This window comes from Felis catus, chromosome F2, assembly GCF_018350175.1.
Source record: "Felis catus isolate Fca126 chromosome F2, F.catus_Fca126_mat1.0, whole genome shotgun sequence".
Lineage (NCBI taxonomy): Eukaryota > Metazoa > Chordata > Mammalia > Carnivora > Felidae > Felis > Felis catus.
Window position 1 is genome coordinate 40,833,279 of NC_058385.1, and position 144,179 is coordinate 40,977,457.

Sequence of the window (144,179 nt, forward strand, 5' to 3'; positions counted from 1 at the left end):
AGGCAAGTGATGGATATGTTTTTTGTTTACAGAGGTCTCTTGGGAGAAACAACCCTCCCCATTCTCAATCCTTGTGGTTCAGCCACACGTGACCTGGTCCTGTCCAGTTCTCCACTCCCCTGGTCACAGTCATTGTAACCCAAGCAGGAGAAATCAGAGCACCCTGGACTTTTTCTGGAACTAGTAACAAAAGAAGCACTCCTTTCTTTTTTCATTAAGATCCTTAACTGTGAAAGTTATGTAAGCCTAGAACGGTTGGTGGCTCTCTTCGCCTTTACAAGGAGTGGTGGGGGAAAGGCAATTAAGAATGATGCTAACATAGAACTGAGAAATGGAAAGAGAACCGTATAAGCCCCCAGATCTAGCCCTACAGAAACAACCTGTGTCCTAGTCTTTATAGTTATATGAGCCCATAAAAGTAAGTCTGAGTTAGTTTCTGCTGCTTTACAACTGAAAGAGACCTAATTACTACAGTCTATTGAGTAATATTTATTGATATCCATCTTAGTGCCAGGCATTGTGCTGTGCCCTATCTTGAGGAAATTTCATTCTACTTTGAGGCAAATGAAATGGAAAGTCTTCAACAGTCATGAGTCAGCTTCTAAGAGCCCACGGAATGCAGAAATATTGCTCGACTGAATTCCTGGATAGTCAGTGAATCTTGACACATCAAGGATATACTTTCCATGATGCACCCATCATATTGTTTGGTTTAACCAAAAAAGAAATACACATCAGAAGCATTACTCTTTCCAGTGCAGAGCTTCTATATCAGTGCACCATAGTGTGGTACTTTTAAGAATTCTCAGCTGAACCTGCTCCATCATCTTGAATATGAAAGTCTCCATAAATGCATGTGTATTAGCTTCCTAGGCCTGCCATACCAAATGAGCACAAGCCAGGCGACTCAAGAGAACAGAAATTTAATCTCTCACAGTTCCGAAGGCTGCAAGTCTGAAATCAAGATGTCTGCAGAGCCATGTTGCTTCTGAAGGCTCTGGAGAAGCATCCCTCCTAGCCTCTTCCTAGCTTCTGGCAGCTCCAGAATCCTTGGTGTTTCTTGGGCTGCTGATGCATCGCTCCAGTCTTTGCTCCATGGTCTTCTTTCCCCTGTGTGTGCTTCTCTGTCTTCACACGGCCTTCTTATATACATAACATCACTCGATTTAAGGCCCATCCTTGAATCAGTATAACCTCATCTTAACTAATTATATCCTCAAAGACTCTATTTCCAAAGAAAATTACATTCTGAGGTTCCAGGTGGGCATGAACTTGAAGAGGAAACTATTCAACCCAGTGTACCATCCTACAAAACCTCTCTGTGGGACCAAACTTTCAGATATAATGGCACAAGGAAAATCCCTTCTGGTGAGATTATCTCTCCACAGGTCACAGAAATTAAAGGTAAAACTTCTTTTTTTTTAATAATATATATATATATTTTTTTTTTAATGTTTATTTACTTTTTGAGGCACAGAGACAGAGCACAAGCAGGGGAGGGGCAGAGAGGGAGACACAGAAACCAAAGCAGGCTCTAGGCTCTGAGCTGTCAACACAGAGCCCGACACGGGGCTTGAACCCACGAACCCGTGAGATCATGACCTGACCTGAAGTTGGATGCTCAACCAACTGAGCCACCCAGGCACCCCGAAAGGTAAAACTTCTAATAGAAATTCTGTGCTTTTAGAGTAGACAGCTCTTACAAACTGGGCCAGCAGAACCTAAGAAGTATAAACTCCATTATACCTGCATTTATATTTAGTCAAAGTAGTTGCTGCTCAACCAACACATAGTTGTGTTTATGGACTGTGGGAAAGAAAGTATAATCCTGAGAGAGATGTTCATTCAACGTAATTACCCATTAGGGAAATACAAATTGGAACCCCAATGAGATACCTCTGTGCGCCAAACAGAACGGCTAAAACCGAAAGAATGACAACACCAAGTGCTGACAAGGATGTGGGGCAATGAGAACTCTCAGTTGTGACTGGGGAGGCGTGTAATGACACAGCTATCTTGGAAGACTCCTTAGCAGTATGCACAAAGTTAAACATGTGTTTACCCTATGACCCAGCATGTCTACCCGAGGCATATACCTCAGAGAAATGAATGTGTACATCACAAAAAGACTTCTCCAAGGCTTTTTCATAGCAGCTTTATTCATTGTGGCTAAAGTGAGAAATGACTCCCAAGTTTATCAACAGGAGATTGGTATATAAATTGTGATATATAGTGGAATGGAATATTGTATGCTAATAGGAAAAATAAAGCTAAAGACATAGAAAAATATGGATGAATCTTAAGCCATTTATATTAAATTTTTAAAAGCCAGACATAAAAGAGAATAAACATATTATATGTTTCCATTTACATGAAATTCAAGAACGGACAAAATTAACCTACAGTGATACAAAATAGAAATATTGACTGGGAGCTTACATAAAAGAACTTCTTGGCTGGGGCGCCTGGGTGGCTCAGTCGGTTAAGAGTCTGACTTCAGCTCAGGTCATGATCCCATGGTTCGTGGGTTTGAGCCCCGCATTGGGCTCTGTGCCTACAGCTCAGAGCCTGGAGCCTTCTGCAGATCCTGTGTCTCCCTTTCTTTCTGCCCCTCCCCTGCTTGTGCTCTCTCTCTCTCAAAAATAAATAAACATAAAAAAAATTTTAAAAAAAGAACTTCTTGGAGTGGTGAAAATGGTCTATATCTTAACATGGGTAATAGATATGTGAGTGTATATGCACATAAAAATTTCCATCAACCTACATACTTAGGATTTGTGTATTTTTATATATGTAAGTGATACCTCAAAAATAATAACAGTAACAGTTCCTGCTCTCTTGGAGCTTCGTGATGGGCAGGGGAGATGACCATTAACAAATTAAAGACTCAAACATGTTATTAAAATTATTATAAATGCTATATATGATTAAAAAAAGATAGAGTACTTTGAGGCAGATTAACAGAATACAATTTGGATTGGGGAATTATTTTCCGAAGAACTCCATATTCCACTATTTCTGCCTCAGATCTCTCTTGCAATCTCAGATAGTGTCAGTTATTTGCAGACATACTAGGTAGTTGTTGAAATCCAACTGATCCCTGCCTGTTTATTGGACCCTGGATCAAAACACATGATCATCATGAAGATAAAAAGCTTCTGCACAGCAAAGGAAACAATCAACAAAACTCAAAGGCAACCAACGGAATGGGAAAAGATATTTGCAAATGACATATCGGACAAAGGGCTAGTATCAAAAATCTATAAAGAGCTCACCAAACTCCACACCTGAAAAACAAATAATCCAGTGAAGAAATGGGCAGAAAACATGAATAGACACTTCTCTAAAGAAGACATCCGGATGGCCAACAGGCACATGAAAAGATGCTCAACGTCGCTCCTCATCAGGGAAATGCAAATCAAAACCACACTCAGATATCACCTCACGCCAGTCAGAGTGGCCAAAATGAACAAATCAGGAGACTATAGATGCTGGAGAGGATGTGGAGAAACAGGAACCCTCTTGCACTGTTGGTGGGAATGCAAACTGGTGCAGCTGCTCTGGAAAGCAGTGTGGAGGTTCCTCAGAAAATTACAGATAGACCTACCCTAGGACCCAGCAGTAGCACTGCTGGGAATTTACCCAAGGGATACAGGAGTACTGATGCATAGGGGCACTTGTACCCCAATGTTTATAGCAGCGCTCTCAACAATAGCCAAATTATGGAAAGAACCTAAATGTCCATCAACTGATGAATGGATAAAGAAATTGTGGTTTATATACACAATGAAATACTACATGGCAATGAGAAAGAATGAAATATGGCCCTTTGTAACAACATGGATGGAACTGGAGAGTGTTGTGCTAAGTGAAATAAGCCATACAGAGAAAGACAGATACCATATGTGTTCACTCTTATGTGGATCCTGAGAAACTTAACAGGAACCCATGGGGGAGGGGAAGGAAAAAAAAAAAAAGAGGTTAGAGTGGGAGAGAGCCAAAGCATAAGAGACTCTTAAAAACTGAGAACAAACTGAGGGCTGATGGGGGTGGGAGGGAGGGAGGGTGGGTGATGGGTATTGAGGAGGGCACCTGTTGGGATGAGCACTGGGTGTTGTATGGAAACCAATTTGACAATAAATTTCATACATTTAAAAAAAACAAAAACAAACAAACAAAAAACACATGGTCATTTTGGGGCGCCTAGGTGGCTCAGTCGGTTGAACATCCTACTTCGGCTCAGGTCATGATCTCGGGATTCGTGAGTTCCGGCCCCGCATTGGGCTCTGGGCTGACAGCTCAGAGCCTGGAGCCTATTTCAGATTCTGTCTCCCTCTCTCTCTGCCTCTCCCCCACTCACGATCTGTTTCTGTCTCTCTCAAAAATAAATAAACATTAAAAAAAAATGGTCATTTCTAACGGTGAGTCAGCATTTCATTCCAGAAAGTTTAGGAAACTTGCAAATCAGAATCTTATATCATTTGTCACTGGCACATCTCCTTTTCTGGAGCCAAGGTGAGACAAAAGGGAAAGGTCACTTGGCTGAGAGCTGCTATGTGGACCTTTGGAGAGAACTGGATGAAACCACGTGCATTATTCTCTTTCTTTTTTTTAAACATTTTTTTAATGTTTATTTATTTTTGAGACAGAGACAGAGCACGAGTGGGGGAGAGGCAGAGAGAGAGGGAGGCAGAATCTGAAACAGGCTCCAGGCTCTGAGCTGTCAGCACAGAACCCGATGCAGGGCTCGAACCCACAAACTGCGAGATCATGACCTGAGCCAAAGTCGGATGCTCAACCGACTGAGCCACCTAGGTGCCCCATGTTATTCTCTTATTAAACATGCTCATCTATCTACATTTAACAAAAGGACAGATTTTCACTGAATTATTCATGGAACAATATCTTAAGACTTAACTACTTACAAGAGGGTTTTGAGGGGATGAAGTAGTCACTGACTTACCTAATAGGCAGTTATTGATTATTAATTACATTAAATGCTTAGGTAAAGAAGTGAAAAACATTACAGAACTGATATTTAAAAAAAACAACTCCTCATAAAAAGGCATACAAAACAAGAAACTCAAATGCTAAACCTTGAGAAGGTCATATTCCTGTAAAGCATTTGGTTAAAAGAAAAGGAAACTTAAAATATTAGATAGAAAGTGCCAGCAGATGGGAGAAGGTTTGGACAACCCTGTAGGCAGGATAAATGAAGTCTGTCTAAAACAAAGGACCCAGTCCAAAAATGCTAGTCTCATTACTAATATCTGGGGTGGAAGCCATATTGAACCTCAATCAAAAGTCTATTATCCTATAACTTCAGTATCTCATAATCTCAGCTGTTCTAACGTGCCCCTCTGCCTCTTTGGATTTGGTAAATCCTGTGAATTAATCAGTTCAACACAATATATATTTAGTGTTTGCTTTAGAAATGGGTGGTGTCTTGTTTTAATTTTGTGGAATCTCTGTATATTTTTGAGCATGTTGAAAAGATTGGATAATTGGAATATACATACATATGTACGTGTGTGTGTGTGCATATGTATATATATATATATATAATTATATTTATTGGGTTAAAAATGTTCATTAGCTACATCTAAGGAGACACTCCAAAGGGAGGCTAATGAATCTGTGACAAGGACTTTCGGGGCCAAGTAAGATGAGTTCTGGGTGCTGCCTTGCCTCTAATAGACAGTTTCTTTGTTTTCCTACCCATGTGAGGGCTTGTTCTCAACACTAGAGCTAGATAAGAAAGCAGATTCTTGCCTCTATGACCAGTACTCCTGGCTAGTGTTATACAAGGTCAGAACACTGATGAGGCTGTGTATCACCTAGTCATCAACTTCAAAGGCCACAAGAGAACCTCTGGAAGCAACGGCTGGAATTTCTCTTGGTTGGTTGGCAGGTTTTACTACATTTCGAAAGGAAGCAACAAATTTCTGAACACCTCTGTCTCTGTCACCTGACACTTCTGTCCTCACTAGGATACCATCTATGTGATTAGAATGAAACGTCCAATTAACAAGGTTGGCCACGCCTCCATTTTTTTCTACGCATCACGTGTACTATTACTATAGCGTTGTCTTGGGAGTAGATACATATGGCAGAAGTAAACAACTGCACGCCAGACATCTTTCATACCTCCCTTGAGCTCACCCGCTCTCACATCTCGAGGGTGTACTTCCATTTTAGCAAACGTCCCCGCTTGCTCCATTCACCCCTGGTGTCTGGTCTGTCCTCTAATTCTTTCTTAGGATGACCAGGAGCCTCCAGCGACGTCCCTGGGTGGGCTGGGCAGAGGTCTCAGGGCCCGGCAGTCCACCCGGCAACAAAATGACCTGCATAATTCAAGGCTGTTCAAGAAAGTTTTCCTCAGGATGAACTTTGAGCTGTGTTTTGAAGGAAGGGTGAAAAAAGTGGTAGGCAAGGAGAAAGCAAAGCCAGGTGGAGGGAATAGTACAATGAAAGCAACGAGACCAGAGAAAAGAGTGAAGGAACTTTGGGGGGAGGGGAGGTAAGAGGACCCTCACCAAGGAGTTATTATGGGATGCTGTTTTCCTTTACCTCCAACTAGGAAATGTGAGGAACGTGTCTTAAGAGCAGGCATTTGAGCCAGATGGCCTTGTAAAAAATAACCCATTCTATGCTTTGGAATGTTCTAAAGTGGAAACCCATACCCAAGAATGGACTATGAGAAACAGCATTTTGCTATTTTTAGACGCAAACGCCCTCTTTCTCTGAGTAATAAGCTTAATGCTCAGACTTATGACTCAAGAACTACAGGCAAATGAAAACTATATCAGATTAATATTTTCATAATATTGTTCCTATTACAGTTTTGCTCAGGATAACTGCCAAAAAGGATGTTGTGAATCACAAGCACATGGTTTCATTTGCTGGATTTAGCAAAGAAAGAGGAGTGAAGGCCTTGGGGTTAGTGATAAAGGCTGAGAGCACGTCACCTGCTAGGCCAAGCTCTTGCAGCCATAGATCAACCTCTGAGGACTGTGCCAGGCCCTCTGCTCCCCGAACACAGCAAGCACAGCGAGAGGCCCACGGGGTTGCTTCAAGGACATGTGTGACTCATAAAGGTCCTAAGGAGAATTCTGTATGGTTATGCGTGAAGGGGTTTTGTCCCCTCTGTTTAAAAGTCCCCACAGTTCTGGGGCGCCTGGGTAGCTCAGTTGCTTGAGCATCTAACTCTTGATTTCGGCTCAGGTCATGATCTCATGGTTCGTGGCTCTGCACTGACAGCGTGTGGAGCCTGCTTGGGAGTCTCTCTCTCTCTCTCTCTCTCTCTCTCAAAATAAACAAACTTAAAGAAAAAAAGTGCCCATAGTTCTGCTTGATACCAGAAGCTGCCACGTTTTAGGAATGTCCATATGAGCACATATCTGGATCTTGAAGCAGCTAGATCCAGAATAAAGAGAGCCTGATGGCAGAGGGGAAAAAAGAGAGCAATAATACTAATGAGTACTCTTTATGAAGCACTCGCTACCTGTGATATTGTGATACAAAAGCAAATACGTATTTGGTCTTGGGTTCCTGGCACAGAGCTCTTCAAACCCGTGTAATTTGCTAAGTGATAAGTGCTATAAAGGCTGGAAGGGAATCTTTTGTTCCACACAAGCCCCTTTCAACCACATCTGAGTTTATGTTAATGAAGTGATTTTTGGAAAGCCCACAGGATGGGGGCTGGTTGCCAAGGAAACCAACCATGTGATTAGAGGGTCGGAACTTTTAGCCCCACACTACCCACACTACTTCCGCTTCCCAGGAGGGGAAAGGAGCTGGAGACAGAGTTTCATCACCAATGGCCAATGACTTCATCAATCATGCCTATGTAATGAAGCCTCTGTTAAAATCCCTAAAGCTCTGGTTTGCTGAAAATGGAGGTGCTGGGAGGGTGGTGAGCCCTGAGAGGGCATGGAACCACACTCCTTTCCCCATACCTTACCTGTGCATCTCTCCCATATGGCTGTTCCTGAGTTATATCCTTTTATAATAAGCCAATAATCTAGTAAGTAAACTGTCTTTCTGAGTTCCATGAATCACTCTAGCAACTTATCAAACCCAAGAGGGGGGTCATGAGAACCCCAGATTTATAGCCCAGAGGCACAGATTTATAGCCTAGAGGCACCTGTTCTGGTGATTGGCATTCAAAATGGGAACTGGGGACAGTCTGGGGGGGGACTGTGCCTGTGAGATCTGATACTGTCTCCAGGTAGATCGTGCCAATAGAATGAAATTGAGTTAAATTTGTAGGACACCTAGTTGGTGTCCACTAAGAATCAGAGAATTGCTTGGTATCAAGGAAAAAATCACCCCACACACTTGGAGTACAGAAGTATTCAGTGAGTAGTGAATAAAGGGAGCCAGTGTTTTCCTTTTCATTACCGTATTTCTTATAACCCTGATGGGCTGATGGAATCCTGGCAGAGGGACCACTCCACATCCATTTTCCCCTCTCTTTTATCACTGTCAGTTTTGTTTTCCCCAAGTGCAGCCTGCAGAAAACCACACGCATCCCTGCTCCAATGATGGGCCCGATCTATCTCAGGGTAAGCCTATCCCCTTCCCAGTACTTGGTTCAGGAATGGCCACTGTAGAGGCCACTTTTAGGGAACAGGCTTGAGCAATGGAAACCTGGGTAAGGGAGAAGGATCCACAGTGACTCCCTGGCTGAATACTGTCAGACCCATCGGGCAACCCACCTCAAAATACCCCTAAGCCCTAGCTGACCAATGGGCTACTTACCACCAGGCAGTTACCAAAAAAGGAAAAATTCCATATGTCCCCATACCCCCTGACCTTCCTCTTTTAAAAACAGCCCCACCCACTGCCGCATTGCACACAGTCTCTTCTTTGCTGTCCTGCCAGCCACTCCCTTGTGGTATATTCAATACCCTTCTATCGTCTTGGTTCTGCCTCAGGTGAATTCTTACGCCACTGGATTCCACAGATCATCATGTTTTGGGGCCCCCATCCAGTCAAGAAAGACACCACAGCCATGTGTACCTCTCATCTAGAAAGTGAGTTGGGAGGAGAATGCTCCTGGAGCACTTCTTAGAAAAGTTTCCTTAATATTTGATGCCTAGATCAGCTGCAAGCATATAGCTAACCGGGCAGAGCCAGCATGAGGGCGGAAGGGGCCAGGAGAGGTAAAGACTGGCTTCCTAGCTAGCACAGTTGAGCCGCTGAGTCAAAGAGCCCTGAAATCTGCATTCTTTGGGACATCCTATTATGTGAGATGATCGGTGTCCTGACTGCTTAAGCCAATGTGAGTCGTATCGTTTTGCTCCTTGCAGCCAAAACCATCCTAACTGATACACTGCTGTATTTTCCCACTTGGAAATCTTGACGCAGACAGCTAAGTAACTCACTCCAGAACTGCAGAGCAGACTTCAAAGCGAGGTCTCTCTGACTCGGATGCCAAGCTCTAATCTGCTGACTAACCTGAGAATGGGCCATTCGTGGCTGTGGAGGACAGCCACGGAAACAATGAGCCAGACGTGGGGGCTGCCATATCAGAAGGGAGCTAACGCGACTCTTCTTCAAATGTTCCTTCCCACACAGTGGGAGGGGTCCGAGGCACGGCCTCCTCATCAGTCAGAGCAGCATAACAATAACATCGTCACAGAGTTTTTCTATGTACAAGGTGCTCTTCTGATAGATGATTTTAGCTGATCTCATTCTTTTAACGATCCTGCTGAGGCATGCATCCAACTTTATAGATGAGGAAACTGAGGGTCTATAAAGTTACAGGACTTGCCCGAAGTCCCCTACCTATGTGGTCGAGCGGGGGGTTCGCTACAAAGTGAATCTGGGGTGCCTGGGTGGCTCAGTGAGTTAAGGGTCTGACTCTTCAGCTCAGCTCACGGTTCCTGGTTTTGAACCCTGTGTTGGGCTCTGCACTGACAGTGTGGAGCCTGCTTGAGATTCTCTCTCCCAGTCTCTCTGCCCCTCACCCACTCTCTCTCTCTCAAAATAAACAAATAAATAAACTTAAAAAACAAAAAACAAAGCCTTATTCTAAATCCATGCTCTTTCCACGTCACGGCGTTTGTCAACAGGACCCTTGTTCTTACAGAAGATATGCTCGAAACCCCGTACTTCAGAAAAAAATTCTTGGCAACACCTCGGGGAATGGCGGGCTGCACAGTTAAAGCGAGGACTGAGAGGTCAGTACACTCACCCTTCTAAAGTCCCCAAACACACTTCAGCCCTGGGGCCAGGGATCCTTATTGTCTAGAAACAAGGCCCTCAAGGAAGGCTGCAAACCCTCAAGCAATGAGCCTTTCAGCCAAATCTCCTGTAGGTTTGGAATTTTGCAGTGCACAATCTTTGTTGAAAAGCTCTGCTCTCCACTAATAGCCTTAGGCCATGGAAGAAGACATTCCCAGTATCTATCTGTGGTAAGTGGCAAAGGAGCCACGCTGAGGAAACCTGTGTCATAAATCAGTGGAGAAACGCAAGCTGTTTGTCTCTTGATTTTACTGGCTGAGGTTTCTCCTTGGTTGTTATACAGATGATTAGAAATTGGGTTTCCCCAGAGGCACCTGGGTGGCTCAGTCAAGCCCCTGACTTCAGCTCAGGTCACCATCTCACGGTTCGTGAGTTTGAGCCCCACGTGGTCAGCTGTGCTGACAGCTTGGAGCCTGGAGCCTGCTTCGGATTCTGTGTCTCCCTCTTTCTCTGCCTCTCCCCCTGCCTCCCCCGCGCCTCAAAAATAAACATTTTAAATAAATAAATAAAAAGTGTTTCTTCGAGCAAACACACACCTACCCAGAACTTTTCTGTTGTCTTCATTAGCAGCTGTGTGCATTGGGGGATTCTGTGTAGAGCCCCTGTCTGACATTGCCATGGGATGGCACTAACTCCATGACTAGCCTGTAGGACAAAGGTAGCAAGAGCAGATTTCATGGCGGATCTGGTTAATGAGCCGTCAACTATGCACACATATTATGCTAGCGCTTGGTGGAATCAATGTTGCCAAAGACCTGGTCATTAGTGAGTTTCCAGTCTAGTAGAGACAGCTGTTGTAGCCGAGACTTCTATTTGAAATCCAACATTCATTCTTCCCTTCTCCTAGAGAGAGAGAATTTTTAAGTGGGTGCATGATTACCGAGCCAAACACTGTACTTCTCAGCCTCCCCTGCAGCTAGGGGTGGCTCTGTAACAAAGTTCTGGTCAGTGGGATTTTAGAAATGTCCTGTGCACCTTCCCTGTTGTACCTTTAAAAAGAAGCAAAGACCTCGCCTTTTGCCCTTCTTTTCCTTCCTGCTGCTTGAAATACAGACGTGATGGCAGGAGCGGGAGGTACCATCTAGAACCATGAGGTGGAAGCCACATCGTAAGGACAGATGAGTAGCGACATAGGAGGAACTAAGGCCCTGATGATTATGGAGCTGCCATACCACCCCTGGACCATCTCCCTGAACTTTGACCCACAGAAGAAGTTAACTTTTCATTTAAATCACTACTATTTAGGTCTCTTTGTTGAAGAGGCCGACTTAATATCCCAACGAATATAGATGAACACACAAATCCCTGTAAACCAATGTCGAACAGCTCAGTAGCCCCCATCTGTGTAATGGCAGGACCCCAGCAAGATGTCCTCCATTTACTCCAGCGAGCTACCAGAAGATGCTTCACAAGTGACCTACAACCAGTTTATTAACTTGCACACTTGCTCTGTTCTTCCCTTTCTGCTCCCTGTCATCGACGTTGCCCTCAGTGTGGCGAGCCTTGTTGCCTTCACAGCCCATCACAAGGAGGCCAAGAGTACTATCTCTTCCACTTCCAAACCCTCCAGACTCCCGGGTGAAGAGAGGGCCAAAAGCTCTTTGCAAAGGCCAAAAGGGACCCCTTTACAATTCTAGTCACTCTGTGCCTCCTGGTGCATCTGGGCAGCTCTACCCGAGTCCCTCCAGATGCTTGTGTTAGTTTTGGATTCTCCCTCTTCACCAAAGGGCACACTCCATCCATAGGGCCAGCCCAGGGGAACATCCCTTCCAAACTCCTCCTTCTCTTCTTTCTGTCGCCACCAAGGCTCTTCCTCCTCCATTGCTCACCAACCAGAAGTTCACTAACATGTGCATAAAGGGAAATAGACCTCAAGATGCATTGAAGGTGTGTGTAGGGGAAACACTGACAACAGGCAGCTGAAGTTAAACCATATATGTAGCTAAAGACGTGTGTGTGTGTGTGTGTGTATGTGTGTGTGTGTGTATTGTGTGTTGATGTTGAGGATTCTGTAGCAGCAGGAGTAACCATGAAAGGCTTCACGAAAGAAGCATTATCTCCAGATCCAAGCCAGTTATATGGAGCTCAGAGAGACTTCCAGCTTCCCATCCACTCCAAATTCTTAATAGGTAGCCAGATAACAAAGTGAATAGGAAAACTGACAGACAAACTGAAGAGTCTGTTTTTCCTTAATCCAGTTGTTTTGGTTCATTTATCAAGAGTTCATAATACAAAAGTGCCTAGAAGGACCATAAAGAAAATGTCAATGAGTGAAGTGAAAACCTGGGACACAGGTGTCCCACCCAAGGTGACAGTGGATACTCAGATCCTGCTCACTGTTGCCATGTAGGAATGGGGACCCAGACCAGATTAAGTCAGACTTGCCAAAGCAAATGAGCAAGACATCCTAGTTTTTTATGTGAACTATCCCAATTCTTATTTTTTAAATACTTTTTTGGAAATATCCCATTTTTAAATGCTGATCATTAACTCAAATCTTTTTAAATCACTTCAGTGGGCCAAATTAAATTCATTTTTGGACCACATTCAGCCTGCATCCTGAATTTTGAGATCATGTTTGTATCTGTACTTAATGTGTGTTAAATACTTGCTTTGAGCAGACCATTGTATTAGCTCCAGGTGGAATGTGTATACATGTGCGTGGAGAGAGTTATAAAAACAAGGTCACTGTTCTCAAGGAATTTATAAGCTATAAGGGCAGATATGAAGATATGACATAGACACATACAATCGCAGAGAGGAGGAAGTCACATCTTATTTTGGGAAATCAGAGATAGCTGCTGGGAGGAATCACCACTTCCAGAAAGAGAAGCCAGAAGAGATGAAATTTAGGAAGGGTGAGGTGGGTCAACAACATCAAGTGCTACCCAGCGATCACAGAGGACAAAATCAGGGATGGTTATGGACGTTGACAATCAGGAGGCCATCGGCCATGGAGGAAAGGGTATTTTTAGAGGGTAATAGGACCAAGGAAGTGAAATTATAAGTGATACCACTTGTTGGAGAGACTTGACCACTGCAGGAAGGAAAGAGGAAGAGAGCTAAGGGATTAGCGAGACTGGAAGAGACAGGAAGCCAGTGAAATTGGGGAGGAGGGGACATAGGAGAGGGAGACATGGGTGATGGTGAGGCAGAGACAAAGTGTAGATTCAAGGAAGGAAGAAGGAGATGGCACCAAGGGTATAGGTAGGGGGTTAACCTCGGTGAGAGAAGGAAAGCCTCTGTAAAAGGAAGGAGTCGTCGCTCGGAAGATATCACAAATCACAACACAGTCCCCAGAAGTCCTGTTTCTGAAAAACATCAGAACAGAAATCTGTGCTGAAGAGTTGTAAAGAAGGGGGGGGGGGGGAACACTTAAAATTATTTCCATGGAAGTCCAATTAAATAATAAATCTTTTTGATTGCAGGAAACATCTTTGAGAAAATAGGAACTCAGTGACAAGTTTTAAATAGGGTTGGAGGCAACACAAGTGAAGATCCATAAAATTCAGCTTGGCTGCAGATGGAATCAAGAGCAGGGTTAGCCTAAGTGCGTCTTGGGGAATGGAAAAAATGTTCCAAGAATCCACATGAGTAGAGTGGGGTTATCTGTGGGGAAGAAAGAAAGCCAATGACTCTGCAGTTATGAAACGGAAAAACAGAAGGACTAGACCACTGGAGATTATCTTAGAAAGGAGTGGGGTCGGTGGCACAGTCGCCCCTTTTCCATTCTTAGACCTCTTCCAGCCATTGTGAGAGCTCAGCATTCGTTCCTCTCCGGAGCGTGCCTCTAGTTGTCCATCCACACTGGCTCCGTGCCTGGCTTCCGCTGGCTGCTTCTACTTGACGGCTTCCTAGAAAACCCACAACTGCCTCTCTGGCATGTCACTATCCCACTAACTTGGTTTTAATAACAAGACTCAGGGCTTTAACTTGTGCTACTTACCTCGCTCGTGGCCTCCGACAGATTTCTGTGATTGTTTCTGAGGCAATGTCATGGGCAGATGGTGACCTAGAAATAACACCTAGCATTTGTCACGGCACATACCTACTATGTGCCAAGCTGGGCCTCACAGACAACCATTATGGCGGTCCATCATGACAGTAACCCTCTATCCAATCTCTGCCCCCTTACCAGCTGTGTGACCTCAGGAAAGCCTCTTACCCTTTCTTCAGTTTCTTTATCATAAAATGCAATAATAATAATAATAAAGTCTATGTCATAGAGTTGAGAAGATTAAATGAGTTTGACACACTTAGTGTGCTTAAATAGCGTTTGGTGTGCAGTAAGCTCCCAATAAATGTTCACTGTTATTATTAAGGACGGGCCATTATCATCTTTATTTTATTTGTGAGGAAACTGAGGCAAAGCTTGTTTAACTCATTTCCCCGATGTTAACACAGCCAGCTGGTAAGAGGGGGACCTGAATGATGCCAGAGTCCTTCTTTTTATACAAGAAACCAGTTAGAATAGTGAGCTGACTCCAAGCTTTGAGAAAGAGAGCTAAGTCAGCCAGTGATTTAGGGCAGATGTCTTCTGTGTCCATCCTCAAGTCCCTAGGGCCACCACTCGTTGCTGGTAGGTGAGAGAATGGCTACAAAGTGATCTTCAGCAATAATGTCATGGTGCTTCTCGAGATAAATGGAAGAAATCTATGTCTAGTAATACATATTCCTAACATGGTAAATGATTGCAGGAATGCCCTCGGATACACATGGCTGCGGCCGGCCTCAGGTCTACACTGGCTGTTAGCCAGAAACATCAGGGTTTTTTTTTTTTTTGTCAGGTGACTCTCCCTTCAGGGTGGCTCACAAGGCGGCTTCCTCCAGAACAAGCAAATGAGAGAAAGAAAGTCAGAGGACAGCCTGAGAGAAGAGCCACAGTCTCTCTGTTACCCACTATCACAAGTGACATCCATCCCATCTGCCAGATTCCATTCACCAGGATCGTGGCACTAACTCCAGCCCACCCTCAGGGTCAGGGCACACGAGCAGGTGATGCGAGGAGTTGGGGGCAATTGTAGAGGCTGCCTACTGAATGGGTCTCGGATGCAAACTCTTAACTATTATCATCCAGATCACCACCTCGTTGTTAAACGTTCTTGACACTTACCGGTCCGGTTTCCGAGGCGCGTGACTCCATTGGACCTTATCAGCCACTCACTCCTTTTTACAATGGTCTTCTCTAATTTTTTGTCAACACCTCAGTTTGCGAGTGTTGGCCTTACCTTTATTTGGCTGTGGTTTTTCTCGTCTGCCACAGGCCCTCGTTACTCTGCCAAACTTCAAGTTTTCACCTTCTTCTCTTCATCAAGTGTCACTTTCCCCTGGATTTGTGTATCACTGAGATGAACATTTTCTGAGTAGCCACCATGTATTAGATGTCCTGACATTAACCATTCTGCTTGGCAGAATCGTTTACCGATTAAATTCCTCTGAATCAGTGACCCCGGGTGTCTAGAGTCATATTATTGGCTCTGAGGACACACATATCAGAGATTTCTTTTGCCACCACTTCTGTATTAAATCTGACGTTACCTGTATAAACAGGTGGGGTAAGAACAGACCATTCCGCTTTATTGTTTTCCATTTTGCTTTTGGAACATATGATGTAGTTTCAAAAAGTTGGTAATGTTTGTCCCGAATGTGCTCATCTGAAAATGATTTCAGTCGAGTAATTTAATGATTGGAACATTTTAGAGCTTTTTCCAGGGCACCAAAACTCTTAACTTGGTTTATGAATTCTGCAGCACTCTCTGGCTGACTGTTCCCAGCTGCTGCAGAGCCTTTACCAAGTCTGTCTGTAATTCCACAGATCTGGCCTCACAAAGGGGTTTTCATCCCTTTTGTTTTCTTAAAATGTTTTCCACTTGGTTTTTAGGAGCAGGCTCTGATCATGGTAAAATAACGGAGACAGAAATGTTCCTAGGTGGGTAGATATTACTACAAACATTACTTACTAATCATTTGGCGGAAGAACCCTTGAACCTGGGGTCTGGGAGCATCCAAAACTCTTTCCGAAGGTCCGACAGGATTCTGTTGAGCAAGAAGATTAACGGAAAGGAAGCTGCCAGGATAATGGCTGCAGTGGATGTTACCGCTACTTTCTGCCTGCTTGTTAGGAATGAAAAAATAATACAGAGGAATTTGTGGATGATGTGAATAATGCACGAATGTGAAGATGATTCTTAGCTAAATTCAAAGTGTCCTAATTCTGGGAGTAAATATCACGTCAGCCACCAAGATGACTCTTTTGGTGAGGCTCTCGTTAACAAAGCAGTCTTGGGGCGCCTGGGTGGAGCAGTCGGTTAAGCGTCCGACTTCAGCCAGGTCACGATCTCGCGGTCCGGGAGTTCGAGCCCCGCGTCGGGCTCTGGGCTGATGGCTCAGAGCCTGGAGCCTGTTTCCGATTCTGTGTCTCCCTCTCTCTCTGCCCCTCCCCCGTTCATGCTCTGTCTCTCTCTGTCCCAAAAATAAATAAATGTTGAAAAAAAAATTAAAAAAAAAAAAAAGCAGTCTTCATCACGCACTATCAGGGTGAATGCTCTCTCACCCTCAACAAATGCTTTCTTCCTGTCTTTTCTCTCCCTCACTTGGAGCATTCTCTATGCTTCTTTTGTATTCTCGACAGGATTTTATCTCAAAAGCTATGAGCCTTACTAACGTTAAGCTGTTTTAAAGAGCTGGACATATGTCAAGAAGAAAACTATTCAGGGCAGGGTTCCAGAAAATACATACCCAAATGATTTCATTCCTAGCTCAATCACATGGTGTTGTCCTTGGCTGAAATGTGGCGATTAATATTCCCTTCAAATTCTCAAACAGCTAGAAGCTTCTTAAAGGGTTGAGGTTTGTGGCAGAGAGTTTTGCTTAAATTTTTAAATTGTTCCATTATAGCAGAAAGTTATTTTTAGTTCATTCTTCTGTATTCTTTGTTCAATAATGTCTAATCTTGAGCAAGGAGAGGCTTCCCAAATTAAGTCACAGATCAGTTAAGGCTGAAGTGAGATTTCTGCTCTTTAATAGTCTTTGACAAGGAGGACAGAAATTCTGGTTTATATAGTTAACAGGCGACAACTTTGGACTCAGGTAAGCTGAGGCAACGTGCTCTGCTAAAAAGAGCAGAGGACCAAACTTCTAGAAGGTCTTGGAACTCTTCAGTTTAATTCAACATTTACCAAGAAGTTGTTTTATTGAGGATTCTTTGCTGTCAGCAGAACTACGATGATAATAAGACATGATTTCTTGCCCTAAAGGAGCTCAGAGTGTGTGCTTGATGGGGGTGGGGTCCAGGGAGGCAAACACATGAATAAATAATAAGACTTGATACTAGACAAGTAAGATAAATAAATGTCTGTTTAACATCAGGCAGAACATGTATAACATGGTAGTGAGTCTCCTTTTTTAAATTATACTTTTTATTTTTCCCTTTATTTTCACAATAATATCATAATAATTCTTATTTCTATCTTACTTTTTCTATTGTTCCTTCCAACTTCTATTAATTCTACCTAAACACTCTTTTTTCTTAAGTTTTTATTTTAATTCCAGTTATGTAACACACATATATTATGTTACTAATATATATATTAGTTTCATATGTATAGATGAATATAATACAATATATATATTCGTTTCAGGCGTACAATATAGTAACTTAACACTTCCATACATCACTCTGTGCTCATCACAAGTGCACTCCTGAACCCCGATCACCTATTTCACCCATTACCCCACCCCCCACTTCCCCTCTGGTAGCCATCAGTGTTTGTTTCTATAGTTAAGAATCTGTTTCTTGGTTTCCCTTTCTCTCTCTCTTTTTTGCCCCTTTGCTCATTTGTTTTGTTTCTTAAATTCCACAGATGAGTGAAATCATATGGTATTTTCTTTCTCAGACTGCTTTTCATTTAGCATAACACTCTCTAGATCCATCCACGTCATTGCTGGTGGCAAAATTTCATTCTTTTTTTATGCCTGAGTAATATTCAATTTTATATATGTATATCTTCTTTATCCATTCATCAGTCAGTGGACACTTGAGCTGTTTCCATAGTTTGGCTATTGTAGATAATGCTGCTATAAGCATCAGGTGGATGTACCACTTCGAATTAGTATTTTTGTATTCTTTGGGTAAATACCTAGTAGTGCAATTGCTGGATTGTAGGGTAGTTCTATTTTTAACTTCTTGAGGACTCTCCATACAGTTTTCCAGAGTGGCTGCACCAGTTTGCATTCCCACCAACAGGGCAAGAAGGTTCCCCTTTCTCTGAATTCTCACCAACACCTGTTGTTTCTTGTGTTGTTGATTTTAGCCATTCTGACAGGTGGGAGGTGGTACCTCATTGTAGTTTTGATTCACATTTCCCTGATGATCAGTGCTGTTGAGCATCTTTTCATGTGTTTGTTGACCATCTGGATGTCTTCTTTGGAAAAATGTCTATGCATGTCTTCTGCCCTTTTTTTAAATTGGATATTTGGTTTTGAGGTGTTGAGTTTTATACATTCTTTATATACTTTGGATACTAATCCTTCATCAGATATGTCATTTGCAAATGTCTTCTTCCATTCTGTAGGTTGCCTTTTAGCTTTGTTGATTGTTTTCTTCACTGTGCAGAAGCTTTTTATTTTGATGAAGTCCCAATAGTTTATTTTCACTTTTGTTTCCCTTGCCTCAGGAGACATATCTAGAAAGAAGTTGCTATGGCTGATGTCAAAGAGGTTACATACTGCCTGTGTTCTCTTCTAGGATTTGTATGGTTTCAGGGCTCACATTTAGGTCTTTACTTATTTATTTTGAAAGAGGGAGAAAGACAGAGAGAGACAGAGAGAGCACACAAGCAGGGGAGGGACAGAAGGAGAGAGAGAATCCCAAGCAGGCGTCATGCTGTCGGCACAGAGCCCCACATGGGGCTGGAACCCACAAACTGTGAGATCGTGATCTGAGCTGAAATCAAGAGTTGAACACTCAACTGACTGAGACACCCTGGTGCCCCTCACATTTAGGTCTTTAATCCATAAAAGGGCAACATGTCTTGACCTTCAAAATACATGGTATGGAAATCAATGAAATTCAAACTCTGCAAGTACATAATTCAGTGAGTGAATCAAATTATGTACTCTATTTTATCTTTGTGTGGGGGAAAAAAAACCCAACCAGGAATAGCTGACTAAAGATATTGTAATTGGTGAGACCTATCTCTACTTCTAAAATCCTCAAAGGAATTCTAAAATATGGGCATTTGAGGTCCTTTCCGGACATTGGGAGTCATTTGGTCCATGATGCATAGTAAAAATGAGGATAGCATCCATGATGGTTTTCCCCAAATTGTGCCCATTCCTAGGCTGAGAAGCCATGAGAATTCAGTCCCAATATTGTGTTCAGTCTCCCAAGGGAGCCCACAGAGCACTCCAGGGACAGAAGCCTGGGCAACTGGCCATTGGGGCCTTAGCCCATGTTCCAACAAGTAGAAGGCGAGCCCAGGGGTTAAGGAAGACTAGGATGATTCCAGATACTGAAAATGAAGGTGTGCAGCTGGACCCCAACATTACATTTATATTCATTCAACTTTGGTGCCCAGTCCACGCCTCCCTTCAGTGATCCCCTTAATGCCCAGCACAGACCTTTGCTCAGGGTAAACTTTCAGCAAATACTAGACAGCTGAAATGATTGAGAGGCTCCAGTCTTGCACCACCCCCACCCCCAGCACCCCCCTCCCCCCACCCATAATTCATTATATGACCAACTTCAGAGTCAGGACTCGGGACAGCCACTCCTCAATCCTTGTGTTTGATCACGTCCAGCCCTCATCCACACTTTTCCCAGGAAATGGGGAGCTCAGTGGATGAGAATGACTTTGGTGAGCACATCTCATCGCTGATCGGCTTTCTTTTTCTTTCAGCTTTATTGAGGTGTAATTGACAAATAAAATGGTAAGATAGTTAAAGTGTACAACGTGATGATTTGATATAAGTATGCATTATGAAGGGATTCCCCCATCAAGTTGATTAGCACATCCATCACCTCATGGATTTACCTATTTACTTATTTAGTGAGAATATTTCAGTTCTTCTCTCTTAGCAAATTTCAATTATACCATACAGCGTTATCAAACCAATTTGCTTCTCAGAGGTGGTCCAGCAGTGCAATGAAAGTCTGAGACTTGGGAGCCAGGCTTCTGGAGATTCTTACCCTGGTTCATTCTCCTCCAAGCTGTGCACTGTGGGGTAAATCAGTCCACCTCCTGAGCCTCAGATTCCTTTCCTGTAAAATGGGACTATTAAGAGTGCTTTCGCCTAGGGTTTCTGTGAGGATTAAATAGCACTGCTAGGAATTTATCCAAGGGATACAGGAGTACTGATGCATAGGGCCACTTGTACCCCAATGTTCGTAGCAGCACTCTCAACGATAGCCAAATTATGGAAAGAGCCTAAATGTCCATCAACTGATGAATGGATAAAGAAATTGTGGTTTATATACACAATGGAGTACTACGTGGCAATGAGAAAAAATGAAATATGGCCTTTTGTAGCAACGTGGATGGAACTGGAGAGTGTGATGCTAAGTGAAATAAGCCATACAGAGAAAGACAGATACCATATGGTTTCACTCTTATGTGGATCCTGAGAAACTTAACAGGAACCCATGGGGGAGGGGAAGGAAAAAAAAAAAAAGAGGTTAGAGTGGGAGAGAGCCAAAGCATAAGAGAATGTTAAAAACTGAGAACAAACTGAGGGTTGATGGGGGGTGGAAGGGAGGAGAGGGTGGGTGATGGGTATTGAGGAGGGCACCTTTTGGGATGAGCACTGGGTGTTGTATGGAAACCAATTTGTCAATAAATTTCATATATAAAAAAAATAAAAAAAATAATAAAATAAAATGTATGATGCATGAAAAGCCCTTCACACAGAGCCTGGCACATCATGAACTCTTAATCAATGATTCGCTATTGGTGTTTTATTATTAGCATTAGCATTATCAACCATGGCCCTTAAAATACCCCAAATTTCCAATTCCACCCTTCCCTTTTCTATTTGGAGAAACCCTGGGACGCAGCTGGATGCCTCTTCCCCTGTGATGGCTTCTTAGACACCGCGGGAGATGAAAAGCACTGACACACTCCTCTCTCGGCCACTGCAGTGATCTGTGTGCTCTGCTTCGGTGACATTTGATACTCACCGCGGTGCGTGGCAATGGTCTGTCTTCCCTGTGTGACTGTGGAGTCGGTGAGAACAAAGGCAGTGACTTTGTGCAATAACTGTCGAATCAAGGTTCACACTTTTTCACATTTTAACATCTCTGAACTCGAGGATGCATCTTACGAACAATGGCATGGTGCAGTCAACTGACAGTTCTCTTTTCTTTCTTAGCATCATATGAAATAATAACGTGTCTTACAACAGATGGCATCTTACCTTAGATAAATATGATAGCTCTGGGGACCGGCTTCAGAGACACTGCTGGGGTCTCCTATTTGGTACGTGACCTTGAGTGAGTTACATACTTAACCTCTCTCTACTGCGGTTTCTGATCTGTGCACTAGACATAACAATTGTATCTCCCTCAGCCAGTAGTTGTAAGGCGTCACTGACTTAATATATTGTAAGGCATTTAGGATAGTGCCCGGCACACTTCAACGTTGTAGAATTATTGGCTACTGTTCTTTGTGTTCCTGGTGGCTAGGGTGGTAACTGGCCAGACTGGGGGCTAAATAAATACATGACAAATAAGTAAAAGAGCAAAAGAACTCACTAACCTTGACAGCCATAGGAGCAGAGGCTCCGCTCTTCCTTTGAAGGCTCCTGCACCCAGCTGCTTGCTCCCACCTCCACCTCCGGGATCCCACCCCCAGTCAGCCACCCAGACAATAGGGGTTCCAAGGACAGGTGGTTTCAGTCCAATATGGGCTCCGACAGACAGACAATCTTTGCTCCGGGGCTCAACATCAACCCCACCCAGACTCTCAGAGCTGGACCACACAGAGGCCTGAGATTCTTCCTATCCATCTTCCTTCCTTCCTTCTCTTCTTCAACAGCTATCGAACTTCTATGTGGTGTGGGACCCCCCCCCCACCCCGCCTTCTCCTGTTCCTCCCCTAAATCCCTCATAGACCTTTCCTCCCCTCAGTCTCTTCCTTGTCTAATTCTACCCTGGCCTCTGCTTCTCAGAGGGCCCCTCCTGAAGGACACAGTAATGCCTACCTGGACCCAAGCAGTGCTTCTGCGTCTCCTGCCTCGTCAAGCGTAATGCTGCCAGAGGAGAAGCAGCAGAGATAAGAGGATGTGCAACAGCCCAGGAAGAGCTCAAACCCACTGAAAACCCAGTGCCATTGGGCACAACTGTGTCAGGATTTCAGCAAGCATGCACAAAGCCATATTTGCTTACTGAGGAAAACCCCTTCTCCCTTGGAGGCCCCAGAAAGGCTGTCTGAAACCCCGCTGTAAAAGGCAAAACTAAGCGGGGAACCTGAGCCACGGTCTCTCCCCTCCTGCCCTGTGGTGGACCTGGAAACCTTGAGAACATTTCCTCGGTTCTTTGTGCCCTCCGCCAACCAGACCATGCCTCACTTGGGTTGTGTCTGAGCAGAGCCGCCAGAAATTCTGTCATCGGGATCTTTTCTTGGCCAGGAGCCAAAGAAGCCCCGTTTTATACTCTGTTACCAAGAATAGATTCTGTTTCCTCCCAATCCTGTGCTTAATTCAAGAGTAGCTAAAAATGCTAGGTCAACACACATGCTATTTTTATTCCCACCTCCCATGTGCACACCCTTCTCCGCTTCGAAACGGTAGCCTTTCAAATCCTGGAGTTACACATCAGCCCAGTTGTTGCCATGGAAAAAATGAAAATGATGCTTTCTCTCAATCAGATGGGCACTTGTTTCTATGGCCTGCCCCTTCCTCACCTGGCCTTCCTGTCTCACTGCCTCTCTCAGGACAAGGACCACATGAAAAAAAGAGGCTTTGGTTTCTGTCCAGAGAAACCAATGACTACTGGAGACAACTCATAGAGGCCTCAAGATTGGCTTATGCTTTAGCCACCACCATTACCAGACCTGAATTCCAGGACAGCCCTTTACCCATTAGAAGTATCTACCATCTCAGGAGGCCTCCCTGCCGGAAAGGCCCAGATAGCTTACAAATGACTAACACATAACACGTACTCAGGAAATCATTTTGAAATGCCAAATGGATCCTCTACCATGTTAGTATGTAAAAATGGAAAACCAATAAAATGGAAGGTAACTGTTTGTATTTTAAAAAAAAATGTTCTTTGTGTTTTGCATGGTTGATAATATTTCTTTAAATAGCCAACTCTCTTTGCACCTGGGTGGCTCAGTCGGTTTAAGCATCCGACTTCGGCACAGGTCATGATCTCATGGTTTGTGAGTTCGAGCCCTGCATCGGGCTCTGTACTGATGGCTCAGAGCCTGGAGCCTGCTTTGGATTCTATATGTCCCCCTCTCTCTCTCTCTCTGCCCCTCCCCTGCCTGTGCTCTCTCTCTCTCTTACACCCTCTCTCAAAAATAAACAAAAGCATTTCATAAATAAATAAATAGCCAACTCTCCAAGCACAGACACGGGAGGGTGACTTTACACAGATGCACATTTTTAGAGTAATTTTTGAGAGACTTATCTACGGTGAAAAGCTAGGCATTGACGCTCCCTCTCCAGCTGCAAAGGCTTCTTTCTTCTCAGCTTCTAGGTTGGAGTTCATAGGCTCCCAGGCGGTGGCAAAGTGACTTGAGCCTGGACGCACCAGGCTGCTCTTAGTTGAAGGATCTCTGTGGGCCAAAGAATGGCTCTCCTGCCAGCACCCACCCCACCCCAACCCCATTTCCCTGAGCTCTGGGTCAGGGACGTGTTTGCACCTGGAAGGGGTCTGGGCAGGGCTGGTTAGGATTAAAGGTGCCCAGAAATTTGAGAGGACTGGGGAGCCAAGGTTCTGAAGAAGCATGCTGATTCAGACCCTAAAAAGGATCACATTCCACCCCACCTAGGTGCTAACTATGCCCTCCAGGGATCGTCTGGAGGAAGAGTTCTCAGTTGGGGATACACATTAGATTCATGGTGGAGAGATTTTGTTTTTAATGCTAAAGGCACAGCCCTCTGCCCAGAAATGCTAATTCATTTGGAGATGAGGCCCTGGGAATGAGTGTTTTTGAAAAACTCCCCCAGGTGATTTGAACATGCAGCCACAGAGAACCCCTGTGGTAAACAGCTGGTCACCCACCACCTGACCACACTTCTTGGGCCTCGGTCAGAACGAGACAGGCTTTTGTGAAGAGAAATTTAGGAGCAATGACAGCATGTGTGGTGTCTGGAGAACAAACATATCCATTGTATGGACATCTTCACATGTGTGTAAAATGTATATTTAAGTGTATACAATGTGTGTGATACATATGGATGCAGGCAAAACCGAAAATAGCCTTAGTCTTGAGAGAGTTTCCTCATGAGACAACTTTTAGGTTTTGAATTCTATTTTTTTTCCTGCTACTATTTTAAAACATTGATATTATGGACAAACATGGTAGGATTCCATTTATATGAGGTACAAAGAATAATCAAATTCGGAGACAGGAAGTTAGAATAGTGGTTCTCAGAGGCTTGGGGAAGGAAGGGGATGGGGAATTACCGTTTAATGGGTAGAATTTCATTTGGGAAGATGAAAGTGTTCTAGAGATGGATGTTGGTGATGGTTGCACAACCGTATGTATTCACTTAATGCAAATGAATTGTATACCTAAAAGTAGTTAAACTGGAGGTGCCTGGGTGGCTCAGTCAGTTAAATGGCTCTTGATTTTGGCTCAGGTCATGATCTCATTGTTCACGAGTTCGAGCTCTGCATTGGACTCTGTGCTGATAGCACAGGACCCTGCGTGGGATTGTCTTTCTCTCTCTCTGAAAATAAATTTTAAAAACTAGATAAACTGATTTTTTCAGTTGAGTTACAAGATGTTGTATCATTTTGGATAACTTTTAAGGTTCCAAGTTTAACAAGCTCCCATGATGCATATAGCATTGCACCGAATCTTGGAAATAAATCAGTTCCTTCTTCCCTTAGATACTTCAGAGGTAATCTCCGCTTCCTGCCTGTGGGTTCTTTAGACTAGGGTATCTCTCAATACCCAGAGATCTCCACTCTAAATGTATTGCTCCCCAGAAGTCTTTGAGACTTTCAACAGAGCTGCTCACAAAAGTTGTCACCTATTCCTCCCACCTCCACCACCGAGACCCTCATCTCACAGCTATTCATAACCATCCAGAAATTCTCAGGGGCTTTTTAATTCATAGGCCTCATGAACCACCACAGCCAGCTCTGAGGTTGTTTGAATGGAGCATCAGGGTTTGTATGTAGGGAAAGAAGGGTGGTAAAGTGGGACTTCAGATGTCTTTGAGCATAGGGTAAGTGAACACAAAGAACGAATTAGTTCCAATTTTGTCAAATGAATGGCACTTAAATGACAATAGCATAAGTGGCCAAAATGAATCAGCTGTTTCATTTGTGCATACTTCAAAAAACTATGGAGGAGCCACGATGAGCCAAGACTTGTCATAGTGGCATTGCAAGGACTCTGAGAAGTCCCCGACCAGTTGCAGAAATTAAATGGGCTCTAATTGTAGAACATGAGAAGGGCCATAAGCAAGGTTCAAATACCACTCTTTTTCTTGCAAGGGCCAGAAATACATCAAGGCTTAAGTTGAAAAGGATGTACTGGCTCACAGGATAGAAAAGTCCAAGGCAAGTTTGCTTTCAAACAAAGCTGGATGCTCGTCCTCAACATCTTTTGAATTTCTCCTCTTATCTCTTAACTCTCTATAGTCTTTGTTCAGGGACAAGCTCACTGTAGTGGTGATCAGGATGCTCTAAGCTAACTTCCTACACGATTAGCAAATTCCACTTGAAGAGAGCTATTTTCTAAGAGTGCCAACTAGAATTCTAGAAGTCTTAGTGAGATAAAGTACCTATCTCTAAAACTGGAAGGATGAGGAAACACAGGGGGTTGGCTCTACCCAAACTACATAGATGAGGTGAGGGGTGGAGGAAATGTTTCCCAGTGGAAATAGAGCTACCCTACCCAGAAGAGGGGATGGAACCTGGCCAAACAATTCTTCTCACCACACTGTGGAAGTTTAGATGAGGTAATAGGCCTGATCTCCTGGAGGAAATCAGAGAAGGCTTCTCAAAGGGACCAGTATTTAAATCGATCTTAAAGACCTTAAAAATGGGTAGGATCTGGTCATGGAAGGAAGAAAAGGTTGAAAGAAAGAGCCCACCATGGTAAACAAACAAACAAACAGAACAGCAAGAAAAGTATGAATACTAATCAGTGATTTTAGATGAGAAGATTCTGTGTGATCAGTCTATTATTAGGTGGTACAAGTTGGTCCAGAGAGAACAACACTGAATTGAGGCAGGTTAGATCCCTGAACCCAATTCAGAAAACTGCCTTGGACGGTTTTGGTCTTTCAATAATGACAATGGGATTTCTTGAAAATGAGCAGGGCAAGAAATGATGCAATTTTACGTGACCTAAATGTCACATCATAGTCACTCTTGATCAAAACACACAATATACCTATAGAAGTTGCTGAGGAAGACTATTCTTTAGGTTGGGGTATAATTTGTGAAGTAAATTTTCTTTTGGCACTCTTGGATTTTTGTTTTGCCTTCTAATGTACAGTGAGACAAGGGAGAACTTTACCCATTACAAGACTTTCAATGAGCCTCATGTAAAAAAACAGGTAAGAGTTTGAAGTACAAGATACTAAATAAGAAAGCAAAATCAGGTCTTAGGGTTTGGATATTTTCTTTTGTTTTACTTTTTTGCCCATAAAAAATATAATAGAAGTCCACAAAAAGGATTATTTAGGAAAAACAGAACTCCATGGCCTGCTTCAGCTGCCATTCTAAGAGCACCTTTTCAGAGACAAGTTCTCTTCCAAAAAATTCTTGGAAATTCTGAGAGGTTTTGTAATACTGAATGCTTTCAAGGCTCAAAGCCTGAGCAAGACAATAGCATCAGACCTAAAAATGCTTCCAAATGTCTAAGGTTCTCTTATTTAAAATTTTAAAATCCCAACTATATCTGTCTTGAACCCAATCCATGGTCCTGAAAGCAGTGAATTTTTATTTCATTGGACACTCCTCCTTACGGACCCACTCTACATGGGAGGCAGTTCTGATAAACCATAAGTAACCATGGCTCTCCAGGTGTTCCCTCAACAAATGCAAAGAACCGGCAAGTAGAGCCAAAGAGCTCAAGAAACAAAACCATAGCCAACATTTATTCTTGGTTTTTGTCACTACGTCTTTCGTGCATTCATATTTTCTTTTACCGTTAAATATACAGTAGCCAAAACTATTAATATACACATAAAGAAAACACGTGCAGCATGTAAGCATGGTAGGTAGTAAGTAAGTCTAGTCAGTGGTTGGTTTCTGCACCAAGATTGATGAAAGGGGCCTGTGTGGCTTGTGCCATTCCCAAGTGGAAGAACCTCAAACGAAGAGCACTATGAGCCACGGTGAGCCAAAGAAGGCTAACACAAGAGAGTGTCTGTTCACACCAAGGGACGGCGCTCCTATTTTATTTTTTTCCTGAGATTTCCCTTTGTCCTGGTCTCCAACAAATGTCTTAAAATTGGTACAATACCAAATGAGACATGAGGGAGGAGACATAGGATAGAAGTGGAGAAAGTATGAGTGGAATCCAGGAAGTTCTGTGGTGGAGGACTGATAAATCTCGATAAGGAGAAAGTGAACAGAAGAGTTCATCAGTCCATCTTTCCCTAAAGGGAAAAAACACATACATTTTTGGCTTTGGATAAATAGCGAAGGCTTTTGCAGAGGGGAAAGTGTCATGGGAAAATGGAAAATGTCTCTAATGTCTATAGCACATGAAATATCAAAGAGTAATAAAATATTAAAGGGCAAGAGGGTATATCTGTAAAAAATTACAGAGCACATGTTGGACAAAAAGTAAAATTATGAGATTAAATGGCTGTGTTACTGAAATAGCACTTGGTACATAAACTCAAACATTCCTGTTCAATTCAGTTTCTCAGAGGTTGGGCTTCGGATGCCTGAGCACTTTCGACAGTATCTTTGCCTTCACTCTTCTTTATTCGGATAAACACAACTGCTAAAATTATACCTAAAAGAGAAAATTCAAGGTCAAAGAGATGGAATCTTAAAATGTACTATCACATTTGTTTATGAAGTAATACCCTGGTAGGAAAAAGTGACTCATGTAACTTCATTTCTTTTTGTGGGTCAACAAAGTTTCGTTGTCCTGGTGAATAAGGGATTCTAGGCATTGGCTTTCTTGGGTTCATAAGCTTATCATTTATCTTGTTCGGTAAGTACGTATCAACTCCCAAAGCATATCTCTGCTGGTGGCTATTGCTGGGTCTTTACCAAGAAATATAGGACCTAATGTATGTGGATGACTAAGTGCACGAGCATCTGGCAGACTTCCTGAACTTTGGACGTACTCAGTGAACGTTGATTCCAGTCCTTCATCCTCTTCTCTAGAGGAAATAGTTCAGTGAGAACAACCAGAAAGCTGTTCTCTGACCTGTTCACCTACCTAAAGCTCGGGTGTGTCCACACCAGTTATCACATTTTCTTTGGTGCCTTCCTCATAGCTCCAGCTTGAGTAGACTCCCTAATCTTTTTGGTTTCTCCTATCTCTGAACACCTACAAAATTACATTGTGTGTTTTAGCAGTAAAGGTGTACTATAAACCAGAGACCAATATGGAAAAGGGGAGTTGTTTTAAGGAAATTAACCTGCAGTAAATTTATAGGAGGAATCGTGGCAGAAAAGACTGGATACTCAGAGACCCATTAAGAATATTGCACTAATTCCAGGGTATCTGGGTGGCTCACTCGGTTAAGCATCCGGTCATACTCAGGTCATGATCTTATGATTCGCGGTTTCAAGCCCTGTATCGAGCTGTCAGTGCAGAGCCTGCTTTAGATTCCCTGTACCCCTCTGTCTCTGCCCCTCCCCTGCTTTTGCTCTCTCTATCAAAAAGAAAAAAATAAACATAAAAAAAAAAGAATCTTGCACTAATTCAAACCCTACTTTGAAAAAAGTAAGGGCATGAAACTGTAAGATCCTATTACTTCTATCTCCAGATATCCCCAGACTTACCCAGTCTAACTTGTGGCAAAATTATGGCTTTACATGGTCATCTGAGAAACTGCTATTTGGTGCATAAACTCAAAAAATCCTTTCAAGATGGGAGGGAGGATAGAATAAGAAAAGGCATAGAGGTAGAAGGAAGCTTAAGTGAGTGAAAACTCAAAATTTTAGCTCAATTAGTATGAAAGGGGATGCACCAACCTGTGATCAGGGGGAAAAGATGATCCCCGTGCATATGTTAGGATGAGTAATGACTATGTCACAAAGGCCCTTCCATGTCATGATAATGAGGAATCTGGATGGAATGGTATAAGGAAATGAGGTCCCTTTTAGAGCTGCGAATCAGAGTCTAATGTGGTAGACTGGATAGCAGCAGAAAAGACCAAATGCTAAGAGAACGAGTAAGAATTCTTAGAATAATCCCAGCCTTCCTTTTCAAAGAGAAAGGATGTGAAATGGTATAAACTCCTTCAGTCAAGTGGATACGACTTGGTGAAGTATCTATTTCTACTATTCAACTTATGGTGAGGACAACAATTGAAAGAGGACCTCTTTGAGCACTGAGCGTTTCACAAAAAAAGAAGACGGCTAGAAGTGGGGACCCTGCTGTTTAGCCTGGCCAGGGCCAAAGCAGAATAAGGCCCATGATAAGCTCGACTTGTTCTGGGGTAACAAAGAATTAGTCTACCATCATGAAAATACTCAAAGGGAAGTTCTGCAACATTTTGGGTATGTAAGCGTCTCCACTGGAAGGCTAATTCTACCTGTTCCAACAACGGTAGACTGGCCTGTAAGCTCTGTGAGGGTAGGATCTGTGTATATCTTGCCCATCATCTATCCCCCACATCAAGCACCGTGCCTGCCACATAGCAGGGGCACAGCTACTGCATCTCTCTCTCCTGTATCACAAAAGCTTGGACACTAGGCACAAAACATAACAATTTATGCTTTAAAGCCTCTTGTGTGATATTTCCCAACTAACCAATGATAGGTAATGGGTGGTATTAAGGCAGCAGATCTCAACTAGGAGAGTCTGATGGTTTGCTGGTAATGCATATTCCTGGCTGTTTGTCTAGAACGGCAGTAAGCAGCCAGCAGACCAGCCCCGAAGACAGACCCTGAGGTGAAGGTTTCTAAGGCCCAGAACAGGAATCCTTGAATCTGAGAAATTATACTCACCAATAACCAAAAATGTGGTCAGGAGTATACCAACTGCCATGCCCACAGTGGGCATCCCAGCCTGGTGACCTGCTGGCTGAAAACAATGTCCGTCCACACATGTGCAGAAAGTAACTACAACGCAAAACAGTATTTGGTAAAATACATTTTCAAGCAAAAAGTTTGCAAAATCCTATATCAAAGACAGGAATTCTGTCAAACTACCCATGGTGACAGACATTATCCCAAGTTGCCTGTGGCAAAGTACCTACCTGGTAAAGAGACTACCCCTTCCAGCGGTGGCCGGCCACCATCATTGATGCGGATTGGGACACTGTAAAGTCCCTCTTCAAAGTTCGTGTGCTTGGTAGAAAGTTTGGCATGAGTTCCTGTCAGAATAGGGGGAAAAAATGAATGACATAAAAACACAACCTCATACCCATGTATCAACAGGAATAAAGCTCACCTTTGCAATATAATTCTAAGGTTGGCCAGGAAATTATTCGATATAAGTATGAGTTAAATTACCCAAAGTATCACCACTCAACATTGCCTTCCATAACGTCAAACAGGATGCCAAAGCACCCTTTAATTTCTCAATTTATGATTGCTCTGTAGAATAAATACTACTAACTATCATAGCTCTGTCGCTATGTTTTATAACATTAGACTGAATGAAACACTGAATTAGAAAAAGAAAAAATATTCGAAGACGTAACTGCTAAATGATTTTCCAAATTAGGTAAAAACTCTAAGTCCTCAGATCCAAGAAGATTAGTAAATCCCAGGAAAAAGAAAAACAAACAAAGTGACACTAAGGCACATAATTATCAAATTGCTTAAAACTAGTGAGAAAGATCATCCTGTGCGTGCGTGTGTGTGTGTGTGTGTGTGAAAAAGAAAATCTTAAAAACATCCAGAGGAAAAAGGATAAATTACATTTAAGGGAAAAAAGAAGAAACGGTGCAATCCAGGACACCGGGGGAAAAACATCCTCAAAGTACTGAGAGACAGAAGTCTCAATAAATTTAAAAGTATTTTAGCCAATTGTCCCCTGGTTGCTAAGCAATTAAGTTAGAAATCCATAATCAAAGATGTGGGAAATCCCCATATATTTGGGAACTATATAACACACTTCTAAGTAAGCCATGGGTCACAGAAGAAATCTAAAGGGAAATTAGGAAGTATTTGGAATGGAATGAAAATGGAAACACAACACGTCAAACTTTGTGGGCTACAGCTAACATGACACTAAGACATAAAATTATTGCACCAAATAGGGGCGCCTGGGTGGTGCAGTCGGTTAAGTGTCCGACTTCAGCTCAGGTCACGATCTCGCGGTCCGTGAGTTCGGCCCGTGTCAGGCTCTGGGCTGATGGCTCAGAGCCTGGAGCCTGTTTCCGATTCTGTGTCTCCCTCTCTCTCTGCCCCTCCCCTGTTCATGCTCTGTCTCTCTCTGTCTCAAAAATAAATAAAACGTTAAAAAAAAATTTTTTAAAAAAATATTGCACCAAATGCCCATAATAACAAAGAAAAACTTTCCAAATTAATTGCCTCAGCTTCCACCTTAATAAAAATAAAACAAGAAGAACAAATTTAATTCAACATAAGAAGAATAAAGGAAATAATAAAAATCTGAGCATTGAAATACAAAACAAAAATGCAGGAAAAAAATCTATGAAATCAAAAGCTGGTTCTTTGAGAATATCAGTAAAATTAATGACCTCTAGCCAGATCGATCAGGAAAAAAAAAAAGAGACAACTTTCCAATATCAGAATGAGGTGACGATATCACTGCAGAGTCTATAGATTTTAGGAGAATAATAAAACCATATGACAAATAACTTTGTGCCAATAAATTAGACAAATCAAATGAAACAGACAAATTATTTAAAAGATGCAAACTAATAAGTTCAACCAAGAAAAAATCTGTAATTTAAATAGCCCTGTATCTATTAATGAAATTGAATTTTTTAAGCTTATTTATTTTGAGGGAGAGAGAGCACGAGCAGGGAAGTGGCAGAGAGAGAGAAAGAGAGAGAGAGAATCCCAAGCAGGCTCCATGCTATCAGCTCTCAACCCAACGTGGGGCTCGATCTCAGGAACCATGAGATCATGACCTCGGCCGAAATCAAGAGTTGGTCACTTAACTGACTGAGCCACTCAGGTGCCCCAAGAAGTTGAATTTTTACTTAAAACTTTTTATAAAGACAACTCTGGGTCCAAATGGCTTCATAGTAGATTCTACCAAACATTAAGAGAGAAATAAAAAACAATTTTACACAAACTCTTCCAGATAATTGAAGAAGTAGAATATTTCATAACTCATTCGATGAAGCAGCATTATTCTGACATCAAAACCTGACAAAGACATTACAAGGAAAGAAAGATATAGACCAATATCCCTCATGAATACAGATGGAGAAATCCTTAAAATTTTTGCAAATCAAATCCAGCAATACATAAAAATGCTAATATTTCACCACCAAGTAAGCATTATACCAGGAAGAGATTGGTTTAAGATCTAGAAGTTGATTCCAAAAGTTGATTGACACAATTCACCAAATCAATAGACCAAAAAAATCAACCATACAATCATCTCAATAGATGCAAAAGAAGTACGTGAAAATTTTAGCGTCCATTCCTAGTTAAAAAAAACAAAAACAAAAAACAAAACAAAACAAAAAACCTCTGTGCAAGTTAGGAACAGAAGATAAACTCCTTGATCTGATACAAAAAAACTATAACAAACTTTATACTTGATGGTCAAAGCCTAAGTGCTTTCTCCCAAGATCAGTTTATTTCTACTCTCACTACTTTGATTCAACATTCTACTGATGGTTTTAGCCACTAATAAAAAAATAAAGAAATTAAAGTCATCTGGTTTGGAAAGGAAATTAAAATGCTATTATTTGCAGACAATATGATTGTCCATGTAGAAAATCTTTGGAGGGGCGCCTGGGTGGCTCAGTCAGTTAAGCTCAACTTCAACTCAGGTCATGATCTCATGGTTAGTGAGTTCAAGCCCCGTGTCGGGCTCTGTGCTGACAGCTCAGAGCCTGGAGCCTGCTTTGGATTCTGTGTCTGCCTGTCTCTCGGCCCCTCCCCTGCTCATGCTCTGTCTCTCTCTGTCTCTCAATAATAAATAAATGTTAAAAAAAAAAACTTAAAAAAAGACACTTACAAAATGCAAACGCAAGTCATAACCCATGAGAAAATATTTGCAAACATATATCTGACAAAGAACTGATACCTCGATTATAGAAAGAATGCTAGAAGTCAACAATAGAAGGCCAACAGCCAAATTTTTCAAATGGGCACAAAATTTGACCAGCCCCTCCACCTGTGAAGATATATGGGTGGCAAATAAACACATGAAAAGATGCTCAACACCATTAGTCTTTAGGGAAACTTACATTAAAACCATAACGAAATGCTACTGCACTCCCACTAAAATGGCTACAATTAAAAAAACCAAGCAGAGCAAGTATTGGGAGGAATGTTGAGCAACCAGAACCCTCATAGACTGCTGCCCATGTAGAACGTTACCAACTGGAAAGCAATTTGCCATTTTCTGAAAACTTTAACCATACAGCTACCATATGACCCAGCCATTCCACTTCTAGGTATTTAACCAAGAAAAATAAAAGCATATGCTCCTACAGAATTCTTGGTCACAATGCTCATAGCAGCTTTATTTGTAACAGCAAAGACTGGAAGCAAACCAAGTGACAGGCAAGAAGTGAATGGCTAACAAACTGTGAGAGCGTCTTACCATGGAATGCTACTCCATAATCGAAAGGAATGAGTATCGATACACAGAACGACATGGAGAAATTCCAGAATAAGTAAGCTAAGGCAAAAACAGCCAGCCAAAAAGAGCACATACTGTATTATTTTATTTAGATAAAATTCTTGAAAATGCAAACTAATCTATAGTGATGAAAAGCAGAGCAGCCATTCCCGGGGATGGGGGGTGGAGGACTGGCGGGGTGGGGGTGGGGTGGGAAATGAGGACTGCACCTAGAGCTAGAGCATGAAAAATCTTGGGGGGTGGTGAAAATATTCTTATCCTTATTGTGATGAGGGCTTCATGGGGTCGACATTTATCAATTTCTATAAAATTGTGCACTTTAAATATGTGCCGTTTATTGTGTGACAATTATTTTTCCATGAAGGTGTTTTTAAAAACCATTATGAAATCTGTCCCTCGGTGGCCGTTGGAAATTTTGCAAATGCTGTTCAGATTGTCCAACTGCCCCTATACACTAAGGGGGATGCTGTATGTTAATCTCTCCTCCCTCCGAAGCCCAGGGCTTTCTTCCCCCTGGAGAGCTCCCCTCTACAGGTTCTCAAAGCATGAGCTTCCTCCCTGCAGCATGGGGGAAAACTCTGTGTTGAGTGCCACCGCAAGCACACCAAGGCAAACAAAAACTAATTTTATCATCCGTCAGTGTTTTGTTCAACTCACCGTTGACTCTCGAAACTTCCCAGTCATTTCGTGAGCTTTCACTGACGAGGGAATATGAAAAGCGTGGACTCGAAAGTGACCACTGATCATCATCAGTGACCTCAAAAATGAGAGTCCCCTCTTGGTGGAGGGGATGGCACAGAAACAAGCCCGTGTACTCCTTGGCTAGCCGAGGGGGGTTGTCGTTGACATCCAAGAGGGTCAGGTGGAAACTGGCTATGGAGCTCTGGGAGGAGCCGCCTAAGGAAGTAAGGGATTGAAACATGATATCAGCTTTCTCATTTTCCTCATAACGTGACAAGATACCTTCTTTTCTTTAAAATAAATAAATAAATACACACACACACACACACACACACACACACTCTTAAAGCAGTTGGGTATGCTGAAGTAGTAGAAAGATAACAAGCTTTTAGAATCAGACCCGCTTTTGTTTTCTGGTTAAAAAGTCTTAGTGATGATAATAATAACTAAGATTTACACACTAATATTTTATACGTATTACTTCAAAACAACTCCGATGTGCATTTACTGATGACAAGACTGAGGTTCAGAGAAGTCGTGTGACTTGCTCAAGGTCACACAGCAGTAGAGAGCCTTCCATCCCAGGAAGTCTGACTCTAGAGCCCACAACCGCTCCTCAGCACTGACTCGGGCATGTTTGTGGTTTTCTACACCCCGTTTCTTCAGCTGTACAACATGTGACTTTGTGAGGATCCCATGTGTCGTGTTTGTTGAAAACAGTAAAGGGCTGCACGAATGTGATTTTCTGTGGTGTAGTGGTGAAAGATTTAGACCCTGTAGCCTTAATGGTTGGTAGCTGTGTGATGGCGGGCAAGTTACTTAACTTCTCAGTGCCTTGATCCCCTCGTCCATAAAGTATGGCCAATAATAGTACTTACCCAAAGTGTTGTATGAGGATTAAGTTGTCACACTGAGTGCTTGAAACACGGATGCCAGGGCAACATAAACACTGACTCGCCTCATTCTCCCTGACATCAATCACAGATACCATTTCCACAATTTCTGACCCCATCCCGTTTCAATTCCAGTGAACCCTGTCTTCCTGCTTTGCTTTTCAACTGTCTTCTAGGGCCCTGACCACATTTAACCAAAGGGGGGAAAGACACTGTGCTCTTGAGGTCGTTTCAGGCGTCATTTCAGAGCCAACAAGGGGTGCAGAGCATTGAATCCCGATTTTGATTTGTGAAACTTCTAAAATGTGAGAGGCCCCTAGGACACATCCAAAGTCAAGCGTTAATCCCCATGGTATGTTGTAGCGGAATGCGTGGCACAAAGGCTCAGCCAGAAACTTCCTGATTACTCGGGAGCTTTTAAATCAAGAGTTAAAGGTATACAATGTGATAATGGAATGTGCATCTGTGGGAACAAGCAAGGGAGAAAGACCGTCCCCCCCCCCGCCCCGCCCCCACTTCAGCAAGGCCCGTCTGCTTGCACACAATCGTTCCAAATTTGGCACACACTTCGGCATTTCTACCCTCATTGGCTTAATCTGACTGTGGTGCTTTTGTTTTTCTTAATCTTTTCACAGGCAGGGGCCATTTTTATGATTTCCATCCACTGGAATGTTCCCCATTCCACCTCCCAACCCTGGGCCTCACGTTTTGAGAGTTTATTTATTTATATATATTTTTTTGGTCTAAAACTGTATTTATTTAGTCCCAATTTGTTCAATTCTCATTTTCTGGTAAACCAGGCAGATATATTTACTATTTAATTAGAGGCTTCAACCAGCATAAGAACAACAGAATTTCTACTCTAAGTTAGAAAACTCCATTTAAATGCAAAGAAGCCTCATGTTTTAATCACCAGCCTTATCACTGGTAAGCACGCTCTTCCTGCGGATTTATGTTGATTTTAATTTTTTAAATTCCCTGGAACTCTACGTTCAGTCAGCGGGGATATATAGCACCACAACGGGCTCCAACGGCATGCAAAGATTCTGCGGGATGATTCAAACATCCTGGGCTCATCTGTAGACGTCTTTTCTTTCAAATGGTCACCTGATTTCATCAAAACAGAGATACCCAGGGCCAGCCAAACCTAGTGAATCAGAATCTCCAGGGGTGAACTCCTCCTACCTTATTGAACAGGCTCCCAGGTGATTCTGGCACATATCCAAGTTGACAACATGGCATAAAACACTTTCTGTCTCAGGGGTACCCGGGTGGTGCGGTCGGTTAAGCGTCCGACCCTTCCTCTCCACTCAGATCACGCTCTCACAGTTTGTGAGTTTGAGCCCCACATCGATCGGGCTCTGCACCGATGGCACTGAGCCTGCTTGGAATTCTGTCTCTCCTTCTCTCTGCCCCTCCCCTGCTTGTGCTCTCTCTCTCTTCCTCAAAATAAGTAAATAAACTTAAAAAAATTTTTTTTTTAATATTTTCTGTTTCAGAAAGGATCAGACCTGAACCACTGCAATCGCAGGCTGAAAGGGCAAGTAATGGTCTAGGTCAGCAGAGCAGTGGTTTGGCCCTGCTCTCGAGAGAAACCCACAAGCACTTTGGAGGAAGGGGAGGGAGTTCAGCGGGGACACAGACACCTGCCCAGAAGCTGTAGTCCCTCCAGGAGCAAGAGCGAGTGGCAGCAGCTCTCTTGCTGCCTAGCCAGCCTGCAGGTGCACCCCTGCCTGAAAGAGCCCAGTTCAGGGGCACCCGTGGGCCGCACCTTGCACAGAACCAGGAAGGTGTGGGCCCTTCACTCCACTTTTGCACCCTTATCAACCTTCCACTCTAAGATAGGCTGACAATTTGACCCAGTTAAGTTTCCCACCCATGCCATCTTCCCTCCCGTGTCTATTAACGTACCACCTAATAATTTGCTCCTTTTTTCTTTCTCACCTACTTCGGTCGCCATCACTTGCACCCGATACAGACTTTCAGCTTCCCTGTCCAGAGGAGCCGTGGTAAAGATCTCGCCAGTGACAGGGTCAATTTTAAGCCAGCCTCTTGTGTTGTCTCTCAGAGAATAACTTCATAGAGTAAAAAGAGCAAAAGAAAACCCACATTAGTCTGTGTGAAAATGTGAAGAGAGTCTATGGATTATTATGCCTTATCCCTTGCATATCACTTATAACATATTTAAAGGATAATTAATTAATATTATTAATGCTTTATTTGTATCTCATCTATCTTCAAAAGGAGGATGTCCTCATCCTTACGGATTTGTAGTTATACTTGTTTTATTAGAAAAGGTATAGTCACAAATTCTGGAGGAAAGAAGTTAAACTTCTCTGCAGATCAAAGGTTTCTAATGAAGACAGCCTGGAAACATCTTTAAAAAATTTTTTTAATGTTTATTTATTTTTGAGGGAGATAGAGAGACAGAGTGTGAGCGGGGGAGGGGCAGAGAGAGAGGGAGACACAGAATCCGAAGCAGGCTCCAGGCTCTGAGTTGTCAGCACAGAGCCCGAAGCGGGACTCAACCCCACAAATGGTGAGATCATGACCTGAGCCAAAGCCAGGTGCTTAACCGACCGAGCCACCCAGGTGCCCCCTGGAAACATCTTTTAAAACTGATTAGCAAACCACTCCCTCTAAGAAAACTTGAACACCCAGGGGCGGAGATGCCAGGGAATGGGTGGATACTCAGGCTGCTGGTGGCACAGTGAATTGTTCCTTCTACAAACATCTACTGAGTGCTTAGCAAACATCAGGCTGTAGAACAAGAGAGGAGATTATCAAAAAACAAACAAACCAAACAAACAAACAAAAAAAAAAAACAAAAAAAACAGGCTCTTAGGCCAATGGAGGAGACAGACACAGAAATAGATAATTCCAATAAAATGTGGTAAATACAATGAGAGGGGCCCTGTGGCACCCCAGAGAAGCCTTTCTGAAGCAGGAGATGTTAACTAAGGCAAGAAACAGGATGCTTCAAGCAGAAGCGATTGCATGAGCTAATGCAAAGAGACCAAGGAATAGGCTGGTGGTGTGAGAGGGTCAGACATCCCAGCTGTGTTGGGATAAAAACGGGAAGCAGTGGATGGATGGCAAAAGACGAAACCAGGGAAGTAGAAAGAGCCAGATAATGGGAAGCAATGGGCAGCCGTGGAATGCTGTTAAGCAGGATGGTGATCTAGTCATATTTGTGTTTTCAATGGAACTTGTTGTTAGGTGTGTGAGAGATGAATCTGAGACAAGACTAGAACCACAGGAAAACCGATTAGTGTTGCCTTTTGAGAGGCAACACAACATAGCCATAAGGATGTCCGTATCTTTAGGCCAAAGAATACCACCTCTGGAAATTTTCCCCCAAATAAAAAACAATTTAATCAAGGTTAAAAAAGAATTCTATTCATGCATATATTCAAAATATTTTATATAATAAAAAAATACTGGAAACAACCTATATGCCCAGAAGCAAGAGAATGATTAAAAAGCCAGGGTGTATTAGTTCATCAAATTAATTTTTTTTTGTAATATTAGTATGTTCTATATGCCAAGCACTGTTAGGTTGTACATACAGCTGATGTAGAAGAAATCCTATGTACTTGGGATTTCATTCTGAGTAAGATGGGAACTCTTTGGAAGGTTTTCAGTGAAGTCCTTTGAGCTGATCCACTTTTTAAAAGGACCACTGTGATTGTGGCAGGTGGACGCAGGGTGGGCTGGAGGAGTGGGCAGGGATGGACCCAGGAAAGAGAGGATGGTGGTCTGGACCATGGTGGACACGGTGAGAAGCATTTGCATTCTGGATATATTTCCAGGAAAGGATCTCTAATTTTTGCTGGTGGGTCAGATTAGGACCCAATGGGTGCTGATGGATTATAAATTTGGGGGGCCGAGAGAAAAAGAATGCACTCAGGCCAAAAACTTTGGAGCCATCCTTAATTCTAAACTGACCTATTACTAGCTTCAGAAATATTGATTATTCCTCGTTCTTGAAATGCCTTTTTTCATTTGTCTTCTTACAGGACACTCCCCTTCTCGGTCTTCTTCCTCATCTTCCTGATCTCAATTTAATAGCATGTATATCTTTTCCTTGATCCAAGAAATGTTCTTAAATGACTTTGTTTTCCCTACTTATAAACTCAAATTTTTTTTCGCTTATCTTTGACTAATAATCTTTATAGCATTCTCATGAAGAAGGCAGAAGTATTTGTTAAACAATAAATGGCCATAAATTACAAATATTTTGTGCCCCATCATAATTTGTGGCTCTGATGTATATATTAGTACCTACACTAAACCACACAGTACAGCCCCCACTCTTCTTTCTTTCTTATGTTTGCCTTTAAAAAAAAATGTTTACTTATTTTTGAGAGAGAGAAACAGAGCACAAAGCAGGGGAGGGGAAGAGACAGAAAGAGACACAGAATCCAAAGCAGGCTCCAGGCTCTGAGCTGTCAGCACAGAGCACAGTCCCGTGAGATCATGACCTGACCTGAAGTCAGACGCTTAACCAACTGAGCCATCCAGGCGCCCCTTATGTTTGTTTTTATGGAACCAGAGAAGGATGTAGAGAGTGAAATTGTAGATGGGAACTTTATTCCTTGATTGACAATCAGAAAAAGGTCTTAGAAGTGATCCCAAGTACCTAAATGACAGCTCACTGGGAGGCAAGACTCCCCTCAAATGTTTCAAGAAATTTAAGGAATTTAAGGTCATTCATAACCACATGCAATGGTTTAAGGCATGCTAAAGTATTTGTCATGCCGCAGAAGCAAAAGATTTGGGCTCAAATCCTATCTATGTGCTTGTTAACTATACAATCTTAAAGAAGTTATAAATATTGATACAGATATGGATACACACACACATATATATGTATCTTGGGCAAATTATCATTGTTCACTTCTAAGGCAAATTTGTGTAAGTCCTGTCGCACTGGAAAAAAATGACTAAGAATGGAAAGATTTACATCTTTTTTTCTAACCGCCTCAGCCTGGGCACTGACCTCTCCAGAGGTAGGCTCTGGAATGAGTCTTGTCACCCCAGAACTATTGTCCAGAGATCCAAGAAATGTAGGCACTCTGCATCCAGAAGATTCCCTTATATCAGGTGGCTGAGTCTGTCCAACTGGGCTTTTGCTTCATTCTCTCTGTCTAGAGCTTCAGTCCATTTTAGGGACTGGACTAGAACTCTCTCCCAAACCCTGGCCCCCGTGGCTGGTACAGAGACAGAGTCTGGCTTTGGGTCGCCCAACTTCTGGACCCCATCTGCTGAACTCACCATCTCTCAGCCACAACTTGCAGTTAGTGGGCTGGGATGGAAGCTGACATGCTTCCCACTTGCCTGGGCCTGGATTCTCACTGATGCCCAGAGGGTACTGATGACTGTTGGGACCAAGATTAAGTTCACCATGGACCCTAGGATAGAGCGTCAGATCACTGGCTGCTTTCTTAGAGGAGAGCCCTGGAGTCAGACCAGCTTCTCTGCCCCTCCCAGCCCTTCTTCCCCACTGGCCATGGTCACAGCACAGCTAGGCCTGCCCAGCGTTGCTCTCCTCTACCTTATGTCCAGATTTTCTGGATCCTTGGCAGTCACGTTGCCCACTTTAGTGCCTACAGCCACATCTTCCCTGATTTTTTCTTGGTATATGCGCTGGGAAAATTGAGGTGCTTCATTCACATCTGTCACAATAAGCTTGAACTTCGCAGAAGAGCTGGTGTTATAATTTACACCAGACACCAGAGGCTCAGGATTCTCCGCTTGGAACACAATGTTGTGAACGGCTACTGTTTCAAAATCAAGAGGCTGTGTAGGGGGAAAAAAAGAGGAAAAATTAATTTGGAGGACGATTAGCTCTCCTAAAAGATTCGGTCCCAAAAGTCCTTTAAAAACTTCCTTACAGAGCAGCAGTTCCCAATTTGGTGTCAGCAAAAACCTACTTCTCGGAATGATAACAGAACCATAAAAAAGACTTTGCTAAAGGACTTATCAGAGCTTTTAATACGCTATATGCATTCTGACTCTCCTAAAACAGGAAATCAATATAGCATTCCTCAAATTTATTTAACCCTGGGATACTCCATTCATTCAGCAGAAATTTATTAATTCTATCAAGAAAATTCCCAGAAGACAGTTGGGGAAAGGCTCATATTGAGATGTTCACATTGTATGGAGAATCATTTCCCAGAGACCTTGGGATCCAAACCCCAAAATAAAGGACTTAACCTCATAGAGGGTGGCAGAGGTTAGCAGAGAAAATCAAAAGATAGAGGATCCACTCTTGTTCCAGACCATGCTGGACAGAGCCAGGAATCAAGAATCAAGAAACTAATTTGAGTGTAATACGAGGAAGTACATAACAGAGCTACCCAAGACAAGGAGTTGCTTCAAAAACCAGTAAATTCCCAACTCTGGTAGCTTTCAAGAATAGGGTTAAACAAGATATAATAGGCTAGCCTAGAAACAACTTACATATCATTTAAGTAACTGGTTCTGTGTGACTTTTAAGGTCTCTCTCAAGGCACAGAGTCCATGATTCTGGGGGTGGGGGAGGAATCCTAACTTTAATGGCCTGCTGAAGAGTGATAGCCCCTAAAGTTGGGCTTCTCATCTGGGATTAAAAGGCTTCTAGGAAGCTGTGAAGCCCTAGAAACCAAAATTGAAATATTTATATTTGTGTACATGTGAATTTTTTTCCAGGGAGAGGATACAGTCACAGTCTCAGTGGCACCCAGGACCTCAAAAACGAAGGAACCAAAGCAAAGCCCAAAAGGTACATTATGGATTGTGGAAACCACACTGTTTTGTTCACTCTCCCAGGCCTGTAGGACCCAGGACCTCTGGTGAGCTGTCAGTCTTTTAACTTTGGTTTATGTCAGTTGCTCATCAGTTAAACAGAAATGGTAATATCCATTCAGGAAGAGAAAAACTCATCGCTTCTTGGCCTTTTGGCTAAGATCAAGGAAGAGAAAAACTCCTGGAGGATTTGACACACCATTGCATTAGCTTAGCCTGCCCTTCCCTAACATCTGAAAAAGTTCTCTCCCTCAGTCAGGACTTGGCTCAATGTCAATGTTGTCCTCTCCACATCAGCTTTCCCAATCCCCACCAGCTATCCCCAGATGGACGGGCTCCACATCCTCTGTAGTCTCACAGTACCTGACTCAGGAATCTCATTGTTTGGTTATCTATTTTAGATCTCTACTGAGCATAAGCTCTCTGAGAGGAGGAATTGTGTTATATTCATCTTTGTTTCTCCACTCTTCCTTGGCATGCAGTATCCATTGTGTTATCAGTCAAGAAATATAAAGATGAGAAGGACTTGGTCCTTCTTGGGCTCTTGAGAGCCCCAGTGGAAAAGAGATTCTGGGGAAAATTCCCCCTCTTCAGAAACCCCTCTCCTCCATGCACACACAAACACACACAACATCACAACACAATTTCTAGTTCAATAGAAAGGATGATAGAAAGATTGTTCATATGGAAGAGAAAGGATTATGTCTGAAGACTCAAGGTCATTTGAGATAGAAAATAAGAAGCAATTGACAGGATATAACATACAGGATATAAAATTTTGTAAGCTAGACAAGATGTAAAAGAGAGGATGTTTACAGAGATAAGCACCCCCTATCTGCAGGCCATAGCCCCATAATGATTTTTTGATCGCCTCCAAGTGATCTGATAGAGCTCCCCACCTGAGGGTGGGGTGCAAGCTAGAGCTTCTGACTCCCAGGGACCCACTCCTTATCTCAGGGGATGAAGACAGGGGCATCAAACAGAGAAATCCTGGCAGATAGAACAGCCCCAGAGCAAGCCTACAATGTGGACAAAGGATGTACTCTGTTCCTTGCTGGTCCAGCCAAGTCCAAGCTCACGCAGGCAGCTCAGCTCTCCATGTGCTCAGACAGAGGAGGGGCATCCTATCCTCTCACCAAATGGGTCCTACATGGCCTCCCTGGATTTCCCACCCCATCACTGCCGCCCCCAGAGGTGGGGGATAAAAACACGAGACACCATGTCTGCAAATGGGAAGAAGCCTGTGTTATCCCGACAGAACATGTGAGACTGAGAGTAGAAAAAGATGAGAGGGGAGACTGTGTGTCCAGCTAAAGAGCTGGAACTTTATCCTTGAGGAGCAAAGAGAAGCATTACGCACAAGACTGACGAGGTCAGATTTGTGTTTTAGGAAAATAACTGCAGAAGCAGCCATGTGAGGGTGCCCACACCCAACAGGGAGACCGGTAACGAGAGGATGTCAGTGCTCCTTAAACACTTACTGAGTGGAAGACCAAATGAGAAAGGAGCAGCCTGCTATTGATCAGCGTGCTTAACTTTCACACCAGGAAAAACACTGACCCACATCTTCCAGGGAAAAAATTAGAAATGAAAGATGCTAAATTAGCAAATGATGATCAGCAGAACTTAATCAGAGAGAGACAAGCCTTATCAAACCCTCTGTATCATCTTTCACAACACAGGGAGGTGCCTGCAAAGCCAAGTCAAGAGACCCATTGTGGCCTTTTGGGATGGTCTTGGGTCCCTCTAACGAGACATATTCATCAAATAAGCTGAAAAAACATGTTCAGGCCTCAATTCCTCTTCACACAACTACTTGAAGGGTCAAACTCGGTGATTTAGATTCAACCTGGAGGCAGAGATAAAAGTGTTGAGAGAGAGGAGTTGAGACTGGGGTTATTTCACATTTTTACCAATGACTGGTGACGAGAAAAAAGTGTGTGCATTATTTTTCCAAACGATGCTTGAGCTGGTTAAAAATAGGCCACATATTGAGAACTCAAAAAGCCCAGCCACAATAGAGAAGTGGCAAATTTGCACTGAAAAAGTTAAAGCTAGGGGCACCTGGGTGACTCAGTTGGTTAAGTGTCCCACTCTTGGTTTTGGGTCAGGTCATGACCTCATGGTTCATGAGTTCAAGCCCCGCATTGGGGCTCTGCGCTGACGGTGTGGAGCCTGCTTGGGATTCTCTCTCTCTGCCCCTCCCTCACGCTCTCTCAAAATAAATAAATAAACTTAAAAAAACAAAAAGATGACCTAAAAATTTTCAGGCTAAAACAAAACCCTGAATTTTAAAAAGGGGGTCCGGGGGAGTTATTGATGAGCTGAGCAGGACTCAAAGGAATAGACTTCCTGCTCCTGATACCCACTTGGCCCCAAGACTATCATGTTCTATCACACAATAGGCCAGCACTCTGGGTGGCAGTAAATATTGAGCAGGACAGCATTCCTAAAACTTGATTCATCCTAAGCATCACTTTGGCATGTGAAATAATAGAAAATATATATATTGTTCCCTGCCCCTGGCTCCTGACACTGAACTCCTAATAAGCCCCCTGGAATTTCCTGGGTGAGAAGTACCTTTTGTTCTAACGAAGCAATTCTTGGTGGGGTCCTGGATTGCTTCAGGATGGGGGCTGCTCACCAGAAAGAGCAAGCCATAATTAGAAGCTTAGCACTTGTGGCCCCACCCTCTAGAAAGGGGAAAGAAAGCTAGAGATTGAGTCACCGATCAGTCCTGTCTGCAGGACAAGCCTCCGTAAAAATCCCACAAGCTCACAGAGCTTCCAGGTTGGTGAACATATCCGGTGCTTTGAGAGAGTGGTGCACCCCAACACAGTGGGGACAGGAACTCCTGCACTGGGGACACTTCCAGACCTTGTCCCATGGGTCTTTTCATCTGGCTGTCCACCTATATCCTCTATCATATCCTCGATAAAATTAGTGAATGTGTTTCTCTGAGTTCTGTGAGCTGTTCTAGCAAGGGGTGGAACCTGAGAAGGGAATCATATAGCCAGTTTATAGTCAGTCTCTCTGAAGTACAGGTGACAACCTGGGGTTTGCAATTGGCTTCTGAAGTAGGGGTGGTCGTATGGAACTGAGCCCTCAACCTGTGGAGTCAGCACTATCTCCAGGTAGGTAGTGTCAGAATTTCGTTAAGTTGTAGGACTTCAGGCTGGTGTCAAAGAATTGCTTGGTGGGGAAGACTCACACATGTAGCATCCAAAGTGAAGTGAAGTGTGATATTAGTGGGAGAGTAAAGGAAAAAACTAGGAGGGTTTCTCCTCTTTGCAGGGCACTTGTTAAAATGACTGATTTCGGAACAGAAATTCCACATTAGACGTTCAATAAATATTTACTGAATGAATTAATGAATTTTTGCCCCAGATAGGAACCTCGGGATCTTGCACTGCTTACAAAGACCTGGTACATGAACCTAGCCAACATCAAGTTGCCTTTCTTCGACGAAATTACATTTGGTACTCCTCTTTACCTCCAAAAAGATAAAACCACTAAGAGTGCTCTGCTCCCTTCTGCAGAATGTAAGCTCTGTAAGAACTACTTTAATAAATAGCAAATGTTATCTTAAAAAACTAAATAAATAAAACAACTGATTTCCAGGCCTTCTGCTGGAGAGGCTGAGTCAGCAGATCCCTGGTTCGCACCACTGCACTCTTGGAGTAGGCAGGTTTGGCCCCCGCAGCAAGAGCGGAAACACATCTGCCCACGGGCAGAATCCTGGCTTCTGCCGTAGATTGAATTCATCAGAATTAAAGTAATGCCAGACATGTATTAAGTTTACTACGTGCTGGGTGCTGTACTAAGAGCTATAAATGTATTTTCTCATTTAATCCTCCAACAGCCTCAACAAGAAGGTACCTCCATTTTACCTATCTCTACAGATTAGAAAACCAAGACTGTGGGAGCTGACAGCAGTTGGTTAAAGTCACAGAGCTGGTAAGTGGCAATACCAGGCCTCAACAGAAACGTTTTGTTAGAGGAGCCAGAGGTTGGGGGTCGAGTTCCCAGCTCTGCCATCACTGGGGGACCTGAACCACATGCATGCAGTGGAGCTTAGTTCCAGTCCACTGGAGTCCGTGTGAGACATTAGCACATTTGCCATTCAGATGAACAGGTGCTGATAGAAATGCGATTAAGAACTTAGTTTTCGGATATGACACCAAAAGCACAGGCAATAAAAGCAAAAATACACCAGTGGGACTACATCAAAGTGAAAAGCTTCTGCAGAGCAGAGGAAACCAGCAACAGCATGAAAAGCCTACCTACCTACCTACAGAATAAAAGACTTTACAAACTGCATATCTGATGAGAGGTTATATGCATCATGTAAGAAGAAACTTCTGCAGTTCAACAGCAAAAAACTGAAAAAATTAAAATAATCCGATTTTGAGATGGGCAAAGGACTTAAAATAGACATTTCTCTAAAGAAGATATACAGGTAGCCAACAGGTATATTGAAAGATGGCCAGCATCGCAAATCATCAAGGAAATGCAAATCAAAACCACATCTGTTAGAATGGCCATTATAAAATTTAAGAAAAGAAAATAACAAGGGGCACCTGGGTGGCTCAGTGAGTTAAGCACCTGACTTCGGCTCAAGTCATGATCTCACGGTTTGTGAGTTCAAGCCCCGCGTCAGGCTCTGTGCTGACAGATCAGAGCCTGGAGCCTGCTTCAAATTCTGTGCCTCCCTCTCTCTGCCCCTCCCTCGCTGCACTCTGTCTCTCTGTCTCTCATAAATAGATCAAACATTTTTTAAAAACTTTAAAAAAAGAAAAGAAAGTAACGAGTGTTGGTGAGGATGTGGAGAAATTGGAACCCTCACGCACTGTTGGTGGGAATGTAAAATGGTACAACTGCTATGGAAAATAGCATGGAGTTTCCTCAAAAAATTAACACTAGAGCAGCTATATAATCCAGGAATCCACTTCTGGACATTTACCCAAAAGAACTGAAAGCAGGAAATTTGCATTCCCATGATCATGACGGCATCATTCACACTAGCTAAGGACGGGACATAACCAAAATGTGGACTGACAAGTGAATGGATAAAGAAAATGTATATACATACAATGAAAAAGTATGCAGCCTTTTAAAAAAAGAGGAAAATCCTGTCACATGCTACAGCATGGAAGAACCCTGAGAACATTAAGCTAAGGGAACTAAGCCAGTCACAGAAGGACACATACTATATGATTTCACTTAAAGGAGCTACCTGGAATAGTCAAATTTACAGAAATGGAAAGTAGAATGGTGGTTGCCAGGAGCCGGAGGGTTGGGGAAGTGGGGAGCTCCTGTTCAAGGAATGCACAGTTCCATTCATGCACGATGAAAGAGATCTAGAGATATGCTATACAACCGTGTGCATATAGGTAAGGTGCACTATAAAATTTTAAAGGATAGATTTTATGTGATGTATTTTTGACCATAATTTTTTCAACTAGTTTTTTTTTTAACTGAGTTGAATCCTCAGCAGCTTTTTTTTTTTTAAGTTTATTTATTTTTGAGACAGAGAGAGACAGAGCATGAATAGGGGAAGGGGCAGAGAGAGAGGGAGACACAGAATCGGAAGCAGGCTCCAGGCTCTGAGCCATCAGCCCAGAGCCCGACGCGGGGCTCGAACTCCCGGACCGCGAGATCGTGACCTGAGCTGAAGCCGGACGCTTAACCGACTGAGCCACCCAGGCGCCCCGTTTTTTCAACTAGTTTTAAACGTTGAAAGATGATTGACACGATGCTTCAAAAGCAATGGTACTCCCCTAGCAGCTTAACGGATATGGAATTAGAAGTCTAAGACACATACAAGTAACCACATTACAGGGTCTAATTTACTTAAAACACTAAGAACAGTATAAATACACACATCTGTCATAGTGAATACATACATCCTAAGGGCTATTGGTTAACATTTGGTATATCCTAAACCCAGAATCTACACCTTAGGGTGAGCTGTTGCTTAGCATTTAAAAGATCTTAATCAGAGATACACGCTGCAGCTACTGCAGGCCTTGAGCCATAACTACCTCAAGCAGCCCTAGAAGGTTCGTTAATTGGCAGAGTGATCTTACAAAGCGATGGGGTGGTATTAGTGGTCTCCAAGACATGTAGTCTGGTTTAAGATGTGGTATAATCTCTCAGTCATCACATGAACAACAGTGTGAGCATGTGGCTAGGCTAGCAGCCTATACCCTTCCGAGTTCTAGAACTCCAGTTCTGTTCTGTCTAGGATCCTCTTTCTTTGGACAGTCAGACAAATCCTCTCACGAGAATACTGTCATCACAGTGCCTGAGGGATGGAGAGCTGGGACTTCACAGGACTACAGCACAAGCTGGATGATTCTTTTTGTGTATATAGTGCAGAATTCAGTTATTTATTCAGTCAACCAATATTTATCAGACTCTACGATGCGCCATGCAATATTCCAGACACTTGGAATACAACCACAAACACAATAAGGATGTGACAAAGATTTAGGTCAGAGGCCTGCGTGATTGTAACGTACCTCCTCACGCCAGGGTTGTGTGGGAGGATACTCACACCTTGCACCCACCACTGATCATTTGGGGTCACCAACACCTCCCTAAAGGTGCCCAATAGCCACAAATGGTCAAGTTAACTTAAGCTGGTTCACAAAAGCCACCACAAAGAAATGTTGACATGTGGAAATTACTCGTACTGAGATGGACAGGCCTCTATCTTCTCGTAGATCTCCAAAGAGCTCTGGTCCTGGACAAACTGGGAGCCGTTTGTCCCTGTCAGCATGCTTCCTGGAGCACCCACTGCCAACTCTGAAAACTGTCCTTTCATTTGCCTGTTCCTTCTGTGGTTCTTCTCCACATAGACAGCCATGAAGAAGGCGGGGGGTGGGTAGTTATAACATCATCTTTTCCAAATGTCAGACTGATACAGGATGCTAATGGTTTGAGTTGGTCCAAACACAAACCTCGCCGCTCGATCCCAACGAGGCCCTTTGTCAGAAGTGAAGTATATGGTAATAATAGGATCAGAATCCCGACACTCTGCCCTAGGGCTCCCTTCAACACTAGCACTTTCCTCCCCGTGCTTCTATCCAAAACTTTCCTCCAGCACCTTTTTTTTGCAGCCTCTAGCACACTGCACTGCAAACCTTCAACACTCAACCACACCTACAGAGACTATCACTGTAACTCTTATCCCTTTTATTTCCAAATATATTGGATGACACTGAGTACTGCTTCCTATTGAGTCATCTGGTAGACTATTTACATGCTCTAAAGCATAGATGAGGCAGCCATAGAGAAAAAAGGTCAGTTGCGGGATGGGAATAGAATGAAGAAGGGATGGGAAGATTGTGTACAAGGAAGTAGCTACTATGGTAATTAGACTTTGGCTCTAGACTTCCCAGTCCTTACAGAAGGAAAGATAAAGTGAGAGCCAGTGAGTTCAGCAATACCATAAAAGATGAAAGTAGGGGGTTGGCAGGAAGGATAGGAGGAAAGGATAAACTTGTCTATTAAACCTTGGAAGGAGATATACCAATTTCCAGTCATTATTAAAGAAGAATCTATGGATGACACATTAGAATAGAGGGTCTACGGCCTAAAGGGCTCATAGGGCTCATCCAGTCTAACATCCCACACTTGCAAAGTAAAGCCCTAAGCAAAACCTCCCCATTCCCAAGATTTAAACATATAGAACACCTAGTTAAATTCGAATATCAGGTAAACAACAAACATTATTTTTAGTATGAATAGGTCCCAAATATTGCATGGGATACCCTTATTCTAAAATATTATTTATCCTGTATTTTATATATCTTCTATGGCAACCCTCCCTCCCTCCACAAAGGTTACTTGCTGAGTTAGTGACAGACGCAGAACTAGAATCTTGGCCTTCTGTCTTTCCGGTGGATGAGAATGACTGAGTGCTCTAGGAGTCTCTCACTACACCTGCAAAGTCACTGCTAATCCATTACCTCTCCTCCTAGATCCTTACACCGTCCCAAGTAACTTGATTTATCAAAAAGAAAACTTCCACTAACGGGGCTATTTACCTTTTTAATTATGACATATCCAGCGTTGGTATGGGGATCTGTGTCAATCCCCAGTCGCCCCTCACTGTCTCCCTGTATAATACGATACAGGATTTTAGAACTCCCAGTAAATGGCTCATCAGTGTCTGTGGCCTGGATGGTCAAGATGGTGGACCCAACGGCTGTGTCTTCAGCAAGAGTCAGGTTTCCATACTAACAACAACAACAAAAAAAAAAAAAAATAGGAGAAGAAAACGAGAATGTCCTCTGTCATCAAGCACAATTACCAAAGGGCAAATTTGTCTCTTTCGTTTCACAATGAACACACGTCATAGTTTGTATCAATACTTACCGAGCATGTTTTCCTACTGATAAATTTGGTGCAGTTGATTTTGACTTCAGTCATACTTGTAGACTGATATCCATTGCACCAAGAAACAGGTCTCAGAGCTACTGGTAGGACTCTAAAATAGATTCCCCTTCTCACATCCAATATGTTTACTAACTGAAATTATTATACTAGTGATCATATAAATAAATAGCTACTATGTGTTGAGTACCTAAATTGTGGCAGGCACTTTACATATTACATTATTTTAGTTCATCTGTAATCCACCAAGGAATAGAGGGTAAGAGCCTGAACTTTGGAGTCAAACAGCCTGGGGATGAATCCTAGGCTTGCCACTCAGGAGCCAGGTGACTGGAAGCAAGTCATCTAATTTCCTTACGTCTCAGGTGATCATCTGTCTAATGAAAATAATAGTAGGACCTACTTCCTGCTTGCTGTGGGGATTGAGAGAGATAAAGCATGTAAACCCCCTGAATGCCTGGCACATAAGTACTCAATAAAGATAAGCAATAAAACACTCCATTGAGTAGCTATATTATCATTTCCATTTGACAGAAAAACAAAAGATTGGAAGGGTAAACCCCACCCAAGAGCACACAACTAGTGAGTCACAGAATTGGGACTCAAGCCCATGCTTGTCCAGTTCCAAAGCCTGTGTTCTTATTCACTGGCCTAGACCATCTCCACTGAAAATCCCCCGATCATCTCTCTCGGCATCATGATCTTAAAGATGGTAATAGGCAGGGCCCAGGAGGAGGACTGGGGCAATGACAGAAGCCCACTCACTCTCTCAAGAGCCCAGTTTGTATTTCCGACTCTCAAAGAAGGGTGTTCTTGTCCTCAGTGTGAAAGCACTGTCCAGATGGACCAGAAGGAAACCACAACACAAGGAAGGGCTCCTGGAGACTGAGAAGGAAGGGGTTCCTTACCCCATGCTTGTGTAGCCCCAGTGCCTGCTACACAAGTTATATTCAGTCACACCTCTTGCCGCCCCAAACCCTCTCATACATCAATTCCCTTTCTTTGTCACGGCCTTGTCCCTATTTTGATTTGTGATCATCATCACAGGGCTCTGGACCGTCCCATAACTGACTTCAAACGTGACCTAACAATCTAGTCAAATGGGCTTCCCTCTGCTCTAGAATAAAGAGAGACATCCCTTTTAAGGGAAGCAGTGGTAAAACCACCCCAAGTTTAAAGCCCAAATCAAAATATGTGAAATATTTTTCTTCACATTCTCTACTGATCCCTTTTCTCCTGCTTTTTCTGACCAATTTTCGTAATTCTTGCAAATGTCTTAAGCACATCCTTCTTGAGCTTGACCGAGAGGTTAGTTTTTCTTCTCCTTTCTCTTACCCAATTATTGCAAAAGGAGTGGAAAGTGCCAATATTCCAGACATCACATTTTTGACTAAAAATGCTGGTCTGAGACCATTTATTGTCACACAATATATGATGACAAATTGCAATTAGCCATTCCACTCCATTCCATTTGACAAAGACTGCGGGTGCAGCTTTTAAGCAAGCCCTTGGAAGAAATGAGCCATTGGTAGAAGTTTATAAAATTCTGTTTATAAACGCTGTTATATACTATAACAGTGAATGCTATTGTTCCCTGAAGATTTCCACTGAAGATGGTGTCTGGGTTTGTTACCAGTTTGCCTAAAGCTACCTTTAAAGTCTGGAATTTTTCCTAACTACTTACAGTGTCTTTATCGCAGAAGTAAGGGTCAAGTAATATGAACAAAATAAAGAAAAAACAGATGAAAACTACTCACATCTGATTTTTCAAAGATGGGGATCTGATCATTGATATCAATGACATTGATCTCCACGTGACAGAGGGTTTTGAAATCTGAAAGGCAAAGTCATATGACAATAATTTTTCGTTAGAAATCATGCATTAAAATTAGAAATCTGCAAGAAAAACATTGGCAAGGCAAGTGACAGCCACAGCCAGAAGTCTGCTACTGGCATGCAGTTTTTGTGGAAACAGAATTCTCCGCTCCCCACCTGTACCCACAAGCAGGTCACCAAAAGGAGGCTGGAGAAAGCCCTGGAAGAAGTTCCTCTGGGCGCTCCAGGCACATGGAACACATGCCCCTTCCTCGGTAAGGCTTGTCCTGATCAAGGCAGTTTGGGTTTTTTTCCTGTGAAGCAACCAACCTCTCTTTTCTAACTAGTGAAACTTTTGTAGCCTTCAAAGCCTAGTGCAAAACTATCTTTCCAGAAAGCCTTCCCTGAGTAGCCCAGCTAGCTGTCTTTCCTTCTCTGAACACTTCCAGTACTTACCATCCTGCTTCTCTGTCCTCTATGGTGGGAAAGTCGGGTACCTGTTCCCTTTCCTCCAAATGAGGGAGGAAGTGTTACAGTTAGCCCTCTTCAAAAAGCCTGGCTACCCAGCCTGTAGGAGGTGAGAGGGGGTCAGAGGTAGCTGACCCTTTGGAACCCTTTGGGAAATAACACAGACTTTGAGGGTGGGTTTGACTATTCAAATATCTGGTCAGAGATAGCAGGTTCAACCTAGGTCCAAGAGGGACACAGAATACAGATGGGAATGGGGTGCCCAGGGAAATATCCAGAGTGAGGAACAACGTGACAGTTTCTTTTCTGGGGTCCCCATGGTTCTAAGCCATGATATATTATGTTGTATAATGGCTAAGACTCAGGGCTCTGGAGTCCCACTGTTAAAATCTGACTCTGTCACTTACCAGATGTGTAAGAGTTTGGTGTGTGTCACTCAAGGACTCTGTGCCTCAGTTAGTTTTTCTATAAAATGTTGATAACTGGGCACCTGAGTGGCTCAGTCAGTTGAGCATCCAACTTTTGATTTTGGCTCAAGTCATGATCCCAGGGTTATGGGATCGAGCCACGTGTCAGGCTCTGCACTGAGCGTGGAGGCTGCTTGGGATTCTCTCTCTTCCTCTGCCCCTCTCCCCCATTTGCACTAGAGAGCACTCTCTCTCTTAAATATAAATGAATGAATGAATGAATGAATGAACGAATGAATGAATGAATGAATGAATGAAATGTCAATAACAACAGAACTGAGGTTCTTATCCCAACGCAAATCTTCAGCACTGTATCAGTGCTTTACCAGCATTACTCATTTCATCTTCAGGCTAATTTCATGACGTAAGTACTATCATCATTCTCATTTAGTTCACGAATGAGGACACCACAGGATAGAAAAGCTAGATAAGCTAACCGAGGTCACACGCTAACTAGTGGTTGAGCCAGGATTCAAATCCATGTGCTCCCTTTGCTCTCTCTGTCTGCTCTCCACCCTTCACCCTGCTCTGTGCCCTGGGAGGCTGACCTCAGAAACTAACTACATGACGGACACCCTGGGTGCTGCCAATGGCAGCAGTGACAGGAGATGGGAGGAGGGGTGGGAGGACAGAAGTCGGGTGCAGTTCCCCTTTGCCAGCAGCCTCTCCTATAGGTACAAGTACAGGTCTTGCTCCTTCCGGGAATGTTCCCTTCCCTTGCCCCTTCCCACCCCGCCTCCGCCTCCGTGGAAGGCAGGCCGTCTATTATGCTTCACACCTCCCATTGCTTTCCCTTAACCTTGCCTTCAACCTTTGCAAATAACCCCTTCTTTAAACTCTTCTTGGTTATTCCTTTTGAGGAACTGTTTGCTGCTAGGATCCTGACAAACACACTCAGGCATGAATGGCGTTCAAAGCACCGGACATGAGGCCAGGCTTGTGATCTAATAACATTCGAATTATAATGATGGATGCTGATTAAAGCTGGGGTCAGTCCCTGGAATATTTGCAGACAACAAGAATGGCTAACATTGTGGTGGGGGGCGGGGCTGGTGCAGGGAGGGTGGAGGAGGGGTGGTCTCAGGACCTGAACTTGCTGGCTCCTCGCTCTGCACAAACCTCAAGTTGGGCCAACAGTGAGCCAGGATTTTATGTAAAACTATGCTAATTAAGCCGAGTCTCTAGGCTAGAGTAGTGTACAATTGAATGTTTCATTCCAACAACACACATACACACGTATATATTTATGAATAAATATATTTCATGATCTGGTCCACATTTTCTATATAGATGTACTCACGAACATAGAGAATTTGTAATCTGATTTCCACCTTATGCCTTTGCAGCCTCAAATTTCTTCAGGTCTCAATGCATTTGCAGATGGAATTTCTTCTCCTCTATAAGCCCTGCACTATTTTATAACTTGTCATATTCATCCTTCAAAACTCAGTTCAATGAAACCCCTTCCTTTAGAAAGCCTTACCTGCCCTCTCCCTCCACTGAGTCATTCATTTCCTTCATAGGCTACCATGTTTCTTGTAATTTATTTATTCACATGTCCATCTCCTTTATCATGAAATGCTCCTTGAGGACAGACACTGGGTCTTATTCATCTATGTATCTTCAGTACCTTGAATGGTATCTTATGCAAGGTAAGCGCTCAATAACTATTTGCCAAAAGAACGGATGGCTAAAGGCGTGAAACTGTTAATTCATCATAGGAAGGGATGATTTATTATACTCACTTCTGTTGTACCTCTTAACATAATGCTAGGCATATATCAGGCCCTCAATATTTGCCAAATTACTAACTTCCAAAAAGTCTGTAGTAGAGGCCTATTAAACCCTAATTCTCTTCAGTATATCAATATCCATATAAAGGGGGAAAGGTGAAGAGTGGTGTCAAATGATGCTCTCTTCTTCTCTGTGCCTATATAATCTATGACTCCTAGCTCAACAGTTACTGAACTATTGGTCGTGTGACATTCGGTGCTAGTTAACTCAAAGAAAGATTCTTAACCTAGGAGTGTGTGTGCCTCTCAAATAAATCTGGCTATGAATACATGTGTTTTTGTATGTCTATGCACACTTGTCTGAAAATGTGTGCGTTTCTTAGAGAATGCACCGTTTTCATCAGAGTTTCAAAGGGTCCTGGGACCGACAAAGATTAAGAACCACTTGCTTTGAAATTGTACGGGAAAAGGAACAATGTCTCCTCGTGATGTCACATGGCCAACTGGAAGCTGAGAGAAAACAGAACTCCCCCAAGTGTATTGCTCCCCCACTTTCATACAATACAGTCCTTGGAGTCTGAAAGGGAGAATAGAAAAATACAATTAACAGGCTGGTTCGTGATCACAGCAGCCATGAGAACGTGCCTTGCTGACTTCCAACAACAGGGAACTTAACTGACAATGGCCCCGCTGCTGTGCTTTGAAATCCATCAGTATGTTTGCACTGAGGCCTCACTTCCCATGGGCTGCCCCAACCAGTGACCGAGCAAGGCAGGCATGCCAAGGCAGGCATGTTCAAGGAGATCATAGACTCTTTTGATGGCTAACCTTGGACTCCTCAATGACCTTGGCCAACTTTTCCTTTTTTCCTTTTTTTTTTCTTTTTTTTTTTGTTTTACTCTTAATGCTCTACGGTACTCCCACCAGCCTTCTTTCCTTCTCTCCTCCATTCAAGGTTAGGTTTGTATTGTGGTCTAATGGTTCTGATGCCTGAACTGTATGTAACTCTGGCCTTTACCATGTTGGGCCAACTCCCTCTATGTTCCATGTGTGTTTTATAAAGGAAGGAAAAACTCTCAAATGGCATTCTGTAATACACCCAGGCATTAGAGCAGCTTAACAAATCGCAACTGGAAGGAAAACAGTATTTCACTTTTGACAGTGAACATGATACTAACCTTTGTCAGATACCTCTATTGTCAAATTGTACTGCGGAGTGTCTTGCTTCTTCAAGGACTGCCCAGCCAACTGGACCACTCCCGAGTAGGTTTGGACCAGGAAGAGTCCTTCCTTGGGAAGTTTGGGAATTTGATCCACAATTTTGTATACTAAAACACTGTTGGCAGTATTTTCTTCATCCATGTCATGGCCAATAAAAGTCCCAATATTGCTACCTGTGGAGAGGGAATAAAGGGAATCCATCCATTACAGGCTCTATTTAATCTACTGTATTAAAAAGGGTTTCACTGGATAAGCAGTTTCCTAGAAAGTGCTATAAATAACTCTGAGTAGCAGACTAAAGTTCTTAGATTTATTTGGTTCTTCTCACTCTTTCCATAGTGTAGTACATCGAGCAGTATATTAGTCTGACAGGGCCAGCATAACAAAGTACCACAGGTTGGATAGATTTAGCAACAGAACTTTATTTTCTCACAGTTTCTGAAGGCTAAAGATCTGAGATCAAGATGTTAGCAGGGTTGGTTGGTTCTAAGACTTCTCTCCTTGGTTTCCAGATGGCCGTCTTCCCATGTCTTCACATGGCCAGTCCTCTGTACATGTCCGAGTCCAGATTTTCTCTTCTTAGAATGACACCATTCATATTAGATTAAGACCCACACTAATGGAAGCATTTCAACTTAACTACCTCTTTAACGAACCTAGTTCTAAATAATATTTCTCCTTTGACATACTGAGGATTTCACCATATGCATTTTAGGGGGGGACACAATTCAGCCCATAACAAATAGTGTCCTACAAAAATTCATGTCCACCTGAAACCTCACATGTGACCTTATTTGGAAATAGAGTCTTTGCAGATGTAATTAGTTAAGGATCTTGAGATGAAATCATCCTGAATTTAGAGTAGACTACATCCAGTGATTGCTGTTCTTATTAGAAGAAGAGAAGACAAAGACACACACAGAGGAGGTGGCCACGTGAAGGAGGAGGCAAATACTAGAGTGATGCCTTAAGCAGTCAAGGAATGCCAGGAACCAACAGAAGCTAGAAGAGGCAAGAAAGAATTCTCTCATGGCTGGCACCTTGATTTTAGACTTCTAGCCTCCAGAACTGTGAGAGAATACATTTCTGTTGTTTGAAGGCACCAACTTTGTGGTCATTTGTTATGGCCCCCCTTGGACACTAATAGACAAGACAAATGGTGTAACGAAACAAGGCTGAGCCAACTGTGGCTTGCTTCTAAGCAACTTTATGCATTGGTTGCAGAGACTGACCCCACCCCAAAGATAACACAGGGCAAAGAACAGGCACACATCCCCCACCTTGGTGCAGTTTATAGCCCCATGTATTTTATGCTGGTGAGTGTTTTGGTCCAGGGAGTTCCAGAAGTCAGAGGCTATGACTCACTGCTCCCTCTAGTTCTGAGTGAGTTCTAATAGGTTCTGGATCGTCTTGCTCTGTGAAACGAGAACTGTGGGTTTCTCAACATGCAGTATAAGTTCCACCTTGGGGCTAAAATTTGAATACATCCCAGTTGTGGAGTTAAGTTTCACCCCTTCCCCAATCAATTTGCATCAACTGACTTACATGGAAATTTATAGATTTTTTTTTTTGACAGGAGAGGTAGAGAAGTATGTATGTTTTGTCTATAATGGAACCAGACACATGTAGATGTGTCTCATGGGCTGGGGAGGGGGCATTATGATCTACAGGGCATAGGCAAATATTTATCTAATATGGCAGTAGCTGCTATTTCTGAGTCCATTATAACCAAGTCACCTTTGTGGCATACATCTGCCCTTAAAAATATGTGTGTTGGAATGAAAGAGTATCTTACTAAATTCTGTGATCTTTTGTGGTCTGAGCAGCCCTGCCTTGGACCTTTCCTCTCAGCAAGTAAGTGTAACACAGAGGACACTGTTCTTCTCCCACCCCACAGGAAAATTCCAGCTGTCAGAGTCACCATGAGGACTATCAACATCAGTGACTGGGGAAATTCCAGCAGAGGATGCTACTTAGTGGGAGCAGAGAACGTTTTAGGTGGGCCAGTAGTAAAAGGAGGGCCATGTCTCTGAGTGACAAAGGCCAGGGGCAGGTGGCAGCCTGAATTGATTCAGAGGTATATACAGCATCTCTTGGGACACTCAGAAATAGTTTAGGCAGGTGGGGCAGGGAGGTGGGCCTTTTACGAGAAACGAAATTTCCTGTATGAACACATAGAACTTGGTAACGAATGGGATTTCAGAATTAATATTGGCATTGCTAAAATTTGGGGACATGAGTCCTACGAGATTTGGGCTAATAAAAGACACTAAAGATACTAAATCTTTGTTTAGGCTAAATATAGAGAACAGACTCAATCTGTGCTGATTTATAAGAATTCCTGGCCCATTACATCCACCATTTGAAACCTTGTGAAATATAGCTACAAAATAAATTCCCACCTTTAGAGAAGCAAATATCCCCTGGGCCCCTGAACAGTTTATTCTACCAACAGTGAGTTCTTCACCAGTCTCAGAAAGCTAGTACTATCCTCTTCCCAAAGGTAGGCAGCTTTTAAAATTGTTCCCAATGACCTCTCCCATATTAATGCCCTGGTGTAACCCCCACCTCTTGAATGTGGGTTGGGCCTAGTGACTCACTTCTAATGAATGGAATATGGTAAAATGATGGATGTCACCTCAGGGATTAGATTATAAAAATACTGACTTTCATCTTGGTCACCATTTTTCGAGCTCTCACTGCCCCCCACACCCAAGCTTCCCCTCTGAATCAAAGGTACCCAACTGAGCTACACTCTGATTCCTGACTCACAGAAACTTTGATATAATAAATATTTGTTTGAAACTGTGAAGTTTGGGGGACATTTGTTATGTAGCAATAGACAACTAATACACTAAATGTTAGGCCCTAAACAAAAAAACTTGAGTGATCATCTGGAAAGTTCTTCAAAGATCCTCTACCTTCATTTAGCATCACAGACCAGAAATCTGGGAGGTTTTCAAAAAGGGTGATGCCACAAGTATTTCTTGGCTATTGTAATACATTTCATTCTTACACAACTGTCACTGTTGGAAGATTCTTCCTTATAATTAACTAAAATCCTTCAAGCTGTCATTTAACCCTTCCTACTGCAGCAAGAATTAGAATAAATGAAAAAAAGAGGACCTGAGCAGAACACACAGACAATAGGTAACCTATATAGGACTCCTGACAGCAAGAAAAGAAAAAAACAAAACAAAACTACGAGCAGTGAGCAAATAAGCCACAGGAGCAGTACTCATCAAGCTGCCAGAACAGCACCCACTGTGCCAAAAATGTGTAGCAAGAAGAGTAGAGAGAGCAAAAGAAAATGGTAAGAAGGTCCACAAGGTATAGGAGGGTCTGCTTACAAGGACAGCAAGGCCCTAGGAGTGGCAGTCTAATCTTGCACAAAACAACAGACAAAAACATTTCAAGAAATGCCAGCCTGTGGCACAAAAACAGACACTCAGATCAATGGAACAGAATAGAGAACCCAGAAATGGACCCACAAACATATGGCCAACTAATCTTTGACAAAGCAGGAAAGAATATCCAGTGGGATAAAGATGGTCTCTTCAGCAAATGGTGCTGGGAAAACTGGAGAGCGACATGCAGAAAAATGAACCTGGACCACTATCTTACACCATACACAAAAATAAACTCAAAATGGATGAAAGACCTAAACGTAAGACAAGAAGTCATCCAAATCCTCAAGAAGAAAGCAAGCAAAAACCTCTTTGACCTCGGCTGCAGCAACTTCTTACTCAACATTTCTCGAGAGGCAGGGAAACAAAAGCAAAAATGAACTATTGGGACTTCATCAAAATAAAAACCTTCTGCACAGCAAAGGAAACAATCAGCAAAATCAAAAGGCAACTGATGGAATGGGAGAAGATATTTGCAAACAACATATCGGATAAAGCGTTAGTATCCAAAATCTATACAGAACTTATCAAACTCAACACCCAAAAAAACAAATAATCTAGTGAGGAAACGGGCAAAAGACATGAATAGACACTTTTCCAAAGAAGACATCCAGATGGCCAACCGACACATGAAAAACTGCTCAACATCACTCATCATCAGGCAAATACAAATCAAAACCACCATGAGATACAACCTTACACCTGTCAGAATGGCTAACATTAACAACTCAGGCAACAACAATTTTATTTCAATAAATAAAATTTAAAGAAAGTATCTTTTAGGGAAATACAAATCAAAACCACAATGAGATACCACCTTACATCTGTCAGAATGGCTAACATTAACAACTCAGGCAACAACAGACTTTGGCAAGGATGCTGAGAAAGAGGATCTCTTTTGCACTGCTGGTGGGAATGCAAACTGGTGCAGTCACTCTGGAAAACAGTGGAGGTTCCTCAAAAAATTAAACATAGAACTACCCTATGACCCAGCAATTGCACTACTAGGTATTTATCCAAGGGATACAGGTGTGCTGTTTTGAAGGGACACAGGCACCCCAATGTTTATGGCAGCACTATCAACAATAGCCAAAGTATGGAAAGAGCCCAAATGTCCATTGATGGGTGAGTGGATAAAGAAGATGTGGTATATATATACAGTGGAGTATTACTCGGCAATCAAAAAGAATGAAATATTGCCATTTGCAACTATGTGGATGAAACTACAGGGTATTATGCTAAGTGATATTAGTCAGTCAGAGAAAGATAAATATCATATGACTTCACTCATATGAGGACTTTAAGACACAGAACAGATGAACATAAGGGAAGGGGAGCAAAAATAATATAAAAACAGGGAGGGGGAGAAAACATAAGAGACTCTTAAATATGGAGAACAAACTGAGGGTTACTGGTTGGGTTGGGGGAGGGGGGGATGGGCTAAATGGGTAAGGGACATTAAGGAATCTACTCCTGAAATCATTGTTGCACTAGATGCTAACTAATTTGGATATAAATTAAAAAAATAAAATTAAAAAGAAAGGAAGAAAGAAAGGAAGAGAAAGAAAGAAAGAAAGAAAGAAAGAAAGAAAGAAAGAAAGAAGAAAGAAAGAAAGAAAGAAAGAAAGAAAGAAAGAAAGAAAGAAAGAAAGAAAGAAAGAAAGAAAGAAAGAAAGAAAGAAATGCCAGCCTGTTCAACCAATGGGCTCATTACCATGGGGTAACAGACAAGCATTGTGCCAAATCCAGGGAAGTCCTAAAACTCCCAGAAATCAGGGGTACCCGGGTGGCTCAGTCAGTTAAGCATCCAACTCTTGGTTTCAGCTCAGGTCATGATCTTGTGGTTTGTGAAATTGAGCTCCGCATTGGGTTCCATGCTAACAGCACAGAGCCGGCTTGGGACTCTCTCCCCCTCTTTCTCTGCCCCTCCCATGCATGTGCTCTTTCTCTTCCTCTCTAAAAATAAATAAAGCTAAAAAAAACCTCCCAGACATCATAATGTTCTCCTAGCAGTTGTCCTCTGTACAAAACCAAAGCTATCATTCAACACAGTGAAAAGAAACAAAGCAAATTGAGAATGAAAGGACAAAAATAGGTAGGACTTGAGCTTCATCTACCATCTTCCTGAACAATTATTTGATTCCTAGAGAGGGAGAATCAAGGGTCAAAAGCCAACTTGCATTCGTAGTGCTTACTTATTGTAAGGTATCTGACATTGGATGTAAATGATCATTTAAATCATTTAGCAAGTTTGACGAGATTTTATCGGATTGTCAGAAGGGCAAATAAGAATTGATGGGACAACCTTGTACATGAGATAACCTTATATATGTATACAGGATCCTGGCATCCATAAATGGTTATGATAATAGGGGTAGTTGGTAGTAGTAAATGGGTAGTAGTAGTAGCAATATAGTGGTGGTCGTAGTCATAAAAGCTCCAGTTTCAGAGCACCACCCACATACGTTTGAGCCAAAATACTGTACCTATGGGAGTCCAAAGTGTATTCAATCTCTGTGCTGTGCTAGACATGGACAACCGATCCCCGACCAGGCTTACCTGCCCACCCACCACCTAGTAGAGAGGAGAAAGGGCTTACAGAGGTAATATATGGTGGAGAGTTACACAGCTTCGAACAGCTCTCTTTTCTTACCTATATCTTCATTCTCCTGGACCTCAAATACGGTCACCGCAGATGGACATGTAGGTGGATTATCATTAATGTCTTTCACTTTTACACGAATTTGCAGTGGGAAGGCAAGCGGTTTCCCAATCTCATCCTTTGCCACGGCATAAAAAACATACTACAACAGGAAGATCAGTGTTAAGACAGGACTCCTCCATCATCCCCTTTAAAAGGCAGAGGAAACAGCTTGGATTTACCCCTTTATTTTCAATTTACTTAGAGCTGGAAGACGAGAAAAAATGAAATGAGTTGGATCTGTGGGCGTGCTCTCATGTCTTTGAGAGAAATAATATACTGGGGTCCAGAACACGGTTTGGGGCTCTGGTTGTCGTTGTTTTTATGTAAAATCGATTCTGCATTTAGTCGTCGGTAGGCACTGGACTCCGTCTTGCTATCTGTGAAACTCCTCCCAGACTTACTCACCGAATCCTTTTCTTCACGGTCCAAGGGCTGAGTCACATAAATACCTCCTTCCTGGTCAATTGAAAACGGTAAAGTTGACAGCTTCTCCTTGTCAACTAAGGAGTATTGTGCACCTGGCTCATTCCACTGCACCTACAGGGCCCAGGGTGAATTGCGAGAAAAGATAGATCAGGACCAAGAGAACCGGAAAGGAATAAACAATTTTCCGGTTTTCAATTTGAAATTTCTGACGATCTTGTTTTTATGTCTGTGTTTTCCTAGAACTACTTCATACTCAACCAAAATAAGCCTTTTGTTTTCTTGTTTTACCAAGTTACATTGCTCAAAAAAAGCACACAGGGGTGTTTTTCTTCTCTAAAGCAGGTCTTTGTGAATCTTTAAAGAATTTGTGGGTTGCTCCTTTGGAGGTCTGACCATGGAGACTTCATATCCATGAAACATTAGTTCAAGAAACAAAATGTACTTTGCAGCTGGTACTATTTGAGAACAAATCCATGACATAGGACGAGTTTCTGAAACTCAACAATGGCGATGATAAAAGCAGTAGGAGACACTCTAAACTCTTCTCCATGCCATTATTTAAGTAAGACAAATAGTACATAAATAAAGCACATTCATCCCCTAAATATTTAGTCTTAGAGACTCCAAAGACAAGAATAACTGCCAACTCCTAGTGTTGTTCGTAAACAACTTGGCAAAAAATAAACTGAATGGTAGGATCAGTCAACTTGCTAGAGACACAGCCTGGCCTCTCTGACATTCTAATACTTACAATAACACCTACAGAGGATCTGCCACATGCCAGACACAATTCTAAACACTCTTATGTACGATTTCATTAAATTTTCAAAGAGCCCCATGAGGTGGAGAGGTAGAGACTATTATACCCATTTTATAAGTGAGGAAGCCAGGGCACAATGTCTATGGCTATGAGAAATTTCTCTATGGCTGTGAGAAATTTCCAGACTAAACTATTCTCTCAGACCAGCTTGGGAAGGGTATCAAGGAACCACCCTTGACCCTTGTTAGCTGTTTAAACACCACCCTCCTGTCAAGCCAAAGACCATGTTCTTGGTTCTAAGAGAGCTCCCCTTGTGTCCTAAAAATTCAGTCTGACTTCTTTTCTCTTGAGCTGTTCCCTCTACTCTTCTTCCTGGGTCTCAAGACACCCAAAGCACTTTCCCCAGGCCTGGGTATTAGGTGCAGCACCTCGAATTTCTTTACATTGAAAGCCCTGAGAACAAATAAACACGTGTGCTCTTTTTAGCATTTCTAAGTCCTTGTGGGGATAACCTACATAATAAATAAGACTTAGTAAAGGCCCCAAGTCTGAAATTTGCATGGCTGTGAGTCCTGACACATTTTCTTAGCTGATAAAGCAGAATATCTCTTGCTTTCATTCTTTTTTTTCACCCCGAAGGTGAAGCTCATTAATTCAATATTTCAATAAATAAAAATCCTTTTAAGATTGACAATAGGTATGATGGGATGGGCCATTCCAGGACCTCTTAACAACACCATTCAGAAAAATATCTTAGGGGAACTACAGACTGAGACTCATAATATTAAAACCTTTTATCCATGTTCACAAATACTGTTGCTGAGTTATTCTTCACAACAACGAGAGGTATTATTATCCCCATTTTATTGAAGAGGAGCTGGGGCTCAGAGGGGTTAAATGGCTTATTCATGATCAGTCATTAAAATAATGGAGGAGGCATGTGGTTTTGGTTATCTGCTTCAAAATCTAGTGCTCTCTCACTAACCCACAGTTTTCACGTCAAGGAACCCCCTGATCTTACAGAAAATATCAGATCTGGGTGGACCTGAAGGTGGATTTCCAGGATCTAAGGTAGGAGGGGACCCAGGGTAAGAGCACCAACCACAGAGGTGGGAAGAGGGGGGACATTTGAATGAAGAGTAGAGGCACATATAGGAGATGGAGTCGCAGGAGGGTGGTCTCCAAGAGTACAGGTTGCCTACTTGACTCCTACTCTTGGCCAGTCCTGTGTCTGTCCCTCAGTCTATGATGGGATGAGTCTATTGGATAGAGATTTTCTCACAAGAATAAGAAGCAGTCTTTCAAAAATATTTGCAACTGCTATTCAAATCATGTATATTAGTAGTATCTACTTGGAAGGGAAGGTGAGTACAATTCTTTTTTAAAGCTTGTGTGTGTGTGTGTGTGTGTGTATGTGTGTGTATCTGAATCCAAGTTGGTAAAGTCCAGGGTTTACCCATGATAATAAACTAATAAACTCCAGAGACTCAGGGCCAGAGACTTTGTCTATTTAGTTTGTTTTATAATTATGCTATGTAAAAATGTACCCAATAAATATATCAGTGAAGACCATGACAGAGGTCCTCTACAAAGTGAGGCCATTTATCTCATTGTCTTGAGGGATGCCTGGGTGGTTCAGTTGGTTGAGCATCTGACTTAGGCTCAAGTCATGACCTTGCAGTTTGTGGGTTCAAGCCCTGTGTCAGGCTCTGTGCTGACAGCTCAGAGCCTGGAGCCTGCTTCAGATTCTGTGTCCATGTCTGTGTCTGTGTCCCTTGCTTGCACTCTCTCTCCCTCTCTCCCTCTCCCTCTCAAAAATAAATAAATAAACTAAAAAAGAAAGTTATCTCGTAGTCTGGAGACATTCCTTGGGCACTACCTGAGTGATTTTGATGGGGTGAGGATCAGTTGAGTTTTCTACAATCTCCACAGGCTCTGGTGCTTTCCAAATATTCTCCTTCACCATAATGTTCACAGATGTGCTGTCACTGAAGGAATGATCATTCTGGCCTCCCATGTCCTTCACTGAGACCACCAGTCTGTAGGAAGGATTCTTAATGGGATCCAATTCCCGAGATCCTATGAGAAGTAGGAGAGAAGAGAAAAGGAAATGTCTCCAAGGGTAACACAGATCTAGGTCCCTCTTCCTGACTCAGTCTTTTGAGGGCATCATTTGACTTACCTTCTAGGGTAAGGGAAATTGCCCCTGTTTTGTTGTTGATCTGAAAGTACATGACATCATTGATCTTGGGAAGCTGGATGATAATTTCATAAATAAGCTGACCATTGGGAGTAGCTGGGTCATCCAGGTCTGTAGCATTGACATACATGAAGGGTTTTCCTGTTTAACAAAACATATCCAGAGAGGAAAACTATGTTAATTGAAATCCAAACCAACCATAGCCACTTTTTTCTTCTAAGAGGCAGAGATAGGATGGGGGAAGGTACCATAATTTATACCAGTGGGGAAATAAATCTTTACTCTGCTTCCTTCCCCTAGGATGGGGTTTCTTGAAGTATGGTCCAGGGACTTGTAGGGGTCTTTGAGATTATTTTAGGTTTGATGGAGTCATGCACATGTAAAAGATCCAGTCAAGCACAAGATAATTTGATGGATTTTAGCATAAAGGAGTATCAAAAAAAAGGCTTTGGTATAGTTTCAGATTTCACATTGTCACCAGCCTTTAAGAAACCACCACTTGTTGAGTTCTGGTGTAGTATCAAAGAATATCCACAGTTATCTGAGGATGCTATTACAATACTCCTCCCTTCTCCAACTGCATATCTGTGTGGGGCCAGTTTTTCTTCATATGCTTCAACTAAAACAGCCTATAGCAACAGAATGGGTGCAGAAAAGGACACAAGAATCCAACTGCTTTCAGTTAATTAATCCAGTTATTAAAAAGATGTGCAAAGATTAAAACAAAGCTATTCTTAATAATTCCTTTTGTCCTTAAAAATACTTTCATTAAAATATGTTTATTATTACTTACAATGAATTAATTTTTTAAATTTCTAATATGGTAAATATTGATAATCAGTGATGTCCTAGAGCCAGCTCTTAAAAGCCAATGGTTGAATTTCCAGAAACTTTGTGAACCAATTATTAACACCACTGGTAGCTTAAAATAAGCCATGTTGGGAGTATTTATACCACAGAAATTGGAGAATGTTACAAATCAGGGCTTCTCCCCTCAGAAAGATAGCTATTAAACATTTACTAGCACATCACTGGATATAATCCACATATTCAAAAGATTTTTGGAGTTGTTAATAATTTTTAAAAGAACACAGGAGCCCTGAGACCAAAAATTTTGGGAACCACTGATCTAGAAGACCCTATTGGTGAAGAGAGAAAGGGTAAGACTTAGAAGATTCTTGGGGTGCCTGGGTGGCTCATTTGGTTAAGCATCCGACTTTGGCTCAGGTCATGATCTCACAGTTTGTGGGTTCAAGCCCCGCATCGGGCTCTGTGCTGACAGCTCAGAGCCTGGAGCCTGCTTCAGATTCTGTGTCTCCCTCTCTCTCTGTCCCTCCCCTGCTCATGCTCTGTCTCTCTCTGTCTCAAAAATAAATAAAACATTTAAAAATTTTTTTAATTAAAAAAAAAGAAGATTCTTATTTAGCAGAATTCATAAGTGAGTCTTTGGTTGTGGTCTCAGGGACAGAAAGTGAAATTGCTGCACATGATAAAGTGGAAGAAATGTTCTTCCTGAGTTACTAGAAGTGGCACTGAAGAAAGAGATACAAGATTAAGTAACATAGAGGGAAACTTGACATTGAGTTGGTGGAAATGGCCAAGAGTCTTTATGAAAACTCAGAAGTCTAATATTCACATTTGCTTTCTTCATATTCATATTATGATATAATGCTCCTTCATCACCCCAAATCTTCAATAATGCCTTGATGAGGGGCTTTAATGTAAATGAAGGGTAGAAGCATAGTGAAGGGATGGACTGGAAGCAGGAGTTGCAAGTAAGAGAAAAAAAAGAACTGGGAGCCAACAGTGACCATAAGCGTGTAGATTTCTGGGAGAATGTAAGAGACTGAGCTCACTTCCCTAGAGTATTCTTGAGTGTCTTAGAGCTCTAAGATATTCTTTTTTTATATAGTTTATTTATTTATTTATTTATTTATTTATTTATTTATTTAGAGAGACTGAGAACAAGTGGGGGAGGGGTAGACAGAAAGGGGCAGAGAGAGAGTCCCAAGCAAGCTCCTGCACTGCCAGTGCAGAACCCAACATGGGGCTTGAACCCACGAACCATGAACTCATGACCTGAGCCAAAACCAGGAGTCAGATGTTCAACCAACTGAGTCACCCAGGTGCTCCCAGCTCTAAGGTGTTCTAAAGGTCATTCTAGAATCATAGTTCTCTACTGGAGAGATTTTGTCCCCCAGGTGACATTTGGCAATGTCTGAAGGCATCTTTATTGTCACAGCTTGGGGAGAGGGGTTGCTAACAGCATCTGGTGAGTAGATGGCAGGGATGCTGCTAAACATCCTAACATGCACAGAACAGCCCCTGACAAAAAGAGAATTATCAGGTCCAAGATGTCAGTAGTGCCAAAGCTGAGAAACCATGTCTTAGAGCAATGGAGATAATAAACTAACTCCTAGGTGACTGTTGTGAAATTTAAATATGTCAGGAAGTGCTTAATGAGTGATAGCCGCAGCTGTTAGCCATACAAATCTGCTACTTCTGCCTGGTATTCTTCTACCTTTCCATAAATATCTCCAGACTCCTGCCTTTTACCTGGACGAGAATTCTGTCTTACTGAGCCTTCATAGTTTGGCTGGAGAAACGTGGGTCGATTGTCATTGATGTCCTTCACTTCTATGGTGATGGGAACTGGGCCCTCCACTGTGGCTCCATAAGCATCCAGGGTGGAGACCTGATGTAGAAAGGAAAAGGAAACCACCATGATGAGTCTGAACTTCATATGACACACTCAAAAGTCAGTTGAAGGAAATTAGACGTCAAAGATCCAATAGCCTTGTGACTATAGGGGTGAAAGACACCCATAAAAGCCCTATATTGGGAGGTACTAAAACAGGGACCCTATCAGTTAAATCTGGCTAATCATGACTTTGTTCTTCCAGCAGTAGGGTATACTGGACACTAGACGTGCTTCTTTTCTAAATAGTTGGAGTCAGTTAGATAAGAACACTTTGACCCTTAAGACTGTGGAAGTGTCATGTCCTCTTACAGAGCATTTTAGTGGTCAACCTGCAAAGCCAATAGATGTTACCAGACAGGAAGCTTTTGCTTGTTCTTTTTTTTCCTACAGTTAGCTCTCTGCCATTCCCATGTATTCAGCTACAAACCATGAAAAACTAAGGAGGACAAAGAGGGAGAAGTTATCTTTAGTCAGATCCTCTGACCACCGGTTACTTCTGCTTCTTGCAAGGCCCACAGGAGGTCTGTCCTAGCACTGATGCTGCCTTCTCTGTGGATCCAGAACCCACACAACAACCAAAGGAAGATACCAGTGGAATATCAGAGAAGGGTTGGCTTGGTTTTGATCCAGGTACTTGAGCATGGCCATGCTTGGGCAAGTAATGCTTTCTGAGGGCCTTGGCAATTTAAATTGGGTTACTCTGGTTAAAAAGCCTGAAGAAAAGGGTATCTTTGCCATACCCAAAGGGGTATCCCTTTGTAGTTGGTAAAAAATTGACAAATGAGGGGCGCCTGGGTGGCGCAGTCGGTTAAGCGTCCGACTTCAGCCAGGTCACGATCTTGCGGTCCGTGAGTTCGAGCCCCGCGTCAGGCTCTGGGCTGATGGCTCAGAGCCTGGAGCCTGTTTCTGATTCTGTGTCTCCCTCTCTCTCTGTCCCTCCCCCCGTTCATGCTCTGTCTCTCTCTGTCCCAAAAATAAATAAACGTTGAAAAAAAAATCTTTTTAAAAAAAATTGACAAATGAGGTTTGCAAAGCATGACATTAATGTCAAGAGAGCCGTAACAGGATTCTGTGAAAGAAATGCAGGTGCCAGTGATTCTTCTAAGATAAAAGATGTTCAGAGAGGTTGGAGTTAGATTCCTTTGTCTGGTTTCAATTCACCTGGAGTTTGTGAACAGCTCTTGTTTCTCTATCCAGGGCTTTGTTATGATACAAAAGTCCATCTGGTTGTATCTGAAATATGCCATCTGTCTCTCCAGTTAGTTTGAAAGTCACAGCAGGAGGATTGGCCTTAAACTGGGGAAGAAAGCAAAAATCAGATTAGGTTGTAAGGAAAAAACAATGTTGTAGAATTTGTAGAAAAGGTGACGTTTCCATTTGTACAATCACTAAATAAGATCTGAGCTTTTAAAGTGGTGCATTCTAAAAGTTTGCTCTGGGTGGCTCAGTTGGTTAGGCATCAAACTTGGGATCAAGTCATGATCTTGTGGTTCATGGGTTTGAGCCCCGTGTTAGGTTCTGCGCTGAGAGCTCAGAGCCTAGAGCCTGCTTCCAATTCCGTGTCTCCCTCACTCTCTGTGCCTTCCTGGCTTACACTCTGTTTCTCTCTCTCTCTCTCTCTCAAAAATAAATAAACATTAAAATAAATAAATAAATAAATGTCCACTTGAATATTAACTATCTTTTAAAATACATTTCCTCAAGAAACAATGCATGATATAATTTAACACATTGATAAAAGCAAATTGATGCTTTAAATTGTGGCTGTAGTTAGATGAGATTTTTCTGAGAATATATGGAAGCTATAACATTACCAGCTTCTTTTTTTTTTAAGTTTATTCATTTACTTTGAGAGGGAGAGAGAGCACAAGTGGGTAAGGGGCAGAGAGAGGGAGAGAGAGAAAATCCCAAGCAGACTTTTCACCACCGGTGCAGAGCCTGACACAGGGCTCGAACCCACAAACTGTGAGATCATGACCTGAGCCAACTCATGACCTGAGATCATGACTTAACCAACTGAGCCACCCAGGTGCCCTAACATTATCGGCTTCTAAATGGGTGATGGGCATTGAGGAGAGCACTTGTTGGGATGAGCACTGGGTGTTGTATGTAAGCGGTGAACCACGGGAATCTACCCCCAAAACCAAGAGCACACTGCACACACTGTATGTTAGCCAATTTGGCGATAAATTATACTAAAAAAAGAAAAGAAACATTAAAAGGGATAACGTGATTTCTAAGATTAAAAAAAGATGTCATTTGGTTCTTCTAAACATTATGACAAAGGTTAAGAGACATTTTAATGTTAAGAAAGCAATTTAAAAGTGGCTTCAACTTGATAAAATTCTATGACAATCTTAATTGATTTTTCAGAAGTGAAGAAAATATCAGTAATTATTCATGGAATAGTTATAGCACTTTTAAGACCACAAGAATAGAAATTTCATGGGATCCCTGGGTTGCTCAGTCAGTTAGGAGTCCAACTTTGGTTCAGGTCATGATCTTATGATTCATGGGTTTGAGCCCCACATCAGACTGTGCTGGCAGCTCAGAGCCTGGAGCCTGCTTCCGATTCTGTGTCTCCCTCTCTCTCTGCCCCTCCCATGCTCAGCGCATGCTCTGTCTCTCTCTGTCTCAAAAATAAATAAACATCAAAAATAAATAAATAAAATTTTTTTAAAGAATTAAATTTAAAAAAATTGAAAATTCACGTATAATATAATGGATGTCAAAGGCAAGCCAGAGTAGCCATATTTCATCAGACAAACTAGATATTAAAACAAAGCCTGTAACAAGAGATGAAGCGTATTACATCATAATTAAGGGGTCTATCCACCAAGAAGATCTAACAATTGTAAATATATATGACCCCAACTTGGAACACCCAAATATATAAATTAATTAGCACAAACAGAAAGAAACTCATTGATAATAATACCATAACAGTAGGGGACTTTAACATCCCACTTATAGCAATGGACAGATCATCTAAACAGAAAATCAACAAGGAAACAATGGCTTTTAATGACACACTGCACCTGATGGACTTAATAGATATATTCAGAACATTTCATCCTAAAGTAGAATTCACATTCTTCCCAGTACACATGGAATACTCTCCAGAATAGATCACATACTAGGTCACAAATCAGCCCTCAACAAGTACAGAAAGATCAATATCATATCATGCATATTTTCAGACCACAAAACTATGAAACTTGAAATCAATCACAAGAAAAAATTTGGAAAGACCACAAATTCTTGGAGGTTAAACATCCTACTAAAGAATGAATGGCTTAACCAAGAAATTAAAAAGGAAATTAAAAAGTATATGGAAGCCAATGAAAATGAAAACACAACAGTCCAAAACCTCTGGAAGCAGCAAAGGCAGTCTAAGGAGGAAGTACATAGCAATCCAGGCCTTCCTAAAGAAGGAAGAAAGGTCTCAAAAACACAACCTAGCCACACAACTGAAAGATCTGGGAAAACAATAGCAAATGAAGCCCAAAACCAGCAGAAGAAGGGAAATAATAAAGATTAGAGCAGAAATCAATGATATGGAAATCGAAAAAATAATAGAGCAGATCAACAAAACTAGGATCTGTTTCCTTGAAAAAATTAACAGAATTGATAAATCTCTAGCCAGATTTATCAAAAAGAAAAAGGACCCAAATAATGAATGAAAGAGGAAAGATTACAATCAACACTGTAGAAATACAAACAATAAAAAAGAACATTATGAGCAATTAATATGCCAACAAATTGTCAATATGGAAGAAATGGACATATTCCTAGAAACATAAACTACCAAAACTGAAACAGGAAGAAGTAGAAAATTTGAGGGGGCACTTAGGTGACTCAGTCAGTTAAGCGCCTAACTTTGGCACATGTCATGATCTCATGGTTTGTGAGTTCGAGCCCAGCATCAGGCTGTCTGCTGTCAGCACAGAGCCTGCTTCAGATCCTCTGTCTCCCTCTCTATCTCTCTTTCTCTCAAAAATAAATAAACATTAAAAAAATTTTTAAAGAAAATTTGAACAGACCCATAATCAGTAAACTAACTGAATCAGTAATTAAAAATCTCCCAACAAACAAGAGTCCAGGGCTGGATGACTTCCCAGGGGAATTCTACCCGAACATTCAAGGAAGAGTTAATACGTATTCTTTTGAAGCTATTCTAAAAAAAAAAAAAAAGAAAAGAAAAGAAATGGAAGGAAAACTTCCAAACTCATTCTATGAGGCCAGCATTACCTTGGTATTCCAAAACCCAACAAAGACCCCACTAAAAAGAAGAATTACAGACCAATCTCCCTGATGAACATGGATGCAAAAATTCTCAACATGATACTAGCCCACCAAATCCAACAACACATTAAAAGCATTATTCACCATGATCAAGTGGGATTTATTCCTTGGCTGTGGTGGTGGTTCAATATCCACAAATCAATTAACATGATACATCACATTAATAAAAGAAAGGGTAAGAACCACATGATCCTCTCAATAGATGCAGAAAAAGCATTTGACAAAATATAGCATCCTTTCTTGATAAAAACCCTCAAGAAAGTCAGGGTAGAAGGAACACACCTCAAGATCACAAAGGCCATATATGAAAACCCACAGCTAATATTATCCTTAATGGGGAAAAACTGAGAGCTTTCCCCTTAAGGTCAGGAACATGAAAAGGGTGTCCACTATTACCATTGTTATTCAACATAGTGTTGGATGTTCTAGCCTCAGTAAATCAAACAACATAAAGAAATAAAAGGCATCATCCAAATTGGCAAGGAAGAAGTCAAACTTTCACTCTTCGCAGATGATATGATGATACACTACATGGAAAACCTGAAAGGCTCTGCCCAAAGCTGCTAGAACTGATCCATGAGTTCAGCAAAGCTGCAGGATATAAAATCAATGTACAGAAATCAGTTGCATTTCCACACACCAATAATGAAGCGGCAGAAAGAGAAATCAAGGAATCCATCCCATTTACAATTGCACCTAAAACCATAAAATACTCAGGAATAAACCTAACCAAAGAGATAAAAGAACTATACACTGAAAACTATAGAAAGCTTATGAAAGAAATAAAGAAGACACAAAGAAATGGAAAAATATTCCATGCTCGTGGATCAAAAGAACAAATATTGTTAAAATGTTGATACCACCCAAAGCAATCACACATTCAATGAAATCCCTGTCAAAATAACACTAACATTCTTAACAGAGCTAGAACAAACCATTCTAAAATTTGTATGGAACCAGAAAACACCCCAAATAGCAAAAGTAATGTTGAAAAAGAAAACCAAAGCTGGAGGCATCACAATTCCAGACTTCAAACTGTAGTACAAAGCTGTAATCATCAAGACAGTGTGGTACTGGCACAAAAACAGACACATAGATCAAAGTAATAGAATACAGAAGCCATAAAAGGACCCACAAATCTATAGCCAACTCTTCTCTGACAAAGCAGGAAGAATATCCAGTGGAATAAAGACAGTCTGTCCAGCAAATGGTGTTGGGAGAATTGGACAGCAACATAGAGAAAAATGAACCTGGACCACTTTCTTACACCATACACAAAAATAAACTCAAAGTGGATGAAAGACCTAAATGCGAGACAGGAAGCCACCAAAATCCTGGAGGAGAAAACCAGCAGCAAGCTCTTTGACCTTGATTACAGCAACTTCTTACTAGACATGTCTCCCGAGGCAAGGGAAACAAAAGCAAAAATGAACTACTGAGACCTCATCAAGATAAAAAGCTTCTGCAAGGTGAAGGAAACAATCAACAAAACTAAAAGGCAACCGACAGAATGGGAGAAAATATTTGCAAATGACATATCAGATAAAGGATTAGTATCCAAAATCCATAAAGAACTTATCAAACTCAACATCCAAAAAACACATAATCCAGTGAAAACATGGGCAGAAGACATGAACAGTTTTCCAAAGAAGACATCCAGATGGCCAACAAACACATGAAAAGATGCTCAACATCATTCATCATCAGGGAAATACAAATCAAAACCACAATTGAGATACCACCTCACACCTGTCAGATGGCTAAAATTAACAATACTGGAAACAACAGATATTGGTGAGGATGCAGAGAAAAGGGAACACTTTTGCACTGCTGCTGGGAATGCAAACAGGTACGACCACTCTGGAAAACAGTATGGAGGTTCCTCAAAAAGTTAAAAATAGAGCTAACCTACAACCCAGTAATTGCACTACTAGGTATTTATCCAAAGGATACAAAAATGCTGATTCAAAGGGGCACATGCACCCCAATGTGTATAGCAGTGCTATCAACAATAGCCAAATTATGGAAAGAGCCAAAATGTCCATTGACTGGTAAATGGATAAAGATATACACACACACACACACACACACACACACACACACACACACACACTGGAATATTACTCAAGGATCAAAAAGAATGAAATTTTGCCATTTTCAACAATGTGGATCAAAGTAGAATGTCTTATGCTAAGCAAAATAAGTCAGAGAAAGATGCATCCTATGATTTCACTCCTGTATAAAATTTAAGAAACAAAACAGATGAACATAGTGCAAGAAAAGGAAGAATAAGATAAAAACAGAGAAGGAGCTCTTAAATACAGAAAACAAACTGAGGGTTGCTGGAGGGGTGTTGGGTTGTGGCATGGACTAAATGGGTGACAGGCATTAAGGAAGGCACCTGACGGGATGAGCACAGGGTGCTAAATGTAAGTGATGAATCACTAAATTCTACTCCTGAAACCATTATTACACTATATATTAACTCACTTGGATTTAAATAAAATTAAAAAAAAAGAAAATTCACATAAAATGAAGCAAACATAAAAGTTTGCTCAACCTCATTAATAATTTTAATACATTTTTATATTATTTATTAACATTAAAAACTAATAACGGCCAATGTTGTAAAGGATGTAAAGAAACACATATATTATTGGTGGAAATTTAAGTTAGCACAATCTTTTTGAAAATAACTTGAGGCATAAAATGTAGCCTTTGATAGAAAACATCACCAAACATAATTTATCTTAAAGAAATATTTTTTAAACAGTAAGCTACATGTTTATAGTATAAGTAGCCTTATTCACAATATTGGAAAGTTGAAAATTCCTAAATGATCAAAAACTAAAGATGATAAAATTACTACTGTACATAATAAAGTTGATAGAATGTTAATAATTAAAATGTTCATTCTATAAAGTATGAAGCAGCACAAGGAAAAAGTGGATTTATGAAAAATAACAAAAGGAGAATATAAGAGTAAATCTAGACTATGGTTGTAATAGTACCAAAAGCATTCATGTCAGTGGGCAAGAAATGGAAAAAAAATATATTTGATGTGTTAAGTGGGTAGAACTGTGGGTGAATACTTTTTTGTGAGTGTTTGCTTGTTGCTATTATGTTATTTATCTACTAAATGAAAGTGTTACTATTTTGTGTTTTAAGGAAAAGTCTTAGATGTCAATGGGAAAGGTAGAGTAATGATCTGGAAAAAAACCAAAACTTTTCCTCCATAAAAGCAATGAGAAACTGGAAAAAAAATGTAAATAAATATAAACTTTATCAGAACCTTGGAAATTAACCAAAAACTTGCAAAATCCAAGGAGTGTTTATTTAAGAAAATTACTGTCAATAAGAACCAAGCTTTGTGATTACATTCAATTGCCCAAATTCCATTGTCCCTTATTCAAGAAAAACAGGGAGGGGGACAAAACAGAAGAGACTCATAAATATGGAGAACAAACTGAGGGTTACTGGAGGGGTTGTGGGAGGGGGGATGGGCTAAATGGGTAAGGGGCACTAAGGAATCTACTCCTGAAATCATTGTTGCACTATATGCTAACTAATTTGGATGTAAATTAAAAAAAATAAAATTAAAAAAAAAAGATATACAGTAGTCTTGAAATCCAACAGCCTCACAACCACAGTACCATGGAGAAGGGAGAAAGGGTTTGGAGTTTCCCAAAAGCCCCACTCCCAGAGAACTGCTGTTATCTGACCTATCTGGAAGTTTCCTGGAAATATAGTGTGAGGAATTTGGGAGTTCACTCACTGCAAACAATTTTTCTCTTGGGGAATTTGTCAAAAATAATTATCAGCAATTAGTCAACTTTGCAGCTACCTGAGGCAGTGATAATAGTTAATATAAACAAGAAGCTGACCAAAATACTTAAAAGGTTAATCTGGGAAATAAGATGACCCTAGGGGGCATTGAAAATCTTCCATATATTCTTGGGAGTGTAGAAAGCCACATTCACAAGTAGGGCTGTGTACCTACTCAAGAAAGACCTGAGAAGGCCCTAATATCTCACCTCTGCCTGACCTTGAGCCTTTGTGCAAGCAAAAAGTGAAGGCTAAGGCAGAGTTGTAAACTGTTTACCACATTCTTGAAGGTGTGTCCAACACGCACACAGAACTCCCTGGCAAATGAAATCTCAGTTCAATCATTTGGTGATATCAATGGCCACACATGACAAAAAATATACACTTTACAAAATTAATTCAGGAAAGTCATTAAACAAACAAACAGCAACAAACACTGGAAAGAGGAGGATATACGATTTCTAGAATTTCCATATCATATTCTTTAAAATGTCTAATTTTCGGGGCGCCTGGGTGGCTCAGCCGGTTAAGCGGCCGACTTTGGCTCAGGTCACGATCTCGAGGTCCGTGAGTTCGAGCCCCGCGTCGGGCTCTGTGCTGACAGCTCAGAGCCTGGAGCCTGTTTCAGATTCTGTGTCTCCCTCTCTCTTTGTCCCTCCCCTGTTCATGCTCTGTCTCTCTCTGTCTCAAAAATAAATAAACGTTTAAAAAATAAATAAATAAATAAATAAATAAATAAATAAATAAATAAATATGTCTAATTTTCAACAAATGATTATGAGACATGCTAATAAAAAGAATGTAAGGCCCATATACAGGAAAGGAAGCAGTCAGTAGAAATAGCCTCTGAGGAAGGCTAGATGTTACATTTACTAGATAAAGATTTTAAATTATTTTAAATAGGCTCAAAAACTAAATAAAACTATTTCTAAAGAACTAAAGGGAAGTATTAAAATGATATCTCACCAAAGAGAGAATATCAGTAAAGACATAGAGATTATTTTTAAAAATTTTTTTTAATGTTTTATTTATTTTTGAGACAGAGAGAGACAGAGCATGAGCAGGGGAGGGGCAGAGAGAGGGAGACACAGAATCGGAAGCAGGCTCCAGGCTCCAAGCTGTCAGCACAGAGCCTGATGTGGGACTCAAACTCACGGACTGTGAGATCATGACCTGAGCTGAAGTCAGATGCTTAACTGACTGAGCCACCCAGGCACCCCATAGAAATTATTTTTTAAAAATAGGAATTCTGGAGTTGACAAGTATAAGAACTAAAATAAAAAATTCATAGAAAGTTCAACAGTAGATCTGACATAGCAGAAGAAAAAATAAGTGAACTTGATATTCGATCAATTGAGATTATCTACTGTGAAGAACAGAGAGAAAAAAAGAACGAAGAAATATTAACAGAATCCTAGAGACCAATGAAGAACCATCAAGCAAATACATGCGTAGTGAAAGTCAAAAAAGGAAATGAAAGAACAAAAGAGGCCAAAAGATTATTTGAAGAAAGAATGACCAAAAGCCTCCCAAGTTCAAGAAAAATATGATACATCCACGAAGTTGGATTAAATCCAACTACAGCAAACTCAAAGAGACTCAAAATTAGACACATCATCAAACATGTGAAAGACAAAGGGAGAATGCTGAAAATGCAAAGACTCATTACATAAGGGCATCCTCAATGAAATGAACACCTGGTTTCTCATGGCGACTATGCTGAAAGAAAAAAACCTCCCAATTAAAAATTGTATATCCAACAAAACTACATTTCAAAATCAGAGTGAAATTAAGCCTGACTGCTTTTAGAAGAAAAACAGACTTTAAAACATAAATTGTTAATTGAGACAAAGGAGGACATTCTATAAAGGGCCAATCCATCAAGAAACTATAACAATTACAGACAAAGATCACCTACCGACAGACCCCCAAAATACACTCAAAATACACTCCATCCAACAAAACCCTAATACACATTCTTCTCAAATGCACATGGAAATTCTCCAGGATAGATCATATGTTAGGCCATAAAACAAGTCTCAATACATTTTTATTTTTTTATTTTTTTATTTTTAAGTATGGAATGCTTTGTGGATTTGCATGCCATCTTGTGCAGGGGCCAATCTTCTCTGTATCGTTCCAATTTTAGTATATGTGCTGCTGAAGCAACCACATCTCAATACATTTTTAAACACTGAAATCATACAAAATATATTCTCTGACCACAACAGAAGAAAATTAGAAACCAAACAGTAGGAAATTTGGGGAAATCACAAATATGTGGAAATAACACATCCTATAACTAACAGGTCAAAGAGGAAATCAAAAAGGAAATTATAAATACCCCCCAACCCAGCCATTGCACTACTACGTATTTATCCAAGGGATACAGGTGTGCTGTTTCGAAGGGACACAGGCACCCCAATGTTTACAGCAGCACTATCAACAATAGCCAAAGTATGGAAAGAGCCCAAATGTCCATCGATGGATGAGTGGATAAAGAAGATGTGGTATATATATACAATGGAGTATTACTCGGCAATCAAAGAGAATGACATCTTGTCATTTGCAACTACGTGAATGGAACTAGAGGGTATTATGCTAAGCGAAATTAGTCAGAGAAAGACAAATACCATATGTCTTCATTCATATGAGAACTTTAAGATACAAAACAGATGAACATAAGGGAAGGGAAACAAAAATAATATAAAAACAGGGAGGGGGACAGAAACATAAGAGACTCTTAAATATGGAGAACAAACAAAGGGTTACTGGAGGGGTTGTGGGAGGGGGGATGGGCTAAATGGGTAAAGGGCATTAAGGAATCTACTCCTAAAATCATTGTTGCACTATATGATAACTAACTTGAATGTAAAGTTAAAAAATAAACTAAAATAAAATAATAAAATAAAATAAAAACATAAACAAAATTTTTAAGGAAATTATAAAATACTTTTAGATGAATTAAAATGAAGACACAGCAGACCAAACCTCATGAGATGCAGATTAAGCAGTACTTCGAGCTAAATCTTTAGCTGTAAATGTTTATAAAAGAAGAAAGATCTCAAGTCAGTCATCTTTTACTTTGAGAAACTAGAAAAAGATGAATAAAGGGAAACTAGGAAAAGATAAATAAACTAACCCCAAAGTAAGCAGAAGAAAATAAAGATTAGAATGGAAATTAATGAGGGGCGTCTGGGTGGCTCAGTCAGTTGGGCATCCAACTTTAGCTCAGGTCATGATCTCACATTTCATGGGTTCGAGCCACGTGTTGAGCTCTGTGCTGATAGCTCAGAGCCTGGAGTCTGCTTTGGATCCTGTGTCTCCCGCTCTCTCTTCACCTCCCCTGCTTGTCCTCTGCCTATTTCTCTCTCAAAAATAAATAAGCATTAAAAAAAATTTTTTTAGAATGGAAATTAATAAAATGGAGAATACCAAAGCAAAGGAGAAAAAAAAGCAACAAAATTGGTATTTGTTTTTTTTTCAAGATCAACAAAATTGGGAAATCTTTAGCTGGGCTTATCAAGAAAAAAAAAACAAGATTCAAATAACTGAAATCAGGAATGTAAAAGCAGACATCACTACCAACCTTCAGAGATAACAAGGATTAATGAGAATATGATAAGTAATTATTTACCCATCAATTAGACAACCTTGGTGAAATGGATGAATTCTTAGATGAAAACTATCAAAACTGACTAAAAAATAAACAGGAAATCTGAATAAACCTATAGCAAGTAAAGAGACTGAATTAGTAATCAAAAAACTTCCCACAAAGGAAACCCCAGGACCAGGTGACTTCACTGGTAAATTCTACCTAACCCATAAAGAAAAAATAAAACCAAATCTTCACAAATGCAGCCCAAAAGTAGAGTAAGGAATACTTCCCAACTCATTCTAAGAGGATAGTATCATCCTGACATGATTATATACCATGATCAAGTGGAATTTATACCAGAATATAAGACTAGTTCAAAATATGAAAATCAATTAATTTAATACCCCATGTTCATAGAATAAAGGACAAATCCAAATTAATAGCTCAACAGAGGCAGAAAATCATTTGACAAAATCCAATATTCTTTCATGAAAAAAAAATACTCAACAAACCAGGAATAGAAGGTAATTTCCTCAACCTGATAAAGGCCATCTAAGAAAAACCCACAGCTAACCTTGTAACTAATGATGAAAGACTAAAAGCTTTCCCCAAAAGATTAGAAACAAGAAAAAAAAATGCCCAATCTTGCCACTTCTATTTAGGCTTTATTCAAGGTCTAGGCAAGAAAAAGAAATAAAAAAACATCCAGATTGGAAAGAAAGAAGTAAAACTAATCAAAGACGGCATGATCTTATATATGGAAAATCATACGGAATCTGAAAAACTTATTACAGCTAATAAACAAGTCCAATAAGGTTGCAGAATAAAATATCAGTATAAAAAAATCAATTGTATATCTACATGCTAGCAAAGCATAATCTGAAAATGATATTAAGAAAATAATTACATCTACAATAGGAGCAAAAAGAATAACATGCTTCAAGATAAATTTAAAAAAGAAATACAATATTGGTAAAGTGAAAACTATAAAACATGGTTGAAAGAAATTAAAGAAGATCTGAATAAATGGAAAACATCCCATCAAATGAAATGCTTTTGTGCTTCAAATGACACTATCAAAAAGTGAGACAATAACCCATAGAATGTGAGAAAATATTTGCAAATCATATATCTGATAAGGAACTTGTAATATAGAATATCTAAAGAGCTCTTAGAACAATACAAGATAACCCAGTTTAAAAATAGGCAAAATATTTCTCCAAGGAAGATATACAGGGGCGCCTGGGTGGCTCAGTCAGTTAAGCGTCCGACTTTGGCTCAGTTCATGATCTCACGGCTTATGAGTTTGAGCCCCGCATCAGGCTCTGTGCTGACAGCTTAGAGCCCAGAGCCTGCTTTGGATTCTGTCTGCCTCTCTCTCTGCCCCTCCCCCACACATGCTCTTTTTCTCTCTCTCTCTCTCCCTCTCTCTCTCTCTCTCTCTCTCTCTCTCTCTCTCTCAGAAAAAAAAAAAAAACGTAAAGAAGATATACAAACAGCCAATAAGCACATGAGAAGATATTCAACATCATTAGTCATTATGGAAATGTAAACCCAAATCACAAAAAGTACCATTCCACCCCCATGAGGATAGCTGTAATAAAAACAGATAAATACATGCATTGGCAAGGATGTGGAGAAATCAGAACCTATAAGCAATGCTGGTAAGAATGTAAAATAGTTCAGTTGGTTTGAGAACAGTTTTACAGTTCCTCAGAAGTTAAACATTGAATTAACTATGTTCTAGCAATTCTACTCCTAGGTATATATCCAAGAAAATTGAAAATATATGTCCTCACAAAAAGTTGTATATGACTGTCCATAATAGCATTATTCATAATAGGCATAAATGTCCATCAGTTGAAAAATGGACATTCAAAATGTGGTATATATCCATACAGTGGAATATTAATCAGCTATAAAAAGCGAATAAGTATTAATATCTGCTAGAGTATAGATAAATTTGGAAAACATGCTAAGTAAAAGAAACCATACGCAAAAGGCCACACGTATGATTCTATTTACATTAAATGTCTACATAGGCAAATAGAGACGGCAAGTAGATTTGTGTTTGCCAGGAGCTCGGAAGAGAAGAGAATGAGGACTACTAATGAGTACAGGGTTCATTTTGAGGCTGATGAAAATGTTCTGGAATTAGTGGTGATGGTTGCACATCTCTGTGATATATTAAAAATCAATGATTTGCACATTCTAAATGGTAGGTTTTATGGTGTGTAAGCTAAATCTCATTACAAGGAAAAAAATGACCTATCTTAGATTTGTATTATATTATCTTATGTTCTAGAAGCCCCTAGAGTACTGAACTGGAGCTAGTTTGAAAATCCTCAGTGAAAGAAGTCTGTGGCTGTTTAGTTCTTTTTTGTTTTAAGATGTTACCAACCCAAGGATCAGCCTCATGGGGCACTGAGCTCGCTTTGTGTCTCCCAAACTCCAGGCAAGAATATTTCCAGTGGTACCAAATAAAAGTATCTGTGCAACACCTCCACACCATTGCAATAAAGAGTTCAAAGCACATCCTACCATAACTGGGTTTGCTGCATTCTCTCCATATACAAAGATGGAGAGAGTATGGTATCTCCATCTCCAAACAGGTATCAGGAGACCTGTTTTCTAATCTCAGTGTTGTTGTTAACTTACTTAAACTTATACAAAATGGAGAGACTAGGGTATCTCCATCTCCAAACAGGTATCAGGAGATCTGTTTTCTAATCTCAACTCTGCCAATAACTTATTTAAGCCTCAGTTTCCTTATCTGTAAAACAAGTGGTTGGTACCAAAAGTCTCCAAGGTCTTTTCTAACACAAAGATTCTGAGATCCCAGGAAGGAAATCCCCTTCATCTCCTACTCCTCTCCTCCAACACACTCACCCATAAGTAAGAAACATTCAGCCATGACAACTGGACTATCATTTCTGGCCAAGAAGAGATGGGCTTTGTAGGGTGGCTGGCTAATGGAAAAAGAACAGAAAAAGAGGTGGAGCAACCCAAGAAATGATTGCACTGACTGGGATACTCAGAGACTAGAATCATCTTACCAAGCCAGTTTCCAGGTCTGTGAAGTTTGTAAGTTGGGGATTGCCTCTATGGGGTCCTGATTCTGTTCAATAGAAAGTTCAATAGATGCCCACAGAATGCCTACTCTATACTGCCAGTCCTCAGTACATGCTTTTTCCTCTGGCAGCACAGGGCAGGTGTCCATGCTGCTGCCTTTTTTGGTCCCCTTTATAGCTGGAGTCTCTTACTTCCATCTACAGTCCACCCTCAATCTGATGCTTTTCTCAGTTATCTAACTACATGAGATGACCGCCTCCCAGCATGGCCAACCCACCGGCCAGGGCCCAGGGATGAGTTCAGAGAAGATAGTAAGGAAAAGCACACCATGCCAGTGCTACTCCAGAGAATCTGCATCTTCAAATGCTTCAAGCAGCATGCTCATTGGATGGATAGTCAGATGGCCATCCCACTCCAGGGACTTGTTCCCTTCCCACCCTGAGGAAGAGGCCGTGCCTATAGGCACCAAGCTGCGCACCCCCAGGGATGGGAGCATTTCCCCCAGACATGGTTGAAGAAGTCTGAATGAGAATGTCACGCACAACCCCTTACAATACTGAGGCCACCCATCTCTCTGTTTAACTTAGCTTCTGAAATCATTCTTGATAATGAGATCTGCCATGCCTCTATTTTATTTCCTGCTGTACAGTAGATTAAGGAGTAAAGTCCACTGTGAGAGCCTGTAAAATGAAGGTGACAGTGATCAAGAGTAGCCATTACCTGGAATATGACTTGACTTGGTTCTTGGCCTTCAAAAATAGAAAATGTCATGGGTTTCAGGGGTCCACTAAACTTCCTCTCCTGGCCGTATCCAGCCGTCTGTTAAAAAAGGAAATAAAAAAAGAAAATTGGCATACCCATCATTATGAATACATACATGCCACTTGCTAATTTTATTATGGCTTCTAGGACTGATATAGAAGACATAACATTCTAACCTAGTCAAAACAATGCAAAGTATAGTCAAAACAGATAGAAAGAGATCTGATATTGTTGAGTTTCACTATATCAAGATGGCTTGCCATGAGTCTTGTGCTATTTTTCTCCTTTAACCATTCAAGCAATCCCCCTGTAGAGAGAATATTAACACTCCCATGTTACAAATGAGGCTCACAGAGGTGAAGCTACTTGCCCAGAGTAAATGCCTTAAGTGGTTGTCAGGGCACACACACTAAGATCTAACTGAACAAAAGCTTCTATCTGCCCACAATGCCACTCTGTCTTCTAAACACAACACAGTGTTAAATCAGCTTCTTAAAACACCTTTCCTCCACTCCTATTCATTTAGAAGGACATTTATGGAAGATTCCCAGAACCCTAGAGTTCATGGTCACTTCAAGGACAACTAAATTTATAAGGGAAAAAAAATATTTAGATGTGTTGAGTACAGTGCTTACTTGGTACAACTGTAACTTCAAGAAAAGCTTACTATTTTAACGTTTGATTAGCAATCCATGCTCATACAGGAAAAAAAAAGAACAAAATGTTTACTTCAAGTAACTAAGACATTTCTAAAGCCAAAAGACCTTGAATTTGACAGGCAAGAAACCTCTGCAGACACCCAAATTCAGGCTGGAATAGCAGTACGTGGTGGCTGGGACAGTAAGAAGAGAAATTAGTTATGTCCCGAACTCAGTCCTAAAAACAGTTAATCCTGACAACCACCTGGGGACAAATTATTACTGCCAGCTCCATTCTACAGGCAATGAGACTAAGATGCTGAGAGGGTAAGCAGTTTGCCCAGGTGCTGACAGGAAGCAGGATTCTAACCCATTGCAACTCTGCAATGGCTGCCCTCAGCTGCTATGCCCCACTACCTACCAGAGGGAACAAAAAAGGACCAAGACAATCTGACAGGAAAACAGGTGACATCAAGGATGTACAGGAGGGTATGACTCCCACCATTCCCAACCCAGGAGGATGGGGAGCATCCAGCGGCAACCCCTGCCATCCCTCCATGTCCCACCACAACTATCCTTCTAAAGTGAGACAGAGCATGACAGGTGGCACACAGGGGGACAGCCAGCCATCAACCCACCCACAGAGGGCGCCCTCTGGAATGAGGGATTTAGCACCCGTACCCAATGCTTCTTGTGTGGTTCTTCAGGTCTACTTGTGTAGAAATCATGGGTGGGATAGGTTAGGATCAGAAGTATAACAGGAGGAGTTGATGGTTGGGGAACTGGAGAGGTAAAGTCAAGAAAGTGTGAAGAACTCGGGGGAAGAGAATTGTTTGCCACTTCTTCAGGGAGAGCAAGTACACTCTTGGGATGGACATGCTGAGAATAAACCAAGAACAATCGGTATGAGAGTTTGGGGGAAGGCCTTCCACTATATCCCTTGGTTCACTGAATTTCGATTAACTTGATACTGGTTGTCTGTCAAATGAAAACGCAGAGGGCTTTGGAATTTGGTCTCCACTCCCTCAGATTGTGGAAGGCCCGTGGACTAGCTGCCCCCAGCCATCACCAACCTCTCTCTCTCGGGAAGCCAAGAGGTCTCTTTCCCAGACTCCCCTGCAGCTAGCAGGGAGCTGAGTGACTTAGTTCTGGCTCCTGAAACAAAAGGTGAAGTCTACTGGAGGGTTTCTGGTCAAGCTTTTATTTTCCAATGAAAAAGGATAGATGTGGCCAGCATAGTCACCCCCTTCCCCGTTGTTCTTGCTCAGACCATGGACCACATGTCTATGGCTGTGGTGGCCATCATGAAACCACAAGGGAACAAATCAGCTCAAATAATGGTGGAGCGAAGAGAATGATGCCCAAGTCTCTGATAATATCACAGAAATGCAAAACCTGCCTTGGGCTGTCCACTTCAGGCTTCTCGTTATCTGAGGAAATAAACCTCGACTTACTAGAGCCACTCCACTCCAAAGTTGAACTTTCTATTGCCTATACTAAAAGCATCCTTAACTGACACAATAACGTTATAGACTTCTAGCTCATCAATTCCTTTAAGGGAATATCTTCCTCTGGGGGCTCTTTCTCCCCTGCACTCCTTTTCCACATATCCTCTAGAGGGCAGGACACAAGAACTGGGTGCAGATGTCCAGGCACCACCATGGTTGGTACAAGATAAGAGCAGTGGTTTCTGTGGGATCATGATTTAACAGCAAACTGCCTTCATCAACTTTCTGCTCATGTCAGCAAGCGGCCAGTCTTTCAGCAGCTCACACTAGTAATGGCATCCAGAAGAAACTCCCATTAGTCGAGCAAACCTCACAAACAAGGCTGTGTTCTTCCTGCGAGGACAAGCTGGCTCACCTATCGGGACAGCAGGGTATATCTCAGTTGCAAGGTTCAAAGTTGCGTTCTCGTAACAGGGCAGCAAATCTCCCTACATGCCCATTAACATTTCTATTTGGGCTATAAAGATTTCAAAATGCGTGTGTGTGTTCTGAGTCATCAAGCCACATTGCCCGAACTGGGAAAGGTGGTGTGGGGGAAACGAGAAAGAAAAGAGGGTTCATGCAGGAGTTGGAGAGGTAACACCTACCATCCTGCACGAAGTAAAAGGAAGGGAAGAGAATAGAACTGTCATTTTTTAAATGTTTCCTGTGCAGCAGCTGTGGGACTAGACCCTCCACACGTGTCATTTCTTCTGCTCCTCAACAAGATCAGGAAAGTACGTCCAGAAAAGTGCCACAGCGGAGACACAGATAATGTGGGATGAAGCCAGCTCTGTGGCACCACCAAGCCCCAACTCTGAGCCACGTTGCCACATCCTTCCAGACCAGCAAAGGATACATGGGACTGCTAGGTCTGCCTACCTTGTAGCCACCCTCCTTGTACTTCCCAACAAGAGTTCTCTGCAGTAATTACATAGTATTTATGCCAAACCCCCCTTACTTCTAGAGAGAGTACAATCCCAGGCAAAACTCTAAAACAGGTGGCTGTTCCTTGATTTCCCTACCTAACTATGCAGCACCCCTTCCCAAACCCTGGTCACTTACTTGCTTTCTCTTCAGGGCCCTTGCAATATATTCATGCAATGTTTCGTGCCCCTGACGGAAACCAGTGCTCAGGAGAGAACAGGACAGCCACTTGCTGAACAAATGACTGAGGGTGAGGGGCGCCTGATTCTTGATTTTGGCTCAGGTCAGTCAAGCATCTGATTCTTGATTTTGGCTCAGGTCATGATCTCACAGTTGGGAGATCAAGCCCCACATCAGGCTGAACATGAAGCCTGCTTAGGATTCTCTTTTTTTCTCTCTCTCTCTGTTCTTCCCCCACTTGTTCATTCTCTCTCTCTCTCTCTCTCTCTCTCTCTCTCTCTCTCTCTCTTTCAATAAAATAAATAAGCACTAAAAAAAATTTTTTAAATGACAGGGGGTGGTGGGGTGGATGGTAGCAACTCCCTTCCTTCACCTGACACAGCTGTGCATGTGTCTATCTCCTGGGCAAGGCTCTTGCTGCCAGCAATGGTTTGGGCACTATTTCTTACTCTAGGTAGAAATCCCACTGGCCTGAGAGTAGAGAGAAGGAAAACTCATATCCAACGTTTTATCCAGGAAAAAAAAATGCATGTCTCCTTCTCAGACAAGTTAAGCCCACTATTATCAAATTATCATGATAGAATCTTGTCTTAGATCTTGCTGTCTCCTAATATAAGTCCATGATTATGTACTTAATTTCTACCCTGTTCCTGGCATAGTGCTGCGTGCTGAGGCTGCAAAGATGACTAAAAGATAGTTCTCCTCATGGAAGTCAAGGTCCATATGAATGTAGACACTGAATATTTAAAATGCTGTAGTAATAATAATAGCCAATATTTACCTAGTACTTAGACTGGGCCGGTCACTGACCAAAGGGCTTTATATAAATGCACTAGCTCATTTAATGGCCACAACAACCAATAAGGCAAGTACTCTTTTGAGACCCATTTCATGGGGCAGAAAACTGAGGTTCAGAACTTAACTATCTCACCCAAGCTCCTATCACTAGTAAGTGGCACTGCCACTTTTGTACCTAGGTCTGACTTCACTACCACCCTGTGATAAGACAGATAGCAAAGGGCATTCAATAGGGTAAGAAGAGGAGACAGGTTAAGAGGGGATGTTTGACATACTCCAAGCAGCCCTTGTGTCTGGCTTTGAGCTCCCAGTGTATGAGGAGGCACATTGCTCATAAAGTTGGAACCGCAGCTTCCTTCCCTCCCCCAGGAGGAAGGCTCTGGTAGGTTTACAAGTTTGGCTCTGTTTCATTATGTCAATATTCTGAACTTTGAGGACTCTAGGAGGCTCTCAGGAACTTAGAATTTGATGCAATTTTGGGGTCCCAGAAGAAAAAAAACAAGATTTGAAAGGTGAGGGTCTAGCAACTTCCTTCTAAAGAGAAAGCAGATGCTTCCCCATAATCTTGCCTCCTAATACAACAGACTGTTGGGCAAGTGTATGACATTTATGAGACTCATGAATAAAACAACAATGATACCCCACTATCTACCCAAGATTGAGGGCTGGGTCTCTCCAGAGTCCATCCAGCTCTAATTTCTAGAAGCCTGTTAGTCAACAGGGTTGACTCAACAAATGGCTAAAGACAACTTTGACCAGAAAACTCCAAACCATATGTAGGGGATAAAAGTACAAAACAGAGCAGGGTTGAAAATAGAGAAATTGATTTTCTTAATATTCCCATGGTAATTTTTCATGGTCAAAGTAAAAAAAAAGTCAAGATTAAGGGACATAGACTAAAGTATATATATACATATATATATATATATATTTATATACACACACACACACTACATACACATAAATATATTTAGTATATATATACATTAATATATGTACAGTATACTTTTCTTTCCAGAGTCCCTGAGCTATACATGACAATCTAAACATGAATAGACAGATTTGTTTTAAACCTTGCCCGTTAAGTGGTATTGGTTCTTAAGAGTTGAGGAGAAAGTACCTCCCTGGTTGAAGAGTAGACATTTGACTTGTAGCCATTTCATCAAAAATATCACAGTGGGGCCATTTCATCATTTCATCATTAACCTTCATCATTAACCTTGCCCATTAAGTGGTATTGGTTCTTAAGAGTTGAGGAGAAAGTACCTCCCTGATTGAAGAGTAGACATTTGACTTGTAGCCATTTCATCAAAAATATCACAGTGGGGCAAACTACGTGTCCTTTGTATACAATTTAATTTTGATAGATTTTTTTTTTTAGGTGATGATAATCATCGTTTCCTTGGTATGAGGTAGAAAATGGCAGAAAATATTCTGGCAAATAAATAAAGAACATCCTCTTCTCTTACCAAATAAAGTGTAAGGAGACACAAGCAATGGAGTTGGGCTCGCATCATTGTGGTTTTCTGTATTGAAACTTCTGTGAATAAACCAGAGATAAAAGTGATTAGTTACCAGTCGGTTAAAATCACGTATTTCCAGCCAGAAAGGATCATGGAACAATATCCAGTTATAAACCTAGTAGAATGAGATTTCTAAAGGCCAGATTTCTTCTTGTTTTGGAACCACCCAGCCTTCCAGAAGCTTTATGATGCCTCATCCATAGCAACACACAAGTCAAAATCCCCAAAGAAGCTCATAGTAATTCCATTTCTTTACCTGTTTCACTTTATTATAATCTTCTCCATTTAAGGGTCTTAAATGGTAGAAAATAAGTATAGTTTTCACTTTTATTGTATGCATGGGAAAGATATGTTTTGGCAAATGCCAGGATAACAGATACTAAAATTTTAGTGATTCTGATTCAAAGTTGCAAAGACATGAGCTTCCTCGAGCAGAAAGAACCCAAGAACGTTCATCATCCTTCATTCAAAGACTTCACCAGCCAGACTTCGGTCTTCTAAACACTGTTGCTAACTAGGCAATATGCCTAAGGGAAAAGTATATTTCTTATTACTCCAAAAGCAACCAAATAAGAATCCAAACTCTGCCCTTACTCTCTTCTGTTCAGCATTATTCCTTTCTTTCTTGTGGCTTCACATTTTTTCAACATTATAACTTTCACTCTGAGACACATCATGACGAACTGATTTTTAAGATCTGATATAAATTTTCCACATGGACTATAAAGCAGGGTTGTTGCCTATCATAATACTGGACTGCTAAAACAAAACCAAAAAAAATTGGTAAAATGGAACATATACCCATTTCACCAAAATTCCAATGAACTTATATCACTAATATAGTCACCATGAAAATATGGTTATTGAAATTCTAACCACCCTAAAAATGTAGTCCCTGACATTTTAAATTTCTTACATTTGGATAGCTTATATTTGAACTTTATAAGTACCACACGCCAACCGATTGTGCCACTGGAGCTCCCATATTTGAACTTTAAAAAGGTAAATGTACTACACAATTTTAGCCTCGCAAATGCCTTAGGAGATAAAGATGGAAATAAGCATTTATTAAGCAACATCTAGGAGGTAGATTTGGGAGGAGCCTTTACAACCAGTGTAACAGTGATGTAGACAGTGGATTCTGAGTCAGAAAGCCTGTGAGTTTCTCACAGACATAATGAGTTAGGAAATGTTATACTTGTTTTATATATGAGGAAATGGAAGCTCAAAGTTAAGTGATTTGCCTAACACATAGCTAGAAAGGGACATTGCATTGCTTCCAGACAGATCTGTCAGATCCCAAAGACCTAAACCTCTTTCAACTCTTTCTACTGTACTGTGTATAATGTGGGAGCTGCAGAGATACAGATATAGGAATAGAGGTATGGAGATATATAAAATGTATATATTGTTTCTAAATCAATGAAGCAACTATTCCCAAGGTTCTACAGCTATGTTAAGGAAGAGCTAGAATCAAAACCCTTCAGGAAAATCAGATTCATAAATTCTATGAATGTTTAGAAATGAGCTTTTGCAACAGAATTAATTTGGTCGTTGTGTTCAAACATCATTTTAGAATTGGCTCATTATCTTAAACACAAACAAGACATTTTTCTACTGCTTTAGACTGCTTATGTGGTTTGGAAACACATGGAAATAAATAATGCCAGGCTGAAGCATATTGCAATATTAAATATATATATATATATATATATATATATATATATATATATATATAAATGAATCAATTATTAAATCTAACTAGGTTTGTTTGTTTTTTTCACATTGGAAAAATTCACATGATCAGCTGTCACCAATGTTTTTAAGAGAAGGGGTGACTGGGTGGCTCATTCAGTTGAGTGTCCAACTCTTGGTTTCAGCTCAGGTCATGACCTCATGGTTTGTCGGTTCAAGCCCCACGTTGCACTCCAGACTGACAGTGTGGAGCCTGCTTGAGATTCTCTCTCTTTTCCTTTCTCTCTGCTCCTTTCCCACTTGTGTGCGTGCGCTCTCTCTCTCTCTCTCGCTTGCCCTCTCTCTCAAAAAAAAAGTAACAAAAAATAATAATTATTATAAAAAATACTTGTAAGAGAAGTGAAAATATACACGATAATGGCACACTTGGGGATCATTCTCCTCAAGCTCCACAGCATTCAAGAGCTTTCAAATACTGGTCCCAACTTGCTCTTCCAGCCTTATCTCCAACTCCCTTCCCACCCTCAGTAAAGCTGTCCACCAGGATGGACTCTGCACCCGAGATTTCCTGTCTCCATGCTTCGGGGCTTGCTGTCCTCCCCACCCAGCACAAGGCCAGCTGCAATAAAGGGACAGATAATATTTGCATCAGGAAGTTGGATTAAGATTGTCCTTCCTGACCTCTACTCATACTACTTGTCATATCTTACCTCTAGTTCCGACTTGTTCATTTATTTCAAAAGCATTGAATTATTATAAAAAGCTTCTCATATGCCAGATACCATGCTAAGAACTGGGATATGCAAATAAGGGGTAGCTCACGGAGCTAGAACCAAAATCCTACTTCCTTCATGAAATCGTCAGTGATTTCCAGCCAGATGTATCTTCCTCTTGAAACCCCTCCTGCATTTTATTTTTTTATCATTTATTTATATATCCGTGTTATTTCCTCTACTAGGAAGCACAATCCTTCAAGACAGAGGCCTAATTTTATTTTTTTATTTAAAAAAATTTTATTATGTTTATTTATTTTAAGAGAGAGAGAGAGAGAGAAAGTGCGTGCAAGCGGGGGAGGGGCAGAGAGACAGGGAGACACAGATCCAAAGCAGGCTCCAGGCTCTGAGCTGTTGGCATATAGCCCGAGGCAGGGCTCGAACCCACAAGCGGCCAGATCATGACCTGAGCCCAAGTCTGACGCTCAACCAACTGAGTCACCCAGGCGCCATGAGGCCTAATTAAAAATTTTTTTTTTTTTTTTACCTCTCACAGCTTGTCATACTATGCCTTGCATATATTAAGCCCTCCACAGATGTTTGTTAAATTCTAAAACATTTTAATTGTCTAACACTGATATCCTATGAATTTTGTCCAATCTATAAGAGCTTTCAGAAAAAACACAAATTGTTAAAGGAAGTTAATTTGGAATTTAAAGATGTGCTTTGATGCAAAGTAATACATTTTTATTGTTGGTGAAAAGGGTTGCTTCTCTTTTAAATACACTAACAGATTTCTGCTCAGTGAATAGGTTAAGGACTGGCCGATATACATCACCTCTTCCTTGAACTGATTTCTTTAGTGCTTTTAATCTCCCAAAGACATATAAATTGAATGATAGAAAAGCAAATGAAAATAAAATAAAAGCCTTATTTTAGTCAGATGCTCAGACAGGCCACCATCTGGGATGCTTTAAGGAATCTAAAACGTAAAAGTAGCAATGCACTTATCCCTTATTTTGTCAGTCACAGCTAGTCTTATCCCTCACAGAAAGGTTTCCAGTGAGCAAGAGAAGTAATTGCTCTCTGCTGCTGTGCCTAGGGTTCCATGATTTATTTGCAGACAAATATACCCCACAGTGCGGTTGTTGGGAACACGGACCCTGGAGTTAGACTGGTTGGTTTGGATCCTGGCTCCTCCAGCAACCTGTCTGTATTCCTCTGTAAAGCAGGGATGATCATAGTACTTACCTTTGAGATTTATGGGGTTCAATGAGTTAATAGTTTGAACAGTGTTCGTCACATAAAAATTCATTCTGCCACCTCATTCCCTTAGTCAGAGCTTTCAGCACTGTCCTGTAGAATGTCTCCTTTCATCATCCCTGGCGAGGCCCCCATAATACTCAAGAAGCAGCCTTCACAACCAAGCGAAGCCGTGAGACAAAGCCTTTATCTGAATGCATCAAGGCAAAGGCACTAATGCTGGCATTATGCCAGAGGAGGACTTTAGCCCCTCAAACAAATCTTGCCTATATCTCCTCTGTGCATGGACGTAATTCCACTAATGAATATCACATCCTGGATCATAATATTGCTGGAGGGAAACCATAGTTTATAACCGCAACTGCCTAAAACCACCACGCCACACACACTTGATAGATTTCCTCACAAACACTCCTTAGAAAAGGATTGGAGTGTATTTCTAGATAATTCAGTGACATTTTAGCTGCCCTACCTGAAATGGTTGATCCAAAGATCTGCTTAGAATTTTTGCTATTTGTTGGGGTTCCCCTCAGGCACAAAGACTAAATTCAGACAGTTTCTATGGCAACTATCTGTGAGGCCAAGCACATCCTTAGCAACACAGGTCAAAGGTTTTGTGGGAAAGGGGGATTTTGAAAAGCCACCACCACTTGCTTTAACCATGGACCATCGGCAAATACAGAATCAGGTCTGCTGGCCTTGCTGTTTACGGCTAATGCCTTGATTCACCACAGCCCACAAAACACAAATCCCTCTGCGTCCTGAATCTGTGTCCAGCCGGAAGAATAGCACGAAGACAGCTAACACTTACTGAAAACCATTTGCCATGCACAGGCTAAGACTTCTATATGCGTTACCTTATTGATTTCTCATAAGAACCCTCTGAAGCAGGTACTGTTAAAATCTGCCTCTTAAAGATCAAAAATCTAAAGGTGAGGGTTAAAGAGGTTAAGAGACGTGCCCGAGATCACACTGCCTGGCCAATTCTACACCCATGTTCTTTTCATAAACATAATGAGACATCTAGTATCACTTAATCCATTACACATCTTCCCAAAAATTCAAAAAACTTTCTTTTTCCTTTTTTTTTTAAAACTCTGCTGCTCTTCCTCGTCAGAAACTGATATGATGCCCCCTGCTCAGAGGAACATTAGCCTAGGAGATCTAGTTCCTACAGAACACGTATTCCGTATCGTACCATCTCTCCTCATTTCCCCGCTGACCTTCACCTTAGCAGTCTCCTTTTTAAATTTTTTTTTAACATTTATTTTTGAGAGACAGAGCAAGAGCAGGGGAGGGGCAGAGAGAGGGAGACAATCTGAAGCAGGCTGCAGGCTCCAAGCTGTCAGCACAGACCCTGACGCCGGGCTTGAACCCACAAACTGCGAGATCATGACCTGAGTCAAAGTCGGCACTTAACTGACCGAGCCACCCCGGTGCCCCAGCAGTCTCCCATTTTTTAACCAAGCCAGGTGTTATGTGTTGGATAGTGCCCACACCCAATTCGTATGTTGGAGTCCTATCTCCCAAGGACCTCAGAATGTGATGTTATTTGGAGATAGGGTTTTTACAGAGGTAATGCGCTTAAAATGAGGTCATTAGGGTAGGCCTTCATCCAATCTGACTGGTGTCCTCATAAAAAGGGGAAATTTGGACACACAGACACACAGAGAGGGAAGACAATGTGAAGAGACATAAGAAGATGAGCATCCAGAAGCAGAAAGGAGGGGCCAAAAACAGACCCTCATGGCCCTCTGAAGGAACCCCTGCTGACACCTTGATTTTGGATGTCCAGACTCCAGAACTGTGAGATAATAAATGTCTGTTGTTTAAGCCACCCCATCCGTGGTGCTTTGCTTTGGCAGCCCTACCAAACTAATATACCAAGGAACTCTGATTTTGACTAAGAAAGGCACTGCCATTCCAGGACAGAGGTGGCCTCAGAAAGGGCTGTCTTCAGTTATTATACATGCAGTGCCCCTGGCAGGCCTCTCAGGGCTCCGTTCGAAGCTTGATTGATTCTCCTGCTGGGCGCCAATTCCTCCAAGAGGCATTTTTAGACACTCTTGTCATTTCCCCCTTTATCTGAGTAAGGACGTGGAATTTCTAGATCCCAAGTCTCCAACCCTTCAAGTAACTCAACACACAAGCATTGATTTTCTCCCCCTTGCAAAAAGCTAGAAAGGCAAACCTTAAATAGAGTTAGTCATCGCTCATCCTTCACAGAAAAAAAAAAAAAATGAAGCATTAAGGGCTTTGAATTCAAATAATTTACCCTGCTCAAAGGTTGAACTATGCATTTCTAAAGAACAAAGGAGGTGCAGGAGGGAAGGACTAGAAAATTTGTTTTCATAGGTGATGTGGGCAGGAAAGGATGTGACTGGACTTCATAATACTGCCAGGACCCAACAGCACCATATATCCTGTGTACCATTTCTTCCATCTCTGCACTGTATATTGCTAAGAGCCCCATAAATTATAAAGCAAGGCCAGATATGAATAAAGATCAGATTAAAAGCCTGCTCACACCATTGTTCATCAAGTGATGTTCAGATCAATCATGCCCATCTTGTCGGTCTTGCTCACAAATCTCTGGCACCAATTACATCTCTAAAGGTCTAGAAAAATCACAGGAAGATCTGACCAATTTGCACTCTTAACAAATTAGGGACCCAATTAAAGCGGCCATTAATAAGCTAGAAGTAAACAGGCAGGCATAAAAGCAGGGCCGCTGCCTCATCCTTCAGACTGATTTAGGAGGAAGGAAAGAAGAAAATGAGGGATGGACGCCCACCCCCGGGCACACAAATAGAAGCACTTTGTTCTCTCGCTAAGCTTTGTAACGTAGATATGCCAATATTTCAGTGTATGAAAATCTGGATTTACACATCTACAAAACTGCAAGTGATTATTTGTATCAATAGGTTCGTGGTCAAGATAAATGGGCTCACGAAAGATAGATGGCCTCCCCCAGGACTTAAAATGTTTTCAATTTATGTGATCAATTTAAATACAAATGACTACTGGAATCAGTCGTATTAAAGAAGAAATGAGCTCTAAGAAACATTTTGAGACATGTGCTTATGCCTATTCCTGCCTAGCTTTATTCCACCCAACACTCCCAGGAAGGGAGTAAGGGAAGGGCAGCGGGAGTGAGGAGCCCTCTCCTCAGAGTCGCACAGGATGCCCCATCCCTGAATGAGAAGGTGGTCAGGGGAGGTCAAAGGGAAGGGAGGGCCCCAATGGGCATAGATGGATGCCTAGTCATGGTGCTTGCCTGACATGTCAGGTAGGTTGGCCGTAAGACGTCAGTGTTGCTTTCCCTGCGATGTGCAGGTTGACACCTCAGAAACCCCGGGAGGCCACAAGGGAAAGATGTGCTTTCCTCCATATCTGTCAGAACATCGTAAGGGCCTTCCCTGGCCTAAAGAGGAGGCTAGGAATCATTATTTCTCATAAAAGATGGCTGAATTGCTTTTGACAAAGTGCTTTCTCATGATACAACAGTGACTTGTGTATTATGAAGGACACAGACAAGCATTTGCCAGTATAATAAAATCACACATTCTGGCCTTAGAAATTCCTTGTGAGGTAAATCTAAATTAGATTTCATCCCAATGGGTTTGGACACAGAGATTAAAACAAAACAAAACAAAACAAAAATCCCTAAAACACTTGTTGTAATACTAGCTCATTTATAAAGTAGCCCCAAGGCAAGGGTTCTCATGACAAAAATGTACAGACATGCTCAACTATAGCAGGTTCACTTTCCAATCCCTGAATTAAATCATAATTGGCGGCTGGGATGAGTCAGAGAGTAAAAGAAAAATGAATTTAATTCTATCTTAATAAAGAATACCATGCCACTATGAAATCTCTCGTGAGTTAGTTTTTTTATAGTTGAAAAAAAATTTTTTTTAATCAGCTAGCATTTTATGAGCATTTACTAAGTCAAACGCTTTGGATAACTTATTTCATTTAAATAGCACAACAATCCAGGGCACCTGGGTGGCTCGGTCAGTTAAGCGTTGGACTTTGGCTCAGGTCGTGATCTCACGGTTCACAGGTTCAAGCCCCACGTCAGGCTCTGTGCTGACAGCTCAGAGCCGGAGGCTGCTTCTGATTCTGGGTCTCCCTCTCTCTCTGCCCCTCCCCCACTCGTTCTCTGTCTCTCAAAAATAAATAAATATTAAAAAATAGTAATAATAAATTAAAAACATAAATAGCACAACAATCCTATAAGGTAGGTCCTGTTGTCATCCTATAGGGAAGGAAACTAAGCTCAGAGAGGCTGAGGAAGGGGCACCAATCTGGCTGCACAGATCAAGCACAGAACCCTCCCTAGGATGAACAGAAGAGGTGTTCATCCTTAGTTTGAACATTCTTGAAAACTACAAATCTACCATTTTGACTTCTCTTTATCTCTTTGTCAAGAACACAAGTCTTAATATTTAGAAATAATTAAAATATGGTAAGAAATTATTGATTCAGAATATCATGGACGAGAAAATTCAATATGTCAGTCTTAGAGAATCTTTTAAGAAAAAATAAGTTTTCTTTGTGCCACATACACTAACCAAGCATAGCTTGGGCTGCTATATAAGCTTAAGTGAAAAATCAACTTTTTTTTTTATTACTTCAACCACTAAGTAAACATCTGTTTTTATTACATTTATATTTACTGTACCTCAGTAAACATTGCTATTTGTTGTCACAAGTAACAAATACGTAGATAGATACTCCCGTAACAAACTGAAGTACTTTTTCCGTGTTGGATCATTGAGTAGACCACAGAATGAGCCCCAGTCTAGGGATTTCTGAATGAATGCAATTTTATGCCAACAGTTAAATCTATAGATTTTTATCCATGTAAACTAACACCCATAAAAGCACTTATTTGTGAGCCTTTGGAAAAAGAAGCAGGATGATTCATGCTCAGCTTTCCTTCTCAGAGTCACCTCTCTTAACATGGAAGAAAAGTGGGGGTGCATTCTCCTTTTCAGGGACTTCTAAGTTGAGTTCCTGCCATCATATATTTTGCTTTTCATAAAAGAAGGGAGGAGGCACAGGAAAGGTAACCTTCATCTTGAACAACAATGACTTTTCCCAGGGGTCACTGAGGCAAGTTTCAAAGGATGCCACACCCACTGAAAAACTTACACAGTTGACCCTTAAACAACTCAGGGGTTAGGGGCACTAAACCCCCGTGCAGTCAAAAATCTGCATACAACTTCTGACTCCCCAAAACCTTAACTACTAATAGCCTACTGTTGGCTGGAAGCCTTATGATAACAAAACCAGTCAATTAATACATATTTTCTATGTTTTATTAGATACTGTACTCTTATAGCAAAATAAGTTGGGGAAAGAAAATATAAAGAAAATTATAAAGAAGAGAAAATACATTTATAGGACTGTGCTGTATTTATTGAAAATATTTGTTCCTAAGAGAACCCACAGAGTTCAAACCCATGTTGTTCAAGCGTCAACTATATACAAAACATCAGAGGGGCTTTCAAATGCCTCTCATAAAAACATACAAACAAAAAAACAAAGCCCAATTGTTTGATCATTCTGTTATATCTTTGGATTTCATGTCCTTAGAATAGAATCTGTTGCTCTCTTGCCCAAAATGCCATTACTGTAACATTACTGTTGTTTTTCCCTAGGAAATGAAACAACAACTTTTCGGCTTGACCTGAATCATCTACTTGACCTTTTTAATGGACAGGAGAGCCAACTTTCATTGGACAGCTACCACATGGCAAGCAATGTACCAAATTCTTTACAAGCTTATCTAATTTATTCTCACAACTGCTTGGTTGGGCAAGTATCTCCATTTTATAGATGAGAAAATTAAGGTCCAGGGAGCTTAAGCAATCTGCTCAATGCCTGCTGGCTGGTAAATGATGAAACTGGCCTAACCCATCTGCCCAACCCTGAAGACTCATAAACTATATACCCTGCAATCTGCGATAAACCCTTCTCAGTGATTCTTTTTTTTCCTGGTGAGAGCTAAATGTCATCCATTTTTCTTGTCACCTAAACATGTGCTTTCTTTCTCTTTGAAAGGATTTTTCACTTGCTATCTAAGTTTTTGAAGAAAAATAAAAACAAGAAAATATCAGAAAATGTATTGCTCTTCTAATCTCCTGTTCAGCATCCCCCATCAGAGACAGCATCTGTCCCGCAAAAGTCACCCATAATAAAGAAAAAAACAAGACAGAGGCAGAGACTGGACCTTTGAAGACACAATAGGCTGTACACAACTTGACATCTCAAAATAATCACTTGTTAGCAGATGGTACATCTACCAATGAGGTGGAAAGAAACACCAAAAGCTGACCAACACATACAATAAGTCTTGCTTTCCCAAGAGTTGCTTGCAGGTCTGTCTGTTTCCAACTCTTTGTTTATTTGTTTGTTTTTGTTTTGTTTTTTGGTTGTTTTCAATTCTTATATCCAATACTTTTAAGAAAAGGGTTTCTTTTCTCCTATGCATTTCCCCTCCCCCACTGTGTCCCAGATAGTCCCAAGAATCCTAAGTTTAATCTCAGTCTCTGAGAAGTAGATAGAATGCTCATTTTTGGAAGACCACATCTGAGAGAGAACACTTTTTAAGAATGAGATTCCAATTCTAATTTCTGGAATACAAGAGCTCCAGAGCATCTTAGGTCTAGGCGCTCTTATATTTTAATCAGAAAGAATGGGTATAATACTCATTTAAACATCCCAAAACTCCATATTTTCTTTGTTTCCACTGCCAAGCTTGATTCAACCAAAGCTATTTCATTAAATTTATAAAATAGAGGCTAATGAAAAGAAACTGAGAAAGAAATTATGCTCCCTAAGCAAAACTTGTCACACCAGAAATAAGCTTCCCTTCCCTTCCCAGCTACATAGCACTCTTCAAGGAATAAATTTGTCCAGCAACTTAAGTACTCTCCCTCCACCATCTATTTTGTCATTCTTGAAGAAGTACATTATCAACATAGTTAAGACATGTCAACCCTTACCTTTCTGTAAGTAAATAACAAAATGGCCGTTAAAAGTTATTTTCTTCCATTCAGCTGTTGAGACTCTTGCTGGGGCTTGAGAATCTCCCTGGAGAACACTCCCTCCGCACTGTTCTGCTTCCCCAGCCTCTCCTTTCAGACTTCAGTCAAACATTAACCATCCTATTAGATAGGTTTTATTGACCGCAGAAGCCATCAGATGTCATAAAAGGTATCATTGTGTTCACTCCAGAAAAGAAGTGGGCTTGTACCAAAAGAAGTTAATTCATACTCAATACATCTCCAAACAAGTATCTGAACTTTTGAATGTAGAGAAGTAAATTAGAAGACAAACAGAAGCCAAAAAGGGGAAACACTCTATGTATTCAACTGCTTCTAGAGTGTGGGCTCCATGACATCGAGACTGTTTGTCCATATTTTGTACACCCAACATTTAGCATAGTGTCTGTACAGAAGGCTCAATCGACAAATTTTTGTCAATTCCATCGCAAACACAGACAGACCACAGGGATCCACGTCTGAGCAATGACGCAGTTCACGGATAACCAGCCTCAGGAGACATTAAGAAATAACTCAGAAGGTGTGACCAAAGATGCAATCTGGCAGTACCTGCTTCTGCAATTCAAGGGTCCTCTTCAAAGTCGACATGAAACAACCAGTAGTAGCCTTCCCTCCAAACACAAACAAGTCCTTATTTTTTTTCTCCACAATTGAATAGATTTACCTAAAAATCAGGTTACTTCTTCCACTCAAAATGAGGTTTCCAATTAAACAATAAAAGCCAATAGCCCCAGATTTCTTAAGTCAAGTCATCTTTTAGGCTGATTTCTGATTCCCATCCTTCAGTCGCTCTGGGAATCCACACTGAAGAGGAGAATCAATGTCACTTTTGTGTCAAATGTGTCACACTTTATCCGGTTTCTGTTGACTTTCTGATATTCATTTCTGGGCTTCTCCTGAGCTGTGTTATGCTTTCCATTTGTCTCTAGGTGTGCATCCAGTACAACCCACTGTCTAGATGGACTTCCTCCTTCTCAGATCCCTTAGGAAGCCCATGGTTGCTGTAAGCCCTATTTATCTTGAGGACCTTGAAAGTGAAACCATCTCGTCACATGCCAATGGTTAGCATATTCAGTGGATCAGCAGGTCTAGGAAAAATCCTTCTCCTTTGTCTCACAGCCAACATAACTATGTTTAAGGCAATGAGGTCAGTGAGGCTAAGCAAAATTCTTAACACCTCTGCCCTCCCATTAGTTAAATAAAATGACCTTGTTCTACAAAATCAAATAGCTCCAGCTTGTATATTTTACTTCCTGAAATCAATGACAAGATTCCACCAGCATGGCTCTAAAAGGAGTTTGCTTCTTTAGAAATTTTGAAGTAATGTATGTAAAAAGTACTTTTAAATCTATAAAGTGTTTTTTAAAAGTATATATGTATAACTTTTAGTCATTCTTTCTCAGCAATATTATATGACTATGTTCATGGCATATCAGCTTATCAGTTAAAAAATGTTTTCTCACTTAATCTTTATGACATGTCTACAAAGTAGATTCCATTTTATAGGTAGAAAACAAAAGTTTTACCTTTTATCCAAATCACACAGCTTGATTATAGAATTAGGACTCCAAACCTGGTCTGATTCAAAGCCCAACCTATTCACCACAACTATAGGATCTGTCAAATTATTTTCCTTCTAGTTCCATGTGAGTAATATGAATATCCATAGGAAGAAAGCTCCCTGTGTGACACCATTCGTGTTAGAAGATAGCCAAGTTCCCAAACAAGGCTTCCCTGTGCATTTTATGCTACTTCCAGCCTCTAGCTTCCAAGTCAGAGAATCAGATTGACTAAACTCTAAAAGGCCAAAGTCAGACATCAGAAAAATCAGGGGTGCCTGGGCGGCTCAGTCAGGTAAGGGTCCAACTCTTGATTTTGGCTCAGTTCATGATCTCATGGTTCATGGGTTCAAGCCCCACATCAGGCTCCACATGATGACAGTGTGGAGCCTGGTTGGGATTCATTCTCTCTCTCTCTCTCTCTCTCTCTCTCTCTCTCTCTCTCTCTCTCTCAAAATAAATAAATAAACTTTAAAAAAAAGTTTTTAAACAAAAAAAAACAAAAAAAAAAGAAAGAAAAGAAAAATCAACAGGTGATTGCATGTCTGAATTATAAAGGCTTTTCCTGTGCTTTCCAGGATAACAGGTTAGCAAGGTTCTTATAATTTATAAAGTTGTCTGAATTTTATCATTCTATATGTTCTGCCCTGTGTTTTGGGATGAATACCATGGCATGTTAGGGAATTCATTTTCGTGCAAACATGAAACATTGTTAGTTCAGTAGTTTAATACTGACTCAATAATAAGGGGAATAAAGAAAATTTAATTGGTAAATTACTGATTGCCTTTATCAGAGAGAAGGAGATATAAAATGATTTATATGATGGAAACGTGCACAAATGAAAAAAGTGGGCAGATACTTCTAACTAATAGATTGATGGTGTTTAAAACATTTTAGCACTTTTGTCTATAATAATGTTTTAACCATTCCTTTAATGCTAGCCCTAGAAAATGTACAAATAGTGTTCTAGTTTATAGACAATGTTAGTTAACAAGGAATAACTAACATTGGATAGCCTCCTGTGAGAAGTAAGAGAGATGATTCATGTGCTGTCCAGTTAACAGTAGGTTTACAACCTACTGGAAATATGTACAACCCCCCCCCCCCAAACACACACACACAATGGAGTCCCAAACCTTCAGACACTTCACTTCCTCGTTCTTCTTCTTCCCCTCTCCATTTTGTGGGCTTCTTTTCACGGGCTTTGCAATGAGCATGGACCTTTTTATGGGCTTTGCAATGAGCATGCGCCGAAGAATAAAGGGAGGAGGGACTAAAAGTCTCTGCCTTACCTCAGAGAATGTACGTTTGTTCCAATCAGACTACTTTTTTCCTTACATGGGCATAGGTGATATCTGGGTAAAGCTGTAAGCTCTGTAGTACTCAGCCAATGAGGAATCAGGGGAGGGACTTGCACTCTAGGAGATAAATTGCCTGCTGTGAGTGCCCCAAATGTGCCTGTCCATCAGACACCGGCTCTTGCAAGTCCGTTGATTAAACCCTTGCCTCACCGTGCTCCTAGTCCTTGCGTCCCTCCTTTGATTGGGTCAGTGGGCTTATCTCTCACACCTGCTAGATAAAAAGTCCATGATAATTTGGAATTATTCTTAAAATTCAAAGTATGTCACATTTCTAATATTTTTATTCTTGAAATCTCAAAGTAAATGAAATCTCTGAATTCTAAGTTTTTCCACTTATTATGCACTTGCATTTTAACATCTTTTTCTGTGTGTTACATAGCAGATATTTTGAGAACATTTATCACATGTTTATCAACACACAAACCTCACCGAACAGAAGCGTATAAAAATATTTTTATTTATTTATTTATTTTTGGGATAGAGAGAGACAGAGCATGAACGGGGGAGGGGCAGAGAGAGAGGGAGACACAGAATCGGAAACAGGCTCCAGGCTCCGAGCCATCAGCCTAGAGCCTGACACGGGGCTCGAACTCACGGACCGCGAGATCGTGACCTGACTGAAGTCGGACGCTCAACCAACTGCGCCACCCAGGCGCCCCTAAAAATATTTTTGAATTACTTATTTAGTATCTGTCTTGCTCTTGTTAACTTAATGATGGCACAAACTTTGTCTTCCGTAGGCACTCAGTAAGTACTTTTTAGAATCAAAATCATTTCAGTTATTAATTCAAATGTTCAGGATTGCATTCAGAGTCAACCAAGCCTCATGGGAACCCACCCAAATGGATGATTTTGCACCTCCTCAAACCAATATTTTACACCTTTTGTTTCACGTTTATTTAGTGAAACAAGGTGAAACTAATCTTCTGGTAGGGAATATTTTAGGTTGAAGCAAAGTTTTCCCTAGTTAATTTCACTGGCCAGGACAGTGTCCATTTTCTGATACATTTAAGCAACACGACTCTCCTTTATGCAGCCCTTAATACTTGTCTCTGGGCTTGTTTGAGTCTTGGTTTTTTGTGTTGTTGCTGTTGTTTACAGTGTCAGGGGAGGGGGGTAATTTCCCAAAGCAGAACACTTTAAGGAACCATTAAATGATTTAAGACTCAGCTCAAATAAATCACTAGTTCCCAGTTAGAAACACTAAACCATACATAACTCTGTTGCAAAATCTTAGCTGACAGCCACCTGTGCTCATCCTAAAAATATTCAATAATATTCAAAAAATATTCAAAAAAGACAGTTTGAGGTTAACAAAGGTTTTTTCCCCTCACTACTTTGACTGAAGTGGACCCAGTTTTCAGCTGTTTATTCCAGGAATATTTTAACTCCATCTATAGATGGTTACTCTAGGCAACTGCCCAGTAGACAAGGTTCTTAATCTGGCTCTAGTTACCAGTGTCATGAAATTGTTAAAGAATCTTATGAATGGAACAGTTAGTAAATATCCCTATCATCAGCTGTACAGTGGGCAAATGTCTTCTAGAGCTTTCTAAACCCAGAGAGTTTATTAAAACTTGGCTTTACACCATGAGATCCCAATTCAGTAGGTCCAGAATACATCCCAGGGATGAACATTTTTGAAACACTCTGGATTTCTGATGCAGGTGATCATGTGGATCCTTCTGTGAGAAACACAAGCTTAGGGATTTGTGCTTTATCTGTCAGTACATATTCTTTAGCAAAGCCTGAGCTTGAAATTAATTCCCCCCCCCCCCCACTATTTAGGATCCATTTCTGCAGGATCTGTCTCAAACAATGACGCAGTTGGTTTGATATTGTACATGCGAACTGGATCAAGCACAGATACGCACATCTTCCCTTAGACACTTTTTCTCAGTCTACAGATCCTTTTATTTGACCTCGGATTTTCTTTATATTTTTTTCAGATTTTCTTTAAATTCCAAGAAGTTACAATAATCTTGTTGGTTTTCTAAGACCTATCTCTATCTCTCTGATCAGATTTCACCAACGTGAGTCTTTGCTCACATTCAGTTCACCTTTCAGACTATAGCATCTGGTTTCCACCTTCCCTATCCCACTGAAACTACACTCACCAAGGTGACTAAAAACTTCTTCATAGGGGCTCCTGGGTGGCTCAGTCAGTTAAGTATCCAATTCTTGATTTCAGCTCAGGTCATGATCTCACGGTTCATGGGATCAGGTTCTGCACTGCCAGCATGGAGCCTGCTAAAATTCAATCTCACTCCCTCTCTCTCTCTCTCTCTCTCTCCCCTCCCTTGCTCTCTCTCTCTCTCTCTCTCTCAAAACAAATAAATAAAGTTTTAAAAAATAATTTAAAAACTTCGTAATAATCAGAGATACTCTCCAATCTGCACCTTACCAAACTTCTCCCAACATTTGATGCTATCATATGTTTTCCCTAAATCGCCCTTTCTCCATGGTTTCCTCTTTCCTGGTTTTTCTTCTACCTCTCAAGCCAGTCCCTTCTGACCCCATTTGTAGGCTCATCAGACTCCCAGGTTATCTTGCCTTGTCACTCACTCTAAGAGATTGGATCTGCTCCTGTCTACATGCCAAAGACTCAAGTGTCTCTCTCTGCCCAGACCTCTCCCTTGGCCTGGGCTTCAGTCTTTTATAACCAACCACCTCTTACCACCCATATGCAGAACAAACTCAACACAGTCAAAATTAGCCTCACTATATTAATTCCTCCCAAACTGATCTTCCTGGGACACCACTCCTTCATGTCAGCCCTGGCAGTCATCAAGTCTCAGCCAGTAAGTGCTGTGATTGATTAGTAATCTCTATCATAGGTATAAATAAGAGACTGGCAATGGATATGCCTGGGATTCACCAATCTTTCCTAAGAGGATTCTGTAGCCTGGATACTAGGAGCTCAGTAAATATCAGTTTCCATTCTCTGTTTGTGGATCTCTCATTAGATGCTGAAACATCGGGATTGCCTCTGAAAATTTTGTCCTTAAGTATTTCCTGGCGGGGGGGGGGGGGGAGGGGGGAATAGTCTTTTCAACAAATGGTAATGAAACAACTGGTTATCCACATGCAGAAGAATGAAGTCAGACCCCTACCTCATACAAGTCAGAAAAATTAACTCAAAATGGATCAAAGATTTTTTTTAATTTTTTTTAATGTTTTATTTATTTCTGAGACAGAGAGAGATAGAGCATGAGCAGGGGAGGGGCAGAGAGAGAGGGAGACACAGAATCCAAAATGGGCTCCAGGCTCTGAGCTGTCAGCACAGAGCCTGACGTGGGGCTTGAACTCACAGACCACAAGATCATGACCTGAGCCGAAGTTGGATGCTCAACCGACTGAGCCACCCAGGCGCCCCTGGATCAAAAATTTAAATGTAAGAGCTAAAATTATAATTATAAAAGTCTTAGGAGAAAACAGTGGTAAATCTTCATGACCTTGGATTTGTCAATGGCTTCTCAAATATGACATCAAAAACACAAGCAACAATAGAAAAAAGCAAATTAGACTTTTTCAAAATTAAGAATTTTTGCTTCAAAGAACAGTATTAAGAAAGTGAAAAGAGGGGCACCTGGGTGGCTCAGTTGGTTAAATGACCAACTCGGTTTTGGCTCAGGTCATGATCTCATGTTTTGTGGGTTTGAGCCCCATGTTGGGCTTCATGCTCACAGAGCAGAGCCTGCTTGGGATTCTCTCTCTCACTCTGTCTCTGCCCCGCCCCCACTCACTCTCTGTCTCTCTCCCTCAAAAATAAATAAATAAACAAAATTTTTAAAAAGAAAAGAAAGTGAAAAGAACTCACATAATGGGAGAAAATACTGCAAATCTCATATTTAAGAAGGGAATTATATCTAGTGTACACTAAAAAAAAACAAAAAACCTTACAATCAAAACTCAATCAAAAGTGGACAAAGGATTTGAACAGAAACTGTTTTAAAGAAGGTACACAAATAGCCAACATGAACATGAACTGAAGCTCACCATCATTACGCATATGCAAAATGTAAATCAAAACCACAAGATGCTACTTCGCACCCAGTACGACAGCTGTACTAAAAAAGGCAGGGGCGGGGCACCCAGGTGGCTCAGTTGGTTAAGCATCTGACTCCTGGTTTCGGCTCAGGTCATGACCTCAAGTTTCATGAGTTTGAGCCCCCCATCAGACTCCAAGCTGACAGTGAAAAGCCTGCTTGAGAGTCTCTCTCTCCCTCTCTCTTTTATCTCTCTTTCTCTCTTTCTCTCTCTCTCTCAGAATAAATAAACTTAAAACAATAAAAAGGCAGATCACAACAAGTATTGGAAAGGAGGGAGAGGAGTCAGAATCTCCCACTTCTAGTGGGAATGTAAAATGATACAGCAACTTTGGAAAACAATGATGGATATTTTCTCAAAAAGTTAAACATAGAGCTACCATTTGACCCAGCAATTTCATTCCTACGTATCTATCCAAGAGAGATGAAAATGTATGTCCACACAAAAGCGGACAAAAGCACATGAATGTCCACAGCAGTATTTTTCATAATAGTCAAAAGTGAAAACAACCCAAATGTCCATTGACTGATGACTGGATAAACAAAGTGTGGTACATCCAGATAATTGAATATTATTCATCCCTAAAAAGGAATGAAGTACTGACATGTGGTATAACATGGATGAACACTGAAAACATTTTGCTGTGTAAAAGAATCCAGACCTTTGAGGTCAAGTACAATTAATGGTTGCCTGGGGCCAGGGCATGGGGCATGAGGCTAGAGAGTTATAACAAAAGGGTACGGGGTTTCTTTTACTGGTGATAAAAATGTTCTAAAATCCATTGCAATGTAGCACCAGCATTCTTCTCAGAGCTAGAACAAACAATCCCAAAATATGTATGGAACCGCAAAAGATCCCAAATAGCCAAAGTAATGTTAAAAAAGAAAACCAAATCTGGAGGCATCACAATCCTGGACTTTACCCTCTACTACAAAGTTGTAATCATCAAGACAGTATGGTATTGCCACAAAAACAGACACATAGACCAATGGAATAGAATGGAGGACACAGAATTTGACCCACAAATGTATGGCCAATTAATCTTTGACAATGCAGGAAAGAGTATCCAATGGAAAAAAGATGGTCTCTTTAGCAAATGGTGCTGGGAGAACTGGACAGCAACATGCGGAAGAATGAAACTGGACCACTTTCTTACACCATACACAAAAATAAACTCAAAATTCATGAAAGACCTAAGTGTGAGACAGGAAACCATCAGAACCCTAGAGGAGAAAATAGGCAACAACCTCTCTGACCTCGGCTGCAGCAACTTCTTACTCAACATCTCTCCAAAGACAAAGGAAATAAAAGCAAAAATGAACTATTGAGACCTCATGGAGATAAAAGGCTCTGCGCAGCAAAGGAAACAATCAACAAAACTAAAAGGCAACTGATGGAATGGGAGAAGATATTTGCAAATGACATATCAGATAAAGGGTTAGTATCCAAAATCTGTAAAGAACTTACCAAACTCAAAACCCGAAAAACAAATAATCCAGTGAAGAAATGGGCAGAAGACATGAATAGACGCTTCTCCAAAGAAGACATCCAGATGGCTAATAGACACGCGAAAATATGCTCAATGTTGCTCATCTTGAGGGAAATACAAATCAAAACCACATTAAGATATCACCCCACACCGGTCAGAATCGCTAAAATTAACAACACAGGAAATAGCAGATGTTGACGAGGATGTGGAGAAACAGGAACCCTCTTGCCCTGTTGGTGGGAATGCAAACTGGTGCAGCCACTGTGGAAAACAGTATGGAGGTTCCTTAAGAAGTTAAAAATGGTTACAAATTACCCTATGACCCAGCAATTGCACTACTAGGTGTTTATCCAAAGGATACAGGAGTGCTGATGCATAGGAGCACATGTATCCCAGTGTTTATAGAAGCTCTATTGACAATAGCCAAATTATGGAAAGAGCCCAAATCTCCATTAACTGATGAATGGATAAAGAAGATGTGGTTTATATTTACAATGGAATACTACTTGGCAATGAGAAAGAATGAAATCTTGCCATTTGTAACAATGTGGATGGAACTGGAGGGTATTATGCTAAGTGAAATAAGTCAAAGACAGAAATCATATGCTTTCCACTCATATGTGGAATTTGAGAAACTTAACAGAGGACTATGGAGGAAGGAAAAGGGAAAAAATAGTTACAAACAGAGAGGGAGGCAAACCATAAGAGACTCTTAAATACAGAGAACAGACTGAGGGTTGATGGGTGGGGGGCAGGGAATGGGTGGTGGGAAGTGAGGCGGGCACTTGTTGGGATGAGCACTGGGTGTTGTATGTAAGCAATGAATCATGGGAATCTACTCCCGAAGCCAAGAGCACACAGTATACACTGTATGTTGGCTAACTTGACAATAAATTATATTTTAAAAAAAGAAAGAAAGAAATTTAAAATAAATAAATAAACAAAAAAATAAAATAAAATAAAATTCATTGCAATGATGGCTTCACAATTCTATAAATATACTAAAAACTGTTGAACTCTATGCTGAATTTTATGGCATATGAATTTTATCTCAATAAATGTGTTACCAAAAAAAGGAAGTTTTCCCTGCAACCAATCCCACCCTATTCAAGACTTAGGCTAAACACTTTCAGTCACCTCAATCCAGTCCCTTTGAAACAGATCATTTGTGTTCTATCGTCACAGGTATTTGGGAATGTTTTAATCATTTTATTTTTGCTTAAATATATTTGTTTTACTTATTAGTTTATCTCTTCTTATAGGTTTTCCTTTTTATAATGTGAATAAAAGCATTTCCCTACTTGAAGATTATCTTTGCCCTGAGCAAAGAAGAAAGGAGGAAACAACCATGTGACCACAGAGCCCTTGGGTCTGTTTCTTAGTGTTTCAGCTCAGCCAGTTCAACACTGGATAAACCTCTGATCTCACCGCCTGCCTTTCTAGGCGCCTAAACCTAGTTACTTGAGAAATAAAGAGGAGAAAATTTTCTTCTCCTTGGTGTTCCCGCTTGGGATCACATTAAGCCTAGCCTCAGTAAAAACCCAGGAGAATTTCTGGAAAAGCCTTGTTATCTTAAGTCTGGAATTTTCCAGGTGCTATATGAGAAAGTACAGGAACTGAAATCTCACATCTATGAGAAATACAGGAACTGAAATCAATCTTCACTGAATTCCCCTGCTGAAGCCCAGTCCATGCGAGCAGCCCACAGTGCAGAGGGAGGAGGTAAAGATGGAATCTACTGGAGACCGAATCTCTGGCCTCATCAGCAAGTGCTCAGGGCACCAGATCTCCCTTCTAGCAAAGCATGCAGAAGGCCCAGCAGAGCATCCTTAACTAAATGGCTGGAGTCCCGCTTACCCACCGGCCCCTCGGCCCCTTGTTTAAATCCGATTGGCTTGACCAGCATCTCACAGAGGTGGCCCCTCTTCCCAGTGCTGCTCCCTAATCAAGAGACACAGGGAATTGCCTGAAACCGGGACTGTTTCCAAGCAGATTTACAAGACAGAAGGGGCAATACCTTCCCTAAGTTACCACTTAATACGAAAGAAAACCAGTAACAGTTAACAACACAGGGCTTGACAAAAAGTTAACCAAACCCACCACTTTTTTTTAACCCCCTGAAAGAGTTTTCTAAATACAAATAATTAGTGCAGGGGTTCACAAACATGGCTACACTGAATCACAGGGATTCTGATCTGTTGGTCTTTGGTGAAACCCGACAGCAATCCTTTTTAAAGTTCTCCTAGGTGCCCAGGCACAGCTGAGGTGAAGAACCGGGCCCATTTCTAATTGCTCTCTATATGATATCATTTCATCTTTGCAGCAACCCTGTGAGGTAGCTATTATTATTACTCTACAAAAAAAACAATTTTTTTTTTGAGGGACAAAAAAGGTAAAAATAGACGCTCCACGGTTTGAATCCAGGTAAGAGTAGGGGAGAAAAAAATCCAAGCACTTAAGAGCTTGCCATTGCTGAGCTCAAGTTACAGCCTGCAGACCCCGCCACCCCGTCTCCCTCCCGGCCCTACTTACCCACGAACACCCTGGAAACAGGGTGGCTCCAGTTCACCAAGAAGCTTGATCAGCTCACAGATCCACAGCCAAAAGAGCAATACTTTCACCCCAATACCATTCCCACCAGCTCTCCCTCCCACGCCACATTTCCTGACTCACTTCCCTGGGAATTCTATCCCAGCTGAGCAACCTGCCCGGGTACCATCTCCATTAACAGCAACACCAACCACTTTATCCCGTTGAGCATATTCCACCCAAATTTTCCCCCTGCTGATAGCCTCCCAGGGTTCCTCCTGCCCTCCCTTGTCATGGAGCAAAAAAGCATCACCTGGCCGCTTCAGAATCGGTTGCTGTCTTTCAATTGCTCTGGAGGAAGGTCACCCTCTCTCAGAGCTAATTAGGAAGTGGTTAGCTTTGCTGTAGCTCAGCTCAGACAAGTCAGGCCTAATGACCAATATTGCTCAAGGAGTTCTACGTAAACACTGGGCACACCTTGCCCCTAGCAGTAACTGAATTATCCCTGGCTCAGGGGGCTTTCTAAAATGTACCCTCCCCTCAAAATACACATCAAAACCACAAAGATATACCAACTTACACCTGTCAGAATGGCTCAAATTAACAACTCAGGAAACAACAGATGTTGGCGAGGATGCAAAGAAAGGGGAACCCTTTTGCACGCTGGTAGAAAGGCAAACTGGTACAGCTACTCTGGAAAACTGTGTGGAGCATCCTCAAAAAAATTAAAAATAGAACTACTTTATAATCCAGCAATCACACTACTAGGTATTTACCCAAAGGACACAAAAATGTTGTTTTGAAGGGGCATATGCACCCCAATGTTTAGCAGCGCTATCAACAATAGCCAAATCATGGAAAGAGCCCAAATGTCCATTGATTGGTGAATGGATAAAGAAGATGTGGTATATATATATATATATATATATATATATATATATATGTGTGTGTGTGTGTGTGTGTGTGTGTATGTGTGTGTGTGTGTGTGTATACTGGAATATATATATATACATATATATGTGTATATATATATACTGGAATGCTACTCACTGATCAAAAAGAATGAAATCTTGCCATTTGCAACAACATGGATGGAACTAGAATGTGTTATGCTAAGTGAAATTGTTAGGGAAAAATCTGTTATATGATGGCCAACAGGACTGATAAGGGAATTTCAGTTCCTGCCTGAAAACTTCCCTTCCGGGTCCTTGTTCCCACCCTGCTTGCCTCAGACGCCAAATTAATACTAATGAGGAATGCGGAAGTAACAGACTATAAATTGTCCCCTCTGTTGATGCTCTGGGCTCAGATCTCTGGAGAATGATCTCCTCAGGGCCCAGCGGTGTAAAATAAACCTCCTTCCATCCAAGATCTCAATTGCCACTTGGTTCTTCTGCCTGGTGATCCAGACGAGTTTCCATAACAAAATAAGTCAGTCAGAGAAAGACAAATATATGCTTTCACTCATATGTGGAATTTAAGAAACACGACAGATGAACATAGAGATAGGAAAGGAAAAATAAGATAAAAACAGAGATATGGGGCTCCTGGGTGGCTCAGTCGGTTAAGTGTCCGACTTCAGCTCAGGTCATGATCTCGCAGTTTCACTAGTTTGAGCCCCGCGTCAGGCTCTGTGTTGACAGCTCAGAGCCTGAACCCTTCTGTGGATTCTGTGTCTCCCTCTCTCTCTGCCCTTCCCCCTGCTTGTACTCTCTCTCCCTCTCAAAAATAAATAAAAACATTTAAAAAAAAAAGATAAAAACAGAGAGGGAGCAAACCATAAGAGACTCTTTTTTTATTTTTTTTTTAACGTTTATTCATTTTTGAGAGACAGGGAGACAGAGCAAGACAGAGCATGAGCGGGGAAGGGGCAGAGAGAGGGAGACACAGAATCGGAAGCAGACTCCAGGCTCTGAGCTGTCAGCACAGAGCCTGACGCAGGGCTTGAACTCACAAACTGTGAGATCCTGACCTGAGCCGAAGTTGGGCGCTCAACGACTGAGCCACCCAGGCGCCCCAAGAGACTGTTAAATACAGAAAACAAACTGAAGGTTGCTGGAGGTGAGGTGGGCAGGAAATGAGCTAAATGGGTGATGGGCAATAAGGAGGTCACTTGTTGGGATGAGCACTGGGGATTGTATGTAAGTGATGAATAACTTGGTTCTACTTCTGAAACCAATACTACACTCAACATACATACACTGTATGTTAATTAACTTGAATTTAAATAAAGAATAACAAATAAATAAAATAAAATGTACCCTGCTCTCAATGACTGAATATCCTCTCCATTACTAGGCTATCATGTGGCTCCCCACATAACAATTCTGACTTGAGGATCTTTGTTCTAGAATTTAACATTAGTCTACAGGGACCTTGGACTTTGAAAATTAATTTTCTTCTCTCTTTGGCATACAAAATTCTTTGGTCCTTTTGTGTTTTGGTCATGAAGCAAAGGAGTGTGGGGAGAATTACCAGGGAGCCAGTCTGGGGGTCACAGTGCCAGTGGCACATTCCCCCGAGCCTGACACAGGCAGTGGGAACTTATTTCTCCCTGTCTTTATCCAGCTCCATGACAAATTAGTGTACTATTCTTTTTTTTTTTCCAGTGTACTATTCTTTAAGCAGAGTCTTTAAGACCACAGACTTTAGGGGTGCCTGGGTGGCGCAGTCGGTTAAGCGTCCGACTTCAGCCAGGTCACGATCTCGCGGTCTGGGAGTTCGAGCCCCGCGTCAGGCTCTGGGCTGATGGCTCAGAGCCTGGAGCCTGTTTCCGATTCTGTGTCTCCCTCGCTCTCTGCCCCTCTCCCGTTCATGCTCTGTCTCTCCCTGTCCCAAAAATAAATAAACGTTGAAAAAAAAAAAACCCACAGACTTTAGAGACTGGCAAATTGGGATCTGAATCCCAATTCTAATGCTATTCTTTGACCTCGATATGTATCACCAGCATGGATTGGGAAATCTTAGACTAGACCCTCGATAATGCTGCACCCTCCACTCTGTGCTCGTTACTTCAATAGCGCAGTCAAGGGGGTAAAAACCCAAGGTGCATTAGGGGTTTTTGTAGAGAGCTCTGAACACCGTCTAAAAATGGGACAAATATATTTTAAATATATATCGAAGGTGGAAAGAGGAGATTCCTAACATTTTCCGTTAATTATTTTTCTAAAGAGGTTTCAACTCTACTCCACCTGCCTTAAGCATATTTTCCCATTTGCTCCTCCCAACCACACTCAGACCAGAAACCAACAGCAATCAGCCTTATCTGTCACAAGCCTAAGTAAGTAACTAAGAAGAGAGTCACCCTATGTCATGATATTACAAAGGCTGCTAAAAAATTAAAATTAAAACCTGGTGTCTTTACCACACCAAACCAGATACAAAGGAAGCCACAGAAAGTTAAGTTCAAATCCTCATGTAAGTTTCTATTTTAAAAGCTAAACTAAAAAAAAAAACAAACAAAAAAACAAACTACAGCAAGCATCAGTGAGAAAGCTTGAGATGAATCATTAGGCATTGTAGTGGACATAATCTGGACACGGCATTTCTCACCAAATGGCTTCTGGAAGCATGGTGAGGACTCTGATTTCTCTTGGTAGCTGACTAGGGGGTTGTCCTGACTCTACAGCCCTACAGCAATGTCTTCATCTTTTGTGGAGCCTACAATACTCCCCATCAGAAACTTTGAACAATTTTCAAATGTAACCCATCTGATTACTCCAGAAGTTAGTTTGCCACCTGAAGTGTTCGTCTACTGGATTTAAGGATGAGCCCTGATTCTCATTCAACTGTTTACTCTGAGAAATAAACAGTTACTTCGATTTTCTCTGTTTAGCGAATGTTTGTTCTGTGCTGGGCATTGGGAAAAGTGCTTGGCTTATGTGATCTCTAATGTGCACAAGTCTGAAAAGCAGATCACAATCTCCAAGCCCCATTTACAACTGAGGAAACCGAAGCTCAGGGAAGTCAACTCTCTTGCTCAAAGGCACTTAGCTGGTAGATTACTGAGCGAGGATTTGAACTCAGATGCAGTGACCCAAGATCTTTGCCACTCTGTACACCGCTCCTGGTTTATAGGGATGTCCTAGTTACAGCTCCTGCTCAGGACACCACGACCATTCCTTTTCTATTATCACTTGGCCTTGCCATGGCTTTACTGCCACCAACCAGAAGGGGACTTAGTATATAACCAACTCGTGTGTGTGTGTGTGTGTGTGTGTGTGTGTGTGTGTGACAAATGATAACTAAATTTATCGTGGTGATCATTTTGCAATACATACAAACAGCAAATCATTTATTTTGCACACCTGAAACAAACACAATGTTGTATGTTGTTTATACCTCAATTAAAAAGTGTTTTTAAAGGCCAACTCTGTTTTATAACAATCTAAAAAACAGCTCTGGAGAATTTATGTCAACACTAGAATTGCTGCTTTGGGCAAACTCTCTAATGTTTAAGTAGGCAATGTTAACCAGTCCTATGTGTTTGTGTGCTCCTATATTCCCTCCAGGACATATTTATATAAATTCATCCAGAGTGCTCTGTTCAAATTCCAAGCTCTCCATTTCCAAAGACTCCTGGGCTCACTAAGATTTTCCTGAGATGATAGCAATTGGTTGTTGCTTCCCTTAGCATTTTCCAAGCTGAAGTCATGTCTGCCATGCTCTATGAAAAAGAACTCTAGGGTCACAAGGAAAAGTTTCTCTTAAAGATGTCTTTCAATAAATAAACGAAGTGAGAATGATAGAATTTGAATGTTATCATTTTTCAAACCCTACTGAAATGATAAGTCTAGGCAAAGACCAGCAATGGCTGCCACATCACAAATAGACGAACCGGTCACCATATGCCTCCTAATAAAAGCATGTAATGCTGTGTATGCAGGACTAATGTTGAAAAAAAAAAGTACCTGAATCAGATCAAACCTCCAACTTTAGAGAGTAGATCCAACAGTGTAAGAGCTCTCTGCATTGAGAGTGGAAAAGATGCAGAAACATTCTCTAGAAGGACATTTTTTACATCCACCATTGGTAAAAGCAAAGGATATATCATTAAAGTGTAACTTAATAAAGGCTTTTCTACAGGGGTTTAAATTAAGGAAATCCAGCTAGGATAATCTTTCTGCTAGTGATTAATTTGATTCACAGATAGGCAGAAGGCCCACAGAAGTATCTGTAGTCTATAGTCATACCAAATGTTTCATCCAGGCTTTGTGTGTGTGTGTGTGTGTGTGTGTGTGTGTGTGTGACTTGAATTTTCTCATTTTAACATTTTGTGATAGAAAAGTTCAAACATAAACAGAAGTAGAGAGAATAATGTCATGAACCCCATGTACAGCAATTATCAGCTCATGTCCAACCTTGTTTCATCTATGCCTCCCTTGAAGCACACCATCCCCCACCCCAGAGCATCCAAATTGCTTCTTAGAAAAAAAAAAATGATGATCTTACTCTGGAAGCAGCCCTCTGGTCAACTCTGATAAGGGTAGAATGGTCCTCCTTTACCTGGAATACAGGCCAGGCTTATCAATTCATAAAATTGTGTCAGCTTTGCTCTCTGCCTGACTGGTATCTGAAGTATAGAAGCTCTTCTACTTACAGACAGACCGGATTCTTAGAGGCTTTTTCCAACTCTATTTGTGCTCAATTCTGAAGAGACGTCATACAAATTACTTTTAACATTTTTTGTTTGTGGTAGACAATTTTGAGGGATTTTTGCTTTCTTAACTGCAGATATTGGTGAGTTTTGACTCTTAACTACAGGACTTCATGAGTTCTGACTCTGAACCACAGAATTTTGTGGTTGAAAAGACTTTATCTTTCAGTCAACCACCTTCCAGGCCCTAACCAAACAGCTAAGTCTGCCTGGCTGCTGCTACTCAGCTCTGGTCAAAAACCGGCATGAATGTGGGAAAGATCCATTCCTCACACCACACACCAGAATATGTTTCAAGTCGATCAGAAATTAAAAAAAAAAAAAAAAAAGTTAAGAAAACCATACAAGTACCAGAAGGTGAATTCCTCTACAACCAGGAAATGGAAAAAAACTTTCCTAACTCAAAACCTCAAAAAACAATGAAAACATTGATAAACACAATAATATTAATTTTTAAAAACAATTTGCATGGGCACAGACACCAAGAACAAAGTAAGAAGAAAAGATAAACTATGGAAAATACATGCACTGTATAATAGAGAGAGGGTTGATATGTTTAATGTATAAGAGCTGCTAAAAATAGAAGCAAAAAAGATCCCCACAAAAGTAGACGAATGGACAAGCAATATGAACAATAGTTCATAAGAAAGGAATGCAAATGGCCCTAAAACATATGAAGAAGAAAATTCTGTACCTCACTAATAATGAGAAAAATGTAAATTAAAAACAATTATTTATCATATTAACAAAAACCCAAATACAAGGCCTGTTGAAGAGCTATGGGGAATGCATAATGATACAACCCTGAGGATGGGAATTTGGCAATATTAACAAAATTACATTTACCCTTTGTCTTAGAAATCTCATTTCTAGGAAAATATCCCGTTGAGACACTGGAAAAAATTTCCTAAGATGTATGTATAAGGTTATTCATTGCAGCATTAGTTATTAGTAAAAACTGAAAGCAACCAAAATGTCGACCAATAAGGTTCTGTTGAATACAATGTGGTATATCTATTAAACACTTTTCAGCTGTTAAAAGGAATCGGGATAATTTCTATACACAATTATAGAGCAAGCTCTAGGATACACTAAGTGAAAGAAACAACATTTTTAAAAAGTATATATAGTATACCATTTACGTTATATCTAAGAAGGGGAAGATACAAATATGTATATTTGTATGTATGTAAAACTATGTACACATATAAAAACACATTTGTGGGCATTTGCTTATTCGTATATTCCTTGATTTATGAAATGTCCTTGATTTATGATAAACCCATCATAAATTGAAAACATCATAAGTGGAAAATGTATTTAATACACATAACCCACCCAACATCAGAGCTTAACCCGGCCGACCTGAAACTTGCTCAGAACGCTTACATTAGCCTAGAGTTGGGCAAAATCATCCCACACAAAGTCTGTTTTATGACAGTGTTAATATCTCATGTAATTTATTGAATGTTATACTGAAAATGAAAACCAGAATGGTTGTATGGGTGCAGAATGGTTGTGAGTATATCAGTTACTGACTCTCATGGCCTCCTGGCTGACCAGGAGCTGTGGCTGTCCCTGCCTGGCATCGTGAGACATGATCGTCTGGCGTATCGTTAGCCCGGGGAAAGAGCCAAATTCAAATTTTGAAATACGGCGTCTACTGAATGTGGATCACTTTTGCACCATCGTAAAGCTGAAAAAGCAGTAAGTTGAACCACCATAAGTCTGGAACCATCTGTACTTTAGAAAATAGAAGAATAAACCACATTTGTTTAATTGCTACCGTAGGGGAAGAGAGGGACCAAAGTGGAGAGAAGAAGAGAAGTTAGAACTTCTCTTGATAAAACTTAGTGTTATAGATTCGACATTGGAACCACATAAATTCTTTACATAGTTATAAAACAGTCTTAAATCAAAATAAAAGGAGAGCAATTCCTAAAAATTGAAACCAAATAAAACAAGTGAACTTCACTATGTATGGAGTTGGCAACATGACTACTGACAGGAATTAATCCAAGTAATTTTAAAACAGTAATTTGACTGCGTATCCCTAGTGGGATAGATCCTAAGGACAAAAATAACTTTAAAGAATCTTACACTGTTTTCAAATATCATACTGTTAGTAATGATATTAATATTATGATTCTGAAACATCATAAAGCAGAAAGTAATTATGTTAATATTGTTTGGAACCAGGATTTTAGGCAGAAGAATGAAAATATGCAAATACAAAATCGAAGAAGTTAAATTAAAAAAAAACCTTGCATTACTAAATCCAAATTCAAAATATTAGCAGAAACTCATGATGTATTTTCTGCTAAATATTTTTTTGTCATTCTGTCTGCCAAAACAACCTAGAAACAATGACCAACTTGTAAGCAACGGGCAGCCTAAAACCAGTTCGTGATCTTTAAATATCATTTTTCACAAAAGGAGCTAAGCCTCCTTGGAGAAATTGCTGATTTCAGGTCTGCAGTAGGAAATCCACAGAATGTGCCTCGAACATTTGTCATACTGGACAGCAAAGAAGTTCTCAAAAACTACTGGGGTTGTATCAAAGATTCAGAAGCCAACAGGAAAGAGGCTCTCACAGGCAAAAGATGGAAAATTTTGAGAACCAGTAAGAATAATGACTCCAATACGAAACACATGAAATATGTAAGATCCAGGTGGTAGTAATTATACTGCACAACAAGAACTCGCTGATCACCTTTGGGGGGTGCTAAAGAACCAATTTACTATTCTGGAAAGGTGTAAATCCAGGGCAAGAATCAAGGATTTAACCTGCCCTTCCTATACACGCTGAATTTCAGGGGAATCAAATAATAAAAAAATAAAATAATAAAAAATAAATTTTTAAGGAAAAGTTTCTCTTCATAAAAGTCTTCCAGCTAATAAATGAAGGAATGATAGAATTAGCATATTATCATTTTGCAACCCCTATTTGAAATAATGGATCTACACAGAGATGATGAACTAGAACAGACAACTGGTCACTATGTGCCTCCTGAGAGATGTTATACAAGTCAGCTTAGGAGGAATTCTTGATGAAAATTTGTACCTGCATCAGATCAAATTTCCAATTCTAGAATGTGAGTCTAACAGCTAGTTTATAGGAAATGCTGGTCAGAGGAACAGGTTATGGATGAAATGACACCTCAGGTTGCAAAACACAAAATATGAAAAACTACAGGACAAATGACTTTGTTTCTTCCATATATAAATTGAAAGGGGTCAGGGAAGAGGAAGCAGAGACCTGTAGATTAAAACAAATTTAAGAGAATTTTTGGACCTGATGGAAACAACCAATTCTTTCTAAAGTGTGGGGGTAGGGAAATGACACAACTAGGAAAATTCCAACGTTGTCCATTTTTAGGTGTGATAACAGTTATGTGGTTTCAGTTCTTAAAGAGTCCTTATCATGCAGAGATACATATGGAAAGTTATGGATTAAGTGGTTTGCTGTCTTGAACTTGCTTCAGAAGAACCCATTTGGGCTGTGAGGGTGGGTTGTGAGATGCAGGGGAACAGAGGTGAAATAAGATCAGACGTGAGCTGGTGACAGCGGGAGCTGGGTGATGGTACATGGGAATTCATTACGTCATTCTCTCTACTTTTGTTTGCACTTGAATTCTTCTATTAGAAAACGTTAAGATGAGAAAAATCAGGTCACACACACACACACACACACACACACATCCTGATCTTCTCTCTAACTTCTTGTTCTTGAGCAAGGATCTGGGTCAATAATGGCTAAGTGGTGGGGTTGTTTGTTTGTTTGTTTGTTTGAATAATCAGGGCATTTACTTCTTTAAAAAGAGTCACGAGCCTGGGTGACTCAATCGGGTAAGCGTCCTACTTCAGCTCAGGTCATGATCTCATGGTCTGTGAGTTCGAGCCCTGCATCGGGCTCTGTGCTGACAGCTCAGAACCTGGAGGCTGTTTCAGATTCTGTGTCTCCCTCTCTCTCTCCGCCCCTCCCCCACTCATGCTCTCTGTGTGTGTGTGTGTGTGTGTGTGTGTGTGTGTGTGTGTCTCCCTCTCTCTCTCTCTCTCTCAAAAATAAACATTAAAAAAATTTAAAAAAATTTTTAAAGACAGTCATGAGCACATTCCAATTGGAAAGCTGCCTGACTATTCAACCATAACACCATGTGCTGAATCCTCTTGGTTTGCCTTCTCGGTCTGGCCTTTCAGAAAATTTAAATGAAAGCTCCTGAATTAGACAGTAAATTTGAAGATTAAAGTCCTAAAATATTAGTATTGAAACACAAAAACTGTTCTCCTGTGTCAGCATCTAAATGTAAAGCTAGGATTCATGGCCAGGTGGCCACAGAGTGAAACAGAGCGCGTGCAGACACAGGAGCCAGTGATCTGGGAGTAAGTAGGATGTAGGGGGCGAAGGGGAAGATGGTCCACTTGTGACTAAGCCCCACGAATTTTCAGCCATTGTGGGGATGTCTTTAGCCTCTCACAGCATGACTTGGGGTTCTGTATTTCCAGTGGTCAGGGAAATCGGAGGAGGTTCAGAGAGGTCGAATAATTTTCTCAGGGTCACAGAGCTGGTAAGTGACTTAGCTCGTCTTCTAACCTAGGGAAGTCTGCCTACAAAACCCTTTCTCCACTCTCTACTTTGGCAGGCCCCAGAGCAGCACTTTGTGGACACTGATGGTCAATGTCACTGCAGGGGTAATTCACAGAACATTTCCCGGGTGAAAGTCCAAATCCTTAAAGGCAACAGCACCGTGATGGACAGGATGAACACCTTGTTACACAAGGCAAAAGAGTTCAGAAGACAACTCATGCCTTGGTCATTTATCTGGCAGCAAATCCAGGAGCAAAGCTTTCAGAAAGCCTGGCAGGTGCTGGTGGGCAATGGAAGCATATTTCACATCTCCTTTTCCCATCACCTTATATCACTTTTAAATAGATCATGAATGATATTTTTATAGACAAATCCAGACCCTTTCCCCTGTGGCAAGTAATGCAATAAGAGCTCATTTATTTAGCATCCTATTGATTAGAAAGCAGTGATACAATACAATGAGTATTGATGGCCGTAAAGATACCCAGAGGCAGCGAAGTATCCTAAAAAGGTTTATGACTCATCAAACTGCAATTATACTCCAGAGAGGCAGAGCTCTAAATATCTCTTATTGAATTAAATTCATCTGATAAATGTTCAGCTGCATATGGCTATGTGAAATCTATACAACCAGAATACTTCCTTACCCAGAATAGCACATTCTCTGACCACACTGGGTTTTCTGCCATTGGATCTAGATAAATATGACCTCTGCCAAAATATTTACTCCATCACTGGAAGATTTTGGAGAAAAGAGCCTTAACACCGAGTTGGAAAGAATATGGTAGAAAATGATTGCTCGGTACATTTGGGGAGACCTCCCAAATCTGCTCTCATGTTTAAGGAAATAATATATGTAAAGTCCTATATATGCCCACAATCGGTAAGGGATCCTAGGTGGCCACTATTGTTATTATTGTCATATTATAATTATTAACATCATAATCCTTGCCTTGTAGGTCTTGAAAATACAACTACCTTGGGAGGAATGGGCTTGTGTCCTCAGAAGAGGAGTGGGTGTGTGTCTTTGGTCTTAGCTTGAGCTAAGATTCACTTGAACATAGTGCAATCTAATAACCACCAAACTATTCCTCATTTACTGCTTTTAATTTATCCCAAATAAGCAAATACATAAAAAGCAGGCACAAGACAAAAAGACTATTCCTAAAATGCAAAACCTTCAGTGAAATATGCTAGGAGCTGGGTTTTCAAGTGAAGTCCTTCAGCTGATACAAAGCAGCAGAGAATACTGATGCTTTCATTGTCTCACTACCCCTGTGTTAGTCTGGGTTCTCCAGAGAAGCAGAACCAATAAAGTGTATATCTATATAGAAAGATATTGAAAGACAGACAGATGAAAGAGAAAGAAGAAAGAAAGAAAGAAAGAAAGAAAGAAAGAAAGAAAGAAAGAAAGAAAGAAAGAAGAAAAGAAAGGAAAGAAAAGGAGAAAAGAAAAGGAAAAAGAAAAGAGGTTTATTTTAAAGAACTGGCTTATGCAATTATGAAGGCTGGCATATCTAAAATCTGCAGGGTGGGCCAACAGGCCGAAAATGAGAAAGAACCAACGTTGAAGTTCCAAAGACCATCTGCTAAGAGAATTTACTCTGGCTGAAGGGGAGAGAGGAATAAGGGGGAATCGATCTTTTGTAGTATCCAGGCCTTTGACTGATTGAGTGAGGCCCACCCATATTAGGGAAAGGAATCTGTTTTATTTAAGTTCACCAATCTAAATGTTCATTTCACCCAAAAACATCCCCACAGAAATATCCAGAATATTGTTTAACCATATATCTGAGCATCATGCCCAGCCAAGTTGACAAAATTAACCCTCACTCTCTCTCTTTCTCTCTCATACACATACACACTTGAGCAAGTTTCATCACAAAGTGAGGAAGGAAGCATCTAGAAGGAACCGGAGTTATTGTGGAACCTTCCCAAGAGGCCACATGCCTGATGAGAGCATCACCGCCTTGATTCCAAGGCATGATTTTATCTCTTCTTCTCTAATGAGAAAAACAATCCATCGATTGAGAAAATGGGCATTATGTATCTAAGATACTATTTTTAAAACCCGTGAGCTAAATATTGTTGTATTCTCATTTACAGATGGAGGAACTCTTTTCAGTTAAGTGATTTGCCTTAGCATCTATCAACTAATGGAAGAATCTAAATATGAACACAGGTCTTCAAATTCCATATTACCTGTGATTTCTCTTTATGCTGTGTCAGAAGTAAGGCAAACATGAAGTCCAGACAAAATGCCTATAACAGAAGGAACTTGTGATGGTAAGTGTGTAATATTACATGTTCTATTTCCTGTAACGTGTAATGATGTCATGATTTCATCTGTAAACGATTGTTTCATCCGCGATTAGGGTAACTGTGGGGAGCAATCCCCACGCAGATGGCAGTAGACTGCAAACTATACCTTCTCTTCGAAAGAGATTTAGGGAAGCTCTTGGTAGCAGGGCACGCCCATATCTCCCAATCTGTCACACCCTCCTGACAATCATCATTTGTCACAGATTCCTAAGGAGGCCCTGGAAAGGCTCTCACCAGGCCATCTGCCAGGTGTCTTATCTCCCCCAACCCCAAACTTAGACTAACGGTGGCTCATAGTTTGTGGCGAAGCTGTTCCAAAGAGCCGTTGAAAGGCAGGCAGCCAGTGGCAAGGCTGCGTTTTGATCTCTAACTGACCCTTCTAGCACCCCTGGTGACCTTCTCCAGGCCCCCCCCCCCACCGCCCCGGGAAACCATGTCTTTAGTTTATGCTAAGATCTACCCTTGTTTGTGGCTGGTATTTCAAGTGTGGAAATATTGAGTTGGAGAAACATAAGAAGATTGTAGTAGAATCTTCGTGCTATTTGCTCTTAAAGTTTGTGTTGGTATTTGGGCTAGGAAAACAGTCTGTCTCTTCTTCTTCCTGCACTCCCCCCCCGCCCCCCCCAGATAACCCTACTCTCGCTTTAGTTCAGTGCCTGATCTCAAGTAGGACCAGGGGCCTGGAGAGTGGGCAAGAGGCTGAGTGCTCAGCAGAGCCACAGGCACGCCCGCCAGGTGCAGACATGAAAATAACACACCAGTCTATGGGGCACCACTCAACAGGCACGTGTGGGGCAAGCCACATCTGCCATGGCCAACTTCTGGTGAGAGCGACCAGGCGAATCTGCGTTTCCTTCCGCGGTGCCTCTTGCAGCAAGCAGTGAGCCAGTCCGTGCACATTTGCCAAAGCTCTGAAAATCACGGCTAATCTGAAAAACAGTGCAAGAGCTGTTAGTCCAAGCCAGGGCAGCCATGTGCAAGTAGTAAATTAGAGTCGAAGAGAAGTAACGCCAGACCGTCCTAGGCAAAGACAATGACCAGAAGCCAGGAAAGTGGTTGCCATAATTCAAAGACATATACTTGTAACAAGGCAATAATAGAGGAGGATTCCTGTAAGGAGAAGAAAATAACACATGAACACATTCAGATATCAAAATGACATTATGAGGCACCTACATACGCGTTATGACTATTCTTCTAGATAAGGAAATGGGCCCAGAAAAGTTAAGTAAACTTGTACAAAGTAACACAACTAGTAAAGTGGCCCCATCAGGATTTGAAACCAGGAGGTCTGACTCCCAAGTTGGTAAATTACATTCTAGCTTTGTAACTGCTTTCTGCTTATGAGACGGTTATCAGGACTGTTGAGATTTATTAGTTTTTAATTCCTCACATCGTATTTTTCACAATAATATCACATGCATTGGTTTATAAAAGAGACCATAATAAAATTGTGTATTTTCTAACTATTTCGTAATTTGGACTTTTTTCCCACCAAAATAAGATTTTGTCCATGCCATTCTTCCGGCACTTTCCTATATATGTGACTCGTACTGGCTGGGCCAACTTTTAACCCAAATTGGTTATTTAAAATATGAGATAATTCTCCTATACTTCATGGTTTCCTTCAGGTCATATTAAATTTTAGCTTCTTTCAAGAATGATTCTATTGGGGCGCCTGGGTGGCGCAGTCGGTTAAGCGTCCGACTTCAGCCAGGTCACGATCTCGCGGTCCGGGAGTTCGAGCCCCGCGTCAGGCTCTGGGCTGATGGCTCAGAGCCTGAAGCCTGTTTCTGATTCTGTGTCTCCCTCTCTCTCTGCCCCTCCCCCGTTCATGCTGTGTCTCTCTCTGTCCCAAAAATAAATAAACGTTGAAAAAAAAATTCAAGAATGATTCTATTTTTATCAGAAATTAAAACCTTAAACTGAGCTCTAATTTCTTTCCACATATCCATAAGTACGATGACAGGAAACTGAAGTGAGATTTGGGTTTTCTGATTTTCATTTTTTGGAAAGGATTTGGGGTGTTTTTTGTTTTTTGTTTTTCACTTATGGTCTTCCTAAAACCATACCATGGAGACAATCTCATTTGGCATCTGGAGACAGGTGAGCAATCTGTTTCAAAGTGAATAAAAATCGTATGGGAGGTTTTTTTAATGTCATTCCAATGCCTTCAACAGTTCTTGTGGTGTCACGGGTTGTGCTGTGGCTTAGGTTCTTAGTTGCTGTGACATCATACCTTCTTGAACCCTTCATTCTCTCAACTGCAAAAAGGAACCAATGATCCCCACTTCTTGGAGTTATGAGGTATAACTAAGCAGTAAAGATAAAGACCCAACACAAGCCTAGCACAAGGAGGGACACAATGACAGTTAAAATCTCCATGGTTCTCCCTGGTCTGAGCTCTACCAGTCACCATTCATGTGACTTTCGAGATGCTTAATTCTTCCAGAATTCTATTTCCTTACATGTGGGTCTAGATATCAAAGGGTCCCAGTGACTCTGTGATTCCAAGGTGTCCTCTGTCCTGCCCACACCCCTCATTATGCTGTCTGTCCACTGCCACATCCATGCTGGCACTTGGCCCAGGGCCCGGGCTCCTGCCAGATCTTTGCATCCCTGCTCACATCTATTATCTCCAGGACATCCAAATGGAGCTAAATGTACCAATTAGGCTCTACTCAAGCAATTGCACAAGTTTGAGGCTGCCTCCGTTAAAATAAATGTTTGGGCTGAAGAAAACTCAACTTGGAAAAGAAGAAAGATACCCAAGTTTGCCAGAGAATTTTCTTAGTGCTTTTAATAATCTGGAACTGCCAGAGCTGAGGGCTCCCCCGAGCAATAGAAATATCTCTCTTCTGCCTTCTTCCAACACAACTATGCTCTCTATGTTATTGCTACCTCTCTCTATCCATTGTCATCACATTTGATTTGGAAACTGGATCCAAAAGAAAGCAAACTAAGCTTAATAAACTCTGGGGTGCTGAATGAACACACTGATAATTACATTACCCAGCATTCATTGAACACTTACTTTGGGTCTAAGCACAATCATTAAGACGTATTAAATAATACCCACCATAATACTATATTATTTATTATAGTATTTATTTGTGAAGTAGGAATTTTAATTACCCTCATTTTACAGATGAGAAAACTGAGGCAGAGACCAAGTTGGCTGACCGAAAGCCCACATTCCTTACCACCACACTATGTTGCCCATGATAGCACCAGTCACAGTGATGATAGCTCATACTTAGTGAGCTTGTGCACTACACTGGACACTTTACAAATGTAATACAAAGAGGGAATTCACTGATTAGGAAAAAAAAAAAAAACAGCTTCTAAAATGTCCACATTTTAAGGAAGGAGCAAAATTTGTCTCAGAGATACATGGTGTTTTTGTTTATTTCAGTGGTTTTCTATCCTACTTACATATTAGAACCACTTTGTAGTTTTTAAAAATACCAACATCCAAAAAAAAAAAAAAAAAAAAAAAAAAACATCCAGAGACACCTGGCTGGTTCAATGGGTTGAGTGTCCAACTTCAGCTCAGGTCATGAGCTCACTATTTGTGAGTTTGAGCCCCATGTCGGGCTCTGCTCACAGCTCAGAGCCTGCAGCCTTCTTCAGATTCTGTGTCTCCCTCTCTTTCTGCCCCCTGCCCTTCTCACACTCTGTCTTTCTCTCTCAAAAATAAATAAACATTAAAAAATTTAAGAAATAATGAATGAAATAAAAATACCAACATCCAGAGGCACCTGGCTGGCTTGTAAAGTATGTGAGTTCAAGTACCACAATGGGCATGGAGCCTAGTTAAAATTACATATATATATATGTGTGTGTATATATATATGTGTGTGTGTGTATATATATATGTGTGTGTGTATATATATATATATATATATATATATATATATATATCAGTATCCAAATATATATATATTTGGAGATATATATATATATATATATATATATATCAGTATCCAAAACCTACCCCCGGTCCTGGGGGTGGGACCCAAGCATCGGTCTTTGGTGGTTGTTGTTGTTGTTTTAAAGAAAGGTAGACTACTGGAGCGCCTGGTGGCTCAGTCGGTTGAGCCTCTGACTTTTCTGACTTTGGCTCAGGTCATGATCTCACAGTCTGTGAGTTGGAGCCCCACATCGGGCTCTATCCTAACAGCTCAGAGCCTGGAGCTGTTTTGGATTGTGTGTCTCCTCTCTCTCTACCCCTCCCCTGCTTGTGCTCTGTATCTCTCTCAAAAATCAGAAAAAAATTATCTTTAATTAAAAAAAAAGAAAAAAGAAAGGTAGACTACCATATAAATACTTCATTTGGTTGTGTCTGGAGTCTTGGAGGCTTGACTACCCTATGTTCTCCTACAAATGGACCTTGAGAGCTTATTTGGAGTTTATAGCAGGGTAGTGCAGCTACTTGTATATCCTTGACCAAAGAAAGATCCTCTTCTATTGGGGAAGGTCGTCCTCTTGGACCAAGCACGCAGCTTCGGGAGGGACGCACAAGGAGCAGTGAGGGAGAAAGAGGACATCCGCCTAGACAGCCAGAACAACCAAATCAACCATGGCGATCAATGGGGTGACAGATGTCACAGCCAGATCACCCTCACATTCAGGCATCAGTAATTTTAAGATCTTTGCCGGTGACTCTGATGCCCAAGCAGGTTGAGAACCACTGGTTTACTTTAATCAACACCCTTAAGACCATTTTTTGTGTGTGTGAACATGATTGGGAAGAAAAAAAAAGTCGTACATGCTGCATCATAACGTTAGGAGACTTTGGAGTCTTCTTCAAGTAGGAAGAAGAGTTGGGAACCCTAGAACAGGGAGAAGGAAAAGAATATTTGGAAAGCGATCTAGACAGTCCAGGAGGAAAGACTAAAGATCCACAAACAGGACAGAAGGCGAGAGACCCTGACAGAAAAGGTGGTATGCTGGGTTACAAAACACGGATACAACACTTCACTCTTCCCCGAATGCGCACCCTTTGCAATATGATTTGCAATTCCCCTCATCCAAAACTAGAGTCCTCTTCCCCTAGTCTTGAACCTGGGCTAGTCTCGTGGCTTGTAGTGACCAGCAGATGCAGCGGGAGTGACGCAATGCCTGTTCTAAGCCTAGATCTCAGAGACCTTGCATGCTTCCACTCACTTCCATGTGTGTGAGCCTGGGTTAATCTGTTACAAGTTGAGAGACCACATGAAACAGACCCTACGCATCCCAGTCCAGCTACCAGACATGTGAGAGTTCAGCCGAGATCAGCAAAGGGACCCACAACTAACTCAAGACCCACGTGAGAGTCCAGCTGAAAACAGAAGAACCACATTGTTGATCCTCAACTGCTAATGTGCAGAATTGTGACCACTGCGTTTTGGGATGATTTGTTATGTAGCAGTAGCTAACCAATACAGATGACTAGGGGGATGGCCTGTAGAACGGTGGAGGATCACAAGAAGGTTGACATCTAATCCTGTTTTAGGTTGTCTGGTCTGTGCTGTAAACCCTCTTGTGCCACCCACAATGAGGCCCAAATCTGCAGTAGACACAACCACCTTGGTAGATGACATTTCCCACTGAATAAAGGGGATCTGGGTGATGAGTAACAGGAGCACAGTCACAACAGGAGAGGTGCAGAGGGGCTTGAAAATCTTGCAGAAGCAGGAAATCAAAGTGGGGGCCATTAGGAGGAAAACAAATCCCCCCAAGAACTCAGAGGACAATGTGGAACAGGTCTCAAATGAGCCTTCCAGGATATCAAAGGAAAAGGTGAGTCTGCTAGGCTGGAGGGCTCAGGAACACACCTGCAGCAGCCCCAAGGGTCTGTTGGTATTACTCATCACATCAGCCCTAACTGGGAGATGTTTATGACCTTCATATTATAAGGGTAAGGATTACAAGGTTAAATAACTTCCCCAGGATGAGTCATCAGGGAGGAGGTGGAACCAGGCCTCTCTGCCTTGAGGGCTCTCTGGATAAATCTAATTAGGTGGTGAGAGCTCTGACCACCTATTCTTGAAACTCCAAACCCCCAGGCCTTCCAGGATGTGGTGATTCACAGCATGCTGGCCTTATTTGAAGGCTAGGTAAAGTGACCCCCAAACCACCAGATTTAAATCGTCCCGTCCCACTCAAATGGGGACCATTTCACTCTAGTGGATGGTTCCATTGGCCTCCCTCATCCCGTTCACCCTAATTCCAGCAAAAGCCAGTGCTTCGGGGTCTCTGTGACCACCCTGCCCTCCTGGACCTGGTGGGATCAGGCCCTCAGGTCAGGAGCTGGGACCGGCCTGGGGTCGCATTAGCATCGCCCCCCTGCCCCCTCACTCCAGTGATCTAATTCCATCCAAGATGTGGCACTTCTTCCCCAGAGACTGCACCTGTCTGTGACACGGAGAGCAAGCCTCAAGCACTCCAGGATGTTCACCGATCCTCCGCGTTGTCTGGGACATGAAACCAAGACATGGGCATGCTAAAGACGGGGGTCACAGGGAGTATCAGGCACCCAGAAGGAGCCCCATTCATGTCTTGTGTTTCTCTCTCTCTCTCTCTCTCTCTCTGCCAGTGCAAGGTCAAAATCATCTGTGTACACGTGAAATTTCCCCATTTAAGAATTACACTTTCTTCCTTAAAACACACACACATATATATACACATGTATATATACATATATACATATACATATACATATATACACGTGTATATACATACACACACACACACACACATACACACAAACACACATATATATGAATGATGCTTTCTTGAGAAAAAAAAAACTGTGCCATCTGATTTCTCTTTCAGATTCCAAAAGTACAGGCTTGATTTTACCTCCCCGGATCTCCAGAGGGTGGGAAAGAGGACAATTAAGCTCATTAGATGCCCATCTGCTCGGTTTGCACATCTCACAAACACACTCTGCAGTCTGGAAAGACCCAGAGCTGCAATCCCCCTTAGGCCCTGGCGGAGAATGTAATCCTTCCAGCACAAGCAGAGCCTTGCCTTAGGAGACCAGACAGGTCAGATAAAAATTAATTGAATGTGAAGCACCTTTTCCTCTTCCTAAATGCAAAACTAGTTTCAAGCCTCACATTTGTAAGGGAGTTTTCTTATAATTAATCATGTATTTTATGGGAGGGCAGCTGAGGAGACAGCTTGGTTCTGGTCTCTGGGTTTCAGATCATGCCTGTGAGTCTCTCCTGCGGTGACTCACACATGCATGCCTCACACCCATCTCTACGAAGGCCATGACTTTCCTCCGTTAGCATCTGTCACCTGAGGGTGACTTCACCAGCCTTCAGAGCCTCCTTTCCCGGAGACCTACGGCTTGTGGATTCATCTCCAGACTGCTCTGCTTACTGTATCCATAACTGTCCCCGAGCTGCTGGCTACCTTAGAAGGAAGGTCCCTTTGGAGCCTCTGCATAGCCCACACACTTCCTGTTGCTAACAAGTGAGTCTAAGCTGATCACAGCAGCTTGCAAGATAATTAGAATCCAGGGCCTGGAGGGTCAGCCATTGATGGGCAATTAGGACCCCAATTACCAGCCACCCACCATAAAGGACCATCTGTGCATCACTCATATCCGGTGAACTCAACCTTACTTTGAACCCTACAAGTGTGGAAAGTCACAGGAAGATACAGCAGGACGCAGTGAAGGGAATGAGAAGGTCCTGAGTTTGAATCCTGCCCTTCCACCCTCTGGCCGAGCAGCCTTGGGCAGGTTAGTGAACCTCTCCAAGTGTGAGGCTCCTCATTTGTAGAATGGGGACACTACTCCCTGCCTCACAGGGTTGTCGTCGATGAGATAAAGTTCCTATCAGCAAACCACAGGTGTGAGTGAATGATGCTTACCCACGTTGCTGGGCCAGCTCGGCATCCTGCCCTCGGAAACTAAGGTCAGGGCTTCGAAGCCTGGCTCCCTCTGTCAGTGATTAGCGAGACGACCAGGATCTAGTCCCTTTAAACGTACACTCCCCATATGCATATTAGGGGTGTACCCCACTACTGTTCAGCCTTCCCACAATGGCGTGAGGCTAAGCAGAAGCCCCAAGGCAAGGGTGCTCCCCCGCCAGAGGTTAATTCGTTCTCAGAGCTTTCAAGTGCTGGATAAAGAAAGCACCACGGGCAGGCTTTAGGAAGAGGAAAGTCCTCTTGGTTGGCCTGAGTGTGGGAGCAGGGAGCCCAGGATGGCGGGCACTCCGTCCCCAGAAGCAGCTTCCCCAGCCAGCACACATCATCTCTTCTGGAAAACGACAGGGTGCTCCCACCTTTCAGCTGACTTCGATTGGGACATCTAGATCTGTGGGACCTGGGGTGTCTCAGGAGCCTTGGATGTCTGACATGAAGTTTCCCCCATGAAGACTCCGGTCTCAGGGCCTTCAACCCAAAAGCGGGCCCTGGCCAAGGCCTCTTCACAATCAGCTCCCTGGAGTCTTCTGGCTCTCTCCCCATGCTCCAGTGAGAGCCCAGGAAAGACCATACCAACCTTCATCTCTGCAAGACAGAACCGAGTCCACTGCGCCCCCGGTCATCTCTCTCAAAGATTCCAGAAGACAGTATAGCATAACAGCCCCAGAGCAGACCTAGCATCAAATGCCCCTGATAAGCTGCACAACTCTGTGCAAGACCCTCAACCTCTCTGAGCCCCAGTTTCCTCCTCTGTGAGATGACAATAACAATTGTACCTATTGAGGTTGCTGCGAGATTTCCCTGAGAATGCATGTAGCAGGACCTAAAGTAAGTGCTTGGAAAATGATAGCTATTTTTCCACCGGGTGGAAAAAATCTGGAAGGAGGGAGCATCATAGATACTAAGGAGGAGAGTCATAGACAGCAAGCTACAGGGCAGAGAGCACGGGACTGACAATCAGAAAATCTGGAGTCAAATCCAGTTCCACTGTTTAGTAGCCGCGTGGCCTTAGACAAGTCATCTGACACCCACACAGTGGGAAGGACAACACATTTCACAGTGCAGGCATGATTATGCATGTGAAAGTGCAGCGTTCAAGGACTACTGTAGGGGAGGCGTTATTTTACAGACTCAGACAAGACACCTTGGAAATTATCTTCACAAGGGCATGTATCTTGCTTTATTTAATGTCACATCCCTCTAGCACAGAGCCTGGTGCCTAACCAAAGCTCAGTAAATGTTTATTTTCGAATTAATAGATTTATCCCAACACACTTCACTTTACCAAAGAAAAAACCCTGAAGCACAGAGGTGACCAGACATTCGAGGAAGGGCTGAGGCAGGTGCCATGTGTCCAATTTCCTGCCTGCTGGTTCACATTCTAGAAAACACCATTCTGAGCACCAGGAATATTCCCGCTGCCCATTCTCGTTGGTCCTAGCTTATTGTACTCAGCCGGTCCTTCATCCCAACCCTGACCCTCAGAGCCTTAAAGGGCTCCTACAAAAACCCCAGTTGCTCCCTTCCAAAACCTGTCTTCAGAGAGTCCCAAATCAGCCTGCCAATTGGCCCTAAGTTTTGGAATTAAAAACCAGTCATTTCCACCTGACCAGTCCTGGTGGACAGCCACTGATTTCTCGAACTCCAGGATTTGTGAAAAAAGAGAAATATGGGTGCCTACAAGGAATTTAGAGAAGCAACAGAAAATAAAAGGCACTGGTTCTGAAAGTCACAGAAGGTTCCCAAATCAGTGACTGGATTCCCAGCTGTGCCCTGGGGAAGACAAGCCCTTGCCCAGCCCCCACATCTATCTGCTCCTAATCACTTCAAGCCACAAGCCTGTCAGACACCAAGACTTAGCAAACCAGGCACTTGGCCAAGGGCATGCCAATACCTGTCAGACCACAATTGCCAGACTCCTCTGTATTTACAAGGACTTCCAGAACACAGCTCTACACAGGTTTGTCATGGCGAATTTAATCAGGATAGGAACATTGAACCCTATTGAACCCTGTTGCTACTTTAGAAGTATGCTGTCCATTTTTGGAAGCTGGGAGACCAACTATAGAGTTTCAAAGACTGAGCTCTTTCTACCCGCTGGAGACTTGTCAGCCCTTTGTCCCAAGGTCTAGACCAATGCTCATCAAAGTATGGTCAGAAGACCTGCTGTATCAGACTCTCCGGGGGAGCTTGCTCTGGGCCCCATTCTGGTACTGGAGCAGAACCTCTGGAGACAGGGCCATGGATCTTAAAAACACCCTGGGGCACTGAATTTGACTACCAGTCTGCAATCCCCTTACCCCAAGGGTTAGTGCTGGATCACTGTGTTCCAGAGGAGGGAATAGAGGCATTGATGCTTTGAGGTAAGAAACAGAAATTACTCGATGTCAAACGAAATGGGAGTCCCAGAGCTTGTGGAGGAGATGGGGCTCCTGCAGGGCTGTCCCAGGCTCGCACTGTGCCACCCCCACGGGCTAACGGACTTCAGTTGGGGTGTGGCTTCCTGGGCACCTGCAGAGGCAAGATGCTAAGAGATTTGAGAAGCCACACTAAGAGTCCTGTGCCAAGCCTGAAGTCAGGGAAGAAGCATACAGTGGAGGGCATCTTAGGAACCCACCCAGAGTGTCAGTGCCCAATACATGCTGGGGACCAGCACCCAGGGTGGGGAATGAGTATCAGAAAGAACAGTAGTGATAAAGGTAACCATTCCCTAAAGACCAATTCTTTTGGCCTCAAATAAATCCCCTGGTTTCATGAATAGTCCAAAGGAGTGGAGGTCTTCCAAAAAGACCAGCCTGCTGAGGAACGGCTTAGATGTAATTTTCCTTTAAAAAATAGAGAAATGTGTCATTCTTCACATCTCAGTGTCACAGAGAAATTTGTACTCATCACATAGATAATATGCCCACCAAAAAAAATTCATGAACCATATTTCTGCTTGGCTTATGTGAGGTCATCATTCAAGCTGTGAGTTTATGAAAGAATTCCTCAAGTCTGACTCCCAGCTTCCCAGCATGAACTTGGAAAGTCCTAACCCACTGCTGCTCAGCACTTGCACGTGTGCAACATGTATCCTCACCTTTTATGTAAGATGGGTCTGATTTACACACTGAAGAAAAAAGCCAAGCGGGACTGAATTCGCTCTTGTACAAGTACAGAGTTCTTTTTATTAGCATGTGAGATCATTTCCCAAAACACGTCCCATGGAACATTAATTCTGAAAGATGTATTAAAGGGTGTCTCGGGCCAATAGATGCGAGAAACATTGCATACTCTGTTCCTCCCTACCAGGGATTCACGATGCAGTACTGCAGCTCTGAGAAAGTTTTTCGGTGAAGCATTTACTGTTTGGCCTGCTCAGTGCCCCTCCCCATCTGTCCCCACTTTTATAACAGCATTCTAGCTTTCCTTTAGGGAAATACTCCCTCCCTCCCCCTCGCCCCACTCAACCATGAAGTTCATGTGGCTTTGCTTATTGAAACCATTCAGTGACAATGCTGCCTCATCCTCAACACACACACACACACACACACACACACACACACACACACATACTCTTCCCTTACAGGTACACAGCCAAACACAATATCCAGCACAGAAGTACACACGCACAAGATTATTGGAGCTGAGTCATATTTTGTACCTCCAGAGATTTTACCATTCATGTTTTCCCTTAATTCTTACGAACTATCTAGAATTATTCCATTTATTAGCCTCTGTTTCTGTTGCTTGCAACCCAAAAACTCTAGATGAAGCAAGAGACCTATTTTCCACAGGCAAAAAACATGAAGTTGGGCCCTTACCCTACACCTTATACAAAAAATAATTCAAAATAGATCAAAGACCTAAACATAAAAATTAAGACTATAAAACCCTAGAAGAAAATACTTTAATAACACGGGATTCAGCAACGATTTCTTAGCCATAACACCAAAAACACAAGCAACACGGGAAAAAATTAGACTTATCAAAATTAAAAATGTTTGCTCAGTAGAGAACACTATAAGCCAAGTGAAACCCCACAGAACGGGAGAAAATATTTGCAAATCATATGCCTAATGAGGGATTAATATCCAGAATATATAAAGAACTCCTATAATTCAACAACAGCAAAAAATACATAACCCAATTTAAAAATGGGCGAAGGACTTTACCAGACATTCCTCCAAAAACAGCATATAAATGACCAATAAGCACATGGAAAGATGTTCAATGTTACCAACCATTAGGGAAGTGCAAATCAAAACCACAACGAGACACTACTTCACACTCAGGATGGCTATCATAAAAAAGAAAAAAAATAGGAAGTGCTGGCAAGAATGCGGGGAAAGTGAAGGCCTGCACTTCACTGGTGGGAATATAAAATGGTACAGTCACTGTGGAAAATGGCATGGAGAGTTCTCAAAAAATTAAAGATAGAATTAACCAAATGATCCAGCAATTCTGCTTCTGGGTATATTCTCAGAAGAATTGAAGGGCACCTGGGTGACTCAGTTGGTTGAGCCTCAGACTGTTGGTTTCAGCCCAGGTCATGATCTCCCTCTCTGCCTTCCCCCCACTCAGGCATGCTCTCTCTTCTTCTCTTTCTCTCTCTCTCTCTTTCAAAATAAAAAAAAAAAAGAACAATATTTTTATTTTAAAAAGGTAGAAGAAACCCAGGTGTCCATTGATGGATGAATGGATAAACAAAAGGTAGAATACATTTGTGCACACATACAATAGAACATTATTCAGCCTTAAAAAGGAATGAAATTCAGGCACATGCTACTACATGGATGAATCTTGAAGACATTATGCTATATGAAACAAGCCAGTCACAAAAGGAAATATCATATGATTCCTCTTATATAACGTACCTGTCAAATTCACAGAGACAGAAAGTAGAGGGTGGTTGCCAAGGGCTCGGGAGAAGGCACATGGGATATTATTGCTTAATGCACACAGGGCTTCAGTTGGGGTAAATGGAAAAGTTCTGAGGAGGGGTGGCTGTGATGGTTGCACGACAACGTGAAGAGACTTAATGCCACTGATCTACACACTTAAAGATGGTTAGAATGGTAAGTTTCATCTTATGCGTATGTTATCACAGTAAAAAAGAAGCCTATTTCACTTTCTATAACCAAAATTTCCCTGGATGCATCTGACCACGGACTTCTCCCTTTCACCAGAACTCCACATGAATAACACACAAAGCAAGGATCCCAGAGAATATCCTTTGGGAAAGGCCAGCGTGTCATGTTGTGGCCGAACCTTCAAGGATAAAATCCCAGGGTGGAACAGAGCAAGGGTCTCATCTAATGCAGGGAAGAAACACTGGGCCAGTCATCTAGGGAAGGAAGAGGGCTTCGTGTCAGTCAGTAAACTAGGATTCAGAGAGAAAGCACACAATAGCAGAGCACAGAGGAGACACCTGCTTCTCTCCATATCAAGATATCGATGAGGTAGCTCCCAAGTGGGAGAACTTAAGGATCCTTCTTCTGGAAGCAGGTTTGGAAGGTTGGAAATAAGAGAGCCAGGCAAGAGGACAGAGACAATGCACCCCAATATGCATCCCCAGGGACTGGGGGCCAATTACCTCCACCATTATAGACTGTACTGTTTACACGCAGAACACAAGTTGCTTAGCAATCTCAGAACTTAAAAAAGGTTTTTTGAAATGTTTAGCGGTTCTCAGCCACTGAGCAGAACTCCTTTGGCAGGGAGTTGGATCCACCCCTTGGCCAGGGTATTCGGGCCGGAATGGCATTGAGATTGCCCAAGGGAAAGATGACAATTTAGGATAATAGTGTAGAAGTAGCCCCTCCCTCATTGCAGGCTTCCTCCTAAGACTAATCTCTGAAGGCTCTTAGTTTTCATTTGCATAAAGAAAGTAATAAAACATAATTAAAAGCGTTGAGCTTTTCGTCATGTGCCAGCAGTTGGCTTTGTATGCATTTTCCCATTTCCTGTAAAGAACTAAGAAGTAGATAACTTTGTAACTCATTTCCTCAATTTCTTCATTCAGATGAAAAACCTGAGCCTAAGAAAGATTAAGTTATTTGTCCAGGTTTCCCAGCTGGGAGCCAGGATCAAACCCAGGCAACTGGACCCCAGAACGGACCCTTTTCTCGGCCACTTCATCCCCTCTTTCCAGCCGCTCGTGTACAGAGCCTCACAGTCTGCATCTTCCTTCTCAGTCACAAAGGAAGTGGATTCTTTATGTCCATTTCCGTCTTCTTTCTCATATGCACAATTATAACCGAAAGCACCTGTGAAACCCTCACGTCCCATTTATCTGTTGCATGGAGCACTTGTCTGCATAAAAGCAAGGGAATGGACAAGGTCACTATCAACCTGATTTTTTATGAGTCAAAAGTCCTCATCTTCAACACCTAAAATAGCATTTCTCATTGCCCATTGTCTGTACAGAGACTCTCAAAGACACAATTAAGGAAATCAAATGAAGAGTTCCTTTCTTCTGCTGCCGCAATAGATAGCATTGGCATTTTCCCAGCCGCTAATGTTTTTCAGCTGGCTTTCCACATTCCAAGAGACAGCGATCAGGGCCAGTCCAATATATCAGCAAAGTAGGCGAATGTCTACATTCTGGGGTCCAAAGGGTAAGCTGGGGGAGGGCACTGAGACACCCACCTATTTCAAAAGATCTTTCCCACGTGCCGGTCACACGCGTAACTGTAATTCTCCCTCAAACACTGTTGAAGTAATTGATGTGCCAACAGGCCCTAATACCACCTCATACGTGTATAACACTTTAATAACCCTGTAGAGATTTGAATATTCTGAGGTTCCAAAACACTTTTACTTATCACATTTTGTCATCTTAAAAACGCTGCGAGGTTCATATCGCTTTTCCTATTTTATATGAGGATTTTCGAGCTCACTAGTAACTAGCAAAGCCAGGGCTAGCATCTAAGGCTTTTTTTTTTTAACTCCAAGACCAATGTTCTCTGGATGTAAGATATTTTCACTCATCAACACCTCTTGCACAATTCCTTCATCTGCCAGAAGCCTGAGTCTAAGACAGGTAAGTTTCAGTAGCTGTACTAAGACAAGCCAACTCTGGTTGGAATTGACCAATCCGGCCTTAGCCTGGGAACCCCAAAGCACGAACTCTAATAAAGGCACATGCCCCAGGGCCTGCTTCTCTTTCTGCCTGCACCCTGCCTTGACCTCCCCATGCGGCCCCCCGAGGAATGCCTGGTTGGTATTTTGTCCAGGACTTGTGCAAAACTCAATTTCAATTTCTCTTGTGGTCTGTTTTTGTTGTTTTTTTTTTTTTTAATATATGAAATTTATTGTCAAATTGGTTTCCATACAACACCCAGTGCTCATCCCAAAAGGTGCCCTCCTCAATACCCATCACCCACCCTCCCCTCCCTCCCACCCCCCATCAACCCTCAGTTTGTTCTCAGTTTTTAACAGTCTCTTATGCTTTGGCTCTCTCCCACTCTAAGCTCTTTTTTTTTTTTCCTTCCCCTCCCCCACGGGTTTCTGTTAAGTTTCTCAGGATCCACATAAGAGTGAAACCATATGGTATCTGTCTTTCTCTGTATGGCTTATTTCACTTAGCATCACACTCTCCAGTTCCATCCATGTTGCTACAAAAGGCCATATTTCATTTTTTCTCATTGCCACGTAGTACTCCATTGTGTATATAAACCACAATTTCTTTATCCATTCATCAGTTGATGGACATTTAGGCTCTTTCCATAATTTGGCTATTGTTGAGAGTGCTGCTATGAACATTGGGGTACAAGTGGCCCTATGCATCAGTACTCCTGTATCCCTTGGATAAATTCCTAGCAGTACTATTGCTGGGTCATAGGGTAGGTCTATTTTTAATTTTCTGAGGAACCTCCACACTGCTTTCCAGAGCGGCTGCACCAATTTGCATTCCCACCAACAGTGCAAGAGGGTTCCCGTTTCTCCACATCCTCTCCAGCATCTAGAGTCTCCTGATTTGTTCATTTTGGCCACTCTGACTGGCGTGAGGTGATACCTGAGTGTGGTTTTGATTTGTATTTCCCTGATAAGGAGCGACGCTGAACATCTTTTCATGTGCCTGTTGGCCATCCGGATGTCTTCTTTAGAGAAGTGTCTATTCATGTTTTCTGCCCATTTCTTTACTGGGTTATTTGTTTTTCGGGTGTGGAGTTTGGTGAGCTCTTTATAGATTTTGGATACTAGCCCTTTGTCCGATATGTCATTTGCGAATATCTTTTCCCATTCCGTTGGTTGCCTTTGAGTTTTGTTGGTTGTTTCCTTTGCTGTGCAGAAGCTTTTTATCTTCATAAGGTCCCAGTAATTCACTTTTGCTTTTAATTCCCTTGCCTTTGGGGATGTGTCGAGTAAGAGATTGCTACGGCTGAGGTCAGAGAGGTCTTTTCCTGCTTTCTCCTCTAAGGTTTTGATGGTTTCCTGTCTCACATTCAGGTCCTTTATCCATTTTGAGTTTATTTTTGTGAATGGTGTGAGAAAGTGGTCTAGTTTCAACCTTCTGCATGTTGCTGTCCAGTTCTCCCAGCACCACTTGTTAAAGAGGCTGTCTTTTTTCCATTGGATGTTCTTTCCTGCTTTGTCAAAGATGAGTTGGCCATACGTTTGTGGGTCTAGTTCTGGGGTTTCTATTCTGTTCCATTGGTCTATGTGTCTGTTTTTGTGCCAATACCATGCTGTCTTGATGATGACAGCTTTGTAGTAGAGGCTAAAGTCTGGGATTGTGATGCCTCCTGCTTTGGTCTTCTTCTTCAAAATTCCTTTGGCTATTCGGGGCCTTTTGTGGTTCCATACGAATTTTAGGATTGCTTGTTCTAGTTTCGAGAAGAATGCTGGTGCAATTTTGATTGGGATTGCATTGAATGTGTAGATAGCTTTGGGTAGTATTGACATTTTGACAATATTTATTCTTCCAATCCATGAGCAGGGAATGTCTTTCCATTTCTTTAAATCCTCTTCAATTACCTTCATAAGTTTTCTATAGTTTTCAGCATACAGATCTTTTACATCTTTGGTTAGATTTATTCCTAGGTATTTTATGCTTCTTGGTGCAATTGTGAATGGGATCAGTTTCTTTATTTGTCTTTCTGTTGCTTCATTGTTAGTGTATAAGAATGCAACTGATTTCTGTACATTGATTTTGTATCCTGCAACTTTGCTGAATTCATGTATCAGTTCTAGCAGACTTTTGGTGGAGTCTATCGGATTTTCCACGTATAATATCATGTCATCTGCAAAAAGCGAAAGCTTGACTTCATCTTTGCCAATTTTGATGCCTTTGATTTCCTTTTGTTGTCTGATTACTGATGCTAGAACTTCCAGCACTATGTTAAACAACAGCGGTGAGAGTGGGTATCCCTGTCGTGTTCCTGATCTCAGGGAAAAAGCTCTCAGTTTTTCCCCGTTGAGGATGATGTTAGCTGTGGGCTTTTCATAAGTGGCTTTTATGATCTTTAAGTATGTTCCTTCTATCCCGACTTTCTCAAGGGTTTTTATTAAGAAAGGGTGCTGGATTTTGTCAAAGGCCTTTTCTGCATCGATTGACAGGATCATATGGTTCTTCTCTTTTTTTTTTTGTTAATGTGATGTATCACGTTGATTGATTTGCGAATGTTGAACCAGCCCTGCATCCCAGGAATGAATCCCACTTGGTCATGGTGAATAATTCTTTTTATATGCCATTGAATTCGATTTGCTAGTATCTTATTGAGAATTTTTGCATCCATATTCATCAGGGATATTGGCCTGTAGTTCTCTTTTTTTACTGGGTCTCTGTCTGGTTTAGGAATCAAAGTAATACTGGCTTCATAGAATGAGTCTGGAAGTTTTCCTTCCCTTTCTATTTCTTGGAATAGCTTGAGAAGGATAGGTATTATCTCTGCTTTAAACGTCTGGTAGAACTCCCCTGGGAAGCCATCTGGTCCTGGACTCTTATTTGTTGGGAGATTTTTGATAACCGATTCAATTTCTTCGCTGGTTATGGGTCTGTTCAAGCTTTCTATTTCCTCCTGATTGAGTTTTGGAAGAGTGTGGGTGTTTAGGAATTTGTACAACAATCCAAACGCTTTGGGACGCAGCGAAGGCAGTCCTGAGAGGAAAATACATTGCAATCCAGGCCTATCTCAAGAAACAAGAAAAATCCCAAATACAAAATCTAACAGCACACCTAAAGGAAATAGAAGCAGAACAGCAAAGGCAGCCTAAACCCAGCAGAAGAAGAGAAATAATAAAGATCAGAGCAGAAACAAACAATATAGAATCTAAAAAAACTGTAGAGCAGATCAACAAAACCAAGAGTTGGTTTTTTGAAAAAATAAACAAAATTGACAAACCTCTAGCCAGGCTTCTCAAAAAGAAAAGGGAGATGACCCAAATAGATAAAATCATGAATGAAAATGGAATTATTACAACCAATCCCTCAGAGATACAAACAATTATCAGGGAATACTATGAAAAATCATATGCCAACAAATTGTGGTCTGTTTTTGAACCATGGCTCCCTGTCTGGCCCCCTGTACTTCACCTAAGAAATGCTAACTTCAATGGTTGTAACAATTAGCACTACCATCCTTATCAATAATAATCTTGGCTGTGACTTGCAGAATTTACAGTTAATAGCGACCATTCAAATGTGCCCTTCACCTGGTGCTAAGAGAAGGTATACACGGGGCCACCAGCCTGCTGGCCGGGGTTGCTTATTCATGGTCTTGCAATTCTTACCCAAAAGACACCTGGAGGGCCTGGTTTCACTTTTTTTCAACCGAGGCTCCGAAAGGCTTTTGCCGAACCATTCCTCAGATAACCCAAGCTCCTCACACTGCTGTTTCCAAATAGTGAAACACATCATGGCAGGCCATCAGTTCCATCTTTAATCAAATAGATGAATCGCAAGGCGACTTCCTTTGGCTTTTTTTAAAATAAGATTTCCACTCCTACCTCATGGCCTTGTCCAGCCTGACGTTTACAAAAAAAAAAAAAGAAAAAAGAAATTACTGCTTTCAAGTACACCCGATGGCGTTTGTTGTTGTTGTTTGTCAAATAAAAGTTGACTGACTGCTTGAGTTGCACTCCTCACAACCCTGTGCCTCGCCCATTTTCTGATGTTTGCACACTTGCGCTCGCTTTGTGTCTCGGGGTGCTCCTGGTAAGGTACCCTTTGCCAACACTCGTCAAAAGGCTGTAATTCCCTCATCAGATATTTATTTCAGAGTATCTGCCGTCTGGACCACATCAACTCCCTGTCTTTAAGCAAGGCTGCTGTAAACGTGGATGTGTGTGTGTTGAACACATACATATGCACAGGTAGGTATGTTTATACATGTATAAACATGTATAAACACATATATATGTATACATGTATGTATATGTGTGTATTAATATGAACGTAAAATTTCACACACCTTTCAAGAAAGCACCTTCCAAAACTTTCAAATTCCCCACAAGGCAGCCAGATTTCTCCCAAACAGCTGCCCTAGGGCCTCCGGTGATACCAGGAAGAGCAATTCTCAGTCCCCCTGTGTTTCCATTTTTCTAAAAGCCTGACAGTAAAGGAGAGCTTCTCTGCTTTGATTCAAGCAGTTAAAAACTCCAGCACAACAGAAGACACAGGCACATTTTTGTCGTGACTTACTTGACCACCATCCCAGCAAACTTAAATTACAACTCGTCTTGGGGCGCCAGGGTGGTTCAGTCGATTAAGTGTCTGACTTCAGCTCAGGTCATGATCTCATGGTTGGTGAGATTGAACCGTGCTTCCGGCTCTGCGCTGACAGCTCAGAGCCCGGAGCCTGCTTGGG

The 144,179-nt window shown here is 41.5% G+C and overlaps 1 protein-coding gene and 1 pseudogene across 3 annotated transcripts; both read right to left on the reverse strand.

Moving 5' to 3' along the window:
* Positions 1-27,510: 27,510 nt before the first annotated feature.
* Positions 27,511-112,086, reverse strand: CDH17 (cadherin 17). Of its 3 annotated transcripts, none has more exons than XM_011291398.4 (18): positions 103,603-103,671; positions 90,106-90,176; positions 84,565-84,663; positions 70,206-70,340; positions 68,900-69,038; positions 66,326-66,484; positions 66,023-66,222; positions 63,363-63,494; positions 62,907-63,057; positions 56,804-57,019; positions 52,900-52,976; positions 50,794-50,985; positions 41,505-41,749; positions 37,892-38,022; positions 35,031-35,270; positions 30,832-30,948; positions 30,581-30,694; positions 27,511-28,406 (listed from the first exon to the last, which is right to left on the reverse strand). In XM_011291398.4, exons 2-18 carry the CDS (start codon positions 90,151-90,153, stop codon positions 28,306-28,308), a joined length of 2,496 nt encoding a protein of 831 aa, XP_011289700.2. In that variant the 5' UTR covers positions 90,154-90,176; positions 103,603-103,671; the 3' UTR covers positions 27,511-28,305. The 3 variants fall into 3 exon arrangements, with proteins under 3 accessions (XP_011289700.2, XP_023104281.2, XP_023104282.2); XM_023248513.2 differs by lacking the exon at positions 27,511-28,406 and adding an exon at positions 100,847-101,933 and having other exon boundaries at positions 30,459-30,694; positions 103,603-103,680; XM_023248514.2 differs by lacking the exons at positions 27,511-28,406; positions 103,603-103,671 and adding an exon at positions 111,899-112,086 and having other exon boundaries at positions 30,459-30,694.
* LOC111558648 lies at positions 79,247-79,343 on the reverse strand (annotated as a pseudogene).
* Positions 112,087-144,179: the final 32,093 nt, after the last annotated feature.

What these genes read in the sequence shown, in the direction of transcription:
- CDH17 (XM_023248514.2), bottom strand. Translation starts at nt 90,153, where the DNA reads ATGATGCGAGCCCAACTCCATTGCTTGTGTCTCCTTACACTTTATTTG. An exon ending in GTCTCCTTACACTTTATTTG is followed by an intron (nt 84,664 to 90,105) that starts GTAAGAGAAGAG and finishes CTTTTTTAACAG; the next exon opens with ACGGCTGGATACGGCCAGGA. An exon ending in AGTGATGGCGACCGAAGTAG is followed by an intron (nt 35,271 to 37,891) that starts GTGAGAAAGAAA and finishes TTACTTCCTTAG; the next exon opens with GCGGCTCCTCCCAGAGCTCC.